Source organism: Myripristis murdjan, chromosome 6, assembly GCF_902150065.1.
Source record: "Myripristis murdjan chromosome 6, fMyrMur1.1, whole genome shotgun sequence".
In the NCBI taxonomy this organism is placed as follows: Eukaryota; Metazoa; Chordata; class Actinopteri; order Holocentriformes; family Holocentridae; genus Myripristis; species Myripristis murdjan.
The window spans coordinates 26,073,015-26,215,973 of NC_043985.1; the positions used below are offsets into that span (position 1 = coordinate 26,073,015).

The 142,959-nt window shown below is 42.5% G+C and overlaps 7 protein-coding genes across 9 annotated transcripts in view; 4 read left to right on the forward strand and 3 right to left on the reverse strand.

Annotated features, from left to right (window-relative positions):
- The first annotated feature begins 6,629 nt into the window (after positions 1 to 6,629).
- On the forward strand, positions 6,630 to 24,316 carry LOC115360884 (immunoglobulin superfamily member 22-like). Its single transcript, XM_030054060.1, has 25 exons — positions 6,630 to 6,757; positions 7,734 to 7,868; positions 8,708 to 8,844; positions 10,164 to 10,263; positions 10,400 to 10,436; positions 10,701 to 10,872; positions 11,350 to 11,463; positions 11,598 to 11,760; positions 13,218 to 13,330; positions 13,939 to 14,101; positions 15,027 to 15,311; positions 15,450 to 15,574; positions 17,386 to 17,527; positions 19,080 to 19,287; positions 19,402 to 19,490; positions 19,587 to 19,889; positions 20,469 to 20,642; positions 20,851 to 20,979; positions 21,183 to 21,479; positions 21,581 to 21,669; positions 22,309 to 22,501; positions 22,585 to 22,884; positions 22,968 to 23,116; positions 23,373 to 23,553; positions 23,675 to 24,316. The coding sequence occupies exons 1-25, from the start codon at positions 6,631 to 6,633 to the stop codon at positions 23,740 to 23,742; spliced, it is 3,993 nt and encodes a 1,330-aa protein (XP_029909920.1). The 5' UTR covers position 6,630; the 3' UTR covers positions 23,743 to 24,316.
- Positions 24,317 to 26,236: 1,920 nt separating this feature from the next.
- On the reverse strand, positions 26,237 to 38,983 carry tmem86a (transmembrane protein 86A). The gene is made up of 3 exons (XM_030053874.1): positions 38,845 to 38,983; positions 32,717 to 32,981; positions 26,237 to 31,904 (listed from the first exon to the last, which is right to left on the reverse strand). Exons 1-3 carry the CDS (start codon positions 38,863 to 38,865, stop codon positions 31,477 to 31,479), a joined length of 714 nt encoding a protein of 237 aa, XP_029909734.1. The 5' UTR covers positions 38,866 to 38,983; the 3' UTR covers positions 26,237 to 31,476.
- A 2,352-nt stretch (positions 38,984 to 41,335) lies between these two features.
- spty2d1 (SPT2 chromatin protein domain containing 1) lies at positions 41,336 to 46,728 on the forward strand. Of its 2 annotated transcripts, none has more exons than XM_030054161.1 (6): positions 41,336 to 41,937; positions 42,323 to 42,440; positions 42,568 to 44,109; positions 45,237 to 45,396; positions 45,515 to 45,592; positions 46,257 to 46,728. In XM_030054161.1, exons 1-6 carry the CDS (start codon positions 41,875 to 41,877, stop codon positions 46,348 to 46,350), a joined length of 2,055 nt encoding a protein of 684 aa, XP_029910021.1. In that variant the 5' UTR covers positions 41,336 to 41,874; the 3' UTR covers positions 46,351 to 46,728. The 2 variants fall into 2 exon arrangements, with proteins under 2 accessions (XP_029910021.1, XP_029910022.1); XM_030054162.1 differs by having other exon boundaries at positions 42,326 to 42,440.
- A 676-nt stretch (positions 46,729 to 47,404) lies between these two features.
- On the forward strand, positions 47,405 to 54,274 carry uevld (UEV and lactate/malate dehyrogenase domains). Its single transcript, XM_030052835.1, has 12 exons — positions 47,405 to 47,446; positions 48,306 to 48,390; positions 48,502 to 48,567; positions 48,727 to 48,890; positions 48,989 to 49,130; positions 49,216 to 49,310; positions 49,435 to 49,540; positions 50,492 to 50,662; positions 50,756 to 50,920; positions 51,277 to 51,364; positions 52,174 to 52,297; positions 53,186 to 54,274. Exons 1-12 carry the CDS (start codon positions 47,405 to 47,407, stop codon positions 53,348 to 53,350), a joined length of 1,413 nt encoding a protein of 470 aa, XP_029908695.1. The 3' UTR covers positions 53,351 to 54,274.
- A 19-nt stretch (positions 54,275 to 54,293) lies between these two features.
- On the reverse strand, positions 54,294 to 85,266 carry LOC115360155 (USP6 N-terminal-like protein). The gene is made up of 14 exons (XM_030052831.1): positions 85,007 to 85,266; positions 69,003 to 69,076; positions 67,187 to 67,272; positions 66,443 to 66,482; positions 66,232 to 66,312; positions 65,715 to 65,822; positions 65,476 to 65,585; positions 63,412 to 63,460; positions 61,884 to 62,004; positions 60,229 to 60,323; positions 59,883 to 59,948; positions 59,544 to 59,643; positions 58,322 to 58,474; positions 54,294 to 57,871 (listed from the first exon to the last, which is right to left on the reverse strand). Exons 2-14 carry the CDS (start codon positions 69,066 to 69,068, stop codon positions 56,406 to 56,408), a joined length of 2,541 nt encoding a protein of 846 aa, XP_029908691.1. The 5' UTR covers positions 69,069 to 69,076; positions 85,007 to 85,266; the 3' UTR covers positions 54,294 to 56,405.
- Positions 85,267 to 86,560: 1,294 nt separating this feature from the next.
- Positions 86,561 to 118,623, forward strand: cpt1ab (carnitine palmitoyltransferase 1Ab (liver)). Of its 2 annotated transcripts, XM_030052833.1 has the most exons (20): positions 86,561 to 86,650; positions 89,635 to 89,736; positions 95,260 to 95,424; positions 98,077 to 98,219; positions 100,638 to 100,809; positions 101,520 to 101,621; positions 102,403 to 102,540; positions 102,697 to 102,774; positions 105,852 to 105,959; positions 106,627 to 106,714; positions 109,175 to 109,370; positions 110,156 to 110,344; positions 111,395 to 111,500; positions 112,000 to 112,116; positions 112,465 to 112,629; positions 113,368 to 113,499; positions 113,813 to 113,965; positions 115,096 to 115,209; positions 116,213 to 116,305; positions 116,419 to 118,623. In XM_030052833.1, the coding sequence occupies exons 3-20, from the start codon at positions 95,284 to 95,286 to the stop codon at positions 116,503 to 116,505; spliced, it is 2,322 nt and encodes a 773-aa protein (XP_029908693.1). In that variant the 5' UTR covers positions 86,561 to 86,650; positions 89,635 to 89,736; positions 95,260 to 95,283; the 3' UTR covers positions 116,506 to 118,623. The 2 variants fall into 2 exon arrangements, with proteins under 2 accessions (XP_029908693.1, XP_029908694.1); XM_030052834.1 differs by lacking the exons at positions 86,561 to 86,650; positions 106,627 to 106,714 and adding an exon at positions 107,205 to 107,289 and having other exon boundaries at positions 89,617 to 89,736.
- A 5,866-nt stretch (positions 118,624 to 124,489) lies between these two features.
- The window catches only part of LOC115360954 (SITS-binding protein), a 22,552-nt gene continuing 4,082 nt past the window's right edge, over positions 124,490 to 142,959 (reverse strand). The window contains exons 3-10 of the mRNA XM_030054166.1: positions 135,935 to 136,142; positions 135,606 to 135,756; positions 132,203 to 132,400; positions 130,839 to 131,107; positions 130,456 to 130,592; positions 129,563 to 129,684; positions 124,952 to 125,131; positions 124,490 to 124,779 (exon numbers count right to left, since the gene is read on the reverse strand). Of these exons, the coding sequence (XP_029910026.1) occupies positions 124,606 to 124,779; positions 124,952 to 125,131; positions 129,563 to 129,684; positions 130,456 to 130,592; positions 130,839 to 131,107; positions 132,203 to 132,400; positions 135,606 to 135,756; positions 135,935 to 136,142 (1,439 nt within the window). The 3' untranslated portion in view covers positions 124,490 to 124,605. The remainder of the gene's footprint in view (positions 124,780 to 124,951; positions 125,132 to 129,562; positions 129,685 to 130,455; positions 130,593 to 130,838; positions 131,108 to 132,202; positions 132,401 to 135,605; positions 135,757 to 135,934; positions 136,143 to 142,959) is intronic.

Below are 142,959 nucleotides of genomic sequence, written 5' to 3' on the forward strand. Positions count from 1 at the left end.
TTTCCCTTTCAGCCTCCTGTCTCTTGCCTGTGGAAACATTTGGCATCTGAGTTGCCAACCTCCAGGGATCTCCACGGATGGATGAATCCAGGAGGAGGCGGGCATGCAGTGAAGTGATATGGACAGAGAGGGTGTTCGTTGTGGGGACTGATAGCGGCAGAAAAGGCTGCTGTCTCTGGAGGTATTATGGACTCCATATCCACGGAGAGGAGAGGATGCCCAGCTGGCTGTGACAGGTGTCAAAGCGCTGAGGTTGCGATACCACTGAGCATGGCCGAGGGGAAGGCACCGCCAGGGAGTCGGTGTGCAGGGAGCATCCGCTCAGCTCAGAGTGTGATGGCGTTTGCATTTTGAACAGAGGAGATGTCATGCAGACAAGCATGAGAGGAGAAACTGTCCTCTCTGTAGAAGCTGCCACAGTTAGAGGTCTTAATCAGGGATTCACACCATTCAAGACCTCTGGAGTAGATCAAATCCAGCAAATTTCCTCTTGTAATCCAACACCTGTCCACCTGCCTGCCTGCCTGTCTGTTTGTCTCCATCTCTTTCAATCTCTCCCTCCTTCTTTCACACAAACATTTCCTCCTTGCCCTCCTCCATCCTTCCCTTTTCCTGGGCAGCACAGCAGCTCAGAGGCTTTGATGAGAGGTCTGAGCTGAAATGTCACAGGGATTAAGGGGTTTTGCCTCCTGCATCCTGCTGGATCAGTTCTGGCTGCCCTCTGTGCCGGTGATTCCTCCTCGCCAAACAGGTGCAGAGTGGCATTTCTTTCTCCTCCTCTGTGTCCTATTGAATTACCTTCTGGGAAAATAACAGCCCGCCATGTTTACAGATGACTAAGGAGGGAAATAGAGGATGGAGAGGGGTGGGGGATCGGAGTGGGGATAGAGGAGATGATTGCAGAGCAGCAGAAATGACAGAAGATGTTACTACAGTGCATGGAAATGGAGGAAATGGGCAAGTGCAGTTCTTCCATTTGAGTTTAATAGGGGTATTGTTTTCTATTAGCACAGTGCAGCGCTGTTTATATCCTGCACCCATCAGCGCATAATGGGCAGAGAGGTAAATATGCTCTCATGCTGAACCAGTTTAGAATAAAATCTATCATTCACAATTTACAATTTTGAAGGTGGATTTGGCTCTATGGGAAAATCATCGCAATTCTTCATACCATGAGCTCTCTAACTTACCCTGCACCCTGAATCGCTGTCACCCTCTAAACTGCATTCCCATCTGAACAGGTGATGCATCTAAACACAGCAACAGTAAAAATAGCTCCGCTGCCAGTGTTACATTAGCTGTGACCATGAAATCATGGCTTCTTTAGTTTCAAAGCATTTCTTCGCAGGGCACCGTAACACGGAGGCGTGGAATATCAAAAAGCATCACAACTCTATGATTTTTGTTGACAATTCTCCGGCTTCCTTCTCAGGGCTCGGATTGTATTCATCACGGAGGCATTGCGAAAGCTCAAACAACTGAGACCAAAGTGACTATTGTAGCAATAGCGCCCGTCTTTCATCAATAGTGAATATCCGTGCCTGGCCTCCTTTTCAGATTCGGTGGTGACAGAAAAAGAGCAGTGGCGGAAAATAAAATCCATCTAACTCATTCATTATGTTTTGGGCTGTGAGGATGAATGTGCTGAGAGAGAAATCTAGGTCATTTCTCCATCATTAGTATGCCAGCCAGGTGTAGCGCAAAGAGGATTAGAGGGAAGTAATGCCAATGGGGCTCTCTATGTCTGTCTCTCTTTCTTTCTCTCCATCTCTCTCGATCTCTCTATCTTCATCTGGCTTTTGCTGTCTCGCCCTCCCCCTTTTCTCTCTCTCTCCCTCTCTCTGCCTCTCTCTCTCTCTCCCACACACACACACACTAAACAATCACACTTAAATGCCCCCTGCCATCAACTCAAAGAGCATATCTCTTGAAATTACAAGCCGTCTAGACTGTTGACAAAACGCTCATTCATTACCCAGAGCCAAGGATGAGCCTGTCTCAAGTCCATTAAACAAGAAATATTTCCCAAATTTCAATTTCGTCCTTCTCTGACAGCATAAAGACAAAAGGCCAGCTCAGTCGGTCAACAGGTGCATGGATGGCTGAACCCCTTGCCCTCCATCTGCTCCACCCAATAAAATTCTTTATAGGGGAATTACTGCTCCTCACATCAATTGAACGCAGTCACACTGTTCCAGAGAAATCCATTTCTGGGTGCTAAACTGTGACTCCAAACAAAGAAAATGTCTTTTGTGTTTATCTGTGATGCATTATATGTCTTGAGCAGGCTTTGATGGAGTTACTATCCAAATAAAACCGATACTAAAAAAGACGGCCTTGTCTGAAATATGGACAATGACATGAACTCGCCGGGGTGTCGTATGCACAAACCGAGGAGAGAGTATTGAGTCAGACTGTGAGGTGAGTGTGGGCCCTGCAAAAATATCATGACTGACTGGTAACAAATACAAATCTGTCTGAGTAACAGAAGGATATAAAAATGTACAGCCACATAGCTATTTTGTTGCGCTTTGTGTTGCAGGGGGAGATGTATTTATTTTTCCACCATATGTTGTTTTTGGTGTTGTAAATGTACAGACATTAATGGCTATGATTTTTCAGCACAGTGTGCACCGATGATCCGCTGGCACTCCAGTTTAGAGCTGCATGCAGTAAAAAGGAAACGCTCAGTACACGAGTTCAACTCTTTTCAAAAAGTAGATATTCTTTAAAGACACATGCAAGGCCACGATGTTCCTCCCCCTCAGTTGGACAACTTTCCAGACCAACAGTTCCTTAGCAGCTTCACTGGGAAATATTTTCTGCCAGACGGTAGCCATGACCCAAAAGCATGCTTCATACTCACTCGAATCAAGGTTTGAGCATAATGTACATGTTCCCGACATAAAAGTATGAAAATGAAGTATACTCAAGAATGTCAGTTATGTTCATGGAAACCAATAATAAACCAAAACATATGTTGCGATACATGTTTTTGAATTTGTTTGACATGTGAAGGTGGCGGAAGACCACCAGATGTGGGTAACATGACCCTGTCGTTAGCAAACATATGTCTGTTTTTTTTTTTTTTTTTAAATTATCTAATATATTACATTTCTACCATACTAATAGCCTAAACCATATACTATGGAGATGGATATACAATAGGTAGCATTTAGGATTAGAATGCAATATGCTATTGGGACACACTAAGGATTTATCCACCCCCAGCGAATATGAATTAGAGGCATATAGATACAGTTTATTGGTGTTCCTCAGCAGGAACTAGCTCACAGTGAAACTCTTTGCTCCTCAGGGCTGTGGATTATGTCTGCTATCTGTGCCAGTGTTTTTGGAAAAAGCTGTTGCGGTTGACTTTTCTTTTTAAAAAAATGAAAATGTTTGACAGTTTGAGCCACATAAACAAGTACCCATCCAGCTCCATTGTACTGGAGTGTCAAGAGACAGGGAAGGTTTCAGCAGACTGGAGACCTCGGCGAATCACACAGAAATCTGGATGGACTGATTGCACTAGGGGGTTTAGGCTTTTTTTTTTTTTTAATTGGTAACTGGCATCCCCCAAGCTACTACAGGTACTGAAGAAGCCGATGAATGCTGAGAATCTACATTCTTAAAAATCCAGTGTTTATGAACCAGTCTTCTTTGCCGCAAGTTCAGCTTTAATGTGTTTTTGTTTCTTGCTGCTTTCCACCATTATTGATGTTGCTCTGACTTCCCTCTTCCATGGCCATTAGTCCTCACCTCAGAAGCCACAAGCCATCTTATTACCGGCCATGCATACAGCAAATCATACCTCAAAGTGCCTCAAAATGTCTCAAACAACACTGAAAAGCAGCATCCAGGCAAGCACAATCGTGATCACAGACTGACACTGAATGATCATGCACCTTATTGTAATGTTAATGTAAAAAAAAAAAAAAAAAAAAAAAAAAAAAGATGCATAGTCCAACATTTTAAAGGATTATTTAGTTTTTGGCGTATTTGTTTCACTTGAGAGTGACAGTAGAGAGAGACAGAGCCCAGACTGGAGTTGAAGGACCCAGCCCTGATTCATGGCACACGCTCCACCATGCGAGCCACCGGGATGCCCACATGTTTTAATGATACACTGAGGTGACTAATCTGATACATATAGGGAGATGTGGTAGCTCATAGGCAGAGGCTGCTAGAACTTCTCCATCACCAACATGCTCCTTGGAGAGTTTTGATGCTCCAAGATGCTGGGATGAGACTGCCCCCGGTGGACGCCAAATGAAACAGACCTGCGGGACGCATTAAGATAACCTATTGGTCCAAGCAAGCCCAGGACAGTCTGGCCCGGGCGGCTCAGAGCAGATCAGAGCCTTATTTGTCCAGATATGCGGCACAGCAGGTGTTAGATTGCCAGATTCTAAGTTTGAATGCCACAGCTTTGGCTCATCCACCCAAAAAGAATCAAGACGGAGAAGAGCGGAGACCAAGCAGGCAGGGGAGTGCTGAGGAGAGAGCAGAGTGTGGATTAAGATCATCATAAGAGGAGACACTGAAGCTGGAAGCAGTTGAACCAGGAAACGGAGGCTCAGGCTAAATCTGTGAGAAAGTAAAACGCTTCACAGTAACAAGTAAGTTTGTGTGGCTCTGTCTTGCTTGAAAAAGTAATGGAGCCAAAGAGGGGAAGAAAATTCCTCTGCAATTTGCAGTGCTGGATGCTGTAAGAGAGAGATCAAGGACACTGAACAAAGAGGCAGAGAGAGGGAGAAAAAGAGCTGTGCTTGTGTTCCAGCCGCAGTTAGATGGCAACCTGTTCGGTACTTTGCTTCAAGTCATTTTCCTACTCCCTTTGACTGCAGAGTTGCCATCAAAGAGTTCTCCGTGGCAGTGTGGCTCCTTAAAAACAACTCGTTTCCTTTAGTAGATATCAAAGCTTAAAGGATTAATTAGTTTATTCACCTCAGCGGGCAGCGTTTTTACTGCAGGAAGCAAAAATACTTGTTTATATTTTTCACATTTGCATTTTCAATGCAGAAACTAATCTTTTACTTTTTTGTTGTCTTGGCTTGTGAGGTGATATGTTCATGTGTAAAACAAACAGTTTTCAGTTTTATACTGGCTCACAATTAGAGATCTGCTTATTGCTCTATCTGTTTTACTTTAATTATATAAACACAATGTCATGCCACACATGACTTTTGAGTATTTAGGTGCGCTTGAAAGTAAGTATCACTGGTGGAAAGAATATTGTGATTTTACTGATATTTTACTTTTTTAGTAAAGTCAACACACTGCTGTAAAGACACTGGCGTAAAAATAATAATTAATCAGTTCAAAATTTACTCAGAGTAAATGTTACTGAAACACTTTTTCAGACAAGAGAATGGTGTTAGATGACATGTAGCTAAAATAAAACAAAATACAGTAAATTCACATGACTTTTCTAATCTTTGTTGGTTGACTGTTTAGTGCAAATGGCTTCACAGCCTAGAAATCAGCCTAGAAATCTGTAATCCATGATGAATGTGATGTAAAATGTAGTGAGGTATATTTTAACATTCACATGTTGATGTGTGTTTCATCAGCAAAGGGAGTGAAATCCTTATAATTCCAGTTTTAGTGATTTTCATGTTTTAACTGCAGCTGAACCCCCTGCTGCTCCCTTATGGGTTGAGAAAATTACTTGGGTTTATAAAAACTTTGCAAAACCAGTTAGTTAAACTTGAAAAAGCACTGTTGCCAAGTCAATTAGTAAAAGTTGAAATTTCAAGCATTCATTCAACAGTGCACACACCCACACCCTCACGCACAGCTTACAGAGATGCAGAAAGGTAGAAATCAGGAGCGGATGCGAGAGAGGAATCCAAATTTTTTTAAAGCAGGCAGAGAGAAAGAGCACAGTTCATCAATGGTACAAACACAGCGCTTTATCTCACACAGCAGGTGTGTGGATTACCTTTTTAATTGGATCTTTGTTTGAGCCTGGCAAAGGCAATGGACTATTGTTGTCATCGTTGAAAGGAGGATGAGAGAGCAGGGAAAGGGCGGAAGGAGAGCCGCGGAAAGGAGGTGTGTTTCAATCATCTCAGCTGCACGCTTCTGGAAACATAAACCCAATTACCACCGAGACAGAGGAAGAGGGTGCAACACATCCCACACACACACACACACACACACACATACACACACACACACACACACACAAACACAAGCATCTGTCTGCCCTGAACATCCTGTTTTGCCTTTTGCTATCTGAACACACAGCGGGGTATTAGCAAAATCAGTGTATGAATTTGGGTGACATGCTTGGGATTGTCCTCTGTCCCTCTGGGTCCCTTTTATCTAATGGATGTAATAAATGAAGAAGAAAAACTGTTGCAGACAGCAACAAGACCCAGCAGAATTCAGAGTCAAAGGAATATTGTCTGCTCCTGTCCTCCTACCAATAGCAAAGTCTCTCTCTCTCTCTCTCTCTCTCTCTCTCTCTTCTCTCAGTATTCAGACTCCATCCTTCCCCAAACACAACTGCCAATCACAGATACCGTCACCATGGCAGCAGAGCTCCTCCAGGCCACTGGGGGCAGGATGGAGCAGATGGAGCAGCAGATGGGTCAGATGAGGTGCATGTCAGAGATGCAGATGTCCTCCTCCTCCTCTTCCACCACCTTCACCACCAGCTCTTCCTCCAGCTCCTCCACCTCCACCTTCTCCCTGAGCTCCACCAAGCTGCGCAAAGTCTCTCCGGCCTCCTCCAGGATCCTAGATGGTAGGGAGGTGCAGCATCTGCTTTTTCTTCATGCCCTGCTGCTCTCTAGTGAAACACATTCTGTTCTGAGAGAGGCCATGACCAATGGGATTTAACCAACATGTCTTTTAGTACAGTGATCACCACCATCAGTGAAATTAACAGACTTTGAACATAATTACCCATGTTAATCAGAGATGATAAAGATCACAGATAAAAATCACAGCAGTTTTAACTTTTTTTTTTTTTTTTTTCTTTTTTCACCTGTCCCACTGTAGAGAATATTCCAATGTGTTTTTCTGCTCTGGCTCTGCTCTTGCAATATTTACAGAGCAGACCGATGGCTGCTGTATATTGCCAATATCATTATGTTGCTGTTTTTAATCAGATAAAATACCACAATGTAACAATAACAAATGAAGCACAAATTGCTGAACTTCAGTGAATATTTACTTAACATGAATGTTATTGTCTGCTTTGTCTCTGTTTGCTGAAGTCGATCTGCACTCTGTCTGCACCGCACTCATATTAAATAAATGCATCAGCTAAATAAACGTCCACAGGTAATCAAAAAAATTAACTTATGAATAAAACAATTGTTCAACAGCAGCCAGACTAACAAGTCTGTGTCTGCAGGCATTTTTTGTTTATTGGCCTTGTGAGTGCAGGTAATAACCAATTATCTCACAATGCCAGATATCAGCCTGATTACTGATTAGTAAGTCTGTCTCTACCTGAGAGGACACTAATAACATAAAGTATCATAGCAAACCATGGTAGTATCGCACTTGAGATGGCAGTCACCATAGTTACCAGAAAGTATTATTAGAAAAACCATGGTTTCTATTCCAATCCTACAGCAGACCATGCAGCATTTTAGGCACCTGGCCAAAGTGTTGATAATTGTCACGTGTGTACAGTAGACGGTTGTAACCTAGTTTCCCTGGTTCTATACGTTGGCTTGCTGATAAATCTACCGGTGCGAATGTTCCCCCAGAGCACTCTGTGGTGCATCGTAAAACTTCGGCAGTGGCGGAGTCCTTCAGCCAGGTGCAGAAATCCCTCCAGATTCCTGAGGGAGAGTCTGTCCCAGATTTCGAGGAGAAACTGCGCCCCATCACCGCTCAAGAGGGTGAGTTTAACTGCACCTTTCATCTCACAACACCTTGAAATTTCAAGCAACACCCACTGCATCCCCCTAGTATCTCGCCTCCACCATCACCTTACAAACAACTGTGAGCCCCTGAGATTAAGAGAACTAGTGTGAAAGCTATTTTTAGATATTGCCCACAGTTTGCCTAGAAACTCAAGATGACACCAGAAGAAAAAAAAAAACTATTGGAAGGTAAAAGTTTGCTGCAGTGTGTAAACATGTGATGTCTGCGTGTTTCTCTGGACAACAGTTTTGATTTACGGTTGAAGCTGTGTAAATCAACGGGTTGAAAAAGGGCCTCACAAAGTGCAAAGAGACTGTGGTGAAGTTTTTGTGATGCTCATGACCTCCACGAAGGTAAAAAAAAAAAAAAAAAAAAAAAAAAAAAAAAAACTTTGCTGCTTTTGCTGAGTACAGTCGTCTGTTCTGCATAAACTGTAGGTGTTTGAGGCTTATTCGCACTGGCTCTACCTGTGAATTATAGATTAAGAGACGTGCATGAAACAGCCTGTCACAACACTCAGCACACTGCGGAGTAGCCTCTGCATTAGCATCCTTGGACTGACCTTGCACCTATTAGTCCAAGGGGAGCAGGGAAAAGGAGAGGAACAGGCAGTAAATCTGATGGATGTGATCTCATAACCATAATAACTTTTCTAAAAAAAAAAAAAAAAATCCTCGTTAATAGAGAAAAGAGAGGCGGTGCAGTGGTTATGCTCAAGCAAAAAAAAAAAAGAAAGTTATAGTTATTTCAACCATACAAATGAACGCACTTCATGATCTCAGAGTGCTGTCCTGTGCCTGATGGGCCATTTTAGGTGACAAGGTTGTGTTCAAGGCCAAGGTGACGGGGAAGCCTGAACCCACTGTGACCTGGGAAAGAGCCAGTGGGTGCCCGCTGTCTGACCAGACCATGACTTTCTACGACAACATCAACAATCAGCACATGCTCAAGGTTTGTCAGCACAGCTACACAACACATAGTGCACCTCATAGATCCTGTTAATAAAATGAGGCTTATACTGAGTCAGGTTTATGTTGTTTTTCTCCAATCTCAGTCCTCAAAACGTCAGGTCTCAAACAGTAGAACTCGAAAACTACACTACGGTGTCAAGTAGAAAGCCAAAGAGAGCTTTTAGATTAGGCTCATTGTGTAATTGTTCCATTAGTGTTAGTGCAATTCCATCTCGGTAAACACGACCAGAGTTTGCAGTAAAACTGGAGGTCAAAAATTAAATGGCAAACATGGCAAATGGTCGGTATTTTTGCAGCTGCATGCATCACCATGTGAATTGATGCATGCTCTGTAATTACCAATACAGTCAAGCTACACTGATTTTCTTGGCCATGTCACTGATTGTTGTTAATTAACCATACACCGTGCATTTTTTAAGACAAATCTGTTGTATTTATACATAGATGCCACTTGTATTTTATTAAATGTATATGGTTGCTGAGTGCAAATCCTGTATGATCTTTGCCAAGTCGACACCCTGCAACTGTTCCTTTGATAAATACTCTTTTTGAAACCAAACGCGTGTGTCAGGACATTTTTTTTGTCTCCTCTACGAAGATAGATAGTCGAAATCTGAAAAGGTGAGTGTGACCGTAAAGTAGGGCTGAAGAATGCAGTGTCTCTATACGGGCTCCCATTAAGCCGGGGGCTCTGACATCTTGGTGCTGTCAACTCAAACAGCACACCATGCATCATGTGAAAAAGTAGACAGAAAAAAAAAAAAAACTCTCTCTGATCCTTTTATCTATAACCACTCTGGAGTGGATTTAGCGCTGTCTCTGTACCAGCCGGGGAGCTTAAGTGAAGCTTAAATAGCTATTATAAAGCAATTAACTTGTGGGTGCTGACATATGCATCTCCCCTTGCCATCTGTTTCTCTGGTGAGGGATGACTGTTAAATTGCAGTGTGAAATGTTTACGTCGTATTCCTAGCATGGCACTGCCTCCCTCTGCCTGAACCAAGTAATGCAATAAGATTTAAAGTGACCAGTGCTAAAGCATGAGGTCTCCTCTATAATGAGATATCCACCAGTGTGATATAAATCCGCTTCATGACCACTGACATGTGTCATTTCCTCTCTCCTGCCTTTTCAGTCTAGGCAGTCTCCTTTTCAGCACTGTGAAATAGACCAGATAAGATATAAACGCATCTTATAAATCCATACAATCTGTTTTGTTTTTTTTTTCATCAGTGTTGCAGCAAGCTTTGATCTAGCCATTTTAATTTATTCTTTTTTAAATGTGATCCCCCTCTTCAGATCAAAAGTCTGGTCCTGGAGGAAGCTGATGTCTACAAGTGTATTGCCTCCAATGTGCACGGAGACGCCATCTACTCCGTATCCCTCACTGTTACAGAGAGTAAGCCTGGCCATCTGATGTAATGTGTTTCCTGTATGAAACAATGGATCTGTCAGAGTCCTCAGAGTAATCTAGATGTTTTATATTTGAGATTACAAGCTGTTTTTTTTTATAGATGCTCTCTCTTTGTTTCCAGATCCAGCGATGGACCTCAAAAAGATGCTGAAGAAACGGTAGGAACACAAGCCTCAGGTTTGGACTCATCAAAAACTAATCTGTCAAGGTGTAGGGGGACGTTCTCCGGATCCCCTTCTACTCCTTGTTTCCACATAGATCTACAGGACAAAGGTCTAAGGAGATCCATTGTATGCCAGTGTCGGCCAAAAGAAGATGCTTTGAGATTTTATTAAACATGCACACACACTGTGAGACGCACCTGCATTGCACGCATACACACAAACTCCGGTTTCCCCTCTGAGGTCTTTCTTCCTTTGCAGCAGTGTGGAGAAGAGAGAGGAGAAGAAGCCACCTACAGAGGAGGAGATGTTAAAGATCCTGTCTGGAGCTGACAAGAAGGACTACGAGAGGATTTGTGCCGAGCACGGCTTTACCGACTTCAGAGGAATCCTCAAGAAGCTCAAGGAGATGAAGAAGAAAGAGGAGGTGGAGGTGGGCCTGTCACACAGAGAGCTTGTTCACATAGCGCGGGATCAGATGAGATAGGAAGGAGCGGGTTATGATATGAACAACACCTCAAAATAGAGCAGGAGACAGTAGAACAAAACAGAAAAGGAAAGTTTATGCCACACAGCACTGCCACGTCGACAGAGGTACATCACAGAGCAACGATCAAGTCAACTAATGGAAAGTTTACCTAAGAACCTGATGAAAGAATATCCTTCTTTTTTATTGGTTTGGCAAAATCTGTAAATACTCCATTCCACTTGTCTCCAATGCAGTTTCAGTTTTTCGAGATCGAGGGGTCGAGAAAGTGACACTTGATTCAGAAAAACTCTGGAAAACACGTAGGATTATCTCATCCCACTGGCAGATTTTATATTTTTAAGAAAATACAGGTTTCAAGACCAAATACGAGACTAAATGACTTGGTGAAGTGGACGTTTGACAAGGTGAATTACTTTCCAGATGGTGAAGGTGTTGAAGCCGCTGGAGAACATCACTGCCAAGATTGATACCAATGTCGTGTTCGACACCATCCTGGAACTGAGGGATCCGAACACCAAGATGCGCTGGTTCCTGGTAAACAATCCAAACTGTCAGCGGGTCTGTTTTGTTTGTTTGCGTGCATATGTATGGATACGCGTGTGCATTTGCATACACGACCTAAACCACTTGTGAGTTTTCCCTTGTCAGCTGTTTGATTTATGATTCAGGGCACGGAGATGCTGAGGATCCAGTACTCTCTTGGGAAATATGAAGTGAAACAGATGGGAACCAAGCACATGCTGTGTGTCTCCAGCGTGGGCCTCGGTGACATGGGCACCTACACTCTGCAGGTCGGAGACAAGACTCTGTCAGCCAAGCTTACCGTCATAGGCAAGTGCACAACACACCTCCTTCCCACCGCGTGTAGCTCAGAATAGAAGTCACTGCTGACTGTATTTCTCTCTCTCTTTTTGCTCTCTCTATATGTATTCCTCTACCCTGACTGATAGATTGATTGTTTATCTTGTGGCATGCCCTCAAAGTGCCCAGACACAAAATGGTGAAACAAATTCTTCATGATTACTGCACAGATTCTGTATCTTAAACTTACTACTCTTGACAAATAAAATATGACACAAAAAAAAAAACCTGTTCCCTTCCTAAAACACGTCTCAAGCCTTTCATAATCATCCAATCCAAAAGAAATCATCAGAGATTGGGATTCCACTAAAAAGTCCCTTGGCTTACACCATCATACAAGGGACTGTAAAATATAAAATGTACCTCAGTCTCCCTGGCCTCACACAGCAGTCTATATAGGTAATGTACCTGCATTCAGGGATTTTTGACTTTTGTTTAAATTGTACTTAACATTAGGTTATCAACAGACGTTTTCGTCACACATAACGAACAAATTCCCACTCAGTATTTAACCTATTTTAATAATTAGTCACTCAGTCAGATGATATAGTATTTCATGTCACTAAGCCTGGGATGTTCATGTTGAATATCCAAATTAGATATTCTCTTGGGTCTAATGATGTATTTGCTGTAAGTCTCTGTTAAGACAGGTCTATTACAAAACTGAAGCATGTGACATTTATGTCAGATATCTACACCTGCGCCGTGTGGTGTTTTGTGTTTGGGCTTGATCCGCTGTGTGAGAGATGATGAGATGGAGTTGCTGATTTATCTCTTATTACTGGTGACTGATGGTTTGAGTAAGCTGAGTGTATAAAAGAATTATATGTATCAGACTTTTTTTGTTTTTCCTAATTCTTTCCTCATGGTGTCAGGTCCCTCATGTATGACACTTCATATTAAATTATTGGTTCATTAGAAATCCCATACCTGGAGGCAGATACTCTTCCTGGGACCATAACAGAGATTGCATGCAATAAGTGTAGCAACTAAAATAAATAACCAGTTAAATGAAATAAGAAAAAAAAAGGAAGGAAAGCAACATCTGAGCTGTCTGAGTTGTCCCTCAGCCATTATCTTCATATTACCATTAACAAGCATATGCCAATTCACACAACCACTACATAAACAGAAAGAAAGAAAGAAAGAAAGATAGAAAGAAAGACAGAAAGAACTAAGTAAAAGGAGGAAATCTACCACTTTATTATTGAAATCCTAACCCAGAAAAACACTTACCATGCGTATAATGAAGCTCAGGTGGAAACAAGAAAAGGTTATTTCATTTCTTTTGTTGTGTGTGTAACAGTTGATATGCTATTCCATGCTTTCATCGCTGTATAGATAATGTGTTCTGCATCGCCCAGGTTGCTCCGCCTCTGTCTTTTGATGTCTGACCGTCTCCTTGCTCTCCTTTCTCGCCCTTTCAGACGAGCCTCTGAAGTTCCTGTCTGACTTCAGCCCCATGAGGGTGACGGAGCGCCAGACTGCTGTGTTCGAGGTCCGCCTCTCCAAGAAGACAGATTCACCGCTCATCTGGAAGGTTAGCGTGTGACTCACAAAGACACACTGAAGGACTTAGTCACACTTTTGCAGAAGTATACAGTGTGAAGTCCTATCTGTGATCCCACCAGGTGAGGGATTTTATGCAACTGCTCCCCAGGTAAAGCAGGAGTTCTTGAAGCTCAGAATAGCGAGGCAGACAAATGTGGTTTCAAGATTATAGGTAGAAACCAGATAAAAAAAAAACATTTCAACCTCTATTCCTCTGCTGTTATTCTCGTCACACTCCACTGTAGTCGTTTTAAGTAAAAGTACCAGAGGAAAAAAAAACATGAATGTCAATCTGTGGCTTAACCACATTTCAGTTCACAAAAGATTTTTTGTTTTTTGGAATGATTCAGTTCAAGTCGATTTTGTGATTCAAAAGTCAGTGATTTGATTCAGTACTTAAACCAAATTTAAAGATATGAACCAGTGCAATAATGTGAGAAATGTGCTGAAATTTGAAACATATGTACGAGACAACAGTATTACCACGATATTTCGTTCTTTTTCATCAATGAATTCAAAGCATTTCAGGTCAATCCAGGCCTAAGCCAGAGGATTTATCCTATTTCTTTCTTTCTTGCTTCATTTGCGTTTTGACAGGTAAAGGGAAAGGAGGTAAAGAGAGATGAGAAGTTTGATGTGTCTCTGTCGGAGGACGGCCTGACCTACACCCTGAAGATTAAAGACGTGAAAGCCAGCGACACTGGAGACTACACCATCAGCATCGGAGACCTCACCGCCACCGTGCCGCTTTTCATTGAAAGTACGGAGGAGCAGTTCAGACAACTTCTTCATACACTTTGGCCCACCATCATTATTATTATTTATTTATTTTGCTTTGTATTGTTGTGTTTTTGTTTTCTTTTCTTTTCTTTTTCCCAAAAGGGCTGTGTCTCCGTGTTTTAGCCGAGGTAGCATTTCCAAGGCAACAACCCTCCCCCCTCAGACCCCGTCGAGATGAGCAGCTACTGTCTTCCTTGCTCCCCTGAGATTAGAGGCTCGGTTCCTTCATAGCTATGCTAAACAACATCATCTTGCCTCTATCTTCCAAATGAAGATGTATGGGTAGCATAATAAATCCTCCCTCCTAGTGCTGAGTTGAAAGTAATCCAACCAAATCCCTCCTCACAACAAGCTCATTTATTACAGCTCTGTCTAACAAGATGCTTACTAGCCCAAGGTGCAAGCTGGGGCATGTAAATATCTTCACAAGGACACGTGGCTGTCCTCTGGGGTTGGGGTAACACAGCCATGGTAATTGGGGTTGTGTTAATTAAAGTTATTCATCATTAGACTTTATTTTCCGTGCTCTATAAGTTCCTTTCTTCCTCTATCTGTGTGCGAGGAGGCCAGGACCTGTTGTGTAGGGAGCAGAGAGCAGCGGTTTGCTTACATGGTGGCAAGTTAATGGGCACTTAGTGAAGCTCTGCTCAAATCTCCACTGATTTCTATGCAGCAGTCGTGTTTCTGATTTTGGATTTGCTCGGATGTATTTTGCATATGTTTAAAATGCAAGAGTCAACAATAAAATTTGGAGGGAAACGTGCGAGGAGAAGCCAAATAAACCCTAGAAGAATCCAAGCCCTGCAGTGACAGCAAAATTTTTCTGTTTTTTTGTCAACATTGACAAAAACAAACTCTCGTGACTCTCGTATGACTCTCAGCCTCGCCCTCTTTTCCCCCTCAAGGAATTCCCATCAAGTTTATCCGGCCCTTGAAGAACGTACGTGTCAAGGAGAAAGCCCAGGCCCACCTGGAGTGCGAGATGAGCTCCAAGGACGTTCACATCCGCTGGCTGAAGGACGGGCGTGACATCACGGGCAGGGCTTGCTATGTCTTCCTGCAGGAGGGCAAGAGGGCAGAGCTTATCATAGATGACTGTGAACTGGAGAACGAGGGAGAGTACGCCATAATGTGTACTCAGGACAACGACACACACGAGTATATCAGTTCTGCCAACCTGACCGTGGATGGTAATTCTATCTATCTAAGTCATCCTCATTACCTGTTTTTTTTTCATGTCTAATATGAACAATTAGCTCATCTGCTCAGTAAACAGATAGATAGAAAGATATGAATAAACCTGTTCCCGCTTCCTTGTGTGTTGCCAGAGCGTTTTGCCATCGTGACGAGTGGCATGTCAGATGTTCAGTGTCCAACAGGCTCCCCTGCAGAACTGTGCGTTGTCCTGAATGATGAGAAGCTGGACGGCGTGTGGCTTAAGGACGGAGTGGAGGTAAGAGACAATATGATGACAGGATGACGGGGCTGGAACCTCCTGGTTAGGCCCCAAAATGCAGACTCTGAAAAAAACAGACCCATTTACCATGCCTGCCTATAATATCAGCCTTGTTTATTCCCTTCTTGTAAGCACAAATTCCACGAGTTAATGCTTAGTTCCCACAGAACCAAGTGGAGTATTCACTGCACAAGGGCTGGCCCAAGTCTTTATTGGGCCCTAAGCAGAATTTGATTTTGGGGAGCCCCACCGCCTCCACACCAGCGATACAAATGACTTGTAAATGCTTGGTCATTCATACACCTACTGTAACTCTAACACACATTGTCAGTTTTAGTAGTTACATCATACCAGTTGCAGTCTGGTGTGTTTTTACCCTTCTATGGTTTTGAATCTTAAAAGGTAGCAAACTCACTCGTGTTAATTTGTACCATAATGTTAAAATTAATACAGTACTAAGTGGCATACTGAATGCTCTCATAAGAATGTGATACCCTGAAAAGTAACAAAATAAACCAGCAAGCAATACATTTAATTCATTTAATTGTTTTTGGTTTAAAAAAAAATGCAATGTGCACAAGTGCAGATCACTATCAGCCCCTGCTTTTTAGACCACGGGATATTCAGGGGGAGATAAAAGGTCAACAGTGGATGCCAAACAGAAGCGATATTCATCATCTGAAAGCTGGAACGTGAAGATTAATTTGAGATGCAGCTCAGCACTGTGTGCCAAGTTGTTCTAGTCATAAATTTGTGATAAACATTTTGTTTTTGTTAGGTGCCTGTTTATTTATTTAGAGTGTATAAAAGTCAGGACATTGTGATGAAAGCATATGATGGCTATTCCCATGCTCAAATATGTCTCATAAGTTCTTGCAGTTATTTCAGGGTTGATGCCATTTGTTGCACAGATTTCCTGTAAAATTTAACCATTTTTGACCGCTCAAGAATTGATAAACATGGACAAAAATCCCCCCAAAATACCACATTGGGGCACTAAGACCTTTAGGAACACCACAACACCACAGAAAACAGCAAATGGATGGTGAGCATTCTGTTCTTGAAATTGCTCAGAAAATCCCCTTTAGTATAGTTTAACTTTAAAACCATACATCCTGTGAATGCCTTCGGTCTCTAGCTTGTGGTTGTAAAGTTTGATGAGGCTGTGATTATCCTAAAGGTCACAATGGGTCATTTTATACAGTGATGTCAAGCTTCGTAAAATGGTCTCACTACAATGAAATGGCTACTGTGGGAGCTAACATCATCACACATGAATAAAATTGGGCTCATCGAGTCTCATCTTTCCAGTGATATTGAATTTATGCAACTCCAAGACTGTTTACACCCAAGTTTGCAAAAATATCCCATTTTAGAATAGGCAAATATAACACATTTGTACTGCATGCAAACAACTGCATGGTTTTTGCTTCTAACCAGATGGGATTAGCATAAGGTGGGCACATCTGCAAAGGGGAGATGCACAAGTGGTGATGGTTCAGAGCCCGTTTTCATCCAGGTATTGTAATGTGAGAGGTCAAGGGACAAATTTTGGAGGAATATTTATTCCCCTTGCCGACAACCATAACATAACAAGGTAACAATAGATTCCTCAGGTCATCTAGTTTCATATGATACTAGTATCTTTACTCTAGCTTTAAAACTGAGCCCGCCACAGCCTCTGAAAAACAGCATGACGTACAGGGATGTTTTCACTGAGTAATCGATGCATTTTTCTCTCACACTGCATTTATTCAGGCCTAATAAAAGTTACTGTCCTGCTTTGTCTTCTATGTTACATTTGCCAGATTTCAGAACTGCATGGGGTTCAGGTGGTCAAACAGGGAGCGGTCCACAAGCTGCTCTTCAGTGGGGTCTCCGATGGCCACCAGGGCAAGTACACCTTCAGAGCCAAGGGGGCCGAGAGCGAGGCTGTTCTCGCCATTGCAGGTCAGCGTGTGGATGTATGCGTCTGTGGTTGTGTAAACGTGTTTACAGTCACAGCCGGGGTGTGAGCCTTCTCTAACGGAGATCGATTGCGCTGGAATAAGCTTCGTGCCATTGCTGAGAATCAGACACCGTGTCAGTGTTCAAATCCAGACTCGAGATCCATTTATTCAGCACAGCTCACAGCACTTTAACTCTCACTCTTAGCTGCAATCAGTCATTCACGTAACTTCCCCTGCAGCCTGCCTTGATATTTCCTGGTACTCCCACATGTACTTGTATATGTTTTTGCAAATATCTTATACATATAGTCCCACTTATTCCCTCACAGTTCTCAAACCTTGACCAGCAGTTTAGCTTCATATCATGATGTTGCATGCTCCTGCATTATACATCCCACATTATCCTGGTCCTACTCCAAGACTAAGGTTATTATAGTAAATATATAAATTGACGTAAAAGTGAGAAAAAATAAAACCATTATTTTGTGTACGCTTTTATCTCAAGCAGACTTGACTACTGCAACGTACTTTTTACCGGCCTCCCAAAGAAAACTACTGACAGACTTCAGCTCATCCAAAACTCTGCTGCTCGCTTATTAACCAGAACCAGGAAGAGAGAGCATATTAGTCCGGTCTTAGCTGCCCTACACTGGCTCCCTGTAACATTTAGAGTTGATTTTAAGGTTCTCCTACTTGTATACAAAGCACTTCATGGGCTGGGACCGAGCTACATTGCCAACTCCCTTATTGCACCCCAAAGAACACTGCGATCGTCTGATGCTGGCTTATTGGTTCCCTACAACAGTCGAAAGAAAATTGGGGATGCCGCCTTTATTACTTACGCCCCTAAGCTTTGGAACACACTACCTTTAGACATCAGGGAAGCCAGCTCACTAGACATCTTTAAAAGAAGATTAAAGACCCACCTTTTCACTCTAGCCTTTAACTAGCTCCTATTTTATTCCACACTGTTGTCTTTTATTGTTTTATTTGCATCTTTTGTTTTATTTCAAATTTTATTTCAATTTTTAGCCTTTTCTTTTTAATTGCACCCTGTGCTGTGTTTTATTCTTTTTAATGTTTTATTTAATGTGTTTTCAAATATTCTTCTTTTTATTATGAAGCACTTTGAGCTGCAATTCTTGTATGAAAGGTGCTATACAAATAAAGTTTTATTATTATTATTGTTATGTGAAGGGCAAACGAGTAGAGTAGATGAATTTTTAGCTATTTTACTGAACACTGGCTGACAAATTAATTATAAATAGATTTTATAAAATAATTCATGAATTATTGCTTGTTATGGAACACCTGTCTAAAACAAATACCCATTTTCAACTTCTCTGATTACACATTTATAAAGACCACCCCGACCAAACACATTGAAACTAGATTTAAAACTGAATAAGAAATAATGGAAAAATACACATTTGTATAAAAAATAAGCAATATCTGTGAAATCTACTTGGAAAACAAACCAAAACTGAACTGAAAATGAAATAATAATTTAAAAAAATAATGAAAAATCCCTAACTCTAATTTCCGTGGCCCAGACCCTCCAGAGATTGACTCCTCGGTGCTGGACTTGCTGGGGGCCCGGCCTGTGACAGTGAAAGCTGGCCAGACAGCCACTATTAAAATCCCCTTCAAAGGCAGACCTCCTCCCAAGGTCACCTGGTACAAGGACGGACTGGAGGTCATGGAGGATGAGCGGACCAAGGTGGAGCGAGCAGCTGACTCCACCACGCTGGTGCTCAGCAGGTAGGGGGCAAAAGATGCCGTCACCCATAGTTTTACAGTTTGTGGCTTACACTACTCATGCCTAAATATGCCTAAATTCCTAAATATCCCTGCTCAATCTGCCTGTTTATCCAGATGTGTAAGAGAGGACAGCGGTGCGATCATGCTCCGTTTGAAGAGTGACTGTGGCACCGCTGTTGCCAACCTGCACCTCAATGTGATTGGTGGGTGAACTCAACATCGGGCAACTTAAGTTTTTCCTTGCCCTGAACTCAGATATTTGAAATGTTTAACCCAGACCATTTTGCTGCGCTCTTCAGACCACCCTAAGATGCCTCAAGGCAAAGTGGAGTTCCTGGAGCGATCGAGAAAGTGTATCAAGATGAAGTGGAAGGCTCCCCGGGACAATGGGGGTAAACAGGTGACCAGCTTTGTGATTGAACGGCGCCTGGCGGGTAAGAAGTCCTGGTTCAGGGTGGGCGAGGTGGACAGCGGCACCACCGTCTTCAGCGATGACAAGGTGGACGAGGGCCAGGCGTACCAGTACCGCATCAGGGCCGTCAACTCTGAGGGAATGAGCGATCCTCTTGAGACGGAGGAGGTGTATGCTGGAGAGCCCATAGGTGAAAACTTGTGTGCATGTATCAGAAGGCTGCTATCATCATCATCATCATCATCGAGATAATAAATCATCCAATGATATTATTATCATTATTGTTAGGGATGGACAATATTGGAAACTTAAAGTACATTAAACTATGGGTATGAGTTGATCATCTTAATTACCTTAAGACAGGCCTCTCTGAAAAGCTTGTCCTGCTTTGTACTTGCTCTGGTATTACAATTCCTAAAAAAAATGGTATGAATTTCTGCATCAGCTATAAAAGGCAGGAAGATATTGGATGGGCGTGTCAGCCTGAAAAACCATATCGGTGCATCCGTAATTGCCACTGTCAGTATTGTCAGTTCGTCTCTCCAGACATCCAGGTGTTGCGTAAGAAACCTTTTAGGGCTTTGGAGCAGCCACAGGTGAGAGCTGTAATCACCATATTGTCTTCCACTTCACTGTCATTACCGTCGTAATCATTACGATCAGCATGCAACATTCATTTTCACAGTCACCTTCACTGTCAGCCACATTCTTACTCCTGCGTCTCCAGCATTTCAATATGCTGTACTCCCGTCTCAATCTTACGACCCAGAGCCTCCGGGAATGTCGTCCCAGCCCCAAGTGTCGAACATCACCAAGGACGCCATGACAGTGAGCTGGACGCCCCCAGCCAGCGACGGAGGAGCCCCTGTGCTGGGCTACAGCCTGGAGAGGAGGAAGAAGGGCAGCAACATGTGGGTCCAGGTCAACAAGGAGCTGCTCACAGGTCAGAGTCTGGCCTGTGAAAATAAGCTGCTTTGTTTTCTTTGTTCTCCATGTCATGCTGTATGTATGTTGTATCAAATCAAAAGTATCCACTGGGGACGGCATCCAAACTGCACGGTAATCACTTCTTCTGTATTGACGGTGTTGACTTCTCTGTGTGTGGTTGTATTTTTCTTGCATCGCATTTGTATCTGTTATATGTTTTCCAGATACCAAGTGTGTGGTGGATGGGCTTGTGGATAATGTGGAGTATGAGTTTCGAGTGATCAGCGTGAACAGAGCCGGAGCAGGCAGCCCCAGTACGGTTTCTAACGCCGTCCTCGCCAAAGACCCCATACGTGAGTCCTTCACCCTCCTTTCCACTCTCCCTCCGTCTATAAATTTTTATCATCCATATCATGTAGACTATATAATATTATCACAAGCATACCCATGGAAATTTATACGCCAATTAAAATCTCAAATGTGACACGTTAACACAAAGGCATCATGTAAAAGTGATGCACTCAGTCATAGTAATTTTCTCATTTTCCTCTCCTAGGAGCTCCTGGCCTGGTGAGGGACCTGTGTGTGTCTGACTCTTCAAACTCCTCCATTTCTCTGAGCTGGAAATCCCCAGAACAGGGAGACGAGCCCTCAGGCTATATCCTCGAGGTTCGCCCTGAGGATGCTAAAGAATGGATGAAGGCCACTAAGATCCCAATTGCGGGTACTACCTTCACCGTGGGAGGTCTTCAGGAGCGCATGAAGTACTTCTTCCGTATCCGGGCTGTCAACGAGGGAGGGGTGGGAGAGTCCACTGAGCTGTCAGAGGGTGTATTGGCCATGCCCCCACCTGGTGAGATGGCCATATTCTCTCATAGTTTTGTCTGGTTTATTCTGTCCTATTCTATCAGTATTTGGAAAAAAAATGCATCTGACTGACTTCTTCCTGCACAGAGGCTCCCAAGTTTGCCCTCCAGGGGAAAATGATGAACCAGATGGTGGTCCGTGCGGGATCGGCTCTCTGCCTTCAACTCAGCTTCACTGTAAGACCCCCATCAGTCTAATGCCGTATTCCTTGTTTTATCACTCTTCACTTCACTTTATTAATCCCCACACAGAAATTTTGTTATCACTTGCCCCCTTTTCAGGAAGGTCAGAGTTCAGGCTCAGCTGCAGCACAGTGCCTCTAAAGTCAGGGTTTTGTTCAAGGAAACTGCATCAGGGCAGATGCTTGGAGACGAGGGGCCGGAGCCTGGTTTGGTTCAAGAATGATGCACTAATAGTTGCCACCCTAATAATTCCTAATGGCTGATGGTTTGGCACAACTTCGCCCCCAAAATACAAGATGCACCAAATAGTCAGGAACACAAAGATTCCCACCACACTGGTACATAAGATTATTTTGGGGCATTTCTGCTTTATGTGGCAGTCACACTGGAGAGAGACAGGAAAGCCAGGGCAGAGAGAGGGGATTATATGCAGCAAAGGGCCTGGGCCAGATTCAAACCCAGGCCACTGTGGTTTAACCTTTTTATTATGTGCTACATGCTCTACACAGTGAGCCACCAGGGCATGTCAACGCAGTGGGTCTAATCAATATCTTTCTTCTACCTCTTTTATCTACAAGTGTGGCGGGAGTCCTAGCAAATCCTCATGCTCTCTCCCCTTCTCGACTCTGGCAGGGTTCCCCTCCTCCTGTGGTAACCTGGCTCAGGGATGGCATCCGCACCAGCGGCAGGGAGATCATAACCAAGAGCAAAAATCACTCCCAGTTCCTTATCTCCTCCTCCCAGCGATCTGACTCTGGTATCTACCGCGCCCACCTCAAGAACGACTATGGAGAGGTTTACTACGACATTAACGTCAAAGTTACAGGCAAGTATACTGAGGGTGGAATCATTTCTGTGTCAAGACACGTGCTCTCTGTGCGGAGGATAATGAATCTCTCTTTCTCTCAGACTTCCCACGACCCCCGAAGAACCTTCGCCTGGTCGAGGAGGTCCCAGGCACCGTGACCCTGCACTGGGATCACACCCCAGACCTGGCCAGTGACGATGGATCTCACTACGTCATCCTCAAACGAGACATCAGTACTCCTTCTTGGTTCACTGTGGCTGAGCGTGTCTTCAGCAACAAGTACACTGTCACCGGGCTGCTTCCCGGGAGGAAGTACTTCTTCCGGGTCATCGCGCAGAATTCGATTGGAGACAGCGATCCTCTAGACTCAAAGGAGCCTCTGATCATTGCCAAGGAGAAAGGTGGGCCTTTGATTTCAGTATTACATCAGAAAAGGTGTGTGAAAGGAATGTTTCTGCTCATTTTTTGTGTGTTTGCGTTTAAGAGCGCATCAGCGGCCTTCTGTTGAAGGCGTATTCCCCCCCACCACGTCAGGTGAAGCCTTCCTTCCTCCTTCCGCTGAAGGACCACGCTGTTTGCAGAGGCTACGACTGTACCATGAGCTGTGCCTATCAGGGCATGCCTACTCCACAGGTATGGTCGGCATGGTTACTGATGTCGGTGTCTCATCAGTCACAAATATATTTAAAGGTAATGTTGATATTTTAGCTGTTTAAGAGGTCAGGTGTTCATGTGCTTTGCTTTCCTCTCGCAATAACAGTAATAATGGAACTTCGCCTGCTTAATTATCATAATCAAACCCTCCACACCACCTGTGCTATACCTCCACCCATTGTGAATACCATGATACTGTCCAAAATGAAATGATGTTTGCAACTCCCCTGCGCAGGCGTGCTGCTATAAGGGAGAATCAAAGATCTCAGACTCCCCTCGGTTTTGGCAGAGTACAGCTAACGGAGTGTGTACTCTCGTCATCCCTACCTGTGGAGCTAAAGATGGCGGAGAATACACCCTGGTGCTGGAAAACCCACTGGGCATGGCCAAGTGCTCCTGCAAGCTGGTGATCTTTGGTAAGTGTTGAAGGAGACAGGCACGAGGGAGTGGAAGAAGGAAGGCAATGAGGATGCAGGGGAGGAAAGAAGCTGGTTGTGACTGATCCTGTGTCTCTCTGTGTGTCATCATGTCTTCCAGATAAGGATGACAAGGGACTTCTGGAAAGCCTGACCAAACGTACAAACAAAGAGAAGCTTATCTCATAAGATGACTGCGTGAACTCCTTACAGCTACTAAAAAAAATGACAGAAGATACAATTTAATTAGCCAGAGACCTTATACGTATTGTTGCCATTTACAAGAGTTTTGGTTAAAAAATAAGAGTTTTAGAAGTAGAAAGTATATCATTCATATTCTGATGTGAACATCTGTTTTTGGTTCATTGTCATTTGTTCAAAATAGATGCCTGTATGAATTTTTCTTGACTTAGGTAATACACTAAATGAACACTAGAGGTCACACAAATTAATGTGTGGTTCTCTTTATTCAGCTCACTCAGTCAGTCCTTTCTGTCTGTCTGTCTGTCTGTCTGTCTCTCTCTCTGTCTCTCTCTCTCTCTCTGTCTCTGTCTTACTCTCTCTCTCTCTCTTTAGTCACACACTCTTTTCTTTGAACCATAGCAGGCTCTGCTTCTCATCTTTCTGCATTCCAAGTAAACCATATCTTCCTGACTAAACTCGAATTTCACAGCACTTGCTATGTCATCCCACTTGCTGAGCCAAATGGATTGGTTGTAAGTGATATTAGAAACAAAAATCATTCTGTTTAGCGAAACACGGTACCCACCTTACAGTGCATTCCCACTTGGCATCAGATCTCAGGAGTCGAAGAATCTTTGAGTCAATTTGCATGCATATTTCCTAAATAAAATGTTAGTGCACCTACTCAACATTTGATTTCCCTTGGGTGGTATTGGTGAGTCGGTTTGATAAGGCACATGCCATATAAACTCAATCCCAGTCTTTTCTGTCTCTATCAAATAAAGGCAAAAATGCCAAAAAATTGAATCTTTAAAGCAAGCAAATAAGTCAGTATCATTAAGCTGCAGGCATGGAAACCGCCAGCTCAGTTTTAGAAAAACAGTTTTCAAAGAACCACAGTTTTAGACCAGTGCTTTTAAACTGGTTAGAGGTGGCTATGTTTGGCCAGGGGTTTTCTCAGGTCATGGTTAGAGTAAGAATTTGGGTCCGCTCTAAAAATGTTGCTGGCTTCAGGGCCATTTTCACTTGCGTCGGAAACTGCTGGTGTGAAACTGAGGTGGCTCTCCATGCCGATAGCGTGGTCTATCTCAAATAAATTTACTTATACATTAAGTGCAATGGTGCATGCAGCCTCTGGATAGGCACCGCTGTGGAGTGCTGTGCTGCTCCTAGAAGGGAGTGTGGTCTGCTAGAGAGCTGCCAGACACGCTGAGAGAGGCTACGACCCCTCTCCCTCCTGACGTCATCATGCTGGCGCACACAAACTCCATTTCTATAGAGCCACCGGTGGGCCAGCAGTGTAACACACTGAGTCGCCAGGTTCAAATCAATTAAGCACCAAAAGGCACTAAACGTACGTCACTGGCACCTTCCGTCTCTACACTGCTCAGCTCAGAGACAATGAAGTGGAGGTAGTTTGGAGAGAAAGTACAAATGATGTTTTTTTTTTTGTTTTTTTTTAATGTGAGGGTGCAGCGAGGTTACCAGTTGGTATTTAAAAAAGCAATAAATACTGTGCCCTGTCCAATTGGAACTAAATGCTTGAGCATTTCAGATCAGTTTTATTGCATTTCATTTGCATAAATAAACTACACAGGGAGACAGGGTGAACAGCCCATTTATAGGTTTCTCAATACATCTGCTTCTCACTCGAATGGAGGGATACTGGAGGAAACTGGGGAAAGGTACAACATTGAGATTAAATGTTGCTTCTTTCTTTCGACCTTCACCTTTCAGATTTGTTTGGAGATTATGACATCATTTTAAGAGATTTCATCATTGCAGTTGATTTCAGCGTCTGTGGTCACCAAGCAAGACAACTCATTCTAGTGGAAGAGTGGAGTCCTTTGATGGCTCGATCTTGGCTGAGACTGAATGACAGGCATTGGGAGAGGACTGGCATTGCTCCTACAAGAGTAAACTGTGTGTGTGTGTGTGTGTGTGTGTGTGTGTGTGTGTGTGTGTGTGTTTGAGAAAAAGGGAAACGGAAAGAAGCAGACAAAAAGAGAGGAAGGTTGGACGAAGACAGAACTAGGAAGAGAAATCTGTCTTGGTAGGAAGCTGGATGAGTTCCCACAGGGCAAAAGGCTGCTGAAAGGAGATTTTCCACTACTACCAGACAATGGAGTGGAGCAGTCACTAGAACAGTGCTCTGTGTTGTCCCCCAGTCATTTCTGCACTAATGGTACACCAGCAGTTGAGGGCCAATAATCTTCTCTAGAGATACAATAACACTGATTTCTCCAGGGAAATAAAACCTGATAAAATGGCTTGTGTACTGCATTAAATCTCTCCCGCTGGCAAGTGGAAGGTAATCTTGTGGTGGTAGACATTTGTACTTTTGTTATTAAGTATTGGCTGCAACTTTAGAGGCAACTAGAATTTCTGTCAAGCGATTTAAGTTGTTTTACCTTGAACACTAAACAGCAATATTTGAGTTTTTGAATCTGGGTCACTTAGAATTTAGGAAACCAACAAAGAGAACCAGAGGACACGGCAGTGAAGTTGCATTGTAATTGCATTTATTTCTCCAATAGGTATTCACATTCATAGCAGTTTCACTACAGGAAGGGAACATTTTCATCTCTACAGTCATGAAAGAAATAAATCGAAGTGAAAGTCAAGGACAACAATGTAAAGTAATGTAACACGAGGGGAAAAAAAAATATTTGTTCATAAAATGTCAAAAGATGTAGTATTGTAATGGGCCTTACTTTCCCATAGTAGCCAGAAAAAGACTTCTCTTTTTTTCTGGGGGGAAAAAAAAACACTTTTAAGGAAGGTCTATACATAAAGGCTATGTAACACTTCAAAAGCAATTGAAACAGAAATACTAAAAGTTTATTCTCTCACGCAGTGAGGCCTCACTTTCTTGTGCTCAAACCATCAACTTTGAAACACTGCTTTCAAACAGTCACTTCTATTTTCTCTCTTTAGAAGAATAAAGAAAGTGAGGAGGAGGTAAGGAAAGAGTAGCATATACTTGAAATGATTTACAGCACACAACTATCCTTTGTTTTAATATGGTGGCTGGTTTTAAGAGAGATTGTACTGACTGGCCTTAATCAGGTTGCAGAAAAGTGCAGAACACAGTAGGTTAAGAGAAGAGAGCATTATTATACTTCCTTCTCATGAATAGATTTTTTCCCTCTCATCTAAAAGCAACATCATGGGTTCATCATGGGTTTGTTGCTGTGATCAAATGCCAGGGTGCAAGACTGGACCAGTGTGAAGTTTTCTGTAGATGAGTGATGACACCGAGAATAAATTCAAACCTACTGGTCATGCATAAATAATAATAACAAATTTTACAGCTCTGTATGAATGTCAGCCACCGCATGTACAATGAGCACAGCACATGAACCGCAAATGTCAAACTCAAGATCACAATAAAGAACAGCAAAAAAAAAATAATAAGGTATAGAGAGAAAACTTTCAATCAAGGAAAAGTGCCAACTTTATAAGAGGAGCAAGTGAAACCACAGCCCTCTTTGCAACAACAACAGCTACTGGTTCCAGCTCATCACTCACTGCGCAGGCCAAACCAAACTGGCCTCCCACAGCCCTCTCAGGTCCCTTTGTCTGCACATACAAAGCCCAGAACAACAGAGTTGTTGACGAGCTGAGGTAAAGTGATGCGCCTGCTGGCCTGCCATCTGTGAGGGACAGGAGAGCAGCGAACGAGCGCGCTGGATGGAAAGGGAGTCTTCCTCTGTGAGTCATATTTCACCTCCTCACTTCTTCCAGCTACAGTATCTCACAACAATAACCTCCATCCTAAGTGGGAGGCCAAAAGCGCACCTGCTGCAACAACAGGGATATGTGTCTTCTGCTGAACAAAAGGCTGCTTGATACGTAAGAGGGCTCTAACGCTAACAAGTCTTGAATTGTAGAGGGTCCACTCGCCGAAATGAGTGAATGAGCTTTCTATTACTGTGAGCTTTGGTAATGTCTTACCAAATAAGGACATAAAAAGGAATAAAAGATGAAAGGATGCCAGCTACTTAGCCTTTTACAAACCGGCATAAATATATATATAAAGAAATCCACCAGATTGGGTTAATAACTGGTGGCTGTCTGACCAAATCTGGAATCGGGAGTTATTTTTTGCCTTCCACACATCTGTCACTCTCATAAAAAACCAGCTTCAGTTTGCAAAATCATGGAGATTTCCCAGAGTCTGGGTGGGCCAACAAAAATAATCTCTCTTAGAAATACTTCAAAATAAAGCCTGTCTCTCGGCATGTAGCCATTAGGATACAGACTGGGACAAAGAAAGAATTGCTTAAACAAACTGCAAACGCAATACTAGGGTTGCACCTCAGTCAGATCAACTGGCATCTCTCCCATAGAAAACCCTGATTTAGGACAGCGTAACACAAATACATATCTCTTAGCGGCCTCTTTTGATAGAGGACATTATTCAGCACAAAGGCTAACATGGTCACTATTGATAGAAAATGATCTACCAGTGAAGTGGTTGAGGTGAGGAGAGGAAGCGTGTAAACAGTACTGGGATACCAAGTAGGACACTGCCCTCGTAGCGCTGCAGTGCCGTGAGGAACGCGGAAACGTGGAACATGAGACAAATGTTCAAACAGACCGTTTCTGACTGACTAAGCTGAAAAATTGCGCTGACAAGGATGCTGCCAAGGCGAAAGAAGAATGGGGAACTGTCGGGCGAAGCTCTATTCAGCAGTGGCCACTTGGGCTTACTGTCCACGCCACACCCGGTCAACCTAAGACTGTGCGGTGTTGATGTTAGTCATGTTCAAAAAGCCTGATGAGTGTCAACACCATGGTCTGCCTGCAGATCTGGCATGGTGGCTGATGCGGTGCATAAACACATTTCGGTGTGTGTGTGTGTGTGTGTGTATGTGCGTGTGCCACTGACAGCTCCAGGGGTCAATGACCCAGCAGAACGAACACATAACAAGGGCTCTGTTTCTTTTTCCGTGCACGGTTTGTTTCCACCTAATTTTGCAATCCAGGAATCTAGATGTCACAGTGACCCCCTTCAGCAGCTACACCTAATAGAGCAAGACAAATACAGTACAGTACATCACAACTGAGTGCGTTTGGACTGACGACACAGGAGATTAGACATCTGCCATAACAATAAAATGCATCCCTTTGCTAAACCTTTGTCAGTGATTTAGTAATACGAATACTTTCCATAGCTAGTATACATTTTTAAGAAGTTGGACTTTTTTTCTGACTACACTAGTTGTTAGCGGCATTAATCATACAGCCAATGCCGATATACTTATAATATATGAGGTTATAGTTGGAGGGAGGCAGGTTCAACAGTGGGAAATGCACACTATAAATGTAAAAAGACATATGAAGCATCAATATTTGTATGACAGTAGCAATATCCCAGTTTTCCTCTACCTGAATCAACACTAAGATGCCAGCTGAGAGAGTCAAATGCCATTGTCCTTAACAGACCGTACATGAGCTTTTCTGGGAGTGTGACAAAACAAAAGGTCGTTTTATCACGTTAAGAGGTCACACCGTTCTGAGAAAGAGATGGGCATGAAAAATGGTCTCCGTGGATTGTGAGAGTACATTACAGATATCTAGTAGTGTGTATACGATCAACATTTACTCCATACAAATCATGACGGTTCACAGCATTTCTGGCCTTGAGTTGGTTTCGACTTATGACAAGTACACACACACACACACACACACACACACACACACACACACACACACACACACACACACACCCACATATGATCACTCGAACATAATCAAAAGAGACAAAGGAAGTGAAAACTCCCTCTCTCTCTTTTGCATACACACTCTCAAACATGTTCACATGAAGCCACAAACAAGTAATGAGTTATATCTCTTAAATATTCAGTAATAGACAATTAATTAAGTTTAACACACAAAAAAAAAAAAAAGACAAAAGTGTGCCGACGGTAAAGCAAATGAAAGGCAAGGGGGAGACAAGTGTGATAGAAGATAGAGGAAATATGTACCAAACTGTTAGGGATTAGCTGCAATGGATTTTGCTGGATTAAAGCTGATGAAGTCCCCTATGAGGGTATTAGGAAAAAATGGGATAACTGTTCCCTTGCTTCGATGAGCCTGTTCCCCTTCTTTTTTTTTTGGGCTTGTGGCAACCTTTAGAGCCAGGGTGCCCTTGGGAAATGTGTACGCGCATGTGTGATTGTGTTTTCATAAATGCCTGCATGGCTTGGGAGGCTCAAACAAACGCTCGATAAACAAATATTCCAGCCAATTACACAGTCCTCTCTGTTAAGACAGCACGACGTGGTCCCGAGCCCGTGCCAGCATGCGCCGACTGAACTATTCCAGCAATAAGAACCCCATCAACTTTTCCTAATAACCAAACCAGCGGGAGCTGCAGGTGTAAACAGACGGGTGTCCATGTACTCATATTTGCACATGCGTGTCTCTGAAGCCGCCGGCGGGCAGAACACTGTAAAACGCCTGATCGACTTAACACCAACAGGAGTAGCAGGTGTTTTGTACCTTATGGTATTTCTGTTTTGACCACATACCAGGTAATGTCTTTAATGTCTACGGTGTGCTGCTGTGACTGTAATGTCTAACATGTCCTGTGTGTGACAGCAGGCGGGTGTCAATAAAAACATCTCAGTAGGAAGGACCCAGCTCCCACATTAAATAACCTCCGTCTCTTACTTAACACAAATGGGGATGTTCAAGTACTACAGCTACAATACAAACTCTCTGCTCGGTAACATCACTGCAGATTCCCTCTCTCTCTGCCTTCCCACTTTATTGCCTCATTTCTCGTTTCAGTCGTCATTCTTCCTCTAGCATTTCAAAGAAATCCAAATAGTAAATACATCCAGAGAGGCTGGGTGTGACTTTGTTCGGGGTATCGACTAGCGGAGTGAATAAAGGCAAGTGTGGTTGCTGTGAGTGAAATGGAAGAGACCACAAATGATAAAAAAACAAGCGTGGATATACTCCTGACTTTGAGAATAGCACCCTTAATGCAGGGGAACACAAAGCAACGGAGAGTGAATAGCTGGACGTGTGAAAGTCACTTCACTAAAAACTCCCTTTTTTAAAAAAAAAAAAAAGGTAATAGAAAGTAAAGCAAATGACCAAAGTAATAAACAGCAGTTACGAAAAGCGCAAAAACACTGAAATTGCATTAATGGACCGCAGGAAGGGGAAGCGTGTTAGGGGTCAATGTAGTTTAAGAGTTTGGGGCAAGAGAGCACTTAATCAAACACACACACACACACACACACACACTCTCTCTCTCTCTCTCACACATTCACTCACACTCCTTGAGGGTCCCCAGGGACATGCTCCCCTTAAATTAAAACATAAAAGTATAAAGTAAAATAATTTGTACTCTATAGCAGGTTATTAGTAGTATACTTGTCTCCATGGTAACTAGCTTTTGAGACTGCCATACTAGAATCGAGACAGGCAGGTAGGATTGTTGTCGGGGGAGGCTGTAGATAATACTATCATATCTCCATGGTCAGAAGTGTGTGAGACTACTATACTAGTAGCGGGGCAGTGGGGTACTAAGGTGATAGCCATATTGGGCCATAGTGGGTCACTCCCCATGGTAACAACGATATAGGAGCGCCGCACTGAGATGAGGGCTGAGGGTTGGGGATCTGGCAGTGAAATGTGTCCATGATCACACCAGGCCAGAGGGGGAGTGGCTACCACCTTCCCATCCTCATGGGCCATCTCCTTGGAGACTTCGGTACTTCATGATCTCTTCCTGGCCACCTCCACATCCTGGCACTCAACGGCGGACAGCGCAATCAGCATCTGGGCAGCGTAGTAGGTGGCCATGATGATGGCGCGCGAGTGCGGCACGGGGAAGCAGAACTTGTTGACGGCAATGGTGAGGTCGGAGACCATGAAGAGCACGGCGCCCAGGCAGGCCGACAGTTTGGTCCAGGTCCACAGGTCGTTGGCCAGCTGCACGCCCGCGATGGCCCTCCAGCCCATGAAGCCGATCAGAGCGATGTAGACGGCCACCAGGTAAGTGAAGGGCCCGGACAGGTAAGGGTAGAGAAGGATGTAACTCAGGGCAGACACAGCGGCGATCACCAGGCCGGCACGCAGGTTGAGGGGCTTCATGCCAAAGGCTGATGAGTAGAGGATGTGGGTGATGGCAAACATCAGCAGGCCTGTAGGACACAGCATAAAGATTATAACTGATGCATGCACACACCCTATCTGTCAAATAAACTTATCGCATAATTTCTGGGTTGAGAAATGAGAGGTGACATCTGATGAATCAAAGACAGAACATTTAATAAACAAATTATTGAGACCAGTAGAAGACATGAAAGGAAGACAGTATAAACTTACACATTTCTGTATTTATTGACTTCATTTTGGTCATTATAGTAAAAAAAATCCAGCCTAAAACATATTAATATTGTTTCAGAACAGGACTGCTGATTTGCATTGTGTTTCTGGTGCTGCTTTTGTTGTTTTAGGGTGTTCTGTTTTTTGTTGTGTTATTTATTTATTTTTTTTTTTAGTGAACTCGCCAAACGTGACGCACATGGAGAGCAGCTGCAGTGCAACCGAGTGGCTACAATGGAGATTATTGGTAGAAAGGAGTGTGCTCTCTCTGTTCTGTGCTGATTTGCCTGTATGTGTGCTTAACACTGCTGACATAACTGGACTCACGTTTGGCCAGAATAACAAGAACACAACATCAAACAGCAACACGGCATCCAAAGCACAATGTAAAATGCCAGTTTATCATTTTAAATTGTGTTCATGTGTTTTGGACTGGACTTTATCCTTTAATCTCAACCACATTCAACATAGAGAGAAACATATCATCATATCATAAAATGTAAATTAACAGAATGCAAAAAGAACATTTAACTTACAAAAAACAATCTACAAATAGCACAAATATTATCAGCTAATAAACCTCAAAAAACAAAACTCGGAGGATTCGGAGGATATGGTTCATCCTCACCGTGGCTGAAGTAGCCCTGCTCCTGCCAGATGAGAAAAGCATCGCCCAGGGCAGAAAAGATGAGGCCAGCCAAGATCTTACGGGCACTGGAATGGGCACCGAGGAAGCTGAAGCCATGTGCCAACAGAAACACCCACAGGCAGAAGATGGGCAGGCATTTGATGAGGGCACTGAACCAGGATGGGCTGGAGGTGGGCAGCCACAGGACAAAGTACACACAGGTTGCCTTGAAGAACGGCACCAGCTTAGGACCTTCGCTCTTTACCTGAAAAGCAGATAAAATGTCATCTTTCACTCATCCAACACTGGGTAAACTTTCACCAAGTGATTTATCAGTGAGTCATTCAAACTGGATACTGCTGTCACTCTATACTGAACTGGACTTTATTCAAAGCCACAACAGTCAACATTCTGTGTCTGACGTACAATATCTCACATCTTTAATTAAGGAAGGGAACATAAGCAGTGAACTTTTATGTACCTTTCCTAATTTGGCAGTGAGGTTTGGGGGCATTAGTGTGATAGAAGAGATTCTGTCTCTTTCTGTCTGTGCATGACTCCATGTCAGACATGCACGTGCTCTGTGGTTGAAGCGAAACTCAGCCCTCAGGAGAAATAGTAAGAAGAAGTGCGAGGCTGAAATTCCTTATTCCTATACTGCTTTTTGACTCTATGTAACCTCTCCTCTACTACTTCTTTCTGGCTCTTTCCACATCTTGTTTTTGTTTCCCTGCGCCTCCTCGGCCCCTTGCGCTTCACCCTCTCCTCTCTATCTCATATTCCTTGAGAACCGTCTTGCACACATAAGTCTCTGGTCTCTCTCTTTCTGTCCAAATAGCTGAGGCCCAATGGGGTGAAGAAAAGGCGAAAAACAGAGAGGGGTTTCACAACATTTCGAGGATGATCTCCCCCCCCTATGGCTCTGAGATCACAAGGGGTCAGTGAGGGAGTCGAAGGGAGAGGCACCAACAGCACTTGAGTTGGTGAGGGAGAGAGAGAAGAACAAGTGAGGGTTCACTGGAGCTCAGGCCACTGGTGCAGAGGTGAGGAGGGTAACAGTGAGACAAAGAGGAGGAGGAGGGGGAATGAGGGGTCATAAGGCAGGAGGGAAGGGGTTGCTTTCCCTGTATGTCCCAGTAACCCTCGGTAACTGTTTTGTAGAAGCCATTATGTACCCTTCACAAACATGGTGGGAATGCAAAATGACAGTATTGTCCACTACAGGATAAGTTAGTAGGTAAGAAGTAAGGAAGCTGACAGAACAGTGGGGGGAAGTGGAGCTTTAGAGGCTAAGAGTGAGTTCAGGGTTACCAGCATTCATCTGACAGTTGAATCTGGTCGAGTAATAAGTAGCTAAAAGAGGAGAAGTGGGAGGGAGAGGAGGTGAGAGAGAGTGGGGTCACTCTAGTTCATATAGCTTACACCCCTGGTGGAGGAGGAGAGAAAGGGGAGGCCCCTGATTGCACAACTGCTCAATAAAATAGCAGGCCAAATTACAGTGCAGGACCAGGCACAAGGATCCCATGACCTCTAGACTGCCCTGACCTCCACGACCTCACCAAAACAGCAGGACAACACTTGGGGGTAGCCGTGGGTATCTCCTTCCAGATACCTCATCACCTGCTGGTCCACTGGGCAAATGGGATTAACTGTTTGCTCCATACTCACTGTGTGTGTGTGTGTTTGTGTGTATCTCATTCTCTCACTGACCTTACACAGCTCAGGGTAGTTTAATTTTTTTCCCCCCTTTTGAAGCTTGAGCTGCTTAACCAAAGGAGCTTAAAAGGAAAATTTCACCACCAAGTCATGGGTTTGGAGTCAAAAGTCTCTCAAAAGCCCAATGTCTGCTTTGGCATATCCATTCAGTTTGACAAGACTGAGATAAGGATCATAAGCTGGTTTAGCTAGGCTGATTTTTACCATTGAAAAGAAGTTCTGCTCCTGCAGGGCCTCATGTGACTCCCCAGCACGCAAAAGATTTTATCAGTCTCTTAAATTTGTGAGTGGCAAGACAGGCATTTTGCCAGTCAGGCGAAACTACAACTGGGCCTATAATGTGCGCTAATGCACTCCTCTTGTCTCCATTATGTGCTCTGCCTGTCTTTTGTAAGACAAATGGAGACATAAATAAATATTAAAAAGAACCTTATGACAAAACAAGAGGGTGTGTGTACATGGTAAGTCTATCCACCCCATTAATGCCAAGTGGGTGCCAAGCGCAGGAGACAGAGATAGTGGTGGCTGGCTCTGGCAGTGCTCCCAGACTAGACAATATCATAACGGTGTTTATGAGGCACTGGTGGCTACTGAGGTACAGGATGCAAGAAATCACATTACATATTTATATACTGCTGTCGGATTCAGGGATGGGTTCAAACATTGTTATTATACAAGGTAGAGTCTATACCCTTTAAAATGGTGGAAAAATGTTTTGTCTGCCATCTGTAGGCCCATGCCAGGCACATACCTTGAAATGGTACTCAGAAATGGCTTCACTGTTAATTGCATAAAACACATCTCAAAATTACATGGATCATCAGGTTCTGGAGGTTGGGGTTGCTGGGGAATATGGATTACAAAAAGGTGGGAGAACGTTAGCGGCTGCCGTAGCCTCTGATCGCATTCAAACTGGAGTTTCCCTTTCCGCTGTTTCGCATGTAAACACCCCCTACACAATAAGAACAAGCAGGAAAGAGGGGTGGGGTGTGTGTGTGTGTGGAGGGGGATAATTACATCCAGCATAGATTGCAACCAAAGCTAAAACTCAGAGCACCAAGGACACGACAGACACCTTTGCCAACTGTGACACAGAGCATCCCCACCATTTCAAACCTTCCAAGTGAAATTTGTCATTGGATTATTACAAAGCAGAGTTTAGTGTTGAACTTGACTGAATGCTGCAGCAACATTAAAACTACCGATACACCAAAATGCCATATGTGTGTCTCGACTTAGTCAGACACTCAGTAAAAGAGTTTGTCTTAGCCAATTTAGGCTTGAGCCTAAATGATACTGATAATTCATGCTGACAGATTGTTTGTCTTTTTGTCATATCTCATAAAATCAAGCCAGTATTATCTCAGTGTAACCACTCCCCTTCCAAACATGGCTCTAAATCCCATTAAGCTAAAAACTGATATCATCAACTTATCCCATCAAGCGGGCCTAATTACCCTGAAGTCTCAGAGTTCATGTACTGGCCTAAAGTGCATGCACCGTTTTTTTTTATTTCTGTCATACTCAGCTAGGTTCTGTTATTCCATTCTTTGTAGACGAATGGGAAGGTCGTGGTGTTACAGCACGGTGTCCTCTCAGCTGTAAACTATTCCTCTAACAGTGATAGAGGCGTCCGTTTGTCTGACGTACACTGAAGGAGACGAGAGCAATGGCTATGACCCGCATATGACAATCAGATGTCACCAACACAGGCAATCAATGTGCTCCCTCATTTGGGAAGCAAATGAAATGAATCACTGGGTTATCAGCTACCTGTTTTTGATGAGCGCATTACAAATGAAGGCTGTTTGCAGAATTACCATGGGGCACACAGTTGACTGGCTTCAAAAAAGCTGCTTCTATCCCCTGCTGAAGAATGATATGGTTAATGATTGAATGGATTTGCACGGCCACTGACCAGCCATTGTTTTTTCCGGCCATGGTGGGATGCAAAACAGGACAGGATGACCTCTTTTTTCTGAAATGATACCTAAAATGAAAGAACCGGGGCACAAACCACAACATAAAAGCGATTCTCAGTTGCTTTTAAGAACAGAGATGTGCTTTTTTTAAAATTTTTTAACAGTGGTAAGATACAACACAAAATAGTTTTAGCTACCACCTGTCATTTTGGTTAACAACACTGTAGAACAAGTGACAAATTATTTTACTTGCTTAATGTTTTGTGCACCTTTGTAATAGATTTGAGAAGTGACCCAGCTTGGATCTGCAGTCTGGGAAGGACCAGACACTTTGATGTGTGACTCGAGGTCATATGGTAGCTGAGTGTCAGAAACCCGACACACAAAAGCACATTAAAAAAAACGAGGGCCCCCTCATACACCCAATTTGAAGAAGCAGGACAGCAAGAACATAAATATGGCCCTGGCAAGTGTAGCTGGCATGCAAGTCATTTCACAATGCTATTTGAGTGTAGTATCACGACACCAATTCTCTCCATCTTACACCTGCTGGGTCTCCAAGTATAACTTAGGGTGAACCAAGGACAAGTAACACAGTACAATGAATGCAGCAGGGCTCCTCCACCGAGTTATCATTTTGAATCCATATGCATTCATTTCAATTGGACTGGGCTTTAACAACAAAAGCGATGTGCTGCATACTGACCAGTTTAAACTGTCGAGAAGGAGGTGAGGGCGGTAAAATATTTTGATATGGCACAAATTACAGTGCTCGGAAGTCACAACCGCTTTATCAAAAAAGCCAGAGGGAAAGTGAAGTTTCCACTGTATCTCTGGGTTTCAGTGGGTCGCTAACAGATTCACACCCGACGCCAGTTAGGGACTCTGACAGAGAATAAACTGCAGTCCGAGGCTGTAGTTAGTGCTCTGGGTAGCTGATTCTATATCATTTGTAAAGGACAAGAAAACAACGAAACCATTCCCTTGGAGTGCAGAAGTGGCACAGAGTGTGGCATACTGATTGCCAGATCACTGAACCCGAAACACAGTCCAAAGTAAGGACTACAAAGAAATTGTTGTATTTTCATCTTGTTGTAATAGCTATTATGGGACAATCATCAGGGATAGAGGTACCCCACTAAACTCTGTTTTCCCATCTTTTGGTTTGAATATAGAGTTTACTTTCATTTTTAAGCAGTATGAATCATAAAAAGCACTAACAGAGAAATAGACATGAGAATAGGTTATTTTAAAAGGGAAAAAATGTTAGGGTAAAGTGGTTTTAGTTTATCGTGGTGGTTGTGATTTTACAATGGTCACAGAGGGGTTGTCACAGTCCTCTAGTCAGTGTTTTTTATATTTCCAAGTACATCACCTTTACTGGGAGTGACAAAACAGAAGGCAATGAATATGTCTGGCAGTTTCTGATTTCTGATAATAGCACATTCCCCTACATTCCCTTAATAACCCCCTAAACTCGGTGGAGGCTTGATTCAGTCACAAAGGTAACCTGCCTGGCAAACACTGCCCGATGCAAGCTCCTCTCACAGCAATCACATAGGCTACGTTTCAGATGATGCAGGCCAAGTTACACCACCCCATCCATCAGGGCCCTGGGAGATGGGGTACAGTTTCATAGCAGCTCTGTCAAACTAGGAGGATGCTGGGGCAGGCTGAATTATTCACTGGTCACATTCCCCAAAACTGGTCCTTCAGTGGGACTTCAGAGGTGTGCGCTACAAAACAGAGCAGGAAGCCCTTTAGCTGCCGATGTAAAGCACAGCTACAGCAAAAGAGGAGCAAAGAATAAAGCCAGCCACAGCAGGACACCGCTCGGCGCATGCGTTACTGGAGCGCACAGGGAAAAAAAAAAAAAAAAAACACAGACAAAAAGGTTGTCACATGACAGGGTTTCTTTTTTGTCAAAGGCTGCTTTTGGAAATTTGTGGAAACGTCCTGTACTAGATGCACTTTCATGAGAGGGGAATACAATCAGGCCTTGTTTGGAATATGCCACCATCATGTCAAGTCATCGGCTGTGCCCCAATAAAAAAAATAAAAAAATAAAAGTTCCTGCTTTGTGACCCCCCCAAATCCATTAGCATAGTGCCACATAATGAGCCAACAAGACGCTGAGAAAAGCGTGGGTGGCCAAGGACATTTGTCTCCATTTTTTCATACTGACAAACAGAGGTTATTGTGGACTGAAAAATATAACTGTAATTTAATTATCCCCCTGAGGACACGCACTGTCCCCGCAGTGACTAAAAATACATTATGCTAAGCTAAGAAGAAAGAGGCACACAAAGCATTGGACGCTGAGGCAGCTCCTGAATGTCAGTAATGGACAGTGACTGATGACAATGTCACCACAAAGCATGGACTATCTTGCCTATACCTTTCGGAAGTGCACCATTTCATTACTCTGCCATTGTTATTTTCGCCTGCTGTGTAGGAAAATGTCACAGCGGGAGCGGAGCGGATACTCACCACTGTCACCGGGGAAACCATTTTCTCATTCGGTCCACCGTGTTGTGTCCGGGAAAAAAAATTATATTTGTCACGCCAATTTGGTCAAATCTCTCCTGTTTGTACTGTATGCTTGTGTGATGCCGATTGTTTTTGTCCTCTCTCCGGTGGGCGGGACGACGTCAGGTGGGAGGCGAGAGGCTAGCCGTAACGTGGGCGGGACTTTGACGGCTGGCCAATCAGAGTCGGGATTGGTGCTCGAAGTGGGCGGGGTCTACCGCTAGGAACGCCCGGATAGGCGGGGCCGGCCTGCCGTGTAGATATTGGAGCAGATGGCCTTTATTTACATTATGGGGAAATGGCTGTAAGACGGTAACGTTTGTGTCGAGCCAGATTTCAGTCCTGACCAAACATTTTCACTTTAGGACAATAACGACTCCAGACCCTACAGTGCATAAATATTACAGTAACCGACAGTATATTACATTTATAAATATTATAACATTACATTATAACATTATAACATCATAACACTCACTGTATTAGGTCCACCTATACAATCTAATACAGCTCATTGCAACATAAATCCTACCTTTTAAGAAAGTTCATGATGTTCACATTGTGCAGAATGTGTAAATTTAATTCTATGTTTATTACTGAGGTTGTACTTTGCCTAGGTCTCGTACTGGACTACATGATGTAGACAAGTGTTTCTAAGTTTTTGTCCTCCTCATTTACAGACAATGAAGGGGACAAAATATTAGCAAACCCTCTCAATAAAATGCAGTCCAGTACAACAGCAGCACTAACTATGAGCTCAATGCCAAACACAGAATTGAATGAACACCTCTATTACTGTGACAAAAAGAAAACCTGAGCATAGATAGATAGATATTGCAGACTTTGAAAATGTTCTATTATATTGCTATATAATAGGTCTATTCCAATACTGTATCACTGATAGTTTTCTTTGAAATCTCTAGTATTCCTAATGTGCAGTTACTATAATCTCACCGATATTATTGCATAGGCCAATTATTTTGATACTGTTCTAACTTCAAATGAATGAAGTAGTAGGCATACTGAACTATATGTGTGGTCATTTTTCTGCTGACCCCTTGGACCCCTCTTGATAGACACTATAGCATGAACATATAAATAATAGCAATAGTTTTCTTTTATCTTTCTTTCTTTCCACATCACATGCAGACAAAATCAGTTAAAGGATGGGCGCTGCACTTAAAAGAAGGGAAAGTAATGGGGAAAAGGGAATGGAAAATCCCCTGATGACAACGCATTTAATTCCTGCAAACTACCTCTCCAAAAGCCATCCTCGGTACGTCGTTACAGCCACAGTGGCAGCGACACCTTGTGGTGCAGCCTTCAAATGACAACATTAATGTTTGACGGATATTGCGTAGGGAAGCCGTGGATGAGCCACACGATGCCACGAATGGGAGGGTAAAAAAAAAAAAAAATGTGAAAAAAGGTGAAACCAGGAAGGCCATTGACTGTCACTGTGGTTCACAAACTTCATAGTGACCTTATAGAATTATTTCTGTCACTTCATATGCATGCATGCATGATTTTTTAAGCTAAACTTTTATTATGTTACTATTTCATTGATGAAAAGCAATGGCTGCGCACAGTGCAGGACACGTAAGTATTAATAATTACAACAAAACTCTCCGCTCAAAACAGATAAAAATATTTTGTGTAAATTATATGGTGCTTCGTTTTCCAAGAGATGGGGGAAAAAGTGATTTCACAACTTTGTACCTATCAAGATAGTTCCCCTCTTTAACATATGGAAGTGGTTGGGCGCAAGACCGGAACAGCATGTCACAGACTGCTTGCCAAATTAAAGTTGATTTTTTTTTTTTTTTTTTTTTTTGAGCTGTGAATTAGTATTTCTACCATTCCATGCATTGTCCAGAATCCCTATTTTGCCTAAATAAATAGGTTTTGCAAGAGTCTGTGCTATACGTGTCATTAGCAAGGCTATATGATTCTGCCTTCAAATAAAATGCATCAACTGACTTCAGCTTTATTTTTTATTTATTTTATTTTAGTTTGTCCTTTCATTGCTTTTAAATTAATTGTTGGCAACATACTGTTAATTTGGGAAAGAGGACTAAAGCAATCAGCTAAAGCTAACTGTCAAAAAAAAATGCTACAACTAAAAAACTGTGAAACACTATGAAAATATTAATAATTTGAAAATACAACACAGTCACAAGCTCAAGCCCTGGTGCTCACTGTAGTCCATACTCCATAACGTAGATATTAAAAGTAATTAACGTATCAAAACTCGTAATTAAGATGATACTGATGGGTGTATTTCAAAAATTGAAAGAAAACGCAGTGTATCTCGTACGTGTTTGTTCAATATAGCCCTGTTTTAGCATCTTACGGCCCAAGTGGAGGCGATGCTAATACACGGCGTACACCACTTCCTCTTCGGTTCTCATCTGTCTTTGTTTTATAAGACGGAAGTACGCAGGAGTGAGTCCTCTCGCTTTACTTACGTACTCTCTGACCCCTTTAAACGTGCAGTCAGTCTTTCTCACTGATAGTCAGTGTCGTTACCGGTATTTGTTTAGGCTTTGTTGTTTTTTGCCATCAGGCTTTCAGTAGGCATATTAACCACACAGTTATTTGGAGAGACGTGGTCCTAATTTGATGTTGTATATTTGTACAACAGTGCCGGTTTGTTTATCAGGCTTGTCAGCTGGCTAGCTAATGTTAGCTAAAATTGGTTAACGTTAGCCGACGCTAGCTAACGACTTCCCTATTTTGCTTGTATGATGCAAAGTATATGCATGTTGTACGCTGGTAACAGCTCACGGGCGTAGCTGACACGTGTGCCATTTTTCCCTCTAACGGGTTATGTTTTATGAAGGCTTTTTCTTTGTACATATACCCAACCTTTCCTAGACAAATCCTGAGCTACGCTGCCCGTCAGCTAACGTTAGCTAGCTAGCTAACTTCAGCATTCCTGGCTGAGTTTTGTACGATCGAACCAGTCAGCCGACACCATCTGCTGCCAAAATGATGGATTTTGAGAATATATTGTCCATTGCATCCCAAAACCAGGGTCTCAGCTCTGTCCAGGTAAGTTAAAGACATTTTGAATGATGCCAAACCGAACTGCAGTTTAGCATTATTTAATTTTGACGTTTGAACAGGGATTCGTGGAATGGCGAAAGCACAAATGCCAGCTCATCTGCCAGAACGAGATTATCTGCCACCTACATAGCTAACTCATGTCTCATTCCCTTGCCCTAAAACCTCAGCATAGCTAGTGGCTTGGACTGTGGATCAAACTTTGCCTTATGGACTGCAACGTGGATTTTTAAATGAACCCTTTCTTGCATCTGAGCTATAATCTAATTCTGTTTTCATTCAGGCTCTTAGGAAATGTAGATAGTCGAGGGAACTGGTAAATGCTCTGTATTCAATAAACTTGACCGTTTCTTAATTATTTTCTGCCCTTCAGCAAAAGAGATACAGCTTACAAACTGGACCACCTAAAAAGGACCCAAAGGTGAAAGGTGTGAATTCTTCTGCTGTGCAGGCGTTTTTAAAGAAGAAAGAGCTGGAGAGCAAAAAGAAAGGTACCTCAAACACAGTTAATGTTAAGGCAATGAGTAATGGTACACATACTGTGCAAAAAAAAAAAAAAAAAAAAGAAGTTATTATCAGTTATTATTTTAATTAACTCTAACTGGTTGTTTTCTTCAGAAATGCAGTTTAAGAAACAGAAGGATGAACTTCTAGCCAAGAGGGTTGAGCTGAAATCGGACCGTAAGGCGCGTGCAATGGCCTCCAGAACTAAGGACAATTTCAAAGGCTACAATGGAATCCCAGTGGTTCCTGAGGAACATAAAAAGAGGAGATCAAAAGGGGAGACAGTAGATGAAAAATCTACATTTGAGTCATATAATCCAGAGGATGATGAGGACAATTATGAGTATGAACAGACAGATTCAGAGCCGGAGCCAGAGCCAGAGCCACTGAGACCAGGTAAAAGTATTAGTGGGAGTAGTAGTGGTAAGCCTTCCTCCAAAAAATCTGGCGGGCCACCCAAGGCTTCTCCGTCACCCTTGAACTTTGCAGACTTACTCAAGTTGGCAGAGAAGAAGCAGCATGAGCCAGTTGAGCTTAAACGCAAGCCGGTGAAGAGCGAAGAAAGGCTCAGAACAGCTGAGGAGATAAGGGAATTGGAGTTGGAGCGCAATGCAAAGAGGCATGATAAAGGAAAGGAGTCAAGGTCGGTTAAAGAAAGAGACAGCAAGTCCCAATCTTGCTCTGGCTCATTAAGAAAAAGTACTGTAGAGAAAGAGCAGAAGAATGGGAAGCCACAAAAGAACTCATCAGAAAAGGCCAGTCTGCTCTGTGGATCAGGGATGAAGTCAAAGCCAACACTGTCAAGTGATAAAAGCCACAGTTCTTCTAAGCCTTCTGGTAGTGACAGAGAAAGAGAGAAACCGAAGACCTCTCATAATGATAGAGACAGATCAAAGACGAGCTTGTCGAGTTCCTCAGGTGCCTTAAGCAGTAAAGTCCCTTCCAAAGGAGCATCCTCTCAGGTTCCAGCCAAACAAGTGGCTACCAAGCCCTCATCTGTCCACAGACCCAGCACCACAAGTGACCTTAGCTCCAAGAAGGGAAATGCATCGTTACTTCAAGGAAGATCCGGAGGTATCTCTGGGATGAGGCCTCCAGGCTCGTCGGCACCAGGCCAAAAATCTCATCAGGGCAGCTCTGGGCAGCCCAGACCCATTCAGGGCAGCTCAGTGAAGGGAGGACCTACAGGTGGAAGCCAAAGGCCTGGAAAGGGAGAGCCACTAAGGCCTGGGAGTAATTCCATAGTAAAATCAAGTGGTAACGGACCAATGAGGCCTTCATCAGGTGGCCCACCAAAACCAGGGAGCCAACCTCAGGCAAGACATGGGGGCACCCACCAAGCAAAGGCTGGTGGTGCCCCTCAAGCCAGGCCTGGTGGGAGCAGTCTGCCAGGTCACTCTGGAGGCGGAGGGGTCCGGCCCCCAGGAAGTGGACTTGGCCGACCCAGTAACGGAGGACCGGTGCCTGGACGACCAGCCGGTAGTGCCTGCTCAGGACCCGGGAGACCCAAGTGCACTGTGGTGTCTGAGACCATCTCATCCAAGAACTTTGGCGGGCCCCGGCCAGGAGTCCCTCCCAGACCAGGCATGCCACCACAGAGACCTGGGATGGCTCCTAGACCAGGAATGCCACCCAGACCTATGAACAGACCACCAGGTAAACACAAGAGAGAGGCTAGTGGCATTTAAAAAAAAAAAAAGAAAGAAAGAAAACAAAACAAAACAAGGATATGAGCCTTGACTAACACTGCTGCTACAAGTAGTACCCATAATAATGATAATGGTCCAGACAATAATCTTTATGTAGCACTTTTCAAAACAAAGTTTAAAGTGCTTCAGAATCAAAAGAAATAAGACTGAGTATGGATAAATGAAGTAATGTAAAACAACATTAGAAATATTAAAATTACACATTTTACACATACATACACAAATTAAACATACCATTTCACATATTTTAATATTAAAATATTAAAATTACACAAATAGTCCCAGACCTAGGTATACACCAGAGCAATTGATACAACATACAAAATAACAACAATAAAAACACAAGCACAAACCAAAGGCTATAAATTGATCTATCGATGGAAGCAGGGTTCATTATCAGCCAGAGTGACCTAAAATAAACAAGATAATAGTTGTTGCTCATGCACACTTGGATAAGACACGTGACAATTTCGAGGATTGAACCTGCGACCTTTTGATTCGAGGGGCAGCCTCTATTCACAAAGCCATTCACTTGGTATTATCACATGTTCAGTGATTACTTGGTGTCCTGCAATTTATTCTTTAAGATCACTGAGTAAGAAAACCAAAATGTGGACAACAGTTTATTTGATTTGAGATGAAGTGAGATGTCACGACAGCCGGGGAGCTGACAGTCGTACTTGAACATGTTGAGCAACATTTTGTAGTTTGTGTGGTTATCAGCTGTTGGCATTTTGCAAGTAGCCTGAAACAACAAGGCCAGTAATGCGGGGCAGAGGGTTTGTTTGCCGTACTGAATGAAGTGTCAGCAACACTCCACAGCCTTTGTCGTCACTCTTGGGTCCGTTCCACGGGAAAGGGGGATCAAGCTTTGCATTCAAACAGCAAAATGTAATTTTGTTGTCATTAACCTTCTACTGTGAAAAGGACATCAGTATAAATGTCTATTTCATGTTTCCTAGCTCCCAAAAATTAAACTTAACCCTGTTCTCATATGTGTTCATATTAGCATGACACTAAGGGCTTAAAGTTTGCTCAGTATATTAAATGTTAATTTCTGGATTTATTTTCCAGGTACAATGCTACCACCAATCACCTCTGCATACAAGAGGAAATACGAGGATGAGGAGGATGACTATGACTCAGAGATGGATGATTTCATCGATGATGGAGGCGACGAGCAAGACGAAATTTCTAAACACATTCGAGAAATCTTCGGTTACGATCGGAACAGGTAAGGGGTTGTTGCTGCGGTCTGCTCTGGTCACATTTAATTTATACACACAGTCAGTTTATTGCAACCACTCCTCAAGTCACAAGAAAATAATAATGATTTTTGTCATTTACTTCAGATACAAGGATGAGAGTGACTATGCATTAAAATATATGGAGAGCAGCTGGAAAGACATGCAAAAGGAAGAAGCCAGGAGGTAAGAAGAGTCGACTCACAAACCTTTTGCATTATCATTCACTGTTTGTGTCTGAAATCAGGAATGAAGCATTTAAGTGTGTGTTCTTTTTAATGTAAAACATCACTGAGTGTAAGTTAGGTTCACACAGATGATCACACCAAGACGTCCAACCCTCCAATCAGCAGCCCTGCCTTTGCTGTAATCAGTAATTTATGCTAGTTGATTCTGCACATTTTCTAAATACAAACATGAACGAAAAGCTCACAAAAGGGGATTGGCAGAGACACCTCACACTTGCAACAAATGATTTAATTTTCCGTGTGTGAAATGTGTAGCTCTACAAAGTTCATCGACTTGCAAGTAAGCTGTGTCTGCCAGCAATTCAAACCGAACCAGACTTTGTTTATCTAGCACATTTTGTACAATCAGATGCTTTCATATCTTTTTTTTTTTTTTAATTGCTGCTCACCTACACTTTGAGGCATACATCTGCACACGACTTGTTAATTGTTAAAAATGAACTGCTGTTTGATCATCGTCAGATACAGCGTTGTTCCTGCCTGTTAAATGACCCTCTTATTAGGTAATTTTGCCTTTGGAGTGACAGCATGTCAGAAGTGAACATGTCTGAGATATAGCTCGCTCTTATTCTGCTCTTTTCTGTGTCCCTTTCCTCTGCTAGCCTGAGAATGGCCGTGCAAGAAGATCTGGAGGAGGAGAAACGAGAGGCAGAGGAGCTAAAACAGAAGATAGTCAAGAAGAGAAAACTGAAATAAACTTGATTCAGCTCATGAAATGAAGAACCCCTGCTTGTCCTTAATTTCAAAGAAGTGGGGGTGCCATTTCACTGCATGCAGGCCACTCACTGTGTACACCATGGTGCGTCTCTTGTTTGTTCTGCTTCTCTCCTTGTATTCCTGGATAACTAAGGAAGATGAGTGACGCATGACATCGGAGGAAGAGGAAAAGAAAAATACCAGAGAAAGCAAAATTCAAAAAGACATGATAAAACAAACACAGCATTTTACAGAAAAAAAAAAAATCATGTAGAATACACTCAACAGTTGTCAATCAATTTTGCCATGTTACGCTATTTATTTATCTCCCATTGAGAGTAAGGTTTGCACTACCATGTGTCCACTTTTTTCTAAAAACAAGTAATCAGGTGTAAATATCCAGTGTGATTTTTAGACTAACAGCCACATAGAATGTGAAACGATAATGACATGCTATTTTTGAGCAGATACCATTGCTTTATTGTATATTTTTTAAATGCCAACCCTTGAGTTTTGATTGTAAAGTAATTTAATATGGAGAAGACATCGCCGCTTGTTGTGCTGTGGTTTTCCTCTTTAAAAAGACTTTTGACAGAAATCACTGACTGATGGCTTTTATTTCCATGCATGGTCTATTTTTTTTTTTTTACATCAGTGTGTTTTGCTCTGAGTATGACAGTCTTGTGACGCATTAAACATGCATGACAAATTGATTACGCACAAATTAGCCTACATTTTTGTCGAAAATGTTGTGACTGAAGAAAACATAGTATTCCCATATAATAGTATTCCCATATAATAGCTATGAGTGATTGGACAGCTAGTTAATGAGTCACACAACACCTAATACAACCAACAGAGATACTATTGATTATGCTTTTACCGTAATTGCGCGGTTTTGTCCCCTTCGACTTGCCGTACCTGCTGTTCCCCGGTGGGATGGACCGGTCACTTCTCTGCGCCACCTTGCTCCGGAGTTTGCGGAAGTTTGTGTGGCTTTTCATGAAGAGTACGGAGCTAGAAATTACAGCAGTGATTCGCCGCAGTACAACAAATGGACCTCAGCTCGGAAAAGATACAGCGGATCCTCTCAAAGGTTTGTTATCGGACGAAGAAGAGAGAGTTTTGGAAACTACAGAAGCTGTGAAGTGCCGGCGATAAATAAATAAAACCGGTTAGCACAGCAGGCTAGTCCATGTTTCCTGTCATCCTCCCCGACCGGCTGGACCAGCTCTGCTCAGACACTGTGCTCAGCTTTACCTCTTTAACAAACTCACATCAGATTCATTTATTATCTCCACATCATGATTCGCCATAGAAAAACTTCATTCAACAGATGCAGCAGCCGCACATTGTTGCTTAGGCTTTGTGTTAATTTTGAGCTTTCCAATTAATACTTACATATCGTCTACTCAAATTAATTCTCGTGGAAAACCAGTGAATAGCGACTTGGCAAGGTACTACCTATATGGAATGAATAAATAAATAAGACTGTGTTTACCTGTATTGCGATTGCGGTACTTATCTCGATTTTAGTATGATTTCTTGGCATGATAATATTTATTTTCAGTGGAAAAGCTATTCGATTAATGATAGTGTGTTTTTTCCCCTTCTCCCTAAGCAAGTATATCTAAACAATTGCAGACAGTTTTTAGGCCATTTTTTTATTTACAATGATTTGTCACATATTTTACTTTGATTAAAAAAAAACAAAAAAAAAACTATAGCTCCTGCGATTTGGATATTGCGATTTCCACGATATTTCGATTAATTGTTCAGCTTCAAAATGCACAGAGCAGCTCTTTAAAACACAGGCCTATCTGCACACCAGGTTGAGTGCTGCAGAGTAAGAAGCAGCATGATCGCTCTGCAAAATCTTTAACCAGATGGAGGGCATGGATGTTATTGGACCCGTCTCAGCGATCACAGCTGAGTCTCTGTCCTCTGTTTATCAGTACAAGTTTCGTGATGTTGCCATCGAGGAGCTGCAGAAGATCAACCGCATCCACCCTGGGATGAAACCAGTGACCGGCACTTACAGTAAGTCTCCCCCCCCGAGGAGCAGGTCTGCGTTTTTATTTCTAGTTCTCCTCCTGTGTGTCTGTCCATCTCCTTTTGTCCTGATGATGTTGTGCCTGTTGCGCATTTCAGCGTACAGCGACAGCACCCAGAAAGATCTCCTGAAACTGATCGGCAACCTTCCCGTCAAGTATGAAGGTAAGATTGACCGAAACAACATCCTTTGATATGAGAGATGTGACGATTGAGACTGGTTGGAAGGGCTGCATCATCCAGTAACAGGCGACACTGTGTGTGTGTGTGTGTGTGTTTGATTGGCATCATTATGCGCTGACAGCAGCCTCTCTTATCTCTAAGGCCGCACCTATAACCTTCCCATCCAGCTGTGGCTCCTGGACTCCTTCCCCTTCACGCCTCCCATCTGCCTGCTGAGACCCACCCCCAACATGGTCATCAGAGAGGGCAGGCACGTCGATGCCCAGGGGCGGGTTTACCTGCCAGGGCTGCACAACTGGGATTATGTACGGTGTTAGATTAGGACAAGTCAGATTTAGTCCTGTCGGAGCTGTTTAATGCTGTTCTCACCTGTTTTGTCGCACATGTTGTTGCTTTTTCACAGCCAAAGTCATCCGTGGTGGGTCTTCTGGCTGAGATGACCTCCAAGTTTGAGGAGGAGCCTCCGCTGGGCTCCAAGACCACAGGGGACAGCAAAGACCCTCACGCACTGCTGGCCTTTGTCTCCAATCTCCAGATCAATGATGGTGCGTCAATGTGATGTACAGTTATGGCGCTGACGAACAATAATGTCATTATTCCTTACTGTTGCTATGTAATATCCTTTTGCAGGTGGGGTCAGACATCATGATCAACCAGTCACCAAAGTCTCAGTTATTGGGGGAGGAGACTTGGGAATGGCATCAGTGATGAGTATTTTGGCCAAGGTAAATCACCGTTTACATTATTAGTCAGGTGTTTCAACTAATACTTAAAAACCATGAAATAAAATAACCATTTCTCATTTTAAAATGCTGATCATAGTTTCCTTCTCCTGTGATTCCTGTGTAGGGCAAAGTGGATAAACTTGTTTTCATTGACGTTGCTGAGAGCTCCACCAAAGGCGGCAGCACAGATCTGGAGATCTTCAATCTGCCAAAGGTGGAAGTATCCAAAGGTGTGTCCTTTTTAGCACACTGACACCCAGTGATATTGCAGTGCATCTGGACTGATTGATCAAGAGATATTTATAGATATTTATAAGAGCAGCAGGATGCCATGTTGACTAGGGAGGCTGTCCTGAAGCTTGGAGATCCATGTTCAAGCCACCATGACCGCATGCACGCATCCACTGAATCACGAGCAAGGAGTGCACTTCTGCTGCTGACCTTGACTTTTTTTTTTTTTTTTTTTTTCAAATACATTAGGGTCACATGATGGCACTGTTTTTTTTTTGGTACTGGTGGAAAGAGAACTAAAAGATCCTACTCAAATGCCCTCAGTAAAAGTTACTGAAATACTTTATTTAGAGGAGTACATGGTTACATGTGATCTTTTTCAGGCAATTCTGAAAAATATGAAAGTGCAAAGTCCAATTTGATTCCTTTAATTGAAGAAAAAAGATAGAATTTACAAAATAAAGTGCACAAAGTAAAGTAAGATTGCTCCTTTTCGCTAACCATTCACCGCAAATGGTCAGTTTTCTTTGGTCCAGTTTCTGCTACCTATGGAGACCCTACAATATATGTACCCCGTAATGGATGTGATTTAATTAATATGATTTGAGGTGGGATTCTCCTATAAGCCCCTATGGGTTTTCTGTATCTCACCTGCACAATCTATTGTTATCTCATTCTTGTTCTGATGTTTTGCTTTTATTGTGCAAAAAAAATAAAATAAAATAAAATAAAAAATAAATAATTACAACACATGCAAAAAAAAAAAAGTGTTTACTAACTTAAAAAAAAATACAAGAACAAAGCACACTAAGCGCTGCTCATTGAGTAACCAGGGTAAATGCTCTCAGCCTGTGTTTTGCCTCTCGTTTCTATGGGGTTGCTTGAGTATAACTTCTGACCATGTGTAAGACCTGTGAACATCCCTGACGCTGTTGTCTCCCCTCTGGCAGATTTGTCTGCCTCTGCAGGCTCCACGGTGATTGTGGTGACAGCGAATGCGTGGAGCAACGAGCAGTCGTACGTGAGCGTGGTGCAGACCAACGTGGACCTGTACCGGGGCATCATCCCAGGCCTGGCACGGCTCAGCCCCAGCGCGGTGATGCTCATTGCCTCACAGCCAGGTCGGTGACAAACACACTGCCTCTGTAGGAAAAAAAAAAAAAAAAAGATCTTTGTGTACCATCATGTCTGTCCCATGTCTCTTTTCATTCCAGTGGACATTATGACCCATGTGGCCTGGAGGCAGAGCGGCCTGCCCCCGACTCGGGTGATCGGAGCAGGGTGCAACCTGGACTCGGAGCGACTTTGTCACATTCTGGACATTAACCTGAACACTCACAAGCAGGCCTGGGTCATAGGCGAACTTTCAGACAATAAAGGTAAGCCAGAGAGAGGTGCCGACATAGTGAGATGAATGCCGTGTGTTTGGATTAGCCGTGACAGGCAGGGTCTGTCCGTCATGTCTGTCCCATCTCAGCATGTCAGTCTATGTAAGCATATAGACATATATGATCTGTGTGATCTATGTCTCTCTCATTATCTTCCTTTTCTTCGTTTTTTACTCTTGCACAGTGTTTACTTGCCTTTTTTTGATTGTTTGTTTTGTAATTGCACCGGTATAACCTGTACCACCGCATTTCTCTCCTTACATGTTCCTTCCATTTCAGGGAGCATTTATAAACGTCATGAGTCATGCTCTCGTGCTCTCGTGCTCCTGTTTGCCTTTGTGTTTCAGTCCCTGTGATGAGCAACGCCGGGGTGAACTCCGGCCTGCAACCAGAGATCGCTCCCGGCTCCGGCTCCACCAAGCCACTGTTAGACAGGTGAGGACAGGTATTGATTTCAAGTAATACTCCACTGAAGGATTAGGGTTGCCTTATCTCCTATTATCAAACATTTATAGATAACTCAGTGGAATATAAAATTGTATGGACACCTTTGAGAAGCTGTTGGTGTTCATTTCAGATGTTCAACGTGATTAGACCATTTATATGCCCACAGAAACGAAACTGATAAAAACATTACACATCTGTTTATCAATGTAGTAAAATATGGGCCATATGTCTACTTTCCTTCATTTTTATTTATATTTAATTTTGACTTTTTTTGTTGTTTTCAGCTCAGTTATAGTTACTTTGTAAAGCGGGTTTTTCTAGTTTCATTTAGTTTTTATTTTATGACAATTCTTAGTTTTAGTTTAGTGTTTATTAGTTGCAGTGTCAGTTTTAATCTTTTTTTGTAACATTGGGTGTATGTCAGGGGTAAGGGTCAAAAAAGTCAAAAGGTATTGCATAAGAAAAACTCAGCAAAGCACCTTATCATTTAAAAAAAAAAAAAGTATTTACAAAGACATGAACAACCAAAGAAACTGACAGATGAAAATTTGTTTTGTAAAAACACAATAGTTTTGAGTTATCATTTTTTGTGAAGCCCTTTTTTTAAATTCCAGTTAACAAAAATATTCTTTCAATTCTACTTTTTGTTATTTATTGTTTTTTGTCAATAATAACCTTGGTACATGCTAAAAGGTGCACCAGAAATCATCCTTCAGCACAGTTGTCTGATGGTGCATATGAGCCTGTTTGTGACACTGAAAATGGCACACCGATGTGAATTTTTCTGTGCATTTCAGAGCCTTTGAGATGATGAAGAGTCGAGGCCAGCGGTCGTGGTCCGTGGGTCTGTCCATCGCCGACATCACCCACAGTATCCTGACAGACAGGAAGAAGACCCACTCGGTCTCCACCCTGGCTCAGGTACAACAAGCCCAGTCTCATTAGCTCAGTAAAAACTCCTGCTGGGAGCCTCACAGCTGTCGAGCAGCTGCATGTCGTAGTTTTCCTCACTTATTTCCATATTTCCATGCAGTCGGTCGCCACAGAGGTGCTGGAACAAGGAGCAGAAGTTTGTGTTTCTGTCATCGGCAGTGTAAAGTAGATTTTTGTGAACATTATTTCCCATCAAAATATAAACTTGAGGCAAAAAAAGAGACCATCACATTTGAATATGGGCCCAGCAGCCTCTGTGTTTACCTGTACTACAGTGACAGGAAACATCAGGGAATTGAATTCCTGGGATAAGTCATGGAATATCATGAAATTTTGTCAGACCCAAATTAAATACTCAGTAACTGATTATTCAACCAAACATGGGATTCTCTTCTGTTTGCATAATTTCCATTCAGTCATGGAAAATCAGGGAATTTTACATTTGACAGTGGGAATCAGGGCTGAGCAATATTGTCAAAAAGTGAAATCTAAAAGTGAAACTGCTAACTGATGGGAATCTTTGTGGTCATAATTGGTGTTTTGTGCATAATTAGTGTTTTTTAATTAAGGTAAATTAGGGTTTATTTGACAGAGCAGTGGCTATTAAAACATCTTTAAAACTTGAATTGATCAATTTGGTCGATGCATTGCCCAGCCCTAGTGGGAATCCTATGTAATTTGCTTCTTTTGTGTAGCAAGTAAAGTTAATTTAAATAGCACCTTTAACAAAATGACAGCATGAAAGGCAAAATCAAAGGACCAAAAGAGATTACAAGGTGCTTCTTAAAAAAATGACATACAATGCACAGAAACATTCATCTGTGTGTGTGTGTGTGTGTGTGTGTGTGTGTGTGTGTGTGTGTTTGTGTGCTTCAGGGCTGGGGTGGCATCGGTGCAGAAGTGTTCCTCAGCCTGCCGTGCATCCTGGGAAAAAACGGGTCCACACGACTGGCCGGAGCATCTTTAGGAACAGAGGAAGACGCCAAAGTGAGGGACAGCGTCACCTCCCTGTTTAACCTCATCGCTCAGCTGAGGATATGATCCTGCCGCCAGCTGCGGCGAGTACGGCTGAATTGATGACTCTGGAAAAGGCCTTGGTTCTTCAGCAGATGGACTGCCTGAGCTGAAGTTGAAAGTAGTTTCACTTAATTACCTCTAAAAACGGTGACGGATAAAAGAGCTATCTCATATCTATAATGGAGCCTTTCAGATTTGTTCCTCCATGGTCACCTGATTTTCTGCATTCACTGTGGGTAAAATGTTAAGCAATAGCCATGCAGTGGTTATAACCATGTGGTGGCATTTTGGTACTTCATCAAACTCCTCATACCTGTGAGAAAATAGTTATTTTACATTATGAAAATCTCCAATTTGGTTACATGTTACAGGAATAAAAGCAATAAGCAATGTTACCGGTAATTTCTGAAACCCCTGAAATATGCAGAAACCTTAGAATAATATCGATGCCAGCAGTTCTTTAAATGCTAACACATGCTTATTTTTGTCAGTAAGAAATCAAAATGTATTTATCACAGTTTATATTTACTCCAAATTCTTATTTTGCCAAAGAATGTTTTGTGTATGTGATCACACAATCAATGTTAATGCACTTTTTCACTGCTAGGTCTTTAACCAATACCTCTGACTAAAACCAGAGTGCAATGAAGTGAAATGAAATATGAAGCATGTATATTTTATACGGTCCAGGCAGGGTATTGGTGGCAAGGCGTGCTGTGTTGTCCGACTAACCTTGTGCAGCTCACATAATGGCCTTACACTAATGCATTAATGTTATTTCCATGTTATCTCCTGTATGACAGAGCTTATTGAGTGCCTTCCTATTTAAAATGCCTTGGCTATCATTTTTGTTTACTTTGTTCTGTGAAACGCACTTCTAGAAATGAAGTGATGTGCTGTGTGTACTTCTATACAATTTTGTGGGTGTGCAATAAACAGAAGACTACATTTGTTTTCTCTATGTGGAGATGAAATAATAAGACAGTTTAGAGGTTTATCTTTTTTTTATATGTATAAAACTCAAGTAAATAGTTGCATACATTCTTATAAGCTTTGGTCTGAACCCCAGCCACACAGATCTCCACAGCAGACAGCGCATGCATGACAGTTAGTATAACAGGAGCACTGATGTGTGAATCGGTCACAAGACTCTTATCTGGATAGAAATTAATTCTATGCAGCAGTGAGACCAAAGTTAATGAGCAAACCACAATACAACTAACATTACCATCACTACCAAAATGGAAACTTTAGTTTGTTTTTCTGTCCCCGGCAGTGGCCTTCAGCTCCATTAGAAAAGCAACAGAATGGCAAAACCTCTTGGTAACGGTTCGAGTGAGTGCAAAAACAACAAAACTGTTTATACACAAAATGTTTATACACACTATATTTTGTACTATATGAATGAATGTAACAGCATCACATACACACATTTCTGACTACAGGTCCTTGTATTTGTATGTACACTATGGCTCAACCATTTCCATTTCTCTTTTGAACTTTCGTAACAGACCAACAAAAACTTCACTGCAATCATGGCTTCCTAGATATGTGGCTGTACATATGGATCCAATTTAGTTTGATTCATTCACTTCTCTCCCCTGCCTGCAACAGTACACAGGCTTGTTAAAGCAAAGCCCTGTAAGCACAGTGTCACATGCCAGTTGTCTTATTTTCTAAGTGGCTAACTCCAGCAGTGTAGGTGTAGAACTGGCACTGAAAATGTGCACAATATAAGAACAGGCAGCCTTGCATCAGGGTCATGTTCAGAGCCTGTTCTGACACAAATATTTGATCACTGGACATGAGCGCTAAAATGCTCTTGAGAACTTTAGCAAAGACCGACTTCCACCTCCACTTTAGAGTTAAAGCAACACTGTAAATACTGTTAGCATGTGCCAGTTTTGACCACTAGATGGAGCAACATTTCACGTTTCTGACAAAGTGTAATGGACCTGCTGGGATTTTTGCACTCAAGTTCTCCTATTAGCCTTGCATTTCCACCTTGCTCAGCCCTTTATACAAGCATGTACATAGATCCTTATGAAATATATACAGTACATTATTGCTGTGAAATCACAAAAATGTCAAAACAGTGGATATAATACCAATATCACTGCTTGGAAATTCAAAGGGTATTAAAAGAATTTAAAAAACAGCAGAAGCAGCAGAGTTCCTGCAAAGTACCCACTGCTGCTTGCTTGGAGCACAAATGACTGGACTGCGCTCCATGTCTACCAGACAAGCTGCAGTATTTCCACCAGTGACTTATTGCACCATGACTTCATCAAAGAGAGATAAAAGTTTCCCTGCTGGTGATTCTAACAAACTCATTAAAAAAATCTTTATGCAAACTGCTTTGGCTTCAAGCATACAGATCCCATTTTCTAGCAGTGGTCCTATGTTATCAAGTATTAGCTTCAAGATACAGTAAAGAAACTGTGTTGCATAAACAGTTACCCGTGATGGTTCCACATACTGTTGTGTTAAGAGGTGTGAGCCTGCTCACAGTTAACCATAAATGCAGTATTGGTATAAATGCATGGGCTTTGGGTGCTTTAGCAAGAACTAGCTTATTAGACAACCTCAAAAACCCTTGAGTTAGAGTGACCACCCTCAGTGTGCTACGATCAGGTTAAGACATTTTGTTGTAACAGAGGAAAGAAACAGATGTTCGAGATGAAGCAATGGTGAAATGCTCGGCTGGTATTAGACTGCCTCACTTCATCGTATGAAGGTATGAATCTGTTACCTTGAAAACAAAATGTAGTAGATAAGCAATACACTTGCTATTTGTGCAGCGGACAGTAACAGAGACAGCAGTTTTAAATACTCTAAGTTAACCACTTACAAAAGTTGACTGCACATAGTAAAAAAAAACAAAACGTGCAAGCGTCACAAAAATATGTACATGTCAATGGAAAAAGTCCTTTCACACAAAAAAAACTTTGACAGACTGAGTATCTACTGGCCATGGTGAAAGCCTCTCTTCTCTCAACTGGCTCTGTACAGTGATGAAGTGTAATAGAAAAGCTGGATATTCTAACAGAGTGTTTCCTAGCTATATTTTCTGGAAACTTCAAAAGGTCACAGATTTTGGCAGCTGCTGTCCTCCTGGGTGCATCCTATAAAAGTCTGGGCTGGATCGGACCACGGGCACCCCTACTGCTGACTGTCCTGAGGGTGTGGAGTGTCCCGGTGGAGACCCAGTGTATAACAGTGGGGCTGGGAAGGCAGAGTGGTCCCTGGGGCCCCTAGAGAAAGGCTGAGAGTAGCTGGATGAGGTGGCTCTGTTTGTGTCTGAGTGATTGGGGGGGCTGTATTGGAAGGGAACCAGTCTGTCAGCAAAACAAGGTGGAGGAGGGGGGATGATGGAGTCCTCCACCCAGCTGTCCTCTCCTTCATATTCTGGCTCCTGAGGCAAACTGGGGAGAGCACAAAGTGAGGGAGGAAGAGAAGAAGGGCTTGGAGGGATAAATACAGGGGGTGGAGGGAGGGGGTGCAGTGCAGGGTCATAGTCCCTGTCCACGACGGGTGGTGGAGGGCTACCATACATGTCAGAAACTTCCTCGGGTGTGGAGCCCAGACCGGGGCTGTGAGGAAGGGTAGCTGCCACATCCAGCAGCCTGTCCAGGAAGCGGTCGTCCTCATCGGCCTCAGAGAGGTTATCATACTGGGAGGTGTTGGAGGGCCGTCTGTTCCCTGCAGGCACTGGGACAGAAAGAGAGACTGGGAACTTGGTTGGCTTGGGGGGAGGAACTCTGGAAGAAGAGCAAGAGGAATTGTAAACACGAGCAAGAGTGGGCAGCGAGGAAGGAGGTTCTTTTGGCTTGAGGTCAAGGGATGAGGGCGGTTTTGGACGGCCTTTTGGAGATAGCTTCACCTGAGTAGGGCACTTTAACCCCAGTGAAGGAGCAGAGCAGGGGGCTAGAGAATACTGCTGCGTCTCTGGCCCACTCCCATCATCCCCAAGGGAGGGCGGAGGTGTTTGGTCGCTTTGCTCAGGGTAGCAGAATGGCGGAGGGGGTAGATCTGGAAGATTTGGAATCTCCTCCTCAGGCTGCATACTATCCGCAGAAGGTGGCTCGTAGGGTGGAGGCCAATCTAAAGGCTCCTCTTGCGTCTCTGGGTCTTCAGGCTGGGCTGCATCTTTTATCCTGTTCTCAGCTTGGCTAACGTCTGGGAACATCTCCTTCACGTTACTGACCACCCCTGCCACAGAACGAGGCTTGTCCTCCGCTTTTGGTGGCATTGGAGGCACTCTGCAGCGCCCATCCGGAGACGGTGGTGCTTCTGTATGTACTACAACTGGATCTGGGGAAGGCAAAGATGTGTGTGGCCCAGAGAGGCTTCTGGAGTCCTGGGTGTCTGAAGGTGAAGGGGTCTGATCTAGGGTGATGCTGTCTGACTGGTGGGTCCCGTCATGGGTCTGGCTGTGGGGTTGTAGATTTATTTTGGCCTCTAGAGGAGAGTAAGGCTGCAGGGGCAGTAGAAGAACTGGTCTCTCTTGACCGAGAGGTTTCTTTGGCAGCTCATCCGACTTGGCTAAAAAGAAATGGGAAATGGGGATGTTACTAGCAAAGGAAAAAGAAATATAGTTTTTGGACTGAAAACCACATGTATTGTAAAGAGAAACAAATTTTCATTAGTGAGTACACAAAAGGAAGTTTCCTCCCTTCCACATGCTGCTTGGAAAAACACCATTCTTAAATTAAAAAGGCATGTAACCTGAGCTGAAAATCCTGATTTTGATAGCATCTAGTGGTGAACAATTTCACTTGGCTGCAGTGATGTAACTCTGCACACCTGACAGTGCTGCATCATTGCTGGGTGTGGTCATCTGCAATACAACACACCAGCCTCCTGACCACGCCCAACAATGATGTTAGGTTTGGTAAGAAGTGCTGAGGAGGTTTTAACTGTTAACCCACTAGTCGGTGCAACAGAGCTTTCCAACCATAAATGATGTGCATCACTCAATTCAACAGTCCCCACCTGGAGGAGGCATGTCCAGCTTCTTACTGCGAAGCTCAGCCATAGCAGCCTGTAGCTGCTCCACCACCACATCATCAGCCAGGATGAAAGAGGTAGCCAGATGCTCCTGAAGAAACTCCCTCAGGTCCTCCATTTGAAGCTTCAGCAGACGCTCTTAATTGACATAAGACAGACACAAGAGCACAGAGACATCCTATTACGTTAGAGGTCAATGGATTGGAGGTTAAAAGTTGAATTGTTGATAGGTAACTTGTCAAGACAAAAAAATAAAAATTGTTTGGTCAAATATAGTGCTTCAATTGGTGGTGTAACACAAAGGGCCAAAACCTTACCTACTTGATTAACGTTATGGTACCAAATAAACTGAGGTTGTCTTTATGTTGCAGTAAGATTATCTGTATGTTTCTGTGTATGCACAGGCTGTGAAAACAAATTTCCAGCAGGACAATTAAGGTTATATCTATCTAAAGACGGTGTGGCTCAGGAGGTACAGTGGTCATCTAGTAATTCAAAGGGTCCTGGTTTGATCCCAGCAAGTCAAGCATCGCTGAGCAAGACACTGGACTCCTAACTGGTCCTGAGGAATAGCTTGTCACCTTGTATGGCAGTCTCTGCCATCATTGTGTGAATGTGTGTATGAATGGGAGAATGTGAAGCACACACTGTAAAGCGCTTTGAGTGGCCAGTAGACTGGAAAAACGCTATATAAATGCAGTCTGCCATTTAAAGAAGCAGCCCCAGGTGTCCTGGTCACTCAGTCATCTAAGACATGTTGTGTGAATGTGACAACCTGGGATCCTGCATATACCTTTGTTTTATGTCACCACCCCATCTCTCTCCCATCCTCTCTCTGTTTTATTAATAAGAGACAAAAATGCCCCAAAAATTTTAAAACACACAAACAAAAAGGAAGCAGACAAGTCACTTGTTTTAAGAACAATCAACCAATCTGGTGAGGCACTCCTTGAGTGAACATCCAATGAAAAGTAAGTATTCCATTCTTCTCCACAGCAACCGGCCACTTGCATTATGTAAGCCTTCCACTCAGGAGGCAGCCAACCGAGAGGCAGTGTGCGATGTAATCCACACGGTAATACTCACTGGTATAGCAACAGCAGCTATGGCTGTATCTGGGCATAAAGCTGGTTTCCCTGACTCATTTGGGACACACAGCACGGCACGGCATGAAGGATGATGTCATCAGCCTCATCCTTATACTCACTCTTGTGTAATTTCAGGGTTGTGTAAGCCATGGCAGTCAGCATCTTCTCTCCCTCCAAAATGTAGATGTCCCATAAACGCAGAGTGAGGGTGAAAGGGGTCTGTTATACAAGGAACACAGCAGCAGAAGGTCAATGTGATTAAAAAAGAATAAAACAAACCCAGATGTTTTTTTCTCTTCGGATATCAAAAGAAAGGGCGGAAGTGCATCGTGATGTATTGATACTTTAAATGCAGGAACACATGTGAGACTACAGATGAACAGGAAAAGGCCCAGAAACATTCATGCAATTTATGTTATGAAAGCAGCTGAGGAAATGCAAATACAATGGAGACTCACTCTGTCAATGAAGCACTGCAGAAACCATTTGGTTGTATAAATCCCCGTTGTCATCTGCTCCTTGTCCTGAGGGGCAGGTTTAAATGAGAAATGGTCTCTCTGGGAAGTTCAAGCCTCTCTTCATGATCTGTTTTCAGTTTTAAGTCTCCACATTCAAGGTAGTTCTGACATGTGGACTCTTCAATTTCAGTAACTTTTTGAACATGTGGTCTTTTTGCAAGAGAAATTAATCAGATTAATGGAAATGACTTGATTAAATAAGTATTACCCATAGCTTTCTAAGTAATCAATTAGACTCATGTTTCTCCCATACACAGCAGCATCAGTCATACAGATATTAACTCACCAGATGCTTCTTCAGCTTCGGCAGCATTTTGGAGAGGATCTGCTCATGGTGGGCCTGGAAACGCTGCAGCTTGGGAAACCCTGGGATGAAGAACCCTAGTATAGCAAAATAACACACCAGCATACCATAAATACTGTGTAGGGAAGGTAGAGAAAAAAAAACAGCATATATAAATTCAGTAGTGTTGCCCCTATTTAAAAGTTTGATCTCAAGAACAACATGAGAAAACATAAGAACAAGGTCAAATAAATCTTTTTCAAGTTAACATCATACAGAAAAACAATTAGTTTCACTGAATGAAATTTTAGACTCATGTCTTACGGCCCACTCACACTGGCAAGTCTGTTCCGTGCCCAAGCACGTTTGCCCCTAAAATCCGGATTATTTGACCAGTGTGATCGCTCCGTTCCGTGCTTGAATACAGTATACTTCCCCCGCTCTGGCACGGTTGGAGGGGGTGTGCTTCAGCACGGCACAGGCACATACATGAGCACATGCATGGTCACGCACGCAGTGCATGGATGTAAATCATGCAACTTTCCTCCTGCCTCTGCAAAATTGTTTAATGCGTGCAGTGCGATTACCGGCGAATGGCCGCGTTGCGCAATCAATAATCATGTTGTCTGTGTTATTGTCCGTTGTGCTGCTGCAACCATGTATAACAAAAGTCAGTTTATAATGAAAGTACAGCAGTCTGTGTGTGCGGAGATCCGGCAGACCTGGTGCAGGCCGGCACCGGCAGCGGCACCATGCCGGCACCGGCCGCAGCATCCGGTCAGGTCTGGTCTGCCGGGTCTGACAGGTGCCACTCCGGCTGTCAGTTGGACCTTTCTGAAGAAGGAGGAAGTTACCTCCGAAACTGTCAAGGTAAATAAACATCCCATGTCTGATTAAAAGGAACAAAAACGTATTTTTAGTTATAAGGAAGACATGATGAATGTATTTGAACTACATCGATTTATAATGTCGTCAGGCCATGCTTGTATCGTATTTCAACGTGATGACGTACATGCCGGGGGCAATCGCGTTTGGGCGGGTTTGGGCTTTAGGTAATGTGAGTGCAGGCCAGCCGGGACTGGGGAGGGAGGAATTTTGGCTTTAGCACGATACGGGCCAAATGGACCTAATGTGAGTGATGTGAGTGGGACCTTAGTGTAATCAAGTTTTGCTTGTCAACCAAAGTATACTGGCATCTTCTTCCACACTGCCATTCCTCTTAAACCATTTCCATTTTATCATCTTTTTTAATATGAAGTGTTTTAGTCTTTTAAACTTAACTTAAAAACTTAAAAATACTCAGCTCACATCACCATCTGCTCATTTAAAAGTGACCAAGTTTTTGCCATCAGAACAACTGATCTGACAAACTATGGCTGGAAGAGTCAGTCTCGTCTTTTAAACTATTTCTTAAAATTTTCTTTCATCATAAGACTATTCTGTACTCTTTTGCTTTTATCAATTTTATCCTTGTTGTCTAGTCTTTTATCCATTTATTCCCTCAGTTTTATCCATGATAAGCAAACATTTTGTTTTACATCTCATTGCTTTTATGGTCATTGCTCCCTTTTATTTTTTTATTGTATGTGAAGCGCTTTGTAACTTTGTTTTGAAAAGTGCTATATAAATAAAGATTACATTACACATATCTGCCTCACCGTGCATAGCATGTTTGCTGTTGGTGAGGAGCTGGGACAGAGCCCAGAAGGCATCCTCCTCGTTCAGGTACATGAGCAGGACGGCAGCGATCTGACTCATTCCCTGGCAGTAGCTCACCTCCTAGGGGAAACGCAGGAGAGCAGACAGGTTCAATTAAAACAGCATGGGCAAATGAGGGGGAATTATTCATCACTTAATGTAGCACACAAACACAGCCAGAGATGAGGGGAGGAGGACACCTGCATGTCTGATGTGATCTGAAGGCAGACAGTGGATGTCTGATGAGGTTAAGCTGTGCAAGCTGGGGAGCTAAAGGCCTACATGCTGCTACGATATCATAGATTCCCATTTTTCTAAGGTTGTAAAACAATTTACTGCGGCTAAACATAATTTCTCTGCAAGGTCTACTTTGTCTAAACCTTATAGCACTGCAAATTCTGGCTCCACATTGAGCATATCACCCCGGTGTACACAGTATACACAAACCAAACACAAACATTTGCTATTTGTCCATATTAAGTCTGATTTATAATGATACTAAGAATGAACACTCACAAGTATCAAAACAGTAGATTTAATTAGGGTTACAGTGAGGTTAAACTAGACATTCTCTGCATTCCTTCTCTGCCATCACAGATGGGGAAGGACAAACACTGTTTTCCCCTATCCCTCGCTCTCTCTCCTACTGACCCAGTTTCTTGTGAGCAGTATGTGAGTGGAGGGGAAAAAGGAAAAGGGAACAGCACATGGCCGTTTCCTCTGGCTCAAACACCTCTACCACACAGGAACCAACGACAATCCCAAATCAGACAAACAGGACTAGATTTTGTGTGTATGTGTGTATGTCTATACAGGTCAAGAGGCAACCTTGTAATGATAATATTTCCATCCTCTCAATTCCCAATCTCTACTTTCGACAGACATGCTCTGCTCTGGCACGAGATAGCAACAGTAACCTGACCTCAAAAAGTAAATGATAAATACAGGTTGAGATATGTTAGGAATATATTATCCTGTGTGGATGTGTATACAGGTTTACTCTATGTTAGTAAATATGGTCTGAAACAGCAGCCACAAGTCACTCTCCCAGAGAAAAACTCTGGCTCACGGTGGACAGGGTAGAGAAGTTGGTGATAAAGATTATAAAAATGAAATTGGTTTGAGATGTCATGAAGAGCTGAGGTGGACAAAAGGTTGCATGCTTAATTTCTCTGACAGTATATAAAATCCTACCTTGTACCTACTTTCCTACCAGTTAAAACATTTTTAATATCTATGGGGACAAACTGTCTTGAGGACATAAACTCTGAGTATGCCGTTGGTCTGACTGTGTTGCTGTACATTCAGGCTGAGCCACACTCATAAATAAAACATCTCACCCACGGCTCTAAACAAGGACACGAATGGATGGGTTTAGAGTGCTTGCCCTATTCTCATTTCTCAACCCACTGTTTGGCTAAGCAACACACTCTACTGCTCCTCCATATTATGTAACGCACACACTTCGGTATGCTCACATTCACTTACCGTGTTGTAGACAGAGTAGGCTGCTAGTACATGAAACAGTGCCTGCTGCCTACAGAGGAAACAGAGGAAACAATTCAGATTTTAACTATAAAAATTAGTACACTTCCCGTCATAACTCAATATAGACAGAGACAGGGTATGGGAATTTAATAAATGAAAATTCCCCAAAGCCTCATGAGCTAAAGCATAGTTTTTCAAGCATACACCATCTCATCTCTAAATAAATCCCATGAATTGGCACAGACAGTTGTATTCACAACTGCCACAAATTGTTCTGGAGAGGCTGGCAAATGCTGGCTGCATCCTAACAGCCTGTGTGAGTGTATATGAGGACATCCTTTACTAACACAGGACGGTTCTCTGTCTGAGCTCTCCGCTTTGCCCATTGTAGCAATGTTTTAAGTATTTATGAAGGGTGTGTATGTGCATATAGAACAGAGTCCTGTGTGATGTATGAGTCTCATTCTGTCACTTCAGCACTTCAGAAATGTGTAAAGAGGGGTCGTTTCATGCTTCAATCGAAAACAGCTGCACAACTTTAAGTGAAACGCAGCAGACGCTCACAATAATAACAATAATTTCATGTCTTGTAGTGTTTGGGCACTGCATGCAAGGAGTTTATGTGATGGCACATATGCAGGCATTACCGAACTCTTACAACATCCCCCCATCATACCGACAGCACACGCAGGGTTGTGTGCTGTGTGGCTGATTACATCTGGTGCTTCAACTGTTTCTAACAAAGGACACAAGGCAGCAAATGTGTGTGTGTGTGTGTGTGTGTGTGTGTGTGTGTGTGTGTGTGTGTGTGTGTGTGTGTGTGTGTGTGTGTGTGTGTGTGTGTGTGTGTGTGTGTGTGTGTGTCTGTATAGATGGGGGTGGGGGTTTCCCATCTCCATGAGTGAGCTTTGTCAGGGCATTAACACATATAATGTTGACAATTAGAGGAGATCCCGCCCGCCCCATAGTAAATTCATGCCTTGCGGACACTCATGGAGACAGGAAAGGAGCTTTAAATAGATCTTCAAGCTGTTGACTTGCAGGGAAAGAGTGGGCAGCCAGGCAGGATGGGGCTGTGTTTAGGTCTGTTTTAATTCATAGGCTTTGAATTAAGAGATGTATGTTACCAAGGGCATGAGGAGACAGCTCAATCACACTTTAAGAGTTCATTTGGAAAGAACAGGTGATTCCAGCTTTGCCCAAGTTACAACAAACTCTCAGTCACTGACCTGGGTGCAAATGCAGTAATAAATGAGAGTGTGTGCATGTAGTTGAAGTCAATTCATGTATGTTTGATGATTGTTTTTTTTGTTTTGTTTTTTTTCTATTAGCATTATATATACTATCTTATACCATGTGAATAGTGTTGCTCTGCATGCATTGCATTTATATGTACAGTGCAACTCATGCCATTTCCTGTGGGGTCTTGCTCACTGACAGGAAGGCTAATAAAACACTGAGAGAGAGGAAACCAATCTTGCTTTGGGTTCGTGTGTGTGTGTGTGTGTGTGTGTGTGTGTGTGTGTGTGTGTGTGTGTGTGTGTGTGTGTGTGTGTGTGTGTGTGTGTTTGTAGTCCAGCAACAAGGTTCACGCACCGCAGGAGATTCAGTTAGACAAGTTAGTTGGGAAGACTTGAATACGAGGGGTCGCTGAATAAAAAAACATCCGGGGCTTTGGGGACCCCTAAGTAAAACAAAGCATGTTTTAGGCCACTTACTTTGTGGTAGCTAAAGGCCAGAGGAGTATTCATATGATCCATAGGAACACCAGCGGCGTGTTTGCTTTGAAATGCTAGGGATAGGCACCACAAGCTACTGTGACTCTTACGGGTGGTGGTGATATAACAGTGGCAGGAGAGAACAGTCTTTAATGTTTATAAATGTGTTAATCATCAATAATCACTCATGTGCTTAAGCCCAAGCTAGGCATCACAATTTGTCATTCAATGTGTCCTTTTAAATTGCATACTGTGACATTACCTGATATAATAATGTTATGTGTTTAATATTCAAATTCAACTGTGCCTCACAGCAGCGCTCTGCTGACTGAAGCTGGGGACTCACTTGACTCCAAAGCGGTCCCTGAACATGATGTTGTTCCTGAAGGTCCTGTTGACATCTAAGTCTATCTGCTTGATCTCTGTGGAGAAGCTACGGGCCTGCTGCTTCATTTTCTGGGAGACAGAGAAGAGAGGAAAAAACAACTTTATTTAGTGATAGTTTGAACAGATGACAAGTTTATTATTTCATATTATTGATGTCTTACTGCTAAAAGTAGTAAATTTCATATGTGAGTCTCGTACCTCATATTTGCCCACATTGTCTTGTTTGACCTTCTCTATATCGAGGAGCAGAGCCCAGGCCTGTCCTCTTAGCTGGAGAGGGATGCCCTTGTAGACACGTTTCACCATCTGAAATACACAATAAGTGACATTTGAATTGATGGATGCATAGGTATGCATATTTCAAATATATAGGTGCACACATATACACGCAACACACAACATCAGCATCTAACAACCAGAGGAAATAGGAGGAAGGCCATTTATAAATGCTGGTGAAGTCTTGTTAACTCTCTTGAATGACAGGCATTTATCAGATACACTTATGCACATTCTTGTCTAGATCAGAAAGGAGGAAAGAATATAAGAGGGAGCTGTGGTTAAAAGGGTAATGGAAAATAGTTTATTTAAGGAAACACTACGTCAAATAGTTGAGTAGAAAAAAGGGAAGTGCTGGATGCAAGGGCTAAATTAAGACAGTGCATGAGAGACAAGACTGTGTGTGCATATTAGGGGGCATCATTACTGAGTTACACACCTTGTCACTGTTCCTATACTTGTCCCACTTTTTCACCATCTTCAGCCATTTCTCCACTCGCTCTATCTCCTGCTGCTTTTGCTAGGGAGAGGGAAAACACATCATTTAGGCACCCTGGATTTGTCTTGTAATTTAAACGTCAGTGACAAAATCTGGTTGTACCGCTACTCAACAATGCCAAATCCACCCCTCCCTCCAAAAGTATTCATACCTTTTCTTCAAGAGCACTGGGTGTTGGCAGCTCTTCCTCACTGGAGAAAGAATACACAAATAAGCAATATGTATTGATAGGAAACATGAAATAATGACTTAAACTTAGCAGTGGTATAACACACCATCAGAACTTAGAAGAGAAATGAGAGAGAAACAGAAATTTAAACAGAAATGCAATTCTTCAATGTCCCAAATACAAAAACATTAGAACAAAATACTCTCAAAGTTTCAAAAGTCATTCCAGGTGTCATGATGATCATTTTCGCAGCAGTTAACGTTATGTCCGTCTGACACAATCCAAGGCAAAATAGACAGAAACAGTCTTTTAACTTACATTTAACTGACTTAATGTTATGTGTGCACTGTTAGTGTATAAAGTGTATAGACTGTACCACACACATTATGAATGTATGCTCAACATACTACTTCCATCTCATTTTTATATCTAATAAATTCATAAAATTTTATGCTTTCTGTATTTTACTGTGCTTGTCACTGTTACCAGACTTTATTGCTAATATCACTGTTTTTTCTTTTCTTTTATTATTTCATCCCTTTATGCTTAGTCAAGACAAATATTTACATGTCATGCCAGTAAAGTAAACTGAGGGGTGAGAGACTGTTGGAGCGAGATGGAAAAAGAGATATTCTAGATATGACTGATTTTTTTTTTCTCTCCCAAGAATTCAAACCACTAAATTTCCAGTTCCCAGTGTTGGTGCTTCCAAACAGGTGAACTTACTGCAGGAAGCCAAAGCGGTCAGTGACCTTATAGATGCTGTAGTCAGCATCCTCCCAGGGGTCAATGCTGACGCCCTCCTGCCTGCCCTGAAACACACATTGAGCCCACATTAGAAAACATTGTATGCAGAACCTTCAGCCTACAGGCATCTCGAACATGCTTTTGTCCAAGACAAAAATGTACAACGAAACAGGAGGTGATGCACGCAGAACAAGAAAGACAAGATTGTTAACAGGCTGAAATTTGTGATGTCATGATCATGCACCACAGGCTGTACATGAAAATGGAAGGCATGTTTTACATGCAGAGTCACAGCAGTGAAGTCAGCAATTTTGAACCAACTTTCTCCTCACTGCTGCCTCCTTATTCAAATAACCAGGTCATTGACTGTCAAGTGGTTTTCACAAGGATTAAAAAAAAATCTGTTCACACTGTGCTTTTATCTCTGTCAGTCTACAGTCAATAAAACTCTACAAAATAGATTAGATAGTTTTCTAGGACTTTTTTGTGTGTTGAACAAGCTGAATCACTAGTACGCCATCTCTCAATAGCAGCATGTGAAAGTGTTGTAACACTAACACTAGGGATGAAACACAAATGCAAATACACTTTCAAGCGAGCAGTCATGGGTGTCATCACTGCCAATTCCACTGCCTGATTTCAGTCACCACTCAGGGACCTCACAAGACAGACTTGCTTCTTTGGTGTGTGAGATATGCCTGCACTAACAAACAATGCACACTATGTTGTATATAGTATGTAGTATGTATGGTATAGTGCATGGCATATATTATACAGTATATAATGTACTGTATAGTATACCATAATGTAGTATTTGGTATAGCATTTTAGTATGGTATACTATGTCAGATGATGTATTCTATATGGTATGATGATTCTATATGGTATATGTATGCATGCTATATTTACTTATATTTATATCTATAGCTTTATCCATATTTCAATATTAATATACATTGCACGGTGTCTTCCCAATGTGTCATTTATTTGGTCATTTTTAGTAGTGTTTTTGAATATTTTTAATATTTATACAACCAATATTTGACATTTATACAACCAATTTAATATATTGTTTATATTCATCCTTGAATTCACCACATTCATACTGTCTGACTGAATGGGCTGTCTATGTTGCACCATATGGTCCAAGGAAAAAGCTGTTTCATCGCTGCTGCTGTATGCTGTACTGCATATGGTCGAGATGACAATAAAGCTGTACTTGACTTGTAATCACCAAACAAACCATGGTTAACAGGCAGGAAAAAAGCAACACATCACATTTTGTTTGTTTTGCTGCCTTTTTCCTGCCTGCTGGATGTCAAATTTCAAAGTTCAGTCCTCAGCTACACTGTAGCCCTCGGCGAGGAAGCGCACCTGCATCCACCACAAACAAACAAAATTAAAAGCCAAGTTAAAAAGGTAGATTTTGAGCTAATGTTTAAAGGAAAGGACAAACCGAACTCACTCAATTTTTTTCCTTTCTTTTTTTGTTAAAAGAACTTGCAATGGAACGGGCTGTGGTAAACTGTCACACCTCCCTCACATTGGGCAGGAGTGTCATGGTAAAAGTGTCCCGACCTCAGTGTGGAGTAACACTCAATTGTCCCTCCCAAATGGCTAGTGGCAATCTGTCAATTTATACTCCACACCAGTGACCCCACCTCATGTGTATTGTCTCTGGACACCAAAAAAAGGGCTGCATATAGCTATATCAGTGGCTGGTGAGACCAACAGTTCTCGTATTATCACACAGATGCACACACACATACACACAAACACACACACACACACTTACCTTGTCATATTTGGAGATGATGTCAGCTCTTTCCTCTGCAATCAATGTCTCTATGTCCTTCTTCATGTCAAAATCTGGAGAGAAGCAAACAAGACAGGAAACAGCATAAATGATCAGGACCTCAGAAAATATAACATCACTTTAATAACATACTGTGTCTCTGTCATTATTGCCTGGGAATAGTGAGTGTGTAATATTTGAAACTCATTTGTGACCTCTTGCTGCATTTATTAGTGTTTTTATTTTTACCTCTTAAAAGAGAACATTGTTTAAGATAATTCATAAAAATAAAAATGGGTGAATTCTTTTTCAATGTAACTGTCAACTAATCCCTGCAGGAACATCAAAGTTTCTCCTTGCCCACTCGATAGAGAGACGACAGATGTTCTACCTCTTGTGCCACTGGATGATTAATCAACATGGGACGGTCAGCCAAGACACACGCTGCCTCTGCAGTCAGGCAAACTTAGGCTTTGCCCTCATTCAACTCTGCCAACCTCATAGAGCACACTCCCTTACTGTTCCCAGCCCACATCACCTCTATGCAGTGGATCCAGTCTCAGCACTTCCCCAACATAACAGTAATATAATACTGTACTGTACTGAGTGCAACCTTAACCCTGACATAGACTAACAAAGCAGTACTTTGTACATTACAAGAGGATCAAAAGGCCTACATCACGTAGGGCTTTTTACAGCTAAATCCTACTTTAATGCTAAGGTAGCCTTTATGTTTTGATAATTTTTGGGGTGAGCTCTGAAAATATGTGAGCGATCCAGCCATGATTTAGTTTTAAAGCTTTCATAACAATCACACAGACAAATGTAGAATGGTTACTGTTATTAACAATGACTGTGCTTTTGAGAAACTGGAGTATATTTAAGGCTATATCTTTTTTTTTTCCCAAGGTAAAAAAAAACATGTGAATCCCCATTGCATAGTGTAAGAATAGAGCACAAAAATAGCGCAAATGCATGAGAAACTACAACTATGAGTCGCGAGAAACAAGGGTAGACTGCACATACTCTTCATAGGCTGCAGGTCAATATGTGCCTTCAGCCCAGGCCATACAGTACGAGAACACTTTTAAAATCCTAAAAAACTCACTGCGCCCTTAAAAAAATGTATTTTGCTTATTTTTATTTTTTTAGCTCAAACTAAGAGGACAGAGCATCAGATGCCTAACTGTACACCCGAGATTATCCTGCTCATTCTTGAAATGGTGCTGAAGTCAGGATTTCTAATCTTGTGGGAACCTCCAGAATGCAGTGTGAATGGATATACTGTATGTTAACAAATACATTAAAACCAAGTGGATTACTATGCAATAACATTAAGTAAAAAAAAAAAAATGGACAAAAAAACACACTCTTGTCCAAGACAAAAACAATATGGAAGTGAGCAACCTTCATCGGAATAAAAAAAGATTATGGTTATTAGGCTAGTAACTTACATTTATCATGAGACAGAAGCTCCCAATTTATTTTCCCTGCATGGTAGGCCTAATCATTAATCGCTACCACTGGTGTAACTTTTGAATATGATTCCACCTAAGCTGTAAACTGGACTGTGACTGGCTGCTGCCAGTATCCACCCTTAGAAAGAATATGTGATCCTCATACACCCTAGAACCCATCAAGTGATTGTAAAATTCGGATGTTGGGATGGACAAATAAGATGTACAAGCCCAGCATTCTATTGTGTCCCCAGCTTCAGACAGATCTATCGAAAGTGATCAAGAACTGGTCTTGAGCTGGAGCCATTGTAACAAGTGAACTGGGCAACTGCATATATGGATCTGTGTCCTATTCCTGGGCTAATTAAATTGAGGGTTAATGACAAGCACAGGGTTGAAACTATACAAGTCAAGTGGGTCAGGACAAGAGGATATGAAGTGTGTCACAGACTCACCGTGATGTTTTTGTGTGCATGCAGAATGGACATGTATATATTTTTGTGCCTGCCTGTTTTAGACTATGCTTCACACACATGCAGCAGCAGCAGTGTTTCCTCCCAGCAGCCTGCTGCATGCAAGTGACAGGCTAGTCCTCGCCCGTGGGAAACTGCTACGCAGTTGAGGCCAGAGCTCAGCTGCTCAGAGGGTCTCCACCCCTCCCTCACAGTGTCACCCCTGCCTCACCCCAGTCTTACCGTCTGAGCCTACTGCTAACCTTCCCTGGCCTGATGTGCTCTGGCAGCGCGGCTTGGCTACTCAACAGTTGTTAGAGCTGAACAGCATCTGACACAGAACAGGCTTACTGCTCGTATGCCAGATCAGCATCTTAAAATGCTGTTTGGATATGAAGAATATGCCAACTATGCCTGGCAGGCAGTCTGGGTACAGCACACATTAAGACTTGCATCATAATCTAGGCTAGTCACACCCTTTCTATGCAGGCTTTAAATTATAAAGGTTAAACAACGCCCCCGTATTTAGAAAAATGTAACAGTGAATAGTTCACTGAGTATCAGAGAAAGCACTCATTGATAGACATCACAAATTTTAAATTAACATCATTTTATGGGCTTTAATAGGCTCTGAAGGCACACCAGTGTTGACACATCAGAGCATTCTCAGAATAATTTAGTGACACAAAATGAAATGTAGTGATGCCTAATGATGAATGCTCCTACTGATACTCAGTTACATTTTCAATGCTGTATTTTGCAAAGTTTCTGTACAGTTTTGAGTGGTAGAGCACCTCTGCTCTGTCTAGTGTTTGACTGTGTAAGCTACACAAAGAACCAACCTTGTTTTATTTGAAGCATACCTAAAGTAGTGAGTTAGACAATCAGATGGGTAAAAACAACTAGGCCTTTGTTATGCTGCACCTTTAAATGGAATCACAGGACAAAGATCAGCCCACGCAGAGTGAAAATAAAAGACAAAAAGTCTTACACGGGAAAAAAGATGTTATAAAATGTATTTTAGATTTTTGGAGTTTGCTCTGTTGAAAGTAGTGCTGCATTGAAAACAAAACAATCCTCCCACTGGGTCAGACTGGAAACAGATTTGATTCACTACGGCACGCTCTCTAAAGCACACTGGTCTGTCTTTTATCAGGAAAGATGACGCTATAAGGAAAACTACACTGACCAGCCCAGTGCTTCAAAGCACCGTGACAGCAACGGCTGCTTTCACTGATGTCTGACAGCATTTGTGGCCAGCTGAGGTCTCAGGCGACACTACAGTATGTTTGGCATGGCTTGCCGACAACAGGTGTGAAGGCACCTGCCCCGTCAAACAAAAGAGCCTCTAAGTTTCTCTACAGTTCCCAACCTTACTATAACCTCTAATGGCAAGCTCCCCAGCTACAATCCAGCAGGTGTTCCAGCAGGAGATCATAAATTAGTGTAACAAGGATGTAAACCCACCTTACTAAAATATACACACCTTTTTATTAAAAGAATGTAGTTTATCCAGCATTAAACTGAATTAAATCTTTGTGACATGTGTTCACTGTGTACATCATGGTAAATAAGTAAGATGAAACGGATGGGGTTTTCTAAAAGGAGAATTAAAATTTGGTTGGCTTGTGATGATCACCAAGTGGAAACATTTGGACATATTTTCATTTGCCACTACGTCACTCAACGACATCCTATTTCTACACCCTTCATTGGACAGGAAACCAGCCCCTGTTTAAGTTCGCTTTCTGTCTCTCAAAGCTTCTAAAATACTAGCCCTAACAGCTAAAGGGGAAAGGATTGGTATGTCTTGGTTGGTAGATCACTCAGCCGATACTCAAGAGGTCTATCACATATACATTATCTCTCAAAATTCACAAATAACCTCAACAGTTCAGTCTCTTCCATCAAAACAACAGCTGAACTTCCTGTCTCTTCTCTAACAGGTGGCCAGTGAAGCAGAAACTTTAACAAATGGGCTCTGCTGTTATTTTCTGTCTTTTCATTTAGTCAACCTCCCCTTTCTCCTCCATCACAGGTCACACTATTTTAGGTTTTTGGAGGCATCAGCAAATTCTTCTGAACAGTTGAGTAGGCTGTCTGTGAGGTGGAGCAATTAGCCCTGCCCTAAACTCGCCTATATCACAGGATTGGGAAAACTGTCTTGCTTTTTTTTAAAAGGCAAGAAGGCTAGGATGTCAAAAACTAAACTTAAGCTTAAATGTGGATAAAGCAGACAAAACAATTGCGGCAGATCAGACGAAACCAGTGACCGGGCTGTGTCATCACCACAAAATAAACACACACATTTTTCCTGGCAACAGATCTCATTCCAAAGCTGGACTATCTCACACAAGTGAAGGCTGGGGCACATAGTCTGACATATAGAAGTTGGCAGAAATTGCAAAGGCTTGACTGACCAACTTCAAGGCCCATCCTGGAGCAAAATTGTTAGACATTTGTTATTCAAGCTCAAGGCTGAGGGTTGTAAGCTGTTTTTAATCATTGGCAAGTAAGTCAACTGGTATGAAAGGTCTGCTATGCTTCATTCTTAAGTTCTAGCTATTTGCTTCCTGTGTTGAGCCACCAGACTGCTGATAATATTGTGTGGGGCTCAGGAAGAGAAGGAAACCACTCACCGCCACTCCTTTAACAGAAGGCTCAAAGAGGTCTGTGGTGTCTGACCCCGATATTTTAGACATGAAAAAACAACGGGGTCTTCCTCCAACTAAAGACAAGGAATTCTGTCCAAAAAAGGCTAAAATTTTCCAGAGTAGGCATTTGTAGTCAGCAGGAAGGCGATGAGTAACACCATCGAGTGCCCAGGTTACATTAACACTGTTCTTGTTCTGTCAGTGAGTCAGTAACACAGCTGAGGCCCTCCTCGGTAGAGGCTCAGTCAAAGCAATGACGTCTTATGGTTGGTTCAAAGAAATGTACTCCCTTTTCAAGTGGTGGTTAGAAAGGTGGCTAACCATGGCGGGGAACAGTATGTCAAACAGATGAACGCTGGAGGAAAAACTGAATCAGCATGCAGCTAAGGTCGCTGAGTGGGAGAAAGATCATGTAAATATAATATATCATCCCACCTTAAATGAGCAGGAGGACGGAGCACAGAGAGAGAGAGATACAGAAAATGCTGTAATACACTGTGTAAACGTGATCTAGGGATTAAGTGGAGGGGAAGTGTCATACACATTCTCTTTTTTATAGAAAGAATAATACTTTTTTAAAACATTTTATGGCTAATGTGAAAGCACAGAATGAGCGTGGCAATGTGGTGAGAGAGCATTTCAGTAAACAGAGGGGAGTGCTACCTGTCAGTATTGCAGGGAGGAGACTTTAAAGTAAAAAAAAAAAAAAAAGACAACAAAAAAACTCTTTCCTGTAAGGCCACACTGTGATAACCTGGTTGCTTACAGGGTACAACACTGCAAGCTGGGAGTGAGATGACATAATTTCCTGTTATGACATATTGCTCTAAAACCAGCGTGCACATATAAGCGTTCAATGTGCTGTCATAACCACAGAAAACACGCAAAACATTCTGAGTCACATCTTGTTAATTACATGCTTTTGGACATACGAGAGAGGCAGAAGCTAAAACTTGTTTCACTGATTTATCACCAAAATTTCCTGCTTGCTCACACATTGCATCTCCTCACAGAGCTCAGCAAGGGTGTGACCCAGACACCCTCAAGGTAGGTGTAGATGTTAGTCCCCTCCCTCAAGTCCTGTGCAATAGCTTTCATCAAGGAGCACTATTAGGATATTATCACAGACTTATGATGAGCAGTAATTTTTGTTTCATCTCTGCAGGCCATGTTGCCCTGTGGTAGGTCTGGGCAGGAAGTAAACAATGGTGCAAGAGGCATAGGAAAGTCAGAAAGAAAGAGATTGTGATCTGCCTGCAATGTCAGTGCTATGTTAGCAGTAATCCATATCAAACCGTAAACTGGTGTATCAGTATCAGAAGCAGACATTTTACCCAAGACTAATATCTAATACCAAAAGCCTTGGGTAACATGTCAGAAATCAAAGCAAACTATCTTGGTTTTCTCAATTTTTTGGCACACAGAAGTCTATATTTCTCAAATGATGTGGAAAAAAGAATGATTTGAAAGCAATTATATTGCCCAGCAACCCTAAACTAATGGTCCAAGCCTACACTGTTCAACTGATAGGATCAGTACTTGGTATTGGTTGATGAGGTTTTACACTCAGTGTCAGAACTGAACAAGTGGCAAAAAATGTTTCTAAGGGCCCACTCACATTGGCAAGTTTGAGCCCGTATCGTGCTAAAGCCAAAATCCCCCCCTCCCCAGTCCCCGGCTGGCCTGCACTCACATTACCTTTTTCCCAAACGCGCCCAAGCACGATTGCCCCCGGTGTGCACGTCATCACGTTGAAATACGACAACAACAGGCATGGCCCGACGTCATTATAAATCAATGTAGTTCAAATACATCATGTCTTCCTTTTAACTAAAAAACGTTTTTGGTCCATTTAATCAGACATGGGATGTTTATTTACCTTGACAGTTTCGGAGGTAACTTCCTCCTTCAGAAAGGTCCAACTGACAGGCGGAGCGGCACCTGTCAGATCCGGCAGACCGGGTGGCCGCACACCGCGCGGTGCCGCGGCCAGTGCCGACGCGGTGCCGGCCTGCACCAGGTCTGCCGGATCTCCGCACACAGACTGCTGTACTCATTATAAACCGACTTTTGTTTATACGCTGTTGCAGCAGCACAACGGACAATGACACAGACAACATGGTTGATTATTGATTGCGCAACGCGGCCATTCGCCGGTAATCGTGCTGCGCACATTAAACAATTTTGCAGAGGCAGGAGGAAAGTTGCATGATTTACATCCGCGCACTGCGTGCATGACCGTGCATGTGCTCGTGTATGCGCCCGTACCGCACTGAAGCACACCCCCTCCAACCGTGCCAGAGCAGGGGAAGTGTACTGTATTCAAGCACGATACGGAGCGATCACACTGGTCAAAGAATCCGGATTTTAGGGGCAATCGTGCTTGGGCGCGGATCAAACTTGCCAGTGTGAGTGGCCTCTTGCACTCAGTGTCAGAACTGAACAAGTGGCAAAAAATGTTTCTAAGATTGGTCACAGATTGAATCCCTCACAGAGCCCATCCTTGTCAAAGTGTCCTTGAACAAGACACTGACCCAGGACCTCTGGCTGTCCCTGCTTCCCACATACTCAAAACAAGCACACTCTTTCAATTTTTTTTTTTTTTTTTTTTTTTTTTTTTTACCAAACTAAATCAAAAAGCAGCAGATCTGTTTTTTTTTCTTCCCCTTTTAAATTTTATTTATTTATTTTTTGTCTATTTCACTAGGATAGGAAAACACACTTCCACTTTTTCATAACAGAGACATGTGAGAATACCACAGGATGTCTTAGTTCCACTCTTTCTGGTGATCCATAATTGTGTTTGTTTTGGTCTATTAATCTTAATCTGTGTAGCAACTGACTTGACGATAGAGAACTAGACCATAGTGGAGTGAGATGGAAAGGCTGAGATTAGGAAGAGTCTGGCAATGGGCAACCAACTGGATGGAGAAAAACACTGACTGTAGACTACACAGGATGATAAAGCAGGTCATGTCAGGGGTGTGTGTGTTGTGTTTTGTTTTGTTTTGTTTTTTTCCTCACAGCTGACATCATTAAACAAGATCAGGGTGTGTAAAGGTGCTTCTGGGCAGAGACAAGCTGAGAAGGCACTATCTCACCTCAGAAGTGTGTTGTCATAGTTCAGAGACAAGACTAACCAAAACAGGGGCTTTCTAAGGAGATTCAGACATAACCCCAAGGCAGAGTGTTCACCATGATCAAATTTTTAGCTAAGTATCTGAGTCTTCTTTTATAGTTCACACACACACACACACACACACACACACACACACACACACACACACACACACACACACACACACACACACACACACACACACACACACCCTCTCCACAAACTGCTGCTGATGTGCCAAGGGGGAAGACAAGATGACAGATGTTTAGTTCTATCTTTTATGTCACTGGATGATTAGTCAACATCAGACAGTCAGCCAAGAGACACCCTGGCTATGCAGTTGAAAAAGCCTGGGCTTTAGCCTCATTCAACCCTACTAACCCCACAGAGCACACTCACTTTCTGATCCATCCTGCACAGGCTTACATTACCTAGCTGGAATTACCTCCCTTCAAGTACCAAATGCCAGAAAGTTACCACTCTGACTTGGTAACCTTGAATACACCTGAATACCTCAGTCACATAGAGTCTTTGGTCTTTGCCTGTTTCAAAACCTCATCCCTGTTGACAAAAACAATGGCCCTGTTTCAAACAGATGTCTTGACTGCCTGTCTACACAGACCCTACAGACAACAGCAGCTTCTCAATTTTAGCAAAACCTCTGTTTATCGACAGCCCTGATTGTTGCTAACATAATACTACTTGAAACTTTTCATAACACGATAAGTCATGTGGCGACACACTGCACGAGGCCACCAAAACATAAAACTGTAAACTAAGAGAAAACACAATCAAGCAACTTATAATGAAGATTCTCCTCTCACGGCATCTCTCTGCTGCTCAGCTCACTACTGTCCAAACATCACAAGTTTGCCTTGATGGTTTGTAAATAAAGGGGCCCTACAATTAAAGTGTTTGCATTTTGGTTAGTAAAGTTCCTGAAATTGGGAATTCGTGTTATAATGGTACTGGCGCACAGTGTTGCCTGAGTGGGTTTCACCTAATCTAGTAGATAACCAATGGAAAACTTTATCACATGTCCCTTATTTGTGCGAATGAGTCCCCCTCTTGTTCGGTCTGTCTCCAGTGTGACTTCTTTCCATGAGATCCACTTCTCTGAATGTAGCTGCACAGTAAAACAGCAGCCGTAGATGACTCTCTTAAGATATCATACCACATTCTAAATTTACTACTTTACAATTATGCTGGTTTTCAACAAGCACTCCTAACTTCAGGATTCAAAGCATGGGGGATAATCACAAACTAATAATTTTAGTGCTAATACAACTTACAACATAGACTACATTAAAAGGAATGCCTTGTATTGTAGTCTATAATATTAGTATCCCTGTTATTACATGACTTTGATGATGCAGGCCTATGGTGATGGCTAAGATGAACAAGCATATCATTCTAGTCCAGCAAAGGCAGGACCATAACAAGCGACCACATGGCTCTAATTTCAACATGAAAAAGTCTACAAGTCCCAGATGGGCACGGAGCTCCAGTTTTTAATGGGTGTCGGACACACAGTGAGTGTGTGCAAGCATGTGTGTGCCCAAAAACAGGCAGCACATGAAAGAATGCAGATTATAGACTGAGGTGGAAAAGGGATAGAGGTAGATATGGGACCACTCTGGAAGTGGTTTCCCCATTTACAGCAGTGGTTGGGTGAAATGAAAAAAAAAAAAAAAAAAAAAAAGATCTCCTTTTGCTCCTGTGCAGACGGACAGGGAAGCCTCTGTGTTCATGGTTCAGTAGCTGTTTCAGGTTCAGATAAGCGGATATTATTCCTGCCACACAGTCTTCACTCAAGTTCACCCTCAACAAATCTTCTGTTCATTTCCTCTCAACATAACTCTGTTGTGGCAGTTGAAAACAAAGCCATCTTATAAAAAGGGGAGCCCTCTCAGAGATGGGGAATATCAGTAAGTCACCCCACAGGAAATCCAAGAAGGCTGGTAAGAGATGTTTAACAGCCGTCTCATTTTTAAGGCAATGTATGGAATCCAGATGAGACTTGAAAAAGTACAGGGAAGTTACGCAAACTTGATGACTCCATAAGACAGAAGGTGACCAGTAACAATGAATTAGACACAACTGAGTGAGTGGTATAGAGTGAGTTTCTGTTTTGTGTGTTTGCAAACCAACATGTTGCACCCAATGACCAAGCACTGAACTCACAACATAAATCCCAGATGCTCCAATTCCCACTGCACCCTCTGAAGCCACAACAAAACAATGATGCAAATGTCAAAGCCCCGCGATACCAAACATGTGTTTTGCAGGTGTGCCAGTGTGTGGACAATAGCCAATTGTTTACTCTTGCTCCAGTGCTTCCTCCCATGCCTTGCACTAAGTGGCCACTAACTAAGAAGAACAAAGCATGACAACAGTGTGTAATTTAATCCACTCTTAACTGCACTGAGGCCTTATAAACTAGGAAATTAGCTGATTAGTAGGGAAGCAGAGTGATATCGAATGAGACCAATGTGAAAATATCACTGCTGTCGCCTTGATGACCAGCCACAAAGTCTCCTTAACAAGGAATTCCTTGTCTTTGTTGCTGTCTGCGCCTCTCTTCCCTCCGTCTCCCTCTGTTTCTCTTGTATGACTGTAGTGTTTGTGTTTATGGGTAGAAAATAGCAGCGACACAGAGACTGTGTGACCCAGGGGTGAAACATCCAGAACACAGGGACTGAGGGGGGGAAAGCACATGGCTCAGAATAGCTTGTTGTCCCCAAGAGGCTTTTCTATGCAGCTCTGCCCTCTGTACCGCCACTGTCACTCTCCCTTATCGTTTTCCCAAGGCTGAAGACACGGGCCATAGAGTCACTACGAACACTCATCAACCCATATTCCAAAACTACTTCACCACCTCCACCATCTCAAAAACAGGAAATAACAAGATGGAGACCGAGAAAGGAGGCATACCATCGCAGGACAAGGACAACCCCCTTCCTCTACCTCACCATGACCCACCCTGAAAGCCTTGCATCAGAGTCTCCGGTCCTGGCTCTTGCCTCACTTCTACCTACAGAGGGGAAAATATCTAAATATAACAATGAAAGCACAATGCTTTAGATGCTGGAGCAGTGGACTGGCCAGAGAGAGGCCTTTTTTCCCCAGAGTGGCAGCATGTTCTGGAGGGGTGGTAGGGGGAGGACAGGAATGTCAAGGGAAAAGTATTCACAAACACTGAACCACAGGACCCTGCTGAGAAAGCCACATTCTCATAAATGGATGCTCTCCTCTTCCTGACATGGATGCAGTCATAACACTAGCATCTAACAATAAAGCCAGATGAAAACTCCCACACAGGGTTTAAATAACTTGTGCCAAACTTGCAAATAGAGGCTCATAAACCTGCAGGCAAACAGTCATTAATACCTGGTTAGGAAATACTGTAGGACTGTACACATCAAGTTGGCAAACGTGATTGCTCAGGAAATTAAAGTAACCCCATTGCTGATTTTCACGTTGTGATTTTCATCTTCCATTTGACTGTTTTTGGCTGCTCATCCCTTTGCGCGTCCAAATACCAAACCTCCTCCACATCACTTTGGCGTAAGTATGGAGGTCATCAGTAAGTCAAACACCCCAAAATGACATCTCATACAACATCCACTGTTTCCAGACCAGTACAATGCCCTCATCACACAACACAGTACAAAACTGGTATCTTACCATGTCAAATAGATTAAATAATTAAGCAAGGAGAAAGTACAGACCACGTTACCTAGGGAGAAAGGACATGTCCAGTAGCTGGCCTCAAGCTAGAAGATCAGCAGGAAGTCTGCTATGTTCACCAATCCACACTCCACTGCCTATTTGGTTTTTCACTTGTTTGTCATACTAAAGTTATGTTTACCTAAAAGTACAGTAAGAGAGGATTATAAAACTGGGGAAGGGAGCAGCCTTACATTGGAGTGTAACATCATCATGATTCAACAAAAGAGGAGGGGTTGGGTATTTAGAGTGAACGCAAATTTGAAGAGGCATCTAAAAAGGACAAGAACTAGGGATAATCATGGCAGAGGGGAATTCCGAGCTTCTTTTAGCATTTAGCTTAGTTTCCAAGTTCCCAAAGTATAACCACTTCACTATTTGGTCTATTATCACAGTGACCCATCACATATCACCTCACTCAGGGGTCTAGCAGTTTTCAGCCTGACTGACAATCTATTTAGAGCAGGGTTCTGACCTCCATTTCACTGAAGGAGTGTGGGGAATAGCTTGGCTAATTTGCAGACAAGTCTGGCTAATTAAGCACATGCAAAGGCCATACAGTCATCTGGCAGAGACACACTAACTAGATAACCTATATGCAACAGTGCTGGAGTATTTTACTTTGTGCAGCAAATCAAATAACTTAAGAAATTACTTCCACAACATACATAAACAGAAAAACATGAATGAATTCATCACCTCTCTATGATGAGTGAGGCAGTTAGCAGAAAGCTAGAGCCCGACTGATACATAAAATGGCCAATATTATCTGCAGACATTAGCTCACCACAGATATAATACTTGTATGTAAGCTGATAAACATAAGCAGATATTCAAGCAATTGAGATAAGCGGTGTTTAAAAACAGCCTTATAATTGAATGGCTTATCTGGCAGCCTTTGTTGTTTACAGTATTTTGTGTAGCATGTGAGTTGGGCAGAGCAGTGTATCACAGCTGAACTGACTGATATGTTTATTTTCAACTGTAAAATATAAAACCTTCAGCATATATCTATTGGGCTACAACTATTTGATTAACAAATTTGAGGATTCCAGGCTAAAAATGTGTACTTCTATGTCTACAAAATTTTGGCTAATATAGGTTATACTTCTTGCTCCCAAGTATCAATATTGTATTGGCCCCAAAAATCCATTACTGGCCCAACTGTAGGTGAAACTGCTTGAAAAATTCCTCAGATGTGTTGAATTTGACAGGCTATGTTTGACCAAGTCCCCTGAATACAAACCTCAAAAGAGATGTTGTTTGAGAGTCACATAACAAGCCCAAGGCCCCTCTGTCTTCTTTATGGCTGGCAAAAGCCTTCACTATCTGGTGCCTTTTGTGACACCCGGCATTGGGCCTTTGACGGCTATCATAAGGCAGCCATTCAGGCAGACAAAAGGGCCATTTATGCCTCACCAGTGAAATAATATTATCAGAGTGCAGAATATCTTCAGCTTTTGAATATGAATAAGTGCTAGCTACTGACTGAAGGGAATTGTCAGACAACCATGGCCGGACATTCAGTTCTGTCTCAGGGTAATACATCAACATTTAGTCACAACTGACTTCATAAGGTTTGCCTTTCCATTGCAAGAACTAAACCTTGGATTGATACATTTTTCATCAGTGGAGCAGGATACTAGCAGGACTAGACTTTGGTTAACCTAATTCTGCCTGCACTGATTATTTCCAATGCATTTTTCCCTCTCTATCCAGAATAAAATCTACTTTAATCCCCCTTGATACCTCCAAGTGGGATATCTAGTGTTTTACAGTAGAACCAGAACAAAGTAATCACTGCCTTTGGACATACTTATATAGCCTAGTGCTTGTGACTGAGGCAGCCCATTAGCAGGCACGAAAACAACATAAGGCCCTGATGCTCTGAAACACGCGTGGCTCACATCCTGTTGGCATTAGGGAGGGTATTAATCTCATTGTTTATGAGCACATCCAAGCCCTTGTGAGCGCTGTACAAATAAAAGTCTAGTTTGCACCCATTTCTGAATGCCAAACTGCAGCTAGATCCAGCTTTTTAAAGAGGAGAGGATTGGGGTTTTTTCCTTAATTTGGTAATGCTGAAAACATAGATTAAGAAGACCATACTTAGACTATAATACAAAAGATGATGAAACTACAGGCAACACAGACTATTAAGAACAAACAGTATGCCTCTACACAGTAAACAGACAGGTCCAATAAGCTCATATGAGGGGGAATATCCTGGAACTGTTTTAAATGTTATGCCCCTAAATTGTTGTGATGTGTTGTGTGGTGGCTCAATGTTTTGATCTGTCCCAAAAAAAGGATCCTCTACCATTACTGAGGTAAAGAAAAATGGTTGAGTCATGGGTGAATCATTTCCAGGTTTGGTAAGGCACAACACTTTGGCTGATGAGATGAGTGCCTCGGGGAAGACTCTGACACAGAAAAGAAGCACAGACATGATGATAATAAAACTGAGATGGGAGAGAATGAAACGCAAATAGGCAAAAGAACAAGAGAGAGGGAGAGTCTCTATTCAGCTAGTAATGGCATGGCAACAGTGCAGATTTACTTCTGATGTGGGGCGTCTTCGTAAACCTGCAAACGCAGTTAAGTGTCAAAGGGTGTGAACAGCTGTACACTGAGGCCAAACACAGTAAAGAGCTTTAAGGGCAGCGAGGCTATAGGCTTGTGGCCACAGCTTTCTATGCCTAGGTATAATTAAACAGTAAACCAAACCACTGAGTTTCTGTTGTTGTCGTGAGAACCTTCTGAGACAGTAGTCTACGGAGCACAGATCCAGGGTTTTGAGTAAATTAAACACAGTGCTATTCTAATAATTACTTCCATACACATGTGCATAGGTACACACATGCACACACACACACACACACACACACACACAGTCACAAACCTTGGTGAAAGACTTGCCTCCAGTAACTTTACTGGCAAAGCCCCCCCATACAATAATGTGCAGCTGATTATTTTCAACTAGAATTTAATAAAATGACAATAATAACAAATGCCCATGACAAGTTACCAACGCCTAAATCTCATGATGTGAAAAAAAGAAAAACAAGCAAAATGTAGCATTGGTGAAGCTGTTGTTTACTAGGCCTATATGTTTCTTTTTTTTACTTGACAATATCTAAAATGATGAGTCGTTTTTCAGAACTGTTAGCAATTAATCTCCTGATGATTGATTAATTGACTAGCCTATTTTTTTTCAGTACCACAAGAATGCAGTACTTTTTTTAATTAGTGAAGCAGCACATTCAAAAAAAAAAAAAAAAAAAGGGGGGGGGGGGGGGGGGGGGGGGGGGGGGTGACATACTTATACTCTCCCCTCATACAATAATGTAGTATGGTGACTCCTCCATTAAATCTCCAGGTTTCTACACTGCACTGAAAACACACAAGACAAAATCACAATGACAATAGACACCAGACAGTCAAGAGGATATAATAAGGGCTATATCCTCTTTGAGGTCTCTCACTCATATACAATTTTTAACCTCCCCCACTCCATAAATATGAAGTGAGCGAGTGAGACGCCCAGTTAACCTTCTAAAGGGGACCACGCATGGCATGGCATGACATGCAGACCAGCTACTGGCCTACTTCTGGATGCAGGGGCATCTGTGTTTGGTGTCTGCCTGTGTGTGTGTGTGTGTGTGTGTGTGTGTGTGTGTGTGTGTGTGTGTGTGTCAGGGGGGTACTAAGATCCTGGCTCTGATTACAACAGCAATGCCTATTTTTTACCCTGATATGGAATTTGATGCCCTTGCAGAAAAAAAAAAACTGTGGTTTCCAATCAGGTGTGTGTTCAGATGTTAACAATCACACTGAAATTAATTCAAATGGAAAATCCTCGACCAACGGTATAGTTATGTTTCAACTAATCTTAGTTATTTTATATGCAAGAAGGGGAAGCATTATTAACCTTTCGGGAAGCCACTAATGCTTCCTGCTCGAAACTTCAGTGTGGGGCTGTAGAGAAAACGGACGAGAATAGCCTTAACATGCAAACCACTTAATACCAAACACCACCAAATCGTGTACTTTGCAACAGAAAGTGATAGAGGGGAAAAGACACGGGCAACTTCCACCAGCTAAGTTACGGTTACAGCTTCCCAGCGATGCTAGTTGCTATGACAGTTGCATATAACTCCGTGGGATATCCCAAGAAGGGTGAGGGGAAAACACGCATTTACTCATAAGAAGCGGTCTTTCTCAGCACTTGGGGCTTGCAACTCGTACTCCCACAGAGAAATAGACAAGTTAGCTGCTACAAGAGGTAAGGATTTCTGTCAATAACCAGCAAGTCTACTCGCACCTGTACAAGCACGGATGATATTTGCACAGCACCGTGACTGGTTAGGCATGTTGTTCCTGCGCTCTTGTTTTATTGATTAAACAAGTGGATTAAACAAGTTATAAACACAGAGGGACCCCCACAAGAGAGGCAGGAGACAAACCCTGTGTAGCAACCCGCAGGACAGCGTTTTCCACGGTTGGTAACTCGATAAAAAGTCGATACGATTAACCAGGAAAGGTCGGGGGACGCCAGCTAGCTCGCTACTAGCCAACGGTCGCCGCTGCTTACCTTTTAGTTTGACTTCCCTTCTGCGGCGCTGGACAAGCAGAGAGAAAATCCACTATTTTCATTCTCTCCTTCGCTATCGAGGGGAGCTGTCACCCGGACGACTGTGTGAGTTTGCCGAAAGCTTGTTCCAGTCAACTGACTAATTAAAATCGATGCTGGCCAGTCAGACACACATACACACACACACACTCCCACTCCCCGCTCTCTCTCTCTCTCTCTCGCTCGCTCTCTGAGTCAAACATGCCGCGAGCTGCAGCTGTCTGGCATACACAAGTGACAGTACCATGCACGCGCATGAACCACCGAAGGCGCGCCCCTCATGGGAACTCAAACGTGCTCTGTGGTTGCTTGTTTTTATCGATTATATATATATTTTTTGTAATGATAATAAACACCGTTTCACTTTTTTCCTTATGTTACACGTTTAATTTACACGTCGCGGTTTAATAACAGACGGCTCGGATCTGCTCAAGGTTCTTATATTCTTTGATATTCTTGTTGTGCTTGCTATTTGGTCTCGTAAATAATTAAGCTTAACTTTAGTTGACGTTACGTAAGAAATAGCTAGAGAGTTTGTTTTTAAAACTTCAAAAAACGGGGTAAAACATGTCCAGTAATTTACGAAAAAACCGGATGAATTCTGTATCTTAAGAAGTTGGTCTTCAGACGCCCTCTGTCGGTTAAATAGTAGACGTACACATGTTTTCAGCGCTCCCCCAGTCCTTAAATTTTTTGAAAGTCTGTGATTTGAGAGAAAAAACAAGGTTTTTAATACTTTTGAAAATGAATGGATGGTCTTGAAAATAGATGATCATATTAAACTGAAATAGGCCTATCACAAACCAACATTTCACCTCCTGGGGAGTCAGAATCAGGTGTATTGCCAAGTAGTTTAATAAAAAGAAACATACAAAAAAGAACATACAAGGGATTTGCCTTGGTATGTTGGTGCAAGAGGGAAAGGCTCACAGTAAATAGTAGAGATAAAAGTGAAAAAGAATAATAAAATATACATACAAAATAAAATAAAAAAGGTGCAGTTATGATGAAACAATGGAAATATGGCAAGTGTTGTATTTACAAAATATTAAATAACAATTTTAAATAAGTTATTTACAGGTAGTGCAGACTTTCTGCAAAGCGTCCATGTACACAGGGCACTGTAGGGTGGATACATATTGTACTTTGTGTTTGTGCATGTGAGTGTGTGTGCACATGTGCCATGTTGTGGTGTGAACAGTCAATCAAAGGGGGTGGTGGGGCACTGTTATCGTCTGAGGGCTTGTTGGAAAGGCTTACTGCTGTAGGGAAGAAGCTGTTCTTGTGGGATGGGGTTCTGTTTTTTTATAAACCTCAGCCTCTCTCCAGAGGCAAGTGTTTTGAAGGTCCATGGCTGGGGTGGGAGGGATCGGCCAGGATCCTGCCCGCTCACCTCAGGGTCCTGGGGGGATGGCAGATTGCAGCCAATCACCCTCTTAGCAGAGCATATGATGTGCTGCAGTCTGCTCTTATCTTTGGCAGTGACAGCAGCGTACCAGCTCGTGATGGAGGAGGTGAGGATGGATTCGGTGACAACAAATTAGAAGTGCATCGACATTGTCTTTGGAGAGGGAACTGATGTTCAGCTTCCTCTTGAAGTCCTGGGTGAGTTTAGTACACAGGAAGTGCAACAACTGCACAGACTCCACAGTGACAAGGTTTGACTTGTCTTCATAAGGATTTTAAAAGATGAAAGTCTTGGGAAAAATCCTTGCATTTGATGACCGAGTGAGTGAACCTTGCATTTTAACTACATTACAGACTTACAGACATTATAGACAACCTGACAAAGCAGAATAAGCTTAAATTCATGGGTTGCCAACATGATAAGCCAACAGAAGTGTGGACAGGGTGAATCCTTCACAGTCGACCAACACACACGTACCAACAACCTGTGTGTTGCTTGATCATGGCAAGATGAAGGAAAACAAATGTGGAAAGGTGTTGAGAGTATTATTAGCTAGTAGGCTAAAGGGCAAATATGGAAGGGTTGTGTGATTCAGTAGAGTGGGTCATGGGGACATACTTGAACTATTTTTATACATTTATTAAACACAGCACAGTCACTCCAGTCACTCACACCACTATCGCTAATAACAGAGAATATCCATGTACTGGAATAAACATTACACTGACCGTTGGGTTACAGACTACAGAAACATGCAGCAATAGACAACATTTACATTCACTATTAACAGGAGTCATTTTCTTACTCGTTAAATCTGGCATTTGAGCTCAACACACATTTTACGCTTGACTTTTTTTTTAACCAGTGAGAATAACATATTTGTAGAATGTGACAACAGAATACAAAAGCAGTGTTTTTCAGAACAGTGACAGCTCTATTTATAGATGTAGGCCACTTTGTTTGATACTAAAAACAGCTCAAATGGCTGCACAAATTCAAAAAAGCTTTGGGTGAATCCAATTTAGGTTCATAAATAGTTACTATCAGTTGGGTTATTGATAAGAAAATGTGTTGGTGTGAATAATATATGGCGAGAATAGTAGATTAAGTTGAGCGGACCAAATTAAACCACAAAAGAGTTCATTTTCTCATGAATATAATATTTCAAGTCAACCCACAAGACCTGTGACTTCTCCCAGTGCTGCCCTGGGCAACAAGGCGGTGGTCATGCTACGCTTCTCACCAAAAGGCCTATTTTATTTCATTTTCCAAAACCACAGTAGAAAGAGGCAGTAAACCAGCTGTTTGAAATTTTAGTCAGCTCTTTTCAAAAATGTCCAAGTTAGATGAATAAAAAGCAAAATATTATGCAAATTGCAAGGTGAATCATATTCTGCTTTAATATGCTCCTCGTAAAACTTTCCTTCGAACTGGTAAGGTTGAAAATACAACTTGCATCGTATGAATTAATCTGCAAAATAGTTGTAATTACATGTAAGTAAATGGAAAATCAAAACTAGACAGGGTACCAGAGACTTCTCACAGACAACAGATAGTTTCATTTCACGTATTATGCCTCAGGCTGAGCAAGACACACTTCACCCAACAGGGCAGAACTGTCACAAGAACTGATCCCATGTTCACGTATTTCCTTTATTTACAACAAAAGCTTCAAAACGCCTCATTTGCTGTCAGAACTAAACAGGCTCCCAAATGCGTTTCAGTTCTCTGAACCCACTGCTTCAGATCCACCTTTTTCTGGTTGTGTGGTTCATCACACAGTGTCTGCTGAAGCTAATTAATATGCAGGAAAGGTTTGGAACTGCATACAGATAACTAACTCTTCACTGCCTGGATACTTTTAGAGAATAGCGACTAGTACTATACAGCTGGAGGTTTGAAAATCATCACTTCCTTTTTGTTGTTCATGGGATAAAGTCACAGTTTTTTTGGTGGCCCTGGTCAAGATTGTCTTTTTGGCCCTGATGTGACCCTTTTTTCATTTTTTTTTTAAACCACAGGCCAGTATTAATTTATGTAATTGTAACCAAACAAGAATACAGATATACAAGTAAGAAAATTGACGGGACTGGTATTTTGACATTATTTTATTGTCTGCAACATTTGTACAAAGTGGTTAAATGCACAGTAAATGAAGATAACCTTACATTTTGAGGGACTTTTTATTTAGCCCCATCACACATATAAGGTTATACCTTCAAGAGGATAATCAATAAAGCCTAATATTTTATTTATTATATTCAGATGTAATAACCCTTGACCCAACTTTGTCTGCACTGACTTGTACTGCATAGAGCCATGTTATGGCCTACAGCCTACCTACCTTGTCCTCATACGACCCCTCCTGTGGCGCAGTGGTCCTCAAGGGGGCGCTCCTCCACAATTACCTTTGTTGTATGCTGCTTACCTCACCCATTGCACCATGGCCGTGTATGCGTTCAAATACATGTCTACAGTGTTCATTTGAAAGAAGGGACGGTCATCAGTGTTGTCTGCGCACTTAAGATTGCTTTGGCTGCAATGACAAATGTACATCCATGGTAAATGGCATGACAGCACAAGTAAGTATACTATACACTCCTGTGTAGCTTAAAGGTCTTTACTGTATGGAAATATGTACTCTGAATTATTCGTTTTACAGTGGGCTTACTTGTACATTGCACTTGCATTGACTTCAGTTTTTTTTTTTTTTTAATCATAGGAAATCTATATCTGTATGGAAAACTAACCATCACAGGGTAAAAATAAATAGAATACCATGTTAGAGTACAGTCACTATAAACTCAATACTGAACACCACAGACATTAAGCATGTATAGATACACTATACATAGATATAAATACATATATGTTGAACAGGGAAGTTATAGGAATTTTACAAAAATGTGTCCATTCTCATCATCATTTTTAGACTGTCAAGTGGACAGACTGAGGCCACCCACACACACACACACACACACACACACACACACACACTAAAAGTTATTAAACGTGATCTACAAACATTCAGACGTCAATGCATCGGTGCAATACAGTCGGAAGCAAACACAAGGCGCATTCATATAATGTTTTCCACTGCCACTAAATTACATGGAGGGGAGCGGTGACGTTGCAAAAGGGGGCGGTCTGAGTGTACAAGACTTTTCTCCCATTCATGCAGAGCGCCTCGCAGTCCCCGCTGAGAGCCAAGCCGGTCAAAATACAGCAAGCACAGCTCCACATTTTGCGCCGCAGACTTCATAGTGTGTCATAGGAAGGGTCGGTGAGTAAATCTCTTCTTTGTCCTCTCGTAAGGTGTCCTTGTGTCTCTGCAGTTTTGGTGGAAAGCTAGCAGTGCAAATATGGCTGCAGGGGCTGTGGAGAGAGACAGAGAGAGAGAGAGAGAGAGAGAGAGAGAGAAAAAAACGACCAAAAATGAAAGCTCCAATGACATCTGTATCTGTCCGGTTCCGTGTGTCATGTATACTAGTTGGTCACATTTCCTTTTTGGCGCAGTGGGTATTTTTATGCAATGTTTACATGACGTATACTCTCTTATTCACATAGGCGATAAGCGGTGGGTAGCCTCTGTCCTCGGTTGGCCTAAAGCTGCCAGAAAACAAGTTTGTGGGCAAATCGAGGCTTGTCAAAGTGGAAGCGTCAGTATTAAATCGCCATAAGACCGGTACGCAACCACTCGCTGAGCCGCAGTCTTGCGTTTTAAAAGTTATTTTAGATGCTGTTTAGTCTCTTTGAGTACCGGTGGTGAACGATTAGCATTGTGACTTTTTTTGACGATCCTGCAGCCAAATATTGCACAGCCCAGGGTGTATGGGCTATACAGGCCTGGTTCAGGTAGCACCGCGTTGTTGTTGAGATCACAACACGAATGTGGGCAAAAGACCAAGGAGAGGTCATTCCCTGGCAGCCACTTGCTTGCGTCTCTAGTCAGTAATGCTTTATTATTTAGTAATCATGTACAGCATGTGTAACGCCCTGACAGCTGACCGCAGTGTGAATCGCAAAAGACAAATTCACCTATGTTAATGTCACCTGGTAGTGAAGGTCAGTCCAAGCCGGTTCGCCATGTCCTGTGCAAGAGCATCACAACTCATACTACCTTATGATGAGGCGGCTCACTTTTCATTGATTTAGTTAATTGAAATTAGGGCTAAAATTATGCTTAGTTTAAACAGGGGGGAAAAGACTGACTGACTTACGGAGGACATCCTAGTGACCTAATTTCGCACAGACCACGTGGACATGCGTTAAATATAATACCAGACAAATGTAGAAATGGAACGGGAGAAATGATCATATTTTTGGATGCATTTATGAAGATCGCTGAAATGTATTATAGTGTAAACAGGGGGAAAACATGTCTGATGAGCAAAACATAGTTTGGTAGCATTTGCGGTGAGAACCGTAATGCGGATAAATGTCTGTAGACTGTGGGGGTGTTTGACCTGATTCGTCTGGCAGGGTCTCACATCTTCTAAGGTACAAAATACGCAAAAGCTAACACGTCCCAAACAGTCGATTCATCAAAATGTCCTGTGCCTGCACGTCAGCCATCGCGGCACACTGGCACACGGTGGATTGACGGATTGTTGCCGGTTTCACCCGGTATCTGTGCGGCGCAGCGCTGCGACCTTTCCCCTAGTTTTCAGCAGCAATGGGCGGATCATGTGATGTGGGAAAACTAGCTGGGGGAAGGGAAGGGAAGGGAGCAGGCTGCTAAAATGCTGCTGAATGGATGCTGCCTTCAGGTCTTCCTCGTAAGCTTAGTCGTAAAATTAGTCGCTAATCATCATCATCATCATAATAAACGTCTGTTTTTTTTGTTTGTTTGTTTGTTTTTTTATTGACATTTGAAATCCAGTGCACCAGTTTTACTTCACGTGGCAGAGCTCAGAGAAGGAAATTGCTTGTTACATTATTTTATGTTTTACAGCATGCCAACTAACAGAGTGATTGGAGATTAAACCACACATTAGAAAGCCTACTTTGTTTCATAGAATGACAAATAATAGGCCTGTTATAATTTAGAGAGAAAGAAAGAAAAGAACACACGCACACACACACACACACACACACACATATATATATATATATATATATATATATATATTTTACCACCAGCTGTTTGTTTGACTTCTTTGTTTTCGACTCCTTAGATAAATTGTTTCAGGTAAGACAGAAAAATCATAATTTAATGCTTTTTTATCACTTTGTGGGCCACTTATGTGCGCTTACCTACAGTGTTTCCGACAGCATTTCAAGGCAGCACACACAACAACTAAAGTGATAACCCACAGCACACCAATTCGATCCCTACTGACATCTGCAGATGCTTCCAGTCATCATTATCTGAAGGTTTTTACTGTCCCATCTCACCTGTAGGTGTGAAGATAACAGTGGAGGGAGCGAAGCACCCGCTCAGAAAACACGTGCAGACATCGCTTCATAGGGCTAATTTCTAATGAATGAAATGATAGTGATATTGCATTTATTGTAATATTGCTGAGAAGGTGTGGGTTACATCATATCACACAAAAGACGACACCATGACCCTGACCATTTCCCTGACTTTGGAGTGATAGAGGATAGAATTGCCACAGTAACCTGGCCAAAACCAGCTTTTCATAGTGCATAAAATATCTTGCAAATGAAGAGTGCACAATTAAATGGCTTTAAGGTCACATGTGCCTCACCTGGAATAATGGAGTTAGTCACTGCTATGTAATTACAGTACCTACAGATGTGAAAAAGAGGGCATGGGGTTCATCATCAGCTGGAATGAATAACTTTCAGTTGTCTATTTTCATATCTCTTCTGGTTTCAGAGTAAATTATGAAAACCTAAAGGCTGTGTTCACATTGCAGCTGAAAGTGTCTCAATTCTGATTTCCCCTACTTACCTTAACCTCACGGAGTATGATCTTTTACAATGTGACACATTTCTGATCCACAGTCATGTGGCCACAGTCATTTTTTTACAACACTGTCCTTAAGGCAGGTCACTGTTGTCATAATTCTGTGTTCTGTTGACTGGAAAAATATGAAGGAGAAATCAAGGGCTAGCAGAGAGATAACAAGGTTGTAAATGTAAATAGTATTTACATGGCTTCCATATAAAATCTTCTTCAGGGTAAGGGCACGGACTGTAAGTTCGATGGCACTCATGACGAGCTGTCCTGGCGTGAAGTGTTTTGTTGATATTCATTTGCACACGTGGGTCATTTCAGGATCAGCTCTTAACTGATATCGGATATGGCTCGCGCTGAACAAATAAATGTCAACAGCCAGACTAAAAAAAAAAAAAAAAAAAAAAAAAAAGCAAACACTTAGTGTTTTCATTTGGGACACACTGGCTGTAGCACATGGCTACACCCTTGTCTTTGAAGAAGTTCTTTTTCCATTCAGAGGTGAGACAGGTGTGGCTGAAACCACATTGCACCCCTGGGCAGATGTATGTGTGCCCTACCAGAATGTGCTCTGTGTCTCCTGCATTCCTCTCAGCTCTATTATTGTTTCATTAAAAAAGGAAATATTAATCAGACTACACTGCAAACTCCCTTTAAAAGGCACTCACTATGATTGTGTTTATATAACTTTTTTCCAAGTAAAGGCAATCATTTTGTTTTAGGCTTAAATAGCTTGGTAACAAGGAGAAATCCCGCACACTGAGGAAGATCCTGACTGGATCCAGACATGGTCTCCTGTAATAAAGTTCTAGATGCAAGTTAATTTCTTCGGGTTACCTGTGTGTTTTTTTTTTCCACACACCTGCTGCAGAAGTTTTTTTTTTTTTTTTTTTTTTCACTTTTTCAATAGACTTAAATAGCTTGCCTAGCTGCAATCCTTGTATAGAGGAGGACGGACGCTATGCCATACTTGCTTAACCAGTTCAGCGATGGGTAGCTTGCTTCCCACTACACCTGCTGCTCCTGCACCTCAGGAGCAACATAATGAGTGTTGGCTTACAGGAACCAGTTTAGTTGTTATAGTAACCAACCATCACCTATTGTGTGCCCGTATTGATCATGATGGTTAGACTTTCACTTTCTTTTCCTGTAAACCTAAGGCCTTGTCACTGTGCATCAAAGTAACCATACAATAAAAATTCTTGAGCCATGGTTTGGTTCAAATGTCATTTTTTTTTCTTTTTTTTGGTGCATATTTTAAGGATACGAAATGATTAGGCTATATTTACAAAGGCAATGTAATAAGTGCCATATTACATTAACGTATTACAAGATATTGGTTAGAATTAGGCTACTGTTAGGAAGTTAAACTGGTCATAAGTCACTCTCCTTTATATTGCTGTGAAAATATTTACCAATTTCTCCATCAAACAACTTACTTTATTCATGTTTCTTGCCAAAAAGTAAATTTAATTTCATTTGGCCAATATTCACTTTCACTGAATAGAGCTTGTAACTTGATGCAACCATCAGCAGTGTAGATGAGCTTGCAGCTTGTGAGACCCACGGCTCGGAAAATTGTGACCCTGTTGCAACTCGGAGCCGGTTATGATCCTCATCCCTGCTCTGATTTCTGTCCTGACTTGGAACTTAAAGGCAAAATCATGTGAGATTTAGCTCCCTGATGTTGGTGGTCAGTTTGCGTGTCATTTGCGACAGTGACTCCATTTACTCTCGTTAAATACTGAAATACATTCGCCCGGGAAATGGTTTGTACCACAGAAACATTTCAGAATCATACCTTTCATGGGTCTCGCACCTCAGTCAACTAAGAGGACAGCCAGTGATTTCTAACAGTAACAGCAACAGCAAACACAGTCAGTTCACCCACGTGTAGTAGAAAACACTCATTTTAGCCGCTATAGATCCCAAAGTTGAGACACTTTCTGGCATATTCTTGTCCTAGTATAGTTCCTGTTGTTGTTTGCTTGTGTTTTCTCTCCCTTCCTCTATAGTTTGCAACTCTCACAGTCAAATTAAGTGTTTATGTCACAGTTGTTATCGTCTATGCTCTCCACAGTCAGAGTCCTGTTCAGCAGACTTATTATCTTCCATCTCGTGGACCGTGAGATCGAGCATGTTACCATGATTCAAGCCCGTAGACGTTTGTATCATGTTTTCGGTCTTTTTTTCTGAACCGTTACACCCTTATTTACCTGTGGACTTCAACCCACCTTGAGTAAAAACACAAGCCATAATGAGGTCTGCTTGGCACAGATGGAAAGTTCACGTTAATGCCCTTGTGATTACGGCCTCTAGACCGACTGAGTGATCAAGCCCCCAGAATAGTCCAAGTATTTGCTGACACTTGACCTTGTAAATCCGTGTAAACCCTTGTGTTTTCTAAGCCAATAAGAATCATTTCTTACTTGGAGGCTATTTCCTTGTCAGGAATTTTGTTAGATTACCTTTTGGAATTTAGTTCGTCATCAGTGCAGCTGTTCAAGAATTGGAGTGATGATTTCAAAATAATGACTATAAATCTCAAATGAGCCCAGCCCAACTCCTCCATATTATAATGAATAGCATCATCTACCTGTCAGGAAGCAGTGATATAGACCTGATTGATAATTTTGATGTCATCACTCTTGATATCAGTATCCTTTGTTAACCCGACTCTGTGATGACTTTATCAGGTGCCTAGATGCTTTTCCAGTGAGCATTGAAGTAAGAAAAGATAAGGAACAGGAAATTGTCTTGTTTTAAGAGGGAATGGAAAAATACCTGTTAGTCACTGTTTGTGGTCTGTTTCTATGACGCCTTTTACCTCTGAAATAAACTTTCCCCTACTTCCCCCTCATGCACTCCCCTTTCCCCCAGTGACCCTGTGCAGCAGCAGCCACCATGGCAGAAGCACACCAGGCGGTGGCCTTCCAATTCACTGTCACCCCTGATGGCATTGATCTACAGCTGTGCCATGAGGCTCTACGCCAGATCTACCTCTCTGGCCTCCACTCCTGGAAGAAAAGGTTCATTCGCTTCAAGGTAAGAGGTTAAAAAGGGGTGAGAGCGTAGATTGCAGAGATTTATTTAAAGGGAAATTCTTGGAAAGCCTTGGCGCAGTTTACTCCATTTAGAATAAACTGTAAATGGTATACTATCTGCTATCTCTATCTTATGACTCTGTTTGTTCATTTTGTGAACTCTGCAAACATTCACTTCATACGGTAGTCATAAGTTACTCAGTAGTGTTATCTGTTTCTTTATTGATTGCAGCCGTATGATGTCAAGCTATTCAAGGATTCAGAGGCTTTATTATCATATGCACAGGCAGGCAAGCTGCACTGCACTGCACAATGATTACATTACTGTCCTCTCTTATTACCATGTATGAAACAAGGAAATAAATAAATAAAAATACAACAAATATACACATATGTATAAACAAACAAAAAGCAGCCTCACAACCTGGGGCGAAAACTGTTTGGTAGTCAGGAGATACAGCATTTCACACTACAGTACCACCTGACAGAAGGCATGAATGTGAAGAGTCCATACTGTGGATGGGTGGGGTCCTCTGCAATGCTCTGGGCTCACCTGTAGACTCTCTGGTAGTAAATTGCCTTCAAAGAGTGGAATGCTGTTCCTGTAATCTTTCAAGTTGTTTAGATGACAAGCTGCAGGAATTTGTGGTCCCGGGCTGTGCTTTTGCTGTACCACACTTTGATGCTGTTTGTGAGGATGCTGACGATGGTACATCTGTAAAAGCTGTAGAGGATTTGAGGTGTTGTGTTGAATTTTCTCAGTCTCCTGAGGAAATGCAACCGCTGCTGTGCTTTTTCATGATCTGGGTGTTGTTGAAAGTCCATCACTGATGTGGACACTAAGGACGTTGAAGGTGTTCACCCTCTCCAGTCATCGTCCCGTTGATGTTTAGCAGCAGGTGTTGCTGGTGCTCTGTGCTGTTCCTCCTCAGGTCCACCACCATCTCCTTAGTTTTCCTGACACTGAGAGACAGACACCAGGTCACAAGGCTTGACACCTCCCTCCACTAGACTGACTCGTCTTTCTTGGTGATCAAGCCAATGACTGCGGTATCAGCAAACTTGAGAGTATGTAGAGCAGTGGACTTCACACAGAGCCCTGAGGACAGTCAGTGTTCATAACCAGTGTCTTAGAAGTGGGAGTCTCAATACTGACAGTCTGTGGTCCGCCTGTGTAGAAGTCTGTGATACAGTTGCAGAGGGTTGGGGTCAGGTCAAGGTTGTGCAGTTTAACAGGTGACTTGGAGGGGATGACTGTGTTGAATGCCGAACTATGATCAGTGAAAAGCATTCTGATATAAGTGTCCTTTCTAAGTGGGATAGGGTGGTGTGGATTGCAGTGGAAATGGTATCCTCTAATCTATTATGACAGTATGCAAATTGTAGGGGGTCCAGTGAGTCTGGGATGATACACTGGGTGTGCTGTAGTCCATGTAGGGGGTGTGATGGGAGTTGTTTTAAAAGCCTAGGTGAGGGGTATGTTGAAGACGCCAGTGAACTCATCCACTAGGGATGTGCCATCTGTTCCCTTGGTGGTGATGAAGAGTTTTGTGAACAAGACAGACGAGCAAGTGACTCGGATCAGTCTAGTAAGTCTCATGGAAACATGACGAGCCGGCCACACTTCCAGTGCTAACGTGGCCACCCCTAAATTCATCACTGTGAGAGCTGACAGGGATACTAAACTATGCAGCAAAAGCAAAAGGTGGAGGACATGCACTGTTTCTAAACATCAGATGATGTAACTCAGGGCATGTGACAGATAAGGAGATGAGAGCATTATTCATTGCTGGAGGAAGCCATGGCAGTGGGAGAGGAGGGCCCACACAAGAAGGATGCAAACACAGAAGTTAGTAAGCAGGCCTAGAGGTAATGTTTTGCAGTGCTTGTCGGTGCTTTGCCTGTGTGATCGTATTACAATGCCTCCATATCTGCCCGTCCACTCTACTACACAACTCTCGAGTTTTCAAACTAATATGCTGTCGGCTGCATATCCAAAAATCTCTGTCTTAGGGGCTTGACTACACCAGACCAGTGTGGACAGCAGGCCTCACAATGATGTAGCAAAAATGATGTGTCTTATAGCTAAAACGTATCGTGTGGACGTGGCCTGACAGAGGTGGATCCTGTCGAGCGGCCCCTGTGGCTCGCTGTTGAGGGCCTCAACGCAAGCGGAGAAGGTGTTGAGCTCGTCTGGCAGGGAGGCAGGGATGTTTACTGCCGCGTTAGGTGTGCTGTTGTGGTCCCTGCCACATACGTCGGGGGTCTGCAGCGGTGTAGTATTGTTTGTTGGGTTACAAATTCCAATAACTCACCCACACAATGGAAGCTCACCCATTTACTGTCCTGTGACAAACACACAACAGTGACGGTAACTTTCCTGTCTGTTCTTTGTGTTCTGGCCTTTGACCTACTTATCTGTTTACACACACTGTCATACTGAGTCACCCAAACCCAAAGACCTGCTAGCATTTTCACCTATCTCTTCAGTCATTGTTTTGATTACTGTTATTGATAATAGCTCACATGTGGCAGCCATACCCAAAACACTGTTTATGGTATTAATAATAATATCATAGTATCCTTACAGGCTCTTTGTTCCCTTTGACCCCAGTGACCTCTGTAACCTCTCTTTTGTTTTACACTTCCACAGAATGGGGTGATGACTGGTGTGTACCCTGGGAGCCCACCTGGTTTCATGGTGGTGGTTGTGTCCTACATGTCCTACAACAAATATCATAAGCTGGATCCCTCTCTGGGGATGTTTGCCAAACTAAGCCAACACATACCTATCGGGTAAGGCCATGGATATCATGTGATGTTGTCTTGGATGCCAGAGTGTCTCCTTTTTCCTGAATTTTAATTCTCTGAACTTGCAAGTTCAGGGGAGTTCGGTGGAATTTTTTCTTGACCGCCATGAGATTTAAATAGGCGTCAACCTGTTTTGTTTGTTGTAAATATGTGGGCCTGTGAAGCCCTTTGAGGTTGTAAGTAATGATTTGGGGCCCCAAATAAATTTGAACTCAAGCAACTGATTTATATCTCTGTGACTGTCCTGAAATGGCTCTCATCCTTATGTATGGACAGAAAATCTTGGTGGATATTTTCTCTATCTCTTTATTTGCTTATAATCTAGCCCAAGCCTCAATATTAGGTGCAATTTTGTTCCAAATATAGACTTTTCTACTGGAGTGTCATTGCCTTTCACTGCTGTGTCAGTGAACTGAATTATACCTGTCAGTAAAATCCAGTGACTTCAATAAGTTAGCCTCAAGCTGCATCAATGTTGAGTTGAGGATCAGAACTGGATGTCACAGAATGTTCTGTTGTGAAACTCAGACAAAACTGAAGTTCTTCTTATGAGCCCTGGCTGTAAATTCAACAGTCTCTCAGTCCTTAAGTGAACAAAATCAAAGCTGTCTCTAAAACATTTTTGTGTGACATGTCTGCTTTATCAGACGGACACAGTGGACAGAGACAGGAAAGTCAGGGTAGAGATAGGCAATCATTCAGGAAAGGGCCGAGGCTGAACCCAGGCCGCTGCGGCTAAATTCGCCTCAGCGGTAAGTGGTAAACGCTCTGCATGGTGAGCCACCAGGGCATCCCCAAGACTGCATCTTGGTCTCGAGTTAACGTTAAAGCAATGCTCCAAGGCATCGTTTTCAATCAAGGTTAAACCTTGAGCAATATTTCATAAACCTAAGTTGAACTTGTTTGAGTCTGTCCCTCAGTTACACAAACTGAGAGTAATAAATGTTTCTCAGCCTGGCTTGTCTTAATCCATGTTTTGAGACTGTGCCTGGTACACTTCCGTTTCAAAGCAGAAAAACTCAGCCATGGCGTTGACCGCTTATTTTGCTCCCGATATGTCTTGTAGCATATGAAAAATACCACATACATGTTGAGGTCCATGTGGTGGAGGTTAAAAACTTGATTTCCATCAGAGGTGGTCTTTAAGGCCTAGGCCTCAGAGACCTTGCTTACTTGGCATGTTTGTGTTGTTATTATTCCCTTGCGATTACGGTCATGCCTCAGGTATTTACAAGAGAACATGTAGGCCGCTTTCTCCAGTGACTTCTTTTGAAACATTATAAGGTGTACTTGGTAGATCTTGTAAAGTTGTGGATATGATTGTGCTACTGAGTGTTTTTCCCCAGCTGTCATCTATGGCTCCTCTTCATGTCGGCTGACATGGTCTAGTCATGTCTATGCTAATGTTGTGCAAAGGTTGTAAATGCCTCTTCTCTATGTGGATTATAATGCTTCTCTTATCTTTAAGGCAGGGGATTGCCCTTTAAGTCAAGGACATTATTTAGAGCTGTGTTATTAAGGCTATCAGATATTTCTAAAAACATCTCACTGTACTAATATGAAACAGTTTGTCTGAGGTTAGAGCGCCTGTTGGTGTTTTATTTGTCCTGCACTGCAAAATTAGAGTTACAAGCCCAACTACCTGTTGGGTCTATGAAACATACATTGAAGGACACAAGATTTTTGGTTATTACTGTTGACGCAGATGATTGATTATGAGTCGGGACCACGGAGTGACTTAAAGGGTTAGTTCAGATTTTTTGAAGTGGGGTTGTGTCAGGTATCCACTGATCTGCCATGGATACAGCCAGAAGCAAAACAAGCTACTCTTGGGCTGGTTTGTCCTGTCCTGTCCTAAAAACTGTTATACACTAATAAAAAGCATGTTTATGAATATTATATCCAATGTCTGTCTTGGACTCAATTGAACTCCTAGACGCTGTTCCTTTTAAAAAGGATTACTCCTCTAATCCTCTCAAGATAAATCACTTGCATTATTTCTCAGTCATAATTTAATGTAAGTTCTTGATGTGAGCCAAGACAGACAGTTGCTTTATGACATTTGATATCAAGTGTTGCTTTTCTGGTCAGTTTTTTCTAGTACACTCACTTTCAAGCTTGAAACTGAAAAGGCCTATTTTCTAATTTTTTTTTTTTGTTGCACGCTGTGTTATCATGTTGTGCTTTCCCCCCTCTAAGCTAAGTATTAAGTTGCTGAATCACATTTGTTTTTTCACAAAGCCCCCTCTGTCCACAGATGGGAAGATTTATACCTCTTGCCTTTGTTTCTGCCATGCAGTAAAATGAGCAAGTTCTACTTTGCTGCTGTTACTTGACTGACTCTGTGACTTTGTCCTCTCTCCTCCCCTCTGTTTCCCTCTCTCTCTCTTTCTCTTCCCTCAGCCGATACATGTCTGAAGACAGCCAGAAGATAGTTGGGGGTGTTCTGGTGGGCACAGGCTTGTGGATCACCATAATCTTTATCATGAGGAATGCCCTGAAATGCCTGTTGTCATGGCATGGCTGGATGTATTCTCGTCACGGCTCAGTGTCCCTGGGCACTCGTCTGTGGATGGTGAGGCAGCAGCCTGAGGAGGAGATGACTTGTGCCTACCTTTTGCTTGTTGAGCATAAGCCATTAGACAATGCAGCATTTGTGCCGAGAGTGTATCTTCTTGCTCCCAGCGTCACACGTGCCTCTGAAGGCTAAGCCGAAAATGTGCTGCTCCACTCAATTCATTTTAGAGCAGATTCACTCCAGAATGTTCCACTGGAATTCACTCCCAAATGACCAAAGAATGCAAGGCTTGGCGTGGCATATGGAAGCCATTTTCACATCCGATGACAATTTGGGCTGTAAAGGATAAACTCAGTACTTTGTTCAGTCTATTGCGATCATGATTATTGTAGTGGCTAACCTTAAACACTATTTTTTTTTTACATGTGCAATGCAAGATTGCTTTAAACCGTTTCTTATCTTTACAAATATAAAATGAACTAAAAGATGGTGCACAGTATGGCTTGTACTAATGCAGAAGTGACAGTCCATTCCACAGATAGTGATACTCTGGCCAGATTAGCTTTGTTACTAGGGAAACAAATGGTTCCTTTTGTGAAATGCACTGCACATTAAGTAGGCCTCGTCCTTTTCAGTTTAACGCACTGATTAACATTGTACTTTGCCTTACATCCGGTAGGTTGCTATGTGAAACAGTCTAATTTTAATTCACCCCTTTGCCCTCTCTCTCCTCTCCTTCCCTCCCTGTGGCTGCTCCTCTCGTCCAGTTGTTAGTGAAGGTGTTCTCTGGCAGGAAGCCAATGCTGTACAGTTTCCAGAACTCCTTGCCTCGGCTACCTGTCCCCCCAGTAAAGGACACATGCAGAAGGGTAAGCTCCACCTGTGATGCCGGCTTTCTGTCTGGCAGGCTGTGGCTGTGTCTGACCAAAATGCTCTTAAGCCTGGATTTGGAGCCACAGTTTGCATTTTAAATTCATATCAGGGAAACTATGTGTCAGTATTCTTATGTATCTCCTGTCCAGAAGAAATGCAGATGTAGTTTAGTTTTATTGGACAATTTTAAAACATTAGTCAGAAAATTTGCAATAAAAGTTTATGTGTATGTTTGCAGAGATAGTTAAATAAAGGTCTTATCTCTGTTGTGTTGACTTTCCAATTGTCAGTTGAGGTAAAAGCCAGTTACTACCATTTACGTGGACTTCTCGATGTTTACCTCTGTCGTCTGTGTATCTGCAGTCAAATGACCCTTTTGTGTATTTAGAAAAATCCTGCTTGAGGCATTGAAATACCACACCACTTCAAAGTGTCTGTAGTCACAGCTGACCAGACTTCAACAAGGCTCAGACTCACTTGATTAACCTGTACAAAGGAAAAACAGTGTTTAACTAGTTTCAGTTCAAGAGTTGCCCTAAGGTATCTTCCTTTGTGACACGACAATATTTGTTTTTTTTTTTGTTTTTCCTTTGTTTTGTGCCCAAGGGAGTAATCACTAAATTCATTCAGTCTATCTCAGATCAGTTATCTGTTCAGGGCAAAAGAATAGATGGCAAGTTTTTCTGGCCTGTCTGCTCTCTCCTTGTCTATAACTGGCGATTCAGGTCCTTGTGCAGCTTTGTGCCTTTACACTGTATTCTGTCTCTGTGTTTGCAGTACTTGGAGTCAGCACGCCCGCTGATGGATGATGAGCAGTTTGAAAGGATGAAGGGCTTGGCTAAGGATTTTGAGAAGAACCTGGGACCTCGACTGCAGTGGTACCTCAAACTGAAGTCCTGGTGGGCCTCCAACTATGTGAGTTGTGGATTTTTTTCCCACAAGTACTCTTCAACTGTTGAGGGTGTATCCACAGTTAAAGCATGCTGGCTTGGATCATATATGAAGTTACAGTTATCAAGGAAACAGTGTGTTTAATGGGCTCACCCCCTCTTTCCTTCCTCTGTGACTCAGGTCAGTGACTGGTGGGAGGAATATATCTACCTCAGAGGCCGCGGGCCCATCATGGTCAACAGCAACTATTATGCCATGGTAAGACTTCTCTCTCCAGGTATACACAGAGGCTATTTTTAGACGATATCTGTTTGTTTAGTGACACCTGAGGCAATTCCAAAAGACGGCTGCATGTTGTGACTAATGACACTGCTATGTGACGAGTTCATGGGTTGAAAACTACATATTTCTCACAAAGTCGAGCAAGAATCTTTGTTTTCTTATTACAAATGTGGAGGAGTTGAAAGATTTGAGTTGAATGTAAAGTTGAGTCCAAGTTTCTTTGATACATGGTGCAGTGGGTGACAGGCAGGATGGGGGAAAAGCACTTTGGCAACCTATAGGTGTGTCACACCTCTGGGTAATGCGCTCACCATTAAATGATAACTTCAGAGATGCAAGACATGGGGGGTAAAATGGGGGTAACATACAGCAAAAGCCCCGGGTCAGAGGCCAATCCAGGATGTCACAGCATATTCTAAAATAATTCTTAATCTATCTACAACAAAAAGTTAATAAAGCATATTTTTTGTTACACTGCTTGATAATACCTTAGATTAATTAATGACACAGTACAGGATTGGCTCCAAATTGATCAGGTAAACAATGAGTTAAATGTTGTGTTTCATTGCTTTGTGTGGGTGGTAATAAGTGGATTTCTCCTGCCTCTTCTCCTGCGTGACTGTGGATAGCTGACACTTTGGCCGGTGACACAGACATACAGTGGCATGAAACCCCATGTGTCTGTGTGTACTGTGTAAGAAACAGGGCCCCTCATCACCCTGTCTTGGGGGAGTTCATTACAGCTACCATCACACTGGCCCGGGAGTTACTCAGCGTCCTGGTTGGCATGGTTACAGCCCCAGCTGTGTGTCTTATTTGTGATCAGTTACTTTTGTGTGAGGACCGAATGCACTCACTCAAGATAATGAACCGCCACTGCGAGGTCTGTCATGAGTGGGACATGACATTATTAGAGGCCTTGTTTCACCGACAGGTTGTCACCATATTTCAACCCTTACTGCAATGCGATGTTCTCTCCAATGTTTACTCCACCTCATTGGTATCATTACAACTACACTATAAACATACACTATATTACCAAAAGTATTCGCTCACCCATTCAAATGATCAGAATCAGGTGTCCTAATCACTTGGCCTGGCCACAGGTGTATAAAATCAAGCACTCAGGCATGCAGACTGTGAAACAAGACATTTGTGAAAGAATGGGCCGCTCTCAGGAGCTCAGTGAATTCCAGCGTGGAACTGTCATAGGATGCCACCTGTGCAACAAATCCAGTCGTGAAATTTCCTCGCTCCTAAATATTCCACAGTCAACTGTCAGCTCTATTATAACAAAATGGAAGCGTTTGGGAACAACAGCAACTCAGCCACGAAGTGGTAGGCCACGTAAAGTGACGGAGAGGGGTCAGCGGATGCTGAAGCGCATAGTGCAAAGAGGTCGCCGACTTTCTGCACAGTCAATTGCTACAGAGCTACAAACTTCATGTGACCTTCAGATTAGCCCAAGTACAGTACGCAGAGAGCTTCATGGAATGGGTTTCCATGGCCGAGCAGCTGCAGTCAAGCCACACATCACCAAGTGCAATGCAAAGCGTCGGATGCAATGGTGTAAAGCACGCCGCCACTGGCCTCTAGAGCAGTGGAGACACGTTCTCTGGAGTGATGAATCATGCTTTTCCATCTGGCAATCTGATGGACGAGTCTGGGTTTGGAGGTTGCCAGGAGAACGGTACATTTCAGACTGCATTGTGCCGACTGTGAAATTTGGTGGAGGAGGAATTATGGTGTGGGGTTGTTTTTCAGGAGCTGGGCTTGGCCCCTTAGTTCCAGTGAAAGGAACTTTGAATGCTTCAGGATACCAAAACATTTTGGACAATTCCATGCTCCCAACCTTGTGGGAACAGTTTGGAGCGGGCCCCTTCCTCTTCCAACATGACTGTGCCCCAGTGCACAAAGCAAGGTCCATAAAGACATGGATGACAGAGTCTGGTGTGGATGAACTTGACTGGCCTGCACAGAGTCCTGACCTGAACCCGATAGAACACCTTTGGGATGAATTAGAGCGGAGACTGAGAGCCAGGCCTTCTCGACCAACATCAGTGTGTGACCTCAGCAATGCGCTTTTGGAAGAATGGTCAAAAATTCCTATAAACACTCTCCTCAACCTTGTGGACAGTCTTCCCAGAAGAGTTGAAGCTGTAATAGCTGCAAAAGGTGGACCGACATCATATTGAACTCTATGGGTTAGGAATGGGATGGCACTTCAGTTCATAGTATGAGTAAAGGCAGGTGAGCGAATACTTTTGGTAATATAGTGTATGTCAGAGCCCAATCCAACATAGGGTCATTAGGCAATTTATTGGTAATCTATTAAGTTACAGATACACAACTCAAAATTGTGGAGAGACAATTAAATAGAGGGTAGACTCAACTGAAAATTGTCTGCAGTAAATGTGTAAAATCGAATGGTGGTTGTCACTGTCATATGCTTATTCCACATTTTTTCATTTAAATCTCAAAGGTTCTTGTTTTTGCAATCTCACTTCACATCACAAATTAGCAGGTGATCTACCAATACATATGCTGGTAGAAGCTGAAGTCAATTATTACCCGGGACTGTTTCTGGATTTAGAGTGTAGGACTGAAATCCCAGGTTAACCTGTTTAAGCGGAGCGCTGTAACCCTGGGTGGGAGTGGGATTTTGGGTCAGTGTAAAGGGCTTAAAGAGACAACTCCCAGCTTGCTATAAGAGCCCAGCTGCTAAAGACAGGACTCTCGATAAAGGTAAACTTGGTATGGGGGTCAGTGGAACAGCTTGCGGCATGCTTGGAATAGCAGATCACGATGGCAGAGCATAGTGTATCTATACGTGCGGCACTGAGCTAAAATAAGAACAAAGAATCTGACCGGTCACACGGATACATTGTGTGCCGACGTCTCTTGCAGCTCTTAAATGGTTCTCCGCATTGACAAGGCGCATACCAGGCCTGGGACACATGCAGCCATATTTTTCCGGACCGAGTCATCCATTGGCTGAAATGTGATCAATTAGCATTTTTTTTTTTTTTAACCGATCCTCTCCTTTTTTCCAGGACTTCCTGTATGTGTTCCCAACCTCCATTCAGGCAGCCAGAGCAGGTAATGCCATCCATGCTATCATGCTCTACAGGAGGAAGCTGGACAGAGCCCAGATCAAACCAGTGAGTCCATTTCTCTCTCTCTCTCTCTCTCTCTCTCTCTCTCTCTCTCTGTCTCTCTATCTCGGCACAGTGTGTGTTTGATCTTATTGATCTCATGTGAATGTTTAACTTGCCCATTTATGATTTATCTATAATGATTAGTGGAAAAAAAAATCCTGATTGTCATTGCAGCTGTTATCTGAGAGCTCTTTATTCTTCCACAAACCCCTCCGCCTCCTGTTACGTCAGAGTGTGTTTGTTGTCCATAATCCCGCCAGTGATTATGCAGATACCGCTGTCTTCAGCATGTTGTTGCTGCGAGCTGTGCTTTTTGCATGTCCTACTGTAAGAGGGGCTGTGATTTTTAGTAAAGCGAGATCAATTGACGTTTTCCTGCAGGTCTACTGAATAAGCTGAAGGCTGGTGATTACTATTGTCTCCTCTTCCACCCCATACCTCTGTCTGTCCTCTCTCCTCACCAACAAGCATGATGCTTAACTGCAAATTCTTTGAACATACACAACACTAACACACACAAGAAACACACACACACACACACACCTTTTTTTGCACATGAATGTATACATTTACACAAGCACGAATGCATGCCCACACTATGTAACGCACTCACGTTTGGTTGTCTCTGTTTTACTGTTTTGTCCCTTCGCTCTCTCGGACGCTGCGTTAGATATACTTGTTGGCGAACAAGGTTCCTCTGTGTTCGGCTCAGTGGGAGCGGATGTTTAACACCACCCGCATCCCTGGTTTGGAGACAGGTAAGAGGAGGGCACATCTCGCCGCTGCCCTCTAACCCCTGCCGGGTGTCCTCACCCATTGCCGCAGCAACACCCAATGGAAAACCTGATTCCTGGACTTGATGTCAACCAGCACAGCCCTGATTGGCTTTCCTTTATGTTACTGCTTCTTCAAAACAGCGAAATTTTGACGTATAGGTCCATCCATTTGAATTGCAAATATTAGTCAGTTAAATTTGCATAACCACATTTGAGTGTGCTATCTACTGGTACGGCTCTGCTGGTGGCACCAAGGTGGCAGGCTGCCGGTTTCTGCATCCTGCTCATTACCCTGGTAGCCTTTTGAGGTCCCTCCTGTTCCTTAGGGCTACTCATCAACCCAATCCGCATCCCTCCGTCTCCACTTCACCCTCTCTGCTGTTGCCTTAGGTGTGTTTCTGCTGTTCTCTGTGGGTTTTAGTGAATTAGTTTGTCATCACTCTGTGTTTGACTCTCCCCTTTTGCTTTTCAGCTCATGCTCCTACACACTATTCCCATGTGTTCATCCCAATACGAGCGTATGTTCAACACCAGTCGTGTCCCAGGTGTAGACACAGGTAGAGTCCTTAGTAGAGCCGCCTCCTCCCACACTGCTACTTTACTCCTCCTTGGCACCTTTTGTACATCTTCTTAAGTTTAAATTAATCTGATCCTCATAAGTATGCATGTGTGCTGGTCCATACACATGGAGAATACTTACTTGCATGTGATTGAAACCTAGCTTTTTAGTTTGCGCATTCGTAGAATAGCAAGGTCAATATTTTTTTCTGGTTTGGTTAAGATGAGTTAAAGCACAGCCCCCCTCAATATAACCAACCGTTCATTTTGACATTTGAAAACAGATCAGAGGTTTCTTAAATCATCTTGGACTTGATTAGGTTAGATTGTACAATAAAAAAAGAGAATAAATTGCTCTAGATTATGTCCTCCATAGAATTTCAAAGGTATCATAAAATATTACCACCACCCTTGCTGCTGAGTGTCACCTGTGGTTGTTTATTATCTAAAGTAATGACTGATCTCCGAGCTGGCAGGAAGCCATTTTGTAGCCGTAACACAACAAAATGACCTTGCTCACTGTCATGAACAAGAAATTCCCGGAAGCTCAGAATTGACCGAAGTTGTTTGCCTTTAATAAGGAGCTAACTCAACATCCAGCATGAAAATCCGGTCTGTGTAAAATCTCTCCTGCATGATCTAATGTTTCAAGTTTCAAGATTGCTCGTCTAAGAATGAACATAAACTCTTGCTCTGTTCAAGGACAGATCACTTTGTATTTGTGAGCATGAAAACGGAGGTGATATTTTCATGGCCAGCTCTTATTGAGCCATTTTTCTCTCAAAGAGGGAGAGATCACATTCTCGAGGCCATGACAAATTCATCTTTCCACTTTGGGCTGTAGAGAACAAAAACAAATGAAAACTCATAGAAACTGAACTGTCCTGATGCATAAGGAAACATATTTGAGCACAGAGTATTTGTGAGGTCAGTATTACTTTAACGTTTTTAGCATTCCATAATTAACTAATTTAATTGCCTGAGTTTGCAGTTTGCCTCTGCATTGTATTATGTATTATCGAGGCCACTAAAGGTTAACTATAGCATCAGCAGAAAAACTTCAAAATGCCGTTTCTTGGCTTAAGAGGAGCACTGAATAGAAAATATTTCTAAAGGGATGTATTAGCTCTTAACATCATTTTCAGCTCTTATGACCTGATATAAATAATGTCTTTGAACCTATGTTCAGTCCCCCTATTCACATTGAAGAGGATGATGAAGCTACACGGCTGAAGTTTTCCGTTCAGTGAGAGGATGCACAGTAGGCTAAATACTACCTGGATGCGAGGTCGTTGTACTTGGGGTCAAAGTGTTTTTTTTCTGTAGGTGTCCTCTCCCTTGTCCTTCCTGTTAACTGAGTAAATGCTTGTTTGAACATTTCACCAAAACAATATTTTGACTCTCAAACAATGATTACATGCAAAAATTAAAAAAAATAAATAAATTAAAAAAAGAATGAATTGTTTTTCATGGATCTGACCGGTGCTGTTCAAACAAATATTTGCGCTCCTGCCTCAACCCATTGTACTCCAATCCACTTCCCCGTTCCCAGATGACTTTCCCTTTTCATCTCACTTCCTGTCCCGCCCATTTCAAGCTGCTTTAGATTGTGGATTGGATACTTTCCTCCATTATGTAGTGCCTTTTAAATTCCATATTTTCCTATTTAAATGCATATGATTTTAAAACTTGAATAAAACAAACAAATTCCTCATCTGAATCCGATGTCTTGGCAAAACTATAACGTTAATTACATGAAGATTTACTTAGATATGGGAACTTTGAAAAATATGTCCTCCATCAGTCCTCCACTCCACACTTTTCCCTTTTTGTCCTTTTCTCTCTTTGTTTTCTGTCTGCTCACCGTCGGTCCCACCTGCTCAGACACCATTCAGCACATGAACGAGAGTAAGCACATCGCCGTCTACCACAAGGGGCGCTTCTTCAAAGTCTGGATGTTTTATGACGGGCGGCTGCTGTTGCCACGGGAGATAGAGCAACAGATGGAGAGGATCCTGGCCGACAAGTCTGAGCCGATGCCAGGGGAGGAGGCGCTAGCTGCGCTCACTGCAGGGGACAGGTGGGTGGCGTTACAGAGTTAAACATAACTCGTGTCACACAAGGTATTTCTAGCACTGTTGTTTTGTGTGTTTGTTTCTCAATGAAGGATGTTAGTAAGTCTAGACAGACAGTTTTTGTAATGATATTCATGTTCAGACGTGCATTCAGTGAAGTTAGGAATTACTGTTTAGGCATTTATTTGACATTGTTGACAAGAGTAGCTTGGACGTCTAAAAGTACCCTGCTGGAAGTGCAAGGGATGACGAATTATTTTTTTTAACTTGAAGAAAATAAACAAATTAATTATGCTGTGTTATGCAGATCTTAGTTTATTAAGGCATGGATGGGTTGGGCAACGGCCACAACAGTGCAAAAACAGAGGAGCTGAGAATTTAGACTGCAGGCTTTGAAACATGGCCTGGAGTTTGGTGGGATGCAGTTAAAATTGTAGTTTTCTAGGCCAGAATCAGAATTTGATTTGGACAGCTGCTAGGAGCCGATGCAGAGAACAGAGGAGGGGTTAATACGCTGGAGAGTTTAGGAGAGTGAAAACTAGGACAGCGTAAGAGTCTGTGTAACAGATGTATGTTGCATTGCTGAGACGGCGAGTCGATTGACAGGCAAAGAACAACCTCATAGATGCTTTAAAAAAAAAAATGCAGTCATAGGAAAAATATTTTTGGCCTCTTGTAAGGCATGTAGGGAATTTGCCATTATTTTAGACATTTTAGAGACCCACTGTATACCGTCACACAGCTGTCAATACTAAATTTGCTGCTTTGTGAACTCTGCCCCTCCTCTCAGGACTCCATGGGCCAAGGCTCGTGACGCCTACTTCAGCCGTGGGAAGAACAAGCAGTCACTGGACGCCATTGAGAAGGCAGCCTTCTTTGTGACTCTGGACGACACTGAGCAGCGTTTTGTTGAGAAAAACCCAATCAAGTCTCTGGACAGCTTTGCCAAGTCGCTCCTCCATGGAAAATGCTATGACAGGTGTTTTTTTTTTTTTACAGTTGTGTAAGGCACAAGCACATCTACAAATTTTTCATTCATCCATCCTTTATTTATTCTCTGAGAATCATGCGGTTCTGTAAATGCAGTGTGAACAGAATACAGCAAAATGTGGATATTAAACAGAAGATGGACTTTTGAATACTAAAGTATTTGTGAAAACTCCGGTACTTAAATTCCAGTAAAAAATTGACTGAGAGCAACTTTCTCCTGGTGTAATATTCCACCAGGAGTATCTATCCTTTGACTCAAGTTATGGGGTTGTGTACTTTGTCCACCACTGCTGCCGTGGGATAATTTCAGAATCACCATATTTTTCACGGGTCTCGTGCCTCAGTAAACTAAGAGGACAGCCAGTGATTACTAATAGCAACAGCAAGAGAAGAGACGCTCAGGTGTAGTCAGCTGCTAAAGTGAAAACAAATTTGTTTTCACTTCCAATTTGTCACTTTATAAGTGATAGGCAAATAATAATGATATTAAAATCCTCGAATTGCCCTTTCACTTGGGAAGCATCCCACGGGAGATGTTTGTGGGACATTTTTTTAGAAATACTTTAACAGGTGCTGGATTTTTCACACAGTGTAATCACATGCATATTATTAACATGATATCAATATTTTATTTTTGAAATATGACAGTTATTGTCTGTCACAGCATATTGCAATAACCTTGGTTGGGAAAACTACATCGGGGAGAGGGCAGTGAAATGATTGCGCTGATAATATGATATGATCGCCCAAGCCTGACAGGGAGGCTGATCTCAAACTGAGCCAGAGAGCACCAGCCAGCCTTGTGCTATAAGACGCAGTGGGTGGATACCATAAGAATCACTAATAATGAATCTGCAGGCAGAGTGAGAAACAGAGTCCAAAGGCTTATGTTTAGAGATGGCAGCATTTCTATAGATTATATCACCATAATCTACAACAGATAAGAGTTGCATCACCAATCGTCTCTCTGCAGAAATACTGTACGCATTTCTGTAGTTTCTGCAGAGATAACCTAAAGCTTTTACTCTTTGTTCTTCAGGTGGTTTGATAAATCCTTCAACCTCATCGTCTTCAAGAATGGCACCATGGGACTGAACGCAGAGCACTCCTGGGCCGATGCTCCGATCATTGGGCATCTTTGGGAGGTGGGTCACTGAACTTTTTGTCAAATAAACTGATCATGCCTTAATACTGGATGAAGTTGTATTGTGGTACAAGGGAAAAAATACACTTAAATGAAAATGAAAATGTCACAGTAGCATGTTAGCCTTTCCATTAAATATGGGTTTTGCTGAGAGCAGCTGATTAATAAAAAACATCGGAAAATTTAAGCAGTGATTGACTAGTGCAAATTGGCTACGAAATATCTAAACAATCAAGTAAAAAACAACTGTTAGCTTGACAAACAGAGCTAATAAAGTCTTGCAAGAATGGTGGAGGATCCATTTTGTTGTTACAGTCATGATATTTGCATTTGCTCATTAAACCTTTTCAGGCAGGGCAGTTAGGGTAGACATGAACATCTGAATAATTAAATGTCTTCTGTTTTATCATGAGTCATCATTGCCTTATTACACACACACACACACACACACACACACACACACAACCACACACGTTAAAACTCTTCTCTTTATGGTACAGCATGTGCTTTCCATGGACCCCTTTAAGCTGGGATACACTGAGGAGGGCCACTGCTGCGGGGAGCCGCACCCCAACCTGCCTGGCCCCCAGAGGCTGCAGTGGGACATCCCTGCTGAGGTAACACTTGGAGCGTGGCTCATTATTTTGTACCTGAAATAAGAGGACTGAGATTTGGTATTCATAGACAATGACTGCCCTCTGCTGGTAGCTGTAGTCATGTGCACCATTGTTGTCGGCATTATCATTCAGATGTAGAGTATGTAATATAGTGGAACAGCTGTAATTATTACATATTTTAAATTCAAAAGTGGCTGTGCAGCTAGAGACATGTTGGTCACTGGTATGAACTGGACTGAACTATTAGTTTGTGCACTCTTGATAAAATACACTGATTATGTTGTCAAATACATGTGTTAATATGGTTGCATGTGTATATATAACATACAAATGTACTACTCCCTCTAGTGCCAAGATGTCATCCAGAGCTCTCTGACGATAGCCAGGACTCTGGCTGATGATGTGGACTGTCACAGCTTCCCCTTCAACGACTTTGGCAAGGGTCTGATCAAGAAGTGCCGCACCAGTCCTGATGCCTTCATCCAGATCGCCCTGCAGCTGGCCCATTACAGGGCAAGTAAACCCAGCGACTGCTTTGACAGTGCCTGAACCCCATTTGTTTTACTGCACCAACATTAGACATATTTAAACTATTTTGCTTGCACTCACAGGAATATTTTATACAAAATCTATTGTCAGGGAATGAGGGTTTTGATTTCTGTACTTCTTCTGATTTCTGTCTATGCTGGTGATAAGGAAAGGAATTTAAGCTTACAACACTGTTACCCTCATTCTGGATAATAACATCAGCTAAAGGCCAAAAGAGTAAATGGAGTGGCAAAAATAACAAACACCAGGCTGTAAAATTAATATAAAGTACACATTAAGGATTAGGGCCACTCTTTGCCCTCAGTCCTCCTTGCTCCTTGAGTTTGAGACTCAAAAACAGCAGTGGTCTTATTCTGACTTCTTAAAAAGCTGCTTCTCACAATGGCAGCTATGCCAGTTATCAGAATTGAATTGAATTGAATTGGCGTAGCTGCCATTGTGATTATAATTTACTGTTTGTTTTCCGTGTGTTTTTCCAGTAAATATAAGCCAGTTGTATTCCAGTGATCACTGTGTAACATCAACAGGATGAATAGATTCTGTAACATCAGTATGCAAAAAAAATACCATGAATTAATTATCAACTGTTTATAAAAACAACTGTCCATCAGTTTTTTCACATACAATACTGTGGGATGTGTTTTTGTGCTCAACCAGTGAGGGTATTAATTGTTAAAGTCTGCTGTCTGTTGTCCCGAACAGGACAAAGGGAAGTTCTGCCTGACGTACGAGGCCTCCATGACCCGTCTGTTCAGAGAGGGCCGCACAGAGACCGTGCGCTCCTGCACCATGGAGACCTGCACTTTCGTCCGCTCCATGATCCGAGATGAGACCGTAAGGCGAAACAGAAGCAGCACAGCTCACTTCTCATTAGTGCTGCTACCGAAACAGCTACACATCACTTTATAGCCTTCCTCTTTTATGCTTCTTCTTCTTCTTGCTCCTATTTTGTCCATCATTCTCTCTTTATTCTGCTGTTTTTCTAACTGATTACTTACTGCTGCTCTTTGCATACACCTAAAATACTTTAACTCTTATGGCAAGGCTGGTTCCACTTTTCCTGTTAGTTCTTCCTTCTTTGTGTTTCACTGACTGTTCTTCCTCCTTTGTCACCTTTCTTGAACTTTTATCTTTTTTGTTCACCCAGAGAGAGGAGCGTCTGAAGCTGCTGAAAGAGGCAGCGGAAAAGCACCAGAACATGTACCGTCTGGCCATGACAGGCAAAGGCATCGACCGCCACCTCTTCTGTCTCTACGTGGTTTCCAAATACCTGGGAGAGGACTCGCCCTTCCTCAAAGAGGTGCATATGAGCTGTTGTTGCAAGAGACGGTCTGATTTTTTTTTTCTTCACCCCATTCATGTGCAGTATTGTCCAAACTGTGGTTACGCAGTCTGTTTAGCTTCTGACAGAATATGATTTTACTTGGAAATGAGGGGATTCTTTTAGACTTCCTTTTATTATATAGCAGAAGTATGATATAGTTATCGATGACCAGTTCATTTAGTTAGTTACTTCCTCTCCTGTAAAACCTATAAACACAAATCAGCATGTCTCCCACCATGCTGATTTGTGTTTTAAGTGTCAAGATTTTTGTCAAGTGTGTTTTCAATGTCTCCCCGTTTGAAAATCATTGTGTTATTGTCCCTACAAGATGAAATATCTCCGTTGGGAAACAGAAAAAATGATATCACAACGGGTCATGTAACACAAGACGCATTAAAACTTTGAAAGAAAGCCGTTTTATTCTCTAAGGCAGTGCCAACGGTGTGTGTTCAAAAGCTGAATCCAAGGTGAAGGAGGCGTCTTGTGCTTGGAACTTTGAATTTTCACCTTGAGTTGTGATGGCGCCCCCAAGGGGACACCAACTCAAACTGCAGAAGTCATGAGCTCAAGTCCTTTTGGTTTATCAGCTGGTCTACGCATAAAACAGAGACCGTCCCCGTTTACACTGTGTTTGTTGGTTTGAGGCTGCTTTATATGAGTATTTGCACAAAAATGAGAAGAGTTAAGAGTCATCATTTGCTGTTGCACCTGCCGTGTGACAGTTTTTCAGTGATAAAATGTACAGCTGACTATTTATTGCATGTTGCTGCCGGTTGCGCTCCATATGCTCTGCTGATAATTAGATTATGCATGTTCTCATGCTTGCCATTTCCATGTGACGGTGTGTGACAAATCAATCTCTTGACCTTTGTTGCATTAAACCCTCCTCGCTCCCTCTCTCCACAGTCTTCCAAGTCATTCCCTGTTGACTTTAATCTCATAAAGATTAATGCCATTTTATATACATATATATATAATAACAGTAAAATATAAATGGTTATTTTTGCTTAACAACACAACATTAAATCACTTGCCTCAGAATCCGTGCCCAAGTCAAATCTTTATTGCCCAGCGACTAAACAGACGTATGTCATTTTTATGTGTAGGTGCTGTCTGAGCCATGGAGGCTGTCCACCAGTCAGACCCCACTGCAGCAGGTCGAGCTGTTCGACCTGGTCAGACACCCCGAATACGTGTCCTCTGGAGGCGGCTTTGGTCCGGTGAGGAAACCAACCGAAACCATTCATATCAGTACACCTGAGGGATTTTTGACAGCAACTTGACTTTTGAAGAAGGGATGAACAAGATAATAAAAGTTTCATGAAGTTATTTTTATCCTTTATGATTTTAGAGACAGTCATTCACGCTTTTATTTTTATTTTATTTATCATGTGACTTTTATTTGATAGGGACGATACAATTTAACGTAGTTGCAATACAGAGCATGAAGCTGAGGTGCTGCTGAGAGTTTATAGCAATTGCTAATTTTTAACCAATGTCCCTAGTTCACCTCCATTAGACTATGGCAACTATCTCTACTCCTGTCTGCAGCATCACATTTTTATACTGACGCCAAACTAATAATAATAATGATAACACATTTGATTTATAATCACCTCTTAAGTCACCCAAGGACACCTCACAAATCATCATATTATAGCAGACAGTCAATGCGTAATGGTAAAAGATATCAGCTGAATATGGTAACAGTAACAGGTGAGTTTTCAGTTGCACCGTAAAGTGGAGTGGAAAGTAGATGGGTACAGAGAAACGCGGTGACCCAAGCCGTGGAGAGATTTATAAACTAAGAACCATATAGACCCAGTTTTAATATCTCTACACTTGGTGGTGATCATCACCACAAAGTGAACGTCGGACAGGGCTGGCTCCTAGCTGCAGCTCTAGCGAGAGATCTGGGTTTTCTTTGAGCCACAGGGCAGATTCTTGGTCATGGCGTCTCTACATGTTGCTCTATGGTTTATTATCTCTCAGCCCCACATGGCGCATGATCACCCACCACTGGTCTCGACTCAAGACTAAAGCATTATGACCCGGAAGCTGGAATAGTGCATTTTAGAAATATGTTAACATTGTCGGTGCTTCTTGTGTCAGAAAATCGTTATAACTTTTTTATCCCATCTCTGATGCCAGGCAGTGGCATGCGGCCCAGGATGCAGCTCACCTGTCTGCTGTTGTTTTCTGTCTTCTCTTTGTGTCCACCAGGTGGCTGATGATGGTTATGGTGTGTCCTACATCATTGTTGGTGAGAACCTCATCAACTTCCACATTTCAAGCAAACACTCAAGCCCAGAAACTGTAAGTTTACTCAGTTTATTTTTTTAAAAACGGTGCATTTTTTCCCTTTTCCTTTGTCAATCCACCGATTTTTTTCACTCATCTTTCTTTCTCTGTTTTTTGTTTTTTTGTAGGACTCCCACCGTTTTGGCGGCAACATCCGACAGGCCATGCTGGACATTCTCGACCTCTTCCAGCTCGACAAGAAAGCCATCAAGTGATTGCCCTGTGCTTGGGGGGCAAAAAAACACATAAGATTTTTTTTCAACAAAAGATGTATTCTTCCTGAAGCTTGTACAGAATAAATGGGTTTTATTTCTAAGTTAATTATTGTTGAAGAAATAATGATGACTGAGAGGTGTTTGGAAATATTAGTGTCATTTTGTTGTGTTTTTGTGAGGGGTATATGTGTATGTATGAGCAACGTGAGATTCTGGTGGATTTAGGTACGGGTAGTGCACAGATCATAGTTGATCTATAGGACTGTATGCGCTGGTGCCTTAGTGACCCGCTAATGTAAAAGGGCAGAAAGGGAGAAGGGGGGAAACGGTTAGTGCCACTCTAGTACAGCAAGTTCGAGGTCAAGTCAACGGGTGAACATTCAGTATCCAGTGTCATCCATTGTGGGAATCAAAATTTCCGATTGGGTCAAAGAATGCTGCAAGATTTTTAATTAATTTTGTCCAAATAATTCCACATACCTGTGGAGATGGGAAAGACATTAACCCTGGAGTGAAATCATTTCTACAAACCTAACAACATTTGTTCTCATCATTTCATGTCATTCAGTCGAGATGAGATGTTTAACAGCTCTGAGGACTCTGGTATTGAATGAAGCCTGTCAGAGTAGAAACGTTGATGTAGAATGGGTTTCACTTTTTGCAGATGATCGAAAAAAAAAAAAGAGGTAGTCAGCGATGATGCGGGAAGTGACGCTGGATCGGCTCAGCTTTTACTCTGGGAAGCTTGTTGCGTATCAATGCAGAAGACGAGGTCTGGTCCCTGCGGCCCAGCCTGAAGAGTGGATGTCCATGACCTTTCTGACTCTCATTTGTACAGCCAGTTGTTTTTTTTTTTTTTTCTCTCTCTCTCTCTTTCTTTTGCTGCTATGTTTTATGACGTAGCGATAAAGGCAGATCATATTTGTGTGTTGTTTTTGTCGTTTCCATACTCAGGTTTTATTAACTCGGCCTAGTATTCTATGGTGCTGGCGACGGCGTTGCAGGTTTCGCGCTAACGTGAGCATGTGCCTGTGCGACAGTACATGAGGATGAGATGCAATACAATGCCATGTGACTCCAGTGAGGCTGTTTGATAGGATAGCATTGACTTCCCTGTTGTAGCTGAGAGTTTGGCTGGAGGTGGTGCTTCCAGGGGTAGTCTCACTTGCACAATGTTTTGAATTTGGCTTTTTTTTTCTTCTTCTTCTTCTTCTTTTTCTGTTGTGTGCTAAAAAAGAGTGGGGCCACCGCACTTTGACTGTGTTGTGCACTCCATGACTGGTCCTTCAGCTCAAACTAACAAATTCCTTACTACCTTGGTAGCCTTCTGTCAGGTCGCCGTGATCTGATGTGTCTGTCTTGGCTTCATATCAGCCGCGGATGGGATTTGTAAACTTTACGAGCAGACTGTCGAGATGTCAAATGTCATTTCAGCATTGTGATGTTGCAGCTTTTGGTGTCGCGTAGACAGGAAATGCTTAATCGGTCAGTGGCTTGTCATGTCCCTCTAATAGGAATTGTTTTGTTCCTCTCTGTGTTAGACGGCTTGTAACATTGTTCACATTTCAAGGCCTACAAATGAGGCCAAACAGATAAGCAGTAATATTTAGGACTAGGCCACATCACGTGCAGATGTACAGAAGGGCTGTCATGCTTAGGAATGCATTTCTGTTTGCTTTTTATGTTCTGTCAGCACAGGTTTATTTTATTATATATATATATATTTTTTGCTGCCGCGTTTTAACCTCTTTATTCACACATTGAACTGTTCAAGTTGTGTTTTTAGACTTTTACCAGTTAAGAGTGCAGCGTATGATGAGTACTAAGTTAAGTTAAATTTTTTGCCGATTTTAAAAAGTGAAATGAACAAAAACATTTTTATTCCTTTTTTTTTTTTTTTTTTTTGTTTGACATGACATTTAGTTTTGTTGTCACACACTTTGACGATGATATGTTGTAGTTGTATGAGTTTTTATCTCAGTAGACCTCATGTTTACGCTGCTGCATGGTTTTCAAGATGAAGCTGTATATGTTTGCCTTTAATTAAGATGTGCAAAAGAAAAGCAGCTTATATACCAAAACAAGTTTTAACACAATAAAAGTGAATGTCAGAGAGCTACACCGACCATGTATGTCATATTTTTTATGTCGTTTGAGATTATTGAGGATTTTTTTGTTTATCTGCATGACTGACTGTGGACACAGAGCACCAGACGTAAGGTACAGGCACTGAGCAGGCAATTATCCACAACAAATTTTGGACACATTGGCTTTTGTGGAAAATTAACCTGTGACCTTTGTTATGTGACATTTTCTCCAACCACCAGTCAGCGGTGGAAAAAAAAAAAATAAAGAAATGCCATCATAGAAAAATACCCCTTTTAAAATAATATCCTCTCTTTTATAGTTTTACTTAAGTAAAAGAATGAAGTAAAGGTATGTAAATCTAAAGGTAGGTCATGTGAAGATGGATTTTGTTATTGTTGCTGGTCTTTCTCAAACTGTTGGCTACTTTCATCTCCAACAATGCATATACATATTTTATTTTTTGCATGTAAGAGGTTATTCTGCTAAGCAACTGGTAGTTACAGCCATCAGATGAGTGCAGCAGGGTAAAAAATACAGTCTTTCTTTCTAAAATGTGGCAAAATAAAAGTAAAAAATCTCACAAAATGGACATAAGCAAGTAGAGTGTCAGTAGTTCAAAGCTGTATTGTACTAGGCACAGGACGTGCAGGAATACTCCGATGTTATCAGCAAAACACCTTTTTTCTGACTCACCCAGACGTGTATTTCAGATACACATGGTGCACAGTGTGACAAAGACAGCTTCAGAGTTGCTGTAAGGTTTTTTTTTTTTGTTTTTTTTTAACACTTGGACAGAGCCAGGCTAATGACTCCCATAGATTTCAAGTCTTTATGCTATGCTAACAGTAAATCCTACCTATAGAAACTGAATCGCTGGACGTGCAGAGGTGAAAATGATATCGAGCATCTTGTCTCAGTCTGGGTAGGTCAGAAAAATTGTATTGTTGGAGTATTCCTTTAAGAAAATCTGTACCACCAGGCCAGTGTAACAAAGCTTCATGTACCTCATGAGTTTGAAATGACCCCTGTGAGGGACAAAGGTCACACGCTCTGGACCACACCGAGCTTTAAACGCCCCCGGTGGTGCTTTGTTTCGAATGCTTGACCTCCCCTCCTCACCTGAGGGATGTCATGTGGTCGCTGCGGCGTTTGCCTCTTTTTAGTTGTGACAATCTGAAAACCCTCCTGAAATGAGTCCGGTGTGAAAATGGGATCCTTCCTTCCATGGGTCAGTGTTTATGTCTCAAAGGGGAGCTGGCTGCAGCGCTGGCCTGCCAGATCGCCAGGTGGCTGGGCTCAAGTGGACCGCACCAAGGAGCCAGTTCCGTCTTTGGGGGTAGTATTAATAAGTCCCTCCACTGGGGATGGTCGGGGGGCATTCAGCTATGAACTCAAATTAAATGGTAGACGTTTAGAGGCATTGCGAGGTGACAGATTTCCAAGGAGGGCAGAGGCAGGAAGTGATTACATGTGACAGTTTTCCCCCGAGCTCCTCTCCACCACATGTGCACACACCCTCGTCCACGCACATCAACAGATACACACCCCCACAATGGTGCACCCACCCGGGTGTCACCCTGCCCGGGGCTTCCGTTAGCAGGCTAGCATTTCAAGGCTGCATTCCTGAGGTCTGCTTGCTCCTCATCGACGCTGAGAACCTGCAGTTTAGCCGCTTGAGAAAAAGGATCACTTTCAAAAGCAGCCCCTTTGTGTCTTATTTTTTATGTCTCTATCAAAAGTATCGAGGTCCGTGTGTCCAGCAGGGTTTGATTTTTATTTGAACAAGCAAAAATCTCAATATCCGCTCTATGCAAAACACAGACGCGCAAACTACGGCAAATCCATATGCATCAGCCCTCTAACCAATTGGCCCACGGACAACAAGCCTTTAAATTGTACATCTAATTGGCAAGCTGGAAAACCCATTCACTCAACAGCAGACACTGAAACTTAAAACCTTGACTTGCACTTTCTAAAAGTAGACTTTGGGGGAGGTCTCCAGCCTTCCCTTGTCACCAGTTTAATTCATGTGCGACTTGCTCCACAACACCCTCAAAGAAAGTGGGAAGCCAGTGTTGCCTATCCTGTTTTATAAGCTATTCATTCATGCAGGAGCAGCTCCCATTTTGTCCCCTGGTAATCACTGTTTGCTGTTAACAGAGGAGAATAACATTGTTCTCATTTCAGCTACTGTATGTAGATCATTTGTGTCAATCTTGATTTGGGTTTTGGCAGGACAGTTTGTTTTTCCTGCACCGTTGGACAACTTACGTAAGGCTCCGTTACGCCCCTACTTAATTGAGTATGTTGATTCACAGAGGAAAGGGGGAAAAAAAGTAATTCAACCACTGTGTCCTGCTGCAAAAATGTTGGTCTAAAGATGAATGTCTTTGACCACAATGACTGGAAAAATTTTGTTATTGTACTGAGAATTAACATTTCAGCGGACCTCACAAAGGCAATTTCCAAAAAAAGACAAAAGAAATCAATATCCAAACACACTGGACAAAGCACTGTACACTCACATGGAGCCAACCACAGAGTGGGGATCCTTATATGGCCCTATGCTAATGGCTCCTTTATACTTTAATGTGGTTGTTTCATTTAAATTGGTATCATTTTATTTGCTTGTTGTACGTTTTGTCCTATATATTCCTTCAATTATAAAGTGGCATGCATGGTGATTCTGCACTTTAAATAAAATGTATTGATTGATACATTACAGAGGGTTATTTTTTTTATGAAAACAAGCGAGAAAGTAGTGTAGGGAAGGTCATTTAAGGTTCCTCTCCCAAAATTATTCAACGTCATCACCCCTCCAGTCCTCTCAAGACATTAACATCTTAATTTCATCACCTCACAAACCCTGGTGCCGTACTAGAATGTCTTGTGAATTTTATCTGGCTGAGAGCTGCGCCCAGATTTTAAAAAGCGCCATACGAATCTAAGTGGATAAGGCGAGGGTGTAAAAGGAGAGGGCGAGCAAGGCGGTTGGCGTGGAGGTACCGTGTCTGCAGCCCGCTGCACCTGTCTAGCTGTGCTAAAGGAGCCTGGGGCCCCAGCGTGGAGCTCAGCCAAGGGGTGGCAGCAAGGAAAGGAGGGAAGGAGGGAGGGAAGGACGAAGGGAAGGAGGAGTAACAGGGAGGAGGTTGGGGTGAATGTGATTCCCCTGAGAATCTCACCCACCGCGTGCTCACCAGACCTATAAATAACTTTTATTAGGTTTAAGTGGAATTAGTGGAGGTGTTAGTCGTCAGCATGCTCACAGATATATAGTCATGTACTTTCTGACTCAAGGAGGAGGCAGAGGAAAGGGTGCTCATGCTGTACCAAGGTGCTAACACACACACACACACACACACACACACACACACAGGAGCACATGCATGCCTGCTAATAGACATGGACACAGAATTCAAAGGAAGTGTCCAATAATTAGTACAAGTGATACAGCCACAGCTGATCTGTGGTGTTACATCATAATCTAAAACAATAAAATGATACTCTGCTGATCCTAATTGGGAAGTTCTGGTCGCTCCCCTCCACAGGGAGGTCAGATTGCAGGATCAGATGCAGAACAGCACTCCTGGAGTTCAATGTCAGTGATTCAGTGTCTTGCTAAAGGACACTTCACTACATGCCGGCCCACACTGAGGCTTGAACCCTACTGACTGGGCCATCCTGCTGCTCCAATGTGAGCAAAGTCAGTATATTAGTATAGTATAATAAAAAAAACAAAAACAAAACTTAACTAAGCATTAAGTACATGACTCAAAAGGAAGTGCGGTAAGAAAATGTAAACTTTATTGCAACTTTGTCATTCTAAGTTCTCTGATTTACAGAAGAGAAAAACACTTGTAATGGCACAGTCATCGTAATATGTACATTGCTGATATTGCAATAATCTGGACACTTTTGTTGTCCAGATTTAAGAGTGGGACATAGAGGCACATGACATCACGTTTTCTCAGTCTGTAGAGGGAAGGAATAATATATCGAAGCTAACATTAACGTACCACAGCGTTCGATGAAAGCATAGGCGTGGGAACTAGAAAAGCTCTTTACATAAAGGGCTCTGTTGGGAAATCACAGTTTGTCCATTGTACATTCAGCTATAGGAAAGATTAAGACGTTGACGTGTTCACAACACACTGCGTTGCACTAAGACATTTGGTGATTTGATAAGCTTCAGTAGACCTGAGTGTTTGAGTTGATACAGTAAACATGTTTGAGCAAAGTTACATAATCAATTAGTGGTAAGTGGTAAGGCATTTAATGAATAAGTGACGGGGGCCGGAGACTTCCACAGCAGAGTCTGCGCTGTCACTGCCGGCCAGTAAAAACTGTACTAATGTGCTTCTCGTGAAGGACAAATCCATAAGTTGAAGGCACAGCCGTTTTTTACAACAGGGTGAAGAGCACTGTGAATAAATCAACCAGATGTAGTGAAACATGGCGCGGATGGAGTGACGTTTGTCCGTGGGGCCGTGTGGTTGAATACGATCACACTTTTTTTTTTTTTCAGAACAGGTGATCTGTCATCTTGTTGACATCTCATCCTTTTGGGGGAAATTTCAGTCAGGATTCAAACCGATTATAAACCAACTCCCCTCTGCAACTGATGTAAGAGACAAAAAAAAGATGCTGATGAACAGGCGATGGAAGTGGTTGCGAATAAGAGTGCAGGCCAATGGAGTTGCCTAAGTGGAGTGACAGCTCAGGGCAGAGCTTCACTTCACTCATCAAGGTCTATCCAAGAGGCCACCCATGTAGACCGGCACCTCCGACACTTTAAACATGAGGTTGTGCATTTGATTTAACGGTCTCTGTTAAATCTGAGAAGGCTGCAGGAGGCATTTCATACATACAACACATGAGAGCATCATATCCATCGTGTTTTGGGGTAAGGAGCTCTTCCCCCGCGTCCTGTTAACATCTCCTCCCCACCTCTGTGGTTTTGTCAGTGATGCTTTTGTTAGAACGTCTTTTGGTAATCATGAAGGAGCACATCAACACAATATCAGAGAGAGCTTGTACAAAAAAAAAGAAAAAAAAAAGCAGCCTATTAAAAGCACTTAAAACAGCAGGCTAATAAGAGGTTAAAATCTAGTGGATACACTCAAATATAGCCAGAGTTGCAGCACATCGCTATGCTATGTTACAATGACAGTGGCTTGGCCTCAAGTTCACCTGGCCTACAGTACTAAGGGACATTCGGGTGTGTCCAAATGAGTGGTATGTCGATAAATTAAGTTAAACTATTCTAAAAATAAGTGCTAAGGGGGTGATGGGTTGTTGTGCCTGGTGACGATTATATTGTAAAGCAGTGAAAAACTTAACTTGAGGTACATTCATCATACATCAGCCCTTCGGCATGATAAGTTCAAGTAAAAGCCTTTCTGATGAGTGAGCCAGACGTACGGTACCAAGGTGCGTCAGTCTCCTTCATACAAAGCTTTCAGTAAGCTGATTTCCTTCCAGTAAGCATGTCCCTCGGTAAAACCCTTTCACACATCTTCCGCTGTCCTTTTTTTTTTTTTTTTTTATCTTCATTTGGTCTTCTTGAGAGATTCATAGATTTTTTTTTTCAAGCAAACAAGGGGCTTGCTTTGTTCCTCCTTATCAAGAGAGCCAGCAGCAGCTAAACATTTAAAGACTGTAGAAATGCAGTATGTAAACACACAGATTTCTCCGTAACTTACATACAATCAAAGCAGAACAGATCAAAAAGTCCGGAAACAAATCAGCCAAGAGGTAAAACCGATTAAAAAAAGGAAGAAAAATAAATGTCACAAAGAAAAAAAAAAAATACGAATCATTTTGAATTGTAAAGTGCAAGTATAAAAAATATCTCTCTACATCTAATCTCAAGATGGGCTCTCGAGACGCGGTCAATGGTCTTTTATGGAAAAGTGCAAGTTGAAAACAGCACAGACGTTTAGAAAAAAAAAAGTGTAAGATTCAAAACAGTATCAGGAGCTGTCATGTGACTTGGTGGCGCCATCATGTGACTCAGCTCCTCCTTAAGAAAACAGCCACCTCATCCAAGGGCACAGGGTAGTCTTCTAGGAGCGTCCCCCCATCGAACACCTGAGCGTTTCGGCTGTCCTGCCACTGAAAGCCCCCGTCCGGAAGGTAAATCTCCCTCTGCACCGCCCCCCGCTCCACCACCGGTGCCACCAGGACCTGCAAACACGCAACAACATACACACGCAAAGTTCAGAAGTCAGCGAGATTGTACATTTGATTAACAAGACATCGAGTTACAGCCGAAGGCGATTGACATATCAAATGCCGAGCGCACAGGACGGTGACGGAGGGAACTCAATCCCCTCCAATCAGGAAGTCATTAAGTCACCTCATCCCCGATGAGGAACTGGTCATCGATGGTGAAGGTCATGGGGTCACTGGGACTGAGCCACCACAGCGGTCGATAGATGGGGTATCCCGTCGCCTGCCACTCCTCTGCGTACTTCTCGATCAGGGGGACCACAAATTCCTGGTGGCGAGCTATGTAGGCCCGTGTCAGGTTCAGCACCTGTGGAGCATCATGGGAAAGAGGGAAATAAATACATTTAAGAACAAATGGCACAAGAGGTTTAATGAATGTGTTTTATATGGAATCCCTTTGGGGTCACATGGCAGAAAACTGCATCCATGTGCAAATCTGTACTTTCAGTGTACACAGAAATTCCTAAATTACTAATCCGTACACTCAGTAAAGTGCCCTTGAATAATAAATCCATACCCTTGGACATGCAATCCACGCATTAGGAAAACCAAATACACATGCTGCCAGGCACATTTACATATATATATATATATATATAACAGATTCAATGATATACTGAATGCTAATATAGACTTTATTTGTGCTTTGTATGCTTGCTTCAGTGCATGTAAACTGTGCTTTTAATTCTCCAACTGAGATCTGAGGTTATGGACTTGTAAATCAAGAAGCTGCATTTTACAAATCTAAGGGTACTAATTAGTAATTAAAGGGAACATTTTGCAAATCCAAGGGGAACGATTAGTAATTTGAGGGTGTGCTTTATGAAGCCGTGCATACAGATTTGTGAACTGAGAGCACAGATTCGTACGTGGATTTATGTTTCCTACCGTACGACCCCGGGGGTGTTGTGTAGTTTTGAGACGAGGTGTGTTTGCCGTTCAGTTGTAGCAGACGTGGTAAAAGCAGCAGCGCAGATTAATTTCATTGACACAAACATCAGAAACCAGCGCTGCCAGCTCCACCAAATGGACTAAATGAATGAAGCAAATGGTAATATGTTCTTATTGTTGGATGGGGATTTATTATACTTTAAATATTTCAGTGTGCTACAGTCAAACGTTTTTTCCAGTCCTCGCTCTGTAGGAGCCTGGATTAGGTTTAACTGTGTGAGGCTTCATGATTCATTGGTATTTGCCTTTTACTGTTTTGACACAAACAATTCCCTAGAAACCCACGATATCTTAGAAGCATGAGTAAGAGCTTACTGGCCGGCCCTCGCGCTACAAAAGTTACCTCATGAGGTGGCCTCGTCTCTGACTGTGCAGCCTGCTTGTCTGCCGTTGTGTCTGACACGCGGTATTTTCATTCATGACCATCGATGCCTTTTATTGATTTTGCGCCGCACATTTTAAAGAAATCTAGAACAAGGAAGCGAGGCGGTCCAACAAAAAAAAGTCCTTTCCTAAACTAAATCATCTGCTGCAAGACTTTCATGACAAGAATAATATTGACAGTGCGATCTGCTAAAGACATCTGCGATGCCATCTCCACACTCGAGACGTACATACAGAACGAAAGAACAGTTCATTGTTGACTTAGTGGTTTAACACCATCCATTTCTTTCTCCTGTCTCCCTCTGGCCAAACTACTTCAGCATTCCTGGAAGGGTCACATCCTCTTCAGTGTCCCATGACAAAAACAAAACTTGACCGCATCTATAAAAAATGTATTTTTATGAGTAGGGATTGAGAACATTTGTAGGAATGAGCTTGAAATCACAACCCGAGTATGAATGGATCTCTCTCTAATTGAAAAGCCAGGCATGTGTGTGGTTTTGAGGTTTTATTGCTGTTTTGTTCCAGTGCGGTCAGTGCTGTGATCTGTCTATGATTGACTGAAGTATTGCACACTCTGGAAACGAAGGTGCTACGCTAAAACTACTGTACAGCGTCTGTAAAACACAGCCATTCATCATGGGAAATCCAGCAGAAAGCCTATTCTCTTCTAAAACGTCATCTCAGTCTCACTTCATCTGAGTTTCTAAGTTGAAGGCCGTGCAAGAGACCAAAATGGAAAACATTGCTGCTGTCAAACGCTAGCTGTCCAAAAGGCCTATTTTTAGCTTTGTCACGCAACACAAGTCACAACCAATATATTCTGTTGCCTCAGTCTTCTCCAACTGGAAAAAACAGTTGATCTCCCCCACCCTGTCACACTTGTCAATTACACATGGAAATCTTAATTGCCATAATAAAGTCTTTTTCCAAGACTTGTCCTCAAATTCATTATCATTCCTGCCGAAGTGGCTCTCGTCGTCGTAGCTGAGAGTGAGAGTGAGCCATAAATCTAGAGGAGGGATTGTAATTCAGACCAGATGGACTCTTAACCACAGGTGATGTCGGGAGGGGGCCAAGCAATCACTCCTATTGAGGGAAGAAGGGAAGGGCAATGGAGGGGAGGACAAAAAAAAAACAACAGTTTTCGCCCTCTCCAGAAACATCAAGTGCTTTGCTGCACAGGAACCCGAGCCTGGGTTCCTCATTGTGAAACATATTGATATCTGTGACCGGACTCTGTGAGACTGTAGGCCTTGTTTTCCTGCCTTACGTGGTGAACGGCACATTCCTGATGTCCGGCGGCGAGGGATGAGAGGGGGGGCGAGTGCAGCTCTCCTGCAGGGGCAGAGCGACGGCAGGGTGTTGACAGACCGAGGAACAGTGCCCCTCATGTCCACAAACACACCGCCTGCTTCACTGACACGGTGGGAACTTCTCGGCACTGCGGCTGCCGGGTCAATAAACCCTCCCTCTCCTCTACCTCTTGTCATACATACTTAAACTTAACCGCTGTGTGGTGAGAATGAGGGATAATCTCTCACTCCCTGCCTCTCTCACCAATCACTCGACTTAATCTCTCCGATGTAAATCTTGTTAGCAAGTGTTCACTGTTAAAGAAAGTAAAAGTGCCATAGTGCCACTATTTTAAATACATATATAGAGGACCACACAGCTATAATAACAACCACCTCAGTCTATGGAGGCAGTGTGGCATGATGATTAGAGAATTTCCCTCCAAGGATCCATAAAATATCGCATTATTACCATGGATACGGGAACTGTGATGTTAAAGGGATACTCAAAAGACTTGACGTCGATGTTAGTTGTTAGCCCAGTGCCATCAAAAGTGAAAAAATAAACTTTACAGCTTTTAGTTACACTATGCAGCTCTAATAAACATGTATTTGAAGTACATGTCAAGGAATTTAAAAAAAAAAAAAAAAAAAAAAAAAAAAAACAAGAGTCATTTTAGGAAAAGTTCATTTATGCCGGATCTACCTATAACTTCAGCGGTGCGGAAAGATAAATGTGTTCAGCTTTTACTGTTGGACCATCTAACTTCTCCTACAACAACTCTCATTTAAAAAAAAAAAAAAATTAAAAATCCAAGACATGTATTCAAATACATATGATAAACTGGGTAAGAAAGACAGCTTCAGAGTTCCTGTAAGATTCATTTATTCACTTTGACAGAGCCAGGCTAAAGACTCCCATAAAGTCTTTATGCTAAGCTAACACAAAATGCTACCCATAAGAACCAAACTACTGGACGTACAGAGGTGAAAATGATATCCGACATCGTGTTTCAGTCTGAGTAAGTTGGAAATTATTTTTTTGGCGTATTCCTTTAAAGCCGGGCTTTGACTAGGCAACCGTTGCCCCCATTTCAGCCCCGATCCACAGTCGGGCCAAGTCTGTGCCACTCAGACGATTTTGGGGCAGCCGGACCAGACGGTTGGCACAGGAAATCAGAGAGCATAAGAGGTTTACAGGCTCTAATCTGTTCTCTCCCAGTCTAATCTCACATGACTCTGAGCTGTTAAGATTATATCAAAACGTGTGATTTTTCAGCGGAATGGATATACCTGTAATCAAGGAGCATAACCCTCCTATTATGTTTGGGGGCAATTTGACCCCAGCCAATGTTTAACGTCTCTAAATAAATGATTAATATCTTTTTTTTTTTGCTTCATATTTAATGAGTTTTCCTAAAGTAATGGGTACTACCGGGTAAACATGAAATTGACATGATGATATGTTTTCAATGTCCTGTACACACTTTGTAACAAATCGGTTATAAATAACAAAAATCTGTACTTAGAAATAATATAAAGCCATTAATACACCAAAAATTAATATTTCTTTCCAGTTTTAGGTCAATCAGTGAGATTTTATGGTGATTTGCATATTTTTCCATAGGCGCGTAATAGGAATACTGGATGTATAAGTGGGGGTGGGAGGGGAGTTATGTTTTATTTAAAGGGTTATTTAGTGGAGGTTTAAACTGCTGTGGTCAAATTGACCCGAAACATAAAAGATGTTTGTAAATATGAACATAACAGGAGGGTTAAAGTCATCAAATAGACACATTTTGACAGATCTTGTCAACTGCCAATGAAAAATGAGCGGGATAAAAAAAAAATACAGGGAATAGGGAAAGAAAAAAGCAAAAAAGAGGGAGAAGAGAGCGATCTGCGGGTACACTGTGAGTGATCATCCAACTATCATAAAAAAATCAGACAGGTAGTGTAATCTGCCCAGTCCAGTATAGTCCAGTTACACCAGACAACTTCAGCGTAAGTGTTGAAGTGTGTTCGGTGTGTTAGCATGGCTGCATGAGGTACTGCATTTAAGCTTGAGGTGTGTGTGTGTGTGAGGCCGTGCTGTTAAGTTTGTATACCCGTTCCTCTCCGCAGACCCACGGCGGTGTGTGGAAGCTGATGACGGGGAGAAAGGCTACGATCTCCAGCCAACGGATGAACAACTCCTCATCTGCCACAAGGTCTCCAGACAGAGAGCCGCCTGTAAGGGGTAGAGAACCAGAGAGACAGGGAAAATTGTCGATTTAGGCCAATTCAGAGGAACAGACTGATGTAAGAAAATATAGAGTAGAGCAAAGTAGATATTAGAAGAAGAGAATGTGTAGCATCAAAGGTGATTTAGTGAATTCAAGAAGCTAAAACCCTTTTAAATGAGTGGAAAAGTAAAAAAAGCAAAATAGCTGCCAAGGAGGTGTTGATGAATTTTAGTTTTCCGTTCCGGGACAAAGTACAACTTGCAGCCCTCGTCTCACACCTGCCCGCTGATAACTGATGGACACTGATGGATGGGGCACACAGGCATAAAATCAGCAGCCCGCGGTGCATCACATTAGTCTGAGTGTGATTTGATAGGGCCATCCATTCTGTCTGAGATACCGACAGCTCTCTGTTTTCTCCACATCAAAGTGAATAGTTGTCTCGCAGACATCACCTGTCTGACTGGCTGTGGTCCGCCATCGCAGGAATTTGGAGTATTACAGGAATACTCTCAGTGTTGTGCCAAAGCTGGAGGATGTTTCTCCTCTCTGACCAGAAAACCAAAGCTGCTTTAGACATTTCTCTGGTCCCCAACTACAGTATATACGTGCTTGTAATGCAATATTCACTGAAGACAGGGTATGAATTTAATTAATAACAGGATAGGGGTGATTCGTGAATCCCTGTGTTCATATTTTTCACACTGACTGACCCAATCACAGTCGACATGTTCCTAGTAGTGTTGAAAAGGTGATCCATAGACTGTGGTAATTACCTACTGCATCAGGAATGAGGAAGTTGTATCCCAGCAGAGTGTGGTGCAGCAGGGAGGGAATGATGCCCTTCAGGCCCATCGGGCTCCAGTCGGACTGCAGGGGGGTCATCCTCACAAACAGGGGCTTGTGGCTCGACCTGGCGGGACGCAACGAAGAAGCACAGACAAATTATCCAGAGGCTGAATCAAGATAACTGTTCTGTTTTCAAAAACTAAAGCAGATGTCTCAAAAATCTTGCTGCCGTGTTGCCTTTTACCTGCAAGACATGTTTTAAAAAATTATTTATTTACCACGGCAAGATTTTTTTTGGCTCTGAATTGTTTGAAATGCCTGTTTCCAGAGCTTGCGAACAAGATAAGGTGCTTGCTGTCATGAGGCTGACCGTGTCCCCGCCGTCATGATGGTAGAGTCTCCTATCCTGGTGGCCAAGTCTGCAAGCAGGCTGATGTACTGGTCTCCTCCCAGAGTCTGCGGCGGACGCAGGGCCTGCTCCTCAAACAGATTCCCCTCACCCCCCTCCAGCAGGACATACTCCATCCCCAGATGGGCCTGCAGGGATCCCACTCGGTCCAGGAACCAGCTCACCGCTCCTGGGTTGGTGATGTTCAGCTTTACACAGAACCTCCCCCGCCACTGACTCAGCACAGGGATCTGTGGGAGAAAGAGGAGACAGGGAGGACAGACCAAGATGGAGGGGTTGTTAGTGATTTGATTATTGCTGGACTGTGATTTGAGAGAGTATTGCCATCTCATTTTGCATTACTGGCATCTTCTCAGCTGGTCATCCAGTGATTCTCAGCCGCAGGACATTGCCAGTACAGTACATCTCCAGATACACGTCCCAAATTGGGCCGTATTAACACTGTTCTGCTTTTATTCAAACAGCCATGGCTTTTTTATATTAAAGTGAATGTGAAGTGGTTGGAATGGATGGAAAGTGCCCACTTTGGAAAAACATGCGGTGCCTGGTTTCTTTTTAGGCAGAGCTGAGTGCTTTCTTTCTTAAGTCGAGAATAGTTCAACATTTTAGGAGACCGCACATGGCGTGGAATGCATTTTCTGTGAGCTGACCAATCACAACGGAGAAGAGGTGGGGGCTCATACTATGTACCAAGCTGACACTGGGGAGCAACAGCTAGTATGGAAATGAAAAAGTCGCACAAGACAAAGCTGGAAGGTGTTGATAGTGAATTAAAAATACGTTTCGGACGCTGGTTGTGTTATGGAGTGTCTGGTAGGAAACTTTTACATCAACGCCGTCCGCTGATAACAGAAGCCATCAGCCATTGGAATAATTGCCCACTGAATATAGCAAAATATCTTTCAAGTACCACTTAAGACTGTATCATTTAAATCTGTGAGTGGGAATGAACATATTTGCTGTATGAATGTAATAATGAATGAAGTGCTGTTATAATTTATTCTGAATAATTTTTGATGATGTTTATAATGTTGTCTACAACGTTTTACTGCTTTTACATTGCTACTGTTATGCGATTTTTTTTCTTTTCTTTCCTGTGTGGACCCCAGGAAGACTAGCTCGTCCTACTTTTGTGACAGCTAATGGGGATCCTTTTAACAATAAACAACAACAATAAACCAGCTGGTCGTTATGGGAACAAAGGACATATCACATAGCCGCCTTTAGGCAGTGTTTTTTCCACAAAAAATGTAACACAACCGAGTGTCCAGCACAATACAGGCTCATGAATGCCAAACACGGTGGCAGGGTGGGGAGGCTCTCACCAGGTGTCCCTGAGATGCTGAGGGGAGGCTGAGCCAGTAGGCCTCAGTGCCGTCCATAAGGGAGGTGTGGAACTGCGTGGTGTCCACGCCCAGGAAAGGGGACAGGGTGATGGAAATGTTAAGAAGCTTGACAAGTGGGAGGTCCCTGGTCTGTCTCTTGGACGTCCCTCTTTTCCTGTTGTTGAGGTAGTCATGGTCCTGCGGAGAGGGGGAGACAGTGTGACTCTGATCCTGTATAAAAAAAAAGCCTGTCCAGTAGGGGTGTAAAACTTTGGTTTAATTGAAATCCAGTTTGAATCATGATTTAGTGGTTGGCAAATTGATTCAAGAACATTTTTTTTTCTTTTTTGGATCAATTTAAGTGGATTCATATTCATAAACCACAGTTGAAGTCAATAATGCTGTACAAAATTTTAGATCTGAAATGTGAAACGACTTTTTCTAATCCTTAACGAAAAGCAAAAAGCACAATGTGCAATTCATAATATGCTGTTAGATCATCACAATGTTGGGTCTATTTTTTTTGGGTAACTTATTTTTTCTATTTAATCTATCTATTTACTTATTGATTGATTTATTTTTACAGATTGATGTAGCTGAATCTGCAGTTTTTGTAATTGCTGCATCAATGCAATCAGTGATTCATAACATAAATACTTGCATCAGTCGTCATTTAACAATTATTAAAAAAACAGATTTAAAAATACTGAACTAAGTTTATGTTAAACAGTATAATTTCAACATCATGTTCTACTGTGGAACAATCAAAATGCTCATGAACTAAACCCATTTACCGGCGTTAAATAACTGAGCATGCAGCCGTGACCATTATGACCTCTCTCTGTCAAAACCATTTAACATATATTTCAGTCCACTGGTATTAACATGCTCTGGACTAACAGAGATTTCAGATTACATAACTGTGGAACAAAACCTGAGCACAAATGTTGACACCAGGAGGTAACCCATGGTGAGAAAAAGGGGATCGGTGGACTAGTACGCATTACGTAATTTCTAAGAAACCTTTTTTCCAACAAGATACTTTCAATATTTTAACGTCTGAGTATAGACTTAGGCATTTGATTCTTTCCCTCTTTTTTAATTCATTTTTTTCTGCATGCGCTCATAAATAACTAACAGAAACTGACACAGATCAGGCAAGAGCACAGCTTATGGCCAGACCCTTCATATTTTATTTTTTTTTATTATTTTGGTTTGCCAATACACTGCATGAGGCAGTATCTCAGTAATGAGGTTAGAAACATTGCAAACCTATTTATAACCCAAGTTTCCCCTGTATGCCAGCTTGTTGTTGAAAACTAATATGGAAACTAGAAAAGAAAGTTCATAGCGTGGCTGATAATTTATGAATACTTGTAAAACTGCAGTGAGAGGGAAGCATAGTTTTTACAGAGGATCATTGTTGCCATTCACACTTCTCTGGTGCAGCACACTTCATGGACAACTTCAAGCTCCATAAGTTTCCATGCGGCACTGTACGCTTGGCTTATTCCTTACGGCTGTTAGAAAAGGGGACCGAATGAAGCTGAGCCAACAAAACTGGTGTTTAATATCTTTGATCTACCAGAAGACTTCACATTATGGGTAAAGGAAACTCTTGTTCATCAAACGGTATATGCTCCCCTCTTTCTCTTTCTGTCTTTTCACACCTTTTGAACTGACTGATGCATAAGTGGTGCATGTAAACTTAACTAAAACGTATGAAGAATAAAAGCATGCAAAATGCTCACTCCTCTCCTACCAGCGCAGATCACAGCATCAGGTGGATGTCAGAATCACCTGCACTAGTTTGCCTTGGCCCCAAAATCCCATCACACCCTATACTTCCTACCATCCAATCGCTGCCTCACTAATAGCGGCCATGAGATTTGTTAGGAAAGGAGTCTCTGCTTTTCTTCTCTCAGCCATGTTTGTTTTGCAGTGGTACATCACCCGGGTATTGACTTAGAGCCATTTAACAGGAAACGAGCGATATCAAATGGCTGGTCTTGTTTCCAGGGAGTTCCCAATAACATTCAAGGAAAAATAATTATGTAAGGTAGAAACAATCATACAGAGTAACAGGATAGCAAAGGAGAGAGGAAAGTCTCTTCCACACTTGTATCGTGACATTTTGACCGTAGTCGTTCGGCTTCGAGGTAGAATGACACCAGACAAGACCAGGAAAAGTTAGAATACTTGAAAACATCTCAGGTGACTTTAATATATTTTATTTTGCAATTGCTGTGTTCAGTTTTGAGGTCTTGTTGTACCTGGCAGAGTGAATTTAAAAAACACACAAAGCAGCCAAAGTTCAAAGTCTGACACTGATTCAAATACGTTTGCCTGTGACTACATGCTGAACACAGCCATGCAACACAGGTAAACGCTTGTGCTGCTGCGGCTTGTGCTCTGGGAAACTAATTTCTAACAGGATGGCAAAGCCCTAAGCCATCTTTTTTTCTATTGTGTGACATTTCGGTGAACCTGTGCTCCCTCCTTCGCAGCCCGCCCTCCTCCAGAGCTCTGGAGATCCACTTAGCAAACCCTTTCATCTCTGTGCCGGACCAGAGCTGAGCCCCTGACCAATGAACCCTCACCAGCCTCGCAGCCCAGATGGTCAAAGAAGCCAATTATGAGAAGTCTACAACTAAAAGATGCCAACGCGAAAAAATGGACAGAATGGCAGATAAAACAGACCACTTCTTACGAGACGGTGAAGTGCTGCAGGGAGCAGTGATGCAGATTGTGCAGTGATTGTCCATGTAGCTATGTTACAGAAGTGAAAGGTTTGCAGATTGTTATTGTTTTTTTGTTAAATATCATTTAGAGGCACAGCTGCTCTGGATGCAGAACGGTTTAGTTGAAACTTCAGTGCACAAAAATCCAAAGAACCACTCTTTTTCGTAGCATGAATAAGCCAACTGGAAAACGTCAATGGTAAAGAGGAGCGAAAAATATGAACGGCAAACAATTTTACTTTCATTCATTCATGTCTGTGACTTTTATGATCTTAGAGGGCCTTGCTACAGCTAAGCTAGACAGCCACAGGCGAAAATGGCTGGGTTGAACTCAGAGGGTCAGTTTGGTTAACTGGTTAACCTTGATAGTTTATGGCAGGATTGCATTTTTCCAGTTAGTGGGAAGATTGCTAGGTTTCATATTACTAGCCAACTCCTCGTCTTCATCTTGCCTTTTTTTTTTTTTTTTTTTTTTTACTGGACCTCAGTCGGTTATTTTTTCATTAAAAAAAAATTGGTTCTTTCTCCACATCCACTGACGTTAAACTCAACCTGTAGGATTATTTCGGCCTCCAGAGCAGCTCCGCCTCTGAGGAATATTCGTCCTAAAACTCTGAATTTGCAAAAAGCCTCAGGAGAGCTAAAGAGAGGGTGGTATGTACCATGTCAGAGAGGAGGGTGGTGGAATGTTCGTTGAGGCTGATGACTCCCTCCCCCAGCTGGTGTCTCTTCAGACGATTAGAGAAGGTCCTCAGCTCCCTCTCCACCTTCGGCCCTGAATCCACACTGGCCAGCAGCTTCCAGAACGGCAGCCTGGCACACACAGTTAAATCACATAGGACCTCCTGCTCGGGAACATCTGCATATATTTTAATTTTTTGACTCGCCACATGCCCAGACAGTGCTCAGCGGCCCCACTACAAGATCACCAGCATGAATTTATACCCTGATGTCCCTTTGAGCAAAGACAGGAGGCACTGAACAAACTCACCACAGTGTTTTCATGTTGGGCAGTTCCCTGGTGTGCTGGGAGAGCTGCTGCACTGCTTCCTGGTGAGCGGCTTTCACGTTGTGGGCCACGCACACGGTGTACTGCAGTGGGAGACGCTCCATACTGGGAAGTGACTGCAGGCAGAACTGCTGTCTGCTGTCCACTCCCAGTTGCAGGGGAATATCAGGGGATACCAGCACTGCAACACCTGCATTGGAAGAAATAGGACGTATAGAGCAGGCGGCAATTAATTCATGGCAGTCATGTGTCTCTTAAAGGTAGAAATCCCACTTCAAAGCATCAGATAAAACAGTGATAGACTTTTGTCTGTCCAGCATGGGCACATCACAAAAAAAAAAAAAAAAAAAAAAAAACACTGCACAATTCTATCTAAATACATAAGGTGCGTCTTAATGTGAGGAAAAAAGAAAAAGGGTCTAAGTCTGAGATAGTCCATTACAGATTCCATTGATGTGACATAGTGCAAGAGTGTTATTGAGACCAGGATAAGCGTGAGGGATGGAGTGTTGTGGGAGGCAGAGGCTGTGTCAGCTGGTATTGCTTCACTCAGATATGAGCAAAGCATCCCTAGAATGACTTACAGCAGTATGCGGCTGGATGAGCTTACCATGGGACCGCTGGTATCTGTGAGTAGGTACACAAACACCGATGAGAGATTGGTTTAGACGGCTTGATGAAAGTGCGCCTGGACACACACTGCGGGTGACGAAAATCCATTCTCATTCGCTTTATTTTCTTTTCGTCTCCATTACATTTGCTCCGGGAGCAAAAATAAAAAACAGTAACCTGACATATGCTTCTTACATTTCATTCTCTCACCGACAAAAACTGACAAAACCAGCGGAAGACGGAGCAGAGCAGAACTAAGAATAACAGCCGGTGTTCAATATCTCAAAGTGAACAGCCTCTATAACCAAAAACTTAAGTCAACCATCCAAAAACTCGGGTGCAGGGATTCCCTCATTCTCTCTCTGCAATGTCTTGTATTTATGTATTCACAGTCTTTCTGAAACCACGTGAAATGATGAGATTATGTGAAGCAGATAATTGTGTCCGCAGATGTAGCTGCCCTGCAAGGAATGCCTCCTGCCTCTCAGGTTACCCCCCTCACCCCCTACCCACACCACTTCTCACCCCTCCTGACTCCCACCTTATCCTACCCCTCCGGCCAAGATTCACTACCTTCCTCTCCGCTCCGCTCTCTTGGAGCTGCTCCAATCCATGTCGGGTCAGCGCTCAGCTTGTATCAAACCAGACAGTGGCCTTACCCTTGTTTCATATAATCTCCTCAAACTAGCCAAACAGGGATTTGGAGAAGGAGAGCTGATCAAAGATGTTTATCTTCAGTTTAGGTGCAAGTCCTCTAACCAAAGCAGTCAGACAGTCTGAGAGCCCTGGCTGAGAGCTTGGCTCGGTTCAACCGGCCTCTCTTATTTCAATGGGCTTACTGTTCTTATGCAGACAAGGACCAGGACCAGGCAAGGGCTCTGAGGATACTGATGTACCGGCTTATAATCAGATTAATAGTTTCAGAGATCAGTCTTCGAGTGCTGCATAAAACCTAGCGAAGAGCGTTCAACCAACAAGATAATTCCTATGCGCTCGCCACGGATAATGTCAAAGAGATACTGGTAACACCTCAGCCACCTCTCCTGCGGTGTTAGGTCACTGCTAAACAGTTTATTACAAATTCATAAGCAGCAGTGAAATGCGGCTTTTTTTTTTTTTTCTCGCGCAAAGATCCTGCTGGATTTGGGGATGTAAACGTCTAATGTGAATAAGGTCAAGGTACTGCAAAAACTGCATGTGTCAATGCTATGCATGCGCAGTGGACTAAAAACTGGGGCAGAGGAGAAAATGTTATAGCTTTATGGAAGGATGGAAGTGGAATGCAGGCAGTGGAAATAGAGGCGACCAGAGTACACCAGACACCGAGCAGCCTTGTAGAGTGATATGCAGATAAAGCAAGCTGCAAACAGAGTGTTATACCAAAGTGCACGGAGGGTGGAAAGTGGAGTTTAAGTTTGCAACCCCGATGTCTTCAGTTGCATTCGCTTTTTTGGGGGGGGATTTTGGCTTGCATCAGTGAACAGGGCCACCAGGTTTAAATGGCAAATGTTTGAATGAACAATAGGCATAATTGAATAAGCATGTATATTTAGTGTGGGATGGCCCCGGTGGGAGATGAGCTTCTAAGCTATATTCTGCACTAAACAGACCCACATCTATGACTGACCATTTTCCCTCGATGCATGTAACAGGCAGGAGCAGGAATCAATAACTGTTATTTAAAGAAAGTGAAGAGAGTTTTAGGCCTTGAGTTACAGGCAAGGTGGGGTACCCAGAAGTTAAAGGGGAAGTGAAGGGGGCTCCTATTTTTAGAACAATTCCTTAAACACTTCAAGCTTCCCCGGAATATTTTCCACTAGCTCTTAAAAGAAAAATTGAATACTTTGCTGACTGTATCCGCTCACCTTCAAAGCAGCAGACAGACACGCAGAGGTAAAAGTGAATGAAGTTTATCGGGCAGACGTGAATGATATGACACACACATGCCTCGATTTTACGGCTGTAGAGCTAACACACAAATCAAACAAGCTTGGACTGCCTCGACGCTTCGCACACACACACACACACACATACATGCACACCCTTTCTTTAATGGGATACTGCAGACATCCAAGAAAAACAAAGCAGGGCTTCTGGGACCATAAAGGCTCTGGACTTCCTCTCCCTCAGTCTGAGCTGAGGGTTTGGAAGTGGTGGCGGAGGTGACCCCATGCACCTCCAGAGGGGTCAGGAAGGTTTTAATGTGTCGTCTAGGCCGCGATGAATGGCTGAACTGGGGGAAAACGCTGCTGCTCGACTCCCTGCTGCTGTGCACCAGATGGGCTGCGCTCTTTTACCTGTCATATTTATACTGTTATTTATGACACCTGAACGCGCTTACAGACCTGACCGGGGTTATAAAAATATGCATTCAAAAGCTGAATGTGTGTGTGCGTGTGTACGTGCATGTGCATGTATTCAGGCACGCATTTCCTTAACAATGGAAACTTAGTTTCTGTGCCCAACCTCAAGAAATTGATGGCCACAAAAACTGGGATCATGCCATAGTAGTAAATTTCCAATCCCACTTATTGAAAAAATACTAAAATACTGAAGAACATTTCACTGCACTTTCGCTCTGTTCCTATCATCAATCAATTTTAACATTTCAAGCATTAGACACCCCTGACCTGTCATGATGTGCAACTTATCTTGTCATCATGACTGTGACGCAGTGTCCCTCTGATCATCATAAGATCAGGACATCATGCTCAAAGCAGCCGGGGTAACTAAGGCATGCTGAGGCTAAGCAGCCTTTGATGCAATACACTATCTGAAAGAGAAAATCTAAGCGCATCAAAAGACATGACAGCATCTGTCTGTTGTTCTTGGCCAGTTCCTACAAAAAAAAAAAAAAAAAAAAAAAAAAACAACTGAGCAAAGTGTCTTTTCTTTGGGCTCCTTACAGAAAGATGAAGTCGGTGAGAAGAACAAAAAACGGAGCAAAAAAACATGATGAAGTGAAAGATTGAAAAGGACAGTTAAACATGGAGACACACAAAACAGAGTGAGAGTTTGTGTGTGTGTGTGTGTGTGTGTGTGGGAGGGGGTCTGAATGTCTTGAGGAGTTGCTGTCAGGTCCAATGTGTCTTGTAGAATTAATTTCATTTGCTAATCTCTGTTGCTAACTTCATAAAAGCCAGAATGGAAAAAAAACCCCCATAGACTGGGAACAGATTTCAGCATACAGTGAGTAAATTATTTTTATTGGATCTGGACCGACGGCAAGAGAGCGGGGCCAAAAGAACACCTATCACCATATCACTTATTACAGCAGCCTGCTGTGAAAACAACTAAGGACGGGGGCTTTCCAAGACCTTATTTGTAGTGATGAGCTGGGGAAACTTTACCAAGAGCCAGGTTATCTGTCTTATTTAGACAAATCATTAGGACATAAGAAGTCTATGGGCTGTGCTTTTATCTGATGGGAAAAAAAGACTGGAAAAAAAGGTTAATAATATTTGATGGTGAAATAGCTGGCATTAAGAAACCTGTCGAGTGCCAGCATCTCAAATAGGATGATCCAGCTCCAAATATAGGTAGTTAAAAAAATCATATCTGTGCATAAAAATAATTAAAATGATAGAAATAAATTATGCATCTTTTTTTATTGTTTTGCTCAAAAGTCACAGCTGTTTTTTCATTTCCTCATTTGTATTATTATTATTATTATTGTTGTTGTTGTTGTTGTTTTATTTAGCCTTTGAATTAAAATATTAAGATGTTTTTAAGAACCTTTAAAAAGCAGCCAAAGATGCATGTGTTCAGATTAGCCATTGTTAAGTCTTTCTGTATGTTGTTTTATTTCATTTTTTATTTTAATCTTTGGATTTATTGGCTTTTATTTTGTTAAGCGCCGTGTCACCTTTGTCTCTGGCACTATGGCACTATGTAAACAACTTATTTACTTACTTTCTTACTTACACTATGTGTGTGTTTGGCCATCCTGTTCAGTCATGGCATATATTTACCCGTTATCTATTTCTTTGTTTCCGATTCTCCCATTTGGTATTTTCCTTTCCTGCTATTTCCTGTGTTATTGATCCAAAATTGTAATGACAGGGGGATATCCAATAAAACTAAGTGGGTGTGGCCATCGGCTCTGACATGCCATTGGTTAATCGTCAAAGCATCCGACTGCACAAGTCTGTGGCTGGATTTCCAATCAACCACCAGGCCCACTACAGGAAAAAGACAAACTTTCACCAAGACAAACATGCTTTGTACTATTCTGAAGGATTGAAAACACGGACATCTGCGCCGCCGGAGCCAAGATCTTCTTGCTGGACGAGTTTTCTAGAGAAACATTCAGGATGCATCATAGGGATGTTTTCGGTTAATCTGCATGCAGCCACCAGTCTTTACTCTGTAGACCTTCCTCTGCATCACCAGGCCAACTCAAGTCACCCAGAACCACCGCCTACACTTGATTGCTCTGGTCTGTTCACTAGATGCTGATTAAATGAAAGACCTTATTAACATAACGGAGACAAAAAAAAAAAAATTGGAAAACAGGAAAATAGATAGATGACTATATTCTGCATGTGTCAAAACTGAACAAAATAGCCTAACCCATCAAATAAACTGTGAATTACTTAAATGAGAAGGACATGAAGAAGAAAATCTCAAAGTAATTAATTACAGCCGTGCAAAACAATGATTAAAAGCACACAAACAAACAAAAAAAATATATGCAATGAGATTATATAAGTACTGGATTGTGCTTTTTGAGATGCTGACACACAGTGGATGCTATGGGCAAGGATGACACTATATTTGTAATGTGTACAATGTTAATGTTAAATTTTGGTGTCTTGTTTATGATTTCCATAGCAGCATTCTATTCTAATTTTCCATTCTATATAGCTTTTCCTGCTTTTCCTTTTAGTATGATTCCCCCTTGTGTATAATTCATATCAGGGAGATTTCAACATATACAGTACCTTTATGAGATCGTTTTAACTCTGTGGTGACTGGCAGTGTCTGACAGCCACTTACAGCTCAACCAGCACTAATTTACTTACTTACCGGTGGTTGCTACCTCTTGTAAAATGCATCTCCAGAGCTCAGGTGCTGTAAATGCAGGAATGAGGCTGGAATGGGCCTTTGGACAATTCCTGCCTGAGGGTCCCATCTTATGTTTTCAATGTGGTCTCAGTGATATCTAATCTGCTCTTCGTAGCCCGGTCCTGTCTGTATGGTTAAAGACAGGTGGGACTATGACAAGTACCTCCAGTTGGCCACACTCTCAAATGTCACTCCACCGCACTGCTGCAAGTCTTCTCCACTGTGTCTCTGCATTACTTTTCTGGGTCTTCTTGACTTCACAACCCCATCTTTTGCTGCGTCTCTGTCTTCTGTCACTGTTTAATACAAATAATTCTGTAGTCCCCTTCTCGCCTTTTGTCTCTCTGTAGCTGTGTGTTTGTTTCACTCTCTAACGACCCCCAGGAGTCCTCTTAGGTTGGCAATGTCAGTCGCAGCTACATATTCCTTACCACCATTATAATGGGCACTTTGAGCTAACTAGAGTCAGTAAAGACAGGGCCCCAAGTGCAGACGTGAAACAGAAATAACTACAGTCAATGGGTAACTTTCTGCACGGCTATGAAGCCTGATGCTTCACTTAAGTGTTGAATTCAGTGTAGATATTGATTTAGCCAACACCTTGCACATCTCATTCTCTGCTTTTGAAATAGTTTCAGTAAGTACAGGCGGTGGAGCTCTTCATGCCTGGGGTTAACTCTGGATATGGAGGGTCTCAGTTGCACACAGAGACACAGGCATGATTGCATTGTTGGACAGCAAATGAGGCAAAAACATTTAGCTGCATTAACCCGGGGCAGAGCCGGACAGGACAGGAAGGATCAGATGGATGCCTGCTGATGGATTCATCATCTGTCACTTGAAAAACCCTTTCTACTTCTGATTACACAGGGAGTAGCAGAGTGACCATTTGAAGCGAAATGCCTGAAAACACTTCACATTTTCTGGACACATTAGTCAAGTATACACCACGACACAGTGTTAGGTCTGTGTAGTTTAACTCCTGACCTTTACTTGCCTTAACTTAGAAAAAGGATGACTCAGACACGATGCCCGGTCCAAGCTCATCATAATGATTCATTGTAAATTATTTCTCCCGGTCCTAACGGGGAAAGCAGCCAAGTACATTTTGCAGTGTAGTGCCTTCAACTATGAATTATAAGCGCTTCTCTCTGAGGCCAAATGTGCACATTACATCAATCCAAGGGTCAACCAAAAACCATCCTTGAACTTTAAACAAGATATCATGTCAAATATACCTTTAATGCTCCAATAGGCAATAGGCATTGTTGTCATTGCTGGGCATCAGTTGGCTATGTTTGGGGTTATGTACAGTATGTGTCTGTGAG

Excerpts from the sequence above, each read along its gene's own strand:
- uevld (XM_030052835.1), top strand. The coding sequence starts at position 47,405 with ATGGACCTCAGCTCGGAAAAGATACAGCGGATCCTCTCAAAG. Across the intron at positions 48,568-48,726 it reads CCTTCCCGTCAAGTATGAAG|GCCGCACCTATAACCTTCCC; the intron begins GTAAGATTGACC and ends CTTATCTCTAAG. Across the intron at positions 49,311-49,434 it reads TGATGAGTATTTTGGCCAAG|GGCAAAGTGGATAAACTTGT; the intron begins GTAAATCACCGT and ends ATTCCTGTGTAG.
- spty2d1 (XM_030054161.1), top strand. The coding sequence starts at position 41,875 with ATGATGGATTTTGAGAATATATTGTCCATTGCATCCCAAAACCAGGGT. Across the intron at positions 41,938-42,322 it reads AGGGTCTCAGCTCTGTCCAG|CAAAAGAGATACAGCTTACA; the intron begins GTAAGTTAAAGA and ends TCTGCCCTTCAG. Across the intron at positions 42,441-42,567 it reads GCTGGAGAGCAAAAAGAAAG|AAATGCAGTTTAAGAAACAG; the intron begins GTACCTCAAACA and ends TGTTTTCTTCAG.
- LOC115360155 (XM_030052831.1), bottom strand. The coding sequence starts at position 69,068 with ATGAAGAAGGACATAGAGACATTGATTGCAGAGGAAAGAGCTGACATC. Across the intron at positions 66,313-66,442 it reads CCAGTGCTCTTGAAGAAAAG|CAAAAGCAGCAGGAGATAGA; the intron begins GTATGAATACTT and ends CCCTCTCCCTAG. Across the intron at positions 58,475-59,543 it reads AACCCTGAAATTACACAAGA|AGCGTCTGCTGAAGCTTCAA; the intron begins GTGAGTATAAGG and ends ATGTCAATTAAG.
- cpt1ab (XM_030052833.1), top strand. The coding sequence starts at position 95,284 with ATGGCAGAAGCACACCAGGCGGTGGCCTTCCAATTCACTGTCACCCCT. Across the intron at positions 100,810-101,519 it reads TGGGCACTCGTCTGTGGATG|TTGTTAGTGAAGGTGTTCTC; the intron begins GTGAGGCAGCAG and ends CCTCTCGTCCAG. Across the intron at positions 106,715-109,174 it reads CATCCCTGGTTTGGAGACAG|ACACCATTCAGCACATGAAC; the intron begins GTAAGAGGAGGG and ends CCACCTGCTCAG.
- LOC115360884 (XM_030054060.1), top strand. The coding sequence starts at position 6,631 with ATGTCCTCCTCCTCCTCTTCCACCACCTTCACCACCAGCTCTTCCTCC. Across the intron at positions 13,331-13,938 it reads ATTCACCGCTCATCTGGAAG|GTAAAGGGAAAGGAGGTAAA; the intron begins GTTAGCGTGTGA and ends GCGTTTTGACAG. Across the intron at positions 19,288-19,401 it reads ACCACGCTGGTGCTCAGCAG|ATGTGTAAGAGAGGACAGCG; the intron begins GTAGGGGGCAAA and ends CTGTTTATCCAG.
- tmem86a (XM_030053874.1), bottom strand. The coding sequence starts at position 38,865 with ATGGTTTCCCCGGTGACAGTG. Across the intron at positions 32,982-38,844 it reads TGGTTTCCCCGGTGACAGTG|GTAAAGAGCGAAGGTCCTAA; the intron begins GTGAGTATCCGC and ends TCTGCTTTTCAG. Across the intron at positions 31,905-32,716 it reads GCAGGGCTACTTCAGCCACG|GCCTGCTGATGTTTGCCATC; the intron begins GTGAGGATGAAC and ends TGTGTCCTACAG.